The 123,966-nt window shown below is 37.2% G+C and overlaps 1 protein-coding gene and 1 pseudogene across 1 annotated transcript; one reads left to right on the forward strand and one right to left on the reverse strand.

The window, feature by feature from the left end:
• Positions 1-8,577: 8,577 nt before the first annotated feature.
• Positions 8,578-113,930, reverse strand: FRK (fyn related Src family tyrosine kinase). The gene is made up of 8 exons (XM_003255598.3): positions 113,060-113,930; positions 61,534-61,655; positions 30,109-30,272; positions 29,105-29,273; positions 24,200-24,358; positions 11,292-11,473; positions 10,075-10,240; positions 8,578-9,677 (listed from the first exon to the last, which is right to left on the reverse strand). The coding sequence occupies exons 1-8, from the start codon at positions 113,401-113,403 to the stop codon at positions 9,466-9,468; spliced, it is 1,518 nt and encodes a 505-aa protein (XP_003255646.1). The 5' UTR covers positions 113,404-113,930; the 3' UTR covers positions 8,578-9,465.
• Positions 91,388-92,537, forward strand: LOC100593823 (annotated as a pseudogene).
• Positions 113,931-123,966: the final 10,036 nt, after the last annotated feature.

Consider the following 123,966-nt stretch of genomic DNA (forward strand, 5'->3'; position numbering starts at 1 on the left):
TTTGCAGATTCCTGGTCACTCTGACTTTAACTTTGTTTTTGATGACAAAATATTCAGGTTCCACAACTATTCATAGTCTACCCTGTGCCTCTTTTGACCTTAGGTAACTTAAATCTATTCCCTTATTTCCTTCTTTACCCTCTTTTAAAAAAAAAGAAAAAGGAAAACTTAATGGAACATTGAATTTTCTTTATTGCAAATTCTTAGGGTTTCTGTCAAAAGAGATTTGAAATACAACATGAAATGATGTACTCACATCCCTCACCACCATCTCCAAATAACTGAATTACATAAATAAAACATTATATGAAAAGTGCTTTGCTACAATTTATGGGAGGTAAATTTAAGAAGAGCTGGCTCATTGTAGGAAAATTCAACTTATCTTTTCCTGATCCTTTTATTTAATACAGGGAGAGAAATTTATGGCAGTTAAAAAAAATCTATTACTGTTTCTCATAACTGAATCCAGTATTTTTCTCCGTGATCCATCAGGTAAAAACAAGAATAATAGATTGCTTTGACAGAACCTTGAACATAAATGTCCCCAAGAATCAAACACAGTAAGTTAAACGGGTTTCAGTTGGTATTAAAACAGGAAAGGATAAACTTCTTTTCATATTTCAAAATCAGATCTTACTTAAAACTTTATTATTATTAGCTACTAAAAAGAAACAAACTATATAGTAGCTGAATTTGCACATTGAAATGGGAATATTTCTATTCATTTCTATATGTGTGCAAGAAATATTAAACATGAAGAAATAAATTCAAAGAAAAGGAACTATTTTCTTTCCATTTATGCTAACTGGTTATTTATAATTTACTCCTTGATTGCATTAGACTAGATGACTTTAAGTAAACAAGTTGTTCTATACACAGTCAACTAATTTGAAAGATTAGTGTTGATCTTATCTTAGAAATAGTTTCTGTTTATAAAGGAATCAAGGGGTTCTATAATCTTTAGCTTCACATGACCCATTTAATTCCAAGGTCTTCAGGAAAGTTTGGGTATATATGCACACATCTGCCTGGAATACACACACACACACACACACACCACATAAACACACAAAAAATAAATATATACACACTCACATACCCACATGTATATATTTAGAGAGAGAGAAAGGAAGGACATTAGGTGATGATGATAGATGGGTGGATAGATACAGAGATAGATAATTCTAACCGTTAATTCATCTCAGGGAATGTTCTCCTTAATGAACACCTCTCCAGCATCTCATATTCTCTACTTTTATTCAGATAAGCCAACTTCTCAACTTGTCTCTGAGGAAGGTGACCACATTCCCAGATTCAGAGTCAGAACTTATTTTAATCCAATCAGCACATAACATTCACATTAAGCCTATTTTTGGTCCATGGCTGGGCATAGGACCCAAGTTTGCTGGAACACAAAAATGAAAATAATTTTTAATCCAAGCTTGGGATGGAGATTTCCCATTTTCTCTTGCCAGATGAGGAGAAGAGAACGCGGAACCCCAGTTTTGCCATTGATAGCCATCTGTGACCCTGGGAAGGAGGGCAATGCTGATGGCAGAGGGAGGCTTGCAAAGGACATGGGTCTTCATTCACATTGAACTGCTAATGATTTTGTGCCTGGAGCCCTCCCTACTTCCTGTCTCCCAGTTAAAAGTGTTTACAAATTTACTTCTTATTTAATCTACTTTGAATTTGGGTTTCTGTAACTGTTTAGATAGGCGCTTGTCCTTTAAAGAAAGGCATGAGAATATACTCAAAATATCCTGCTTTCTCATGGCTTGTTTCATTCCTATTGCTTTACACTGGAAGATCTTTGAATATATATTTGATTTTGAAACCACCTTGGAAAAGTCTACCTAGTTATCTAATGAGACAGATAATTTGATACATTCATTGTTTAAAAAAAAATAACTTTGTTACAAAGGTTAATTCAAACTCAAGATGAGTAAAAACCCTCTTATCCTACCAGACCAAAAAAAAAAAAAACTTTCATAACCAAGTTTAGACATTATTCCTAGCCTCTAGTTCTGAAATAGAGTTTGACCTATTTTGTAGTCCATTTAAAACTCTGGTCTGATTGCTGGCAAGATGGCCGAATAGGAACAGCTCTGGTCTGCAGCTCCCAGCGAGATCGACACAGAAGGCAGGTGATTTCTGCATTTCCAACTGAGGTACCCAGTTCATCTCAGTGAGACTGGTTGGACAGTGGGAGCAGCCCATGGAGGGCCAGCCGAAGCAGGGTGGGGTGTCACCTCACCCAGGAAGCACAAGGGGTCAGGGAACTACCTCCTCTACCCAAGGGAAGCCATACCTGAGGAACGGTGCACTCTGGCCCAGATACTGCATTTTTCCCATGGTCTTCAAATCCCGGAGACCAGGAGATTCCCGCTGGTGCCTACGCCACTGGGGCCCTGGGTGTCAAGCACAAAACTGGGCAGCTGTTTGGGCAGACACTGAACTAGCTGCAGGAGTTTTATTTTCTATACCCCAATGGTGCCTGGAATGCCAGCAAGGCAGAACCGTTCACTCCCCTAGAAGGGGGGCTGAAGCCAGGGAGCCAAGTGGTCTGGCTTGGCGGGTCCCACCCCCACGGAGCCCAGCAAGCTAAGATTCACTGGCTTGAAATCCTCACTGCAAGCACAACTGTCTGAGGTTGACCTGGGACACTCGAGCTTGGAGGGAGGAGGGCTGTCTGCCATTGCTGAAGCTTGAGTAGGCATTTTACCCTCACAGTCTAAACAAAGCTGCCTGGGAGTTCGAACTGGGTAGAGCCCACCACCTCAGCTTAGCAAGGCCACTGTGGCCAGACTGCCTCTCTAGATTCCTCCTCTCTGCACAGAGCATCTCTGAAAAAAAGGCAGTCAGGGGCTAATAGATAAAACCCCATCTCCCAGGGACAGAGCATCTGGGGGAAGGTGCGGCTATGGGAGCAGCTTCAGCAGACTTAAACATCCCTGCCGGATAGCTCTGAAGAGAACAGTGGATTTCCCAGCACAGTGCTCGAGCTCTGGTAAGGGTCAGACTGCTTCGTCAAGTGGGTCCCTGACCCCCGTGTATCCTGATTGGGAGATATCTCCCAGTAGGGGCCAACAGACACCTCATACAGGAGAGCTCTGGCTGGCATCCAGTGGGTGCCCCTCTGGGACGAAGCTTCCAGAGGAAAGAACAGGCAGCAATCTTTGCTGTTCTGCAGCCTCCGTTGGTGATACCAAGGCAAACAGTGTCTGGAGTGGACCTCCAGCAAACTCCAGCAGACCTGCAGCAGAGGGGACTAACTCTTAAAAGGAAAACTAACAAACAGAAAGGAATAGTATGTCCACTCAGAGACCCCATCCAAACGTCAGCAGGATCAAAGACCAAAAGTAGATAAATCCAGGAAGATGAGGAGAAACCAGTGCAAAAGGCTGAAAATTCAAAAAAACAGAATGGCTCTTCTCTTCCAAAGGATCACAACTCCTGGCCAGCAAGGGAATAAAACAGGACGGAGAATGAATTTGACAGATGGACAGAAATAGGCCTCAGAAGGTGGGTAATAACAAACACCTCCAAGCTAAAGGAGCATGTTCTAACCCAATGCAAGGAAGCTAACAACATTGTAAAAAGATTAGAGGAATTGCTAACTAGAATAACAAGTACAGAGAAGCACATAAATGACCTGATGGAGCTGAAAAACACAGCATGAGAACTTCATGAAGCATACACAATAATCAATAGCCGAATCGATAAAGCACAAGAAAGGATATCAGAGATTGAAGATCAACTTAATGAAATAAAGGAGAAGACAAGATTAGAGAAAAAAGAATGAAAAGGAATGAACAAAGCCTCCAAGAAATATGGGATTATGTGAAAACACCAAGTCTACGTTTGATTGGTGTACCTGAAAGTGACGGGGAGAATGGAACCAAGTTGGAAAACACTCCTCAGGATATTATCCAGGAGAACATCCCCAACCTAGCAAGACAGGCCAACATTCAAATTAAGGAAATACAGAGAACACCACAAAGATACTCCTCGAGCAGAGCAACCCCAAGACACATAATCGTCATATTCACCAAGTTTGAAATGAAGGAAAAAATGTTAAGGGCAGCCAGAGAGAAAGGTCGAGTTACCCACAAAGGGAAGCCCATCAGACTAACAAAGGATCTCTCTGCAGACACCTTACAAGCCAGAATAGAGTGGGGGCTAATAGTCAACGTTCTTAAAGAGAAGAATTTTCAAACCAGAATTTCATATCCAACCAAACTCAGTTTCATAAGCGAAGGAGAAATAAATTCCTTTGCAGACAGACAAGTAAATGCTGAGAGATTTTGTCACCACCAGGCCAGCCCTAAAAGAGCTCCTGAAGGAAGCACTAAACATAGAAAGGAACAATCAATACCAGCCACTGCAAAAATATACCAAATTGTAAAGATCATCGAGGCTAGAAAGAAACTGCATCAACTTTCGGGCAAAATAACCAGCTAGCATCATATGACAAGATCAAATTCACACATAACAATACTAACCTTAAATGTAAACAGGCTGAATGCCCCAAGTAAAAGACAGAATGGCAAATTGGATAAAGACTCAAGACCCATCAGTGTGCTGCATTCAGGAGACCCATCTCACATGCAAAGAGACACATAGGCCCAAGATAAAGGGATGGAGGAATATTTACGAAGCAAATGGAAAGCAGAAAAAAAAAGCAGGGGTTGCAATCCTAGTCTCTGATAAAACAGACTTTAAATCAACAAAGATCAAAAGAGACGAAGGGCATTACATAATGGTAAACGGATCAATGCAACAAGAATAGCTAACTATCCTAAATATATATACACCAAATACAGGAGCACCCAGATTCATAAAGCAAGTTCTTAGAGAACTACAAAGAGACTTAGACTCCCACACAATAATGGGAAATTTTAACAGCCCGCTGTCAATATTAGACAGATAAACGAGACAGCAAATTAACAAAGATATTCAGGACTTCAACTCAGCTCTGGACCAAGTGGACCTAACAGACATCTACAGAATTCTCCACCCCAAATCAACAGAATATTCATTCTTCTCAGCACCTCATCACACTTATTCTAAAAGCGATCACATAATTGGAAGTAAAACACTCCTCAGCAAACGCAAAAGAATGGAAGTCATAACAAACAGTCTCTAAGACCACAGTGCAATCAAATTAGAACTCAGGATTAAAACTGACACAAAACCTAACAACTACTTGGAAACTGAACAATCTGCTCCTGAATGACTACTGGGTAAATAACAAAATTAAAGCAGAAATAAAGATGTTCATTGAAACCAATGAGAACAAAGACACAATGTACCAGAATCTCTGGGACACATTTAAAGCAGTGTGTAGAGGGAAATTTATAGCACTAACTGCCCACAAGAGGAATCAGGAAAGATCTAAAATCGACACCCTAATACCACAATTAAAAGTACTAGAGAAGCAAGAGCAAACAAATTCAAAAGCTAGCAGAAGACAAGAAATAACTAATATCAGAGCAGAACTGAAGGTGATAGAGACATGAAAAACCCTTCAAAAAATCAATGAATCCAGGATCTGATTTTTTGAAAAGATCAACAAAATAGATAGAATGCTAGCCAGACTAATAAAGAAGAAAAGAGAGCAGAATCAAATAGACACAATAAAAAATGATCAAGGGGAGATGACCACTGATCCCACAGAAATACAAAATACCATCAGACATTACTATAAATACTTCTAAGCAAATAAACTAGAAAATCTAGAAGAAATGGATAAATTCCTGCAAACATACACCCTCCCAAGTCTAAACCAGGAAGAAGATGAATCCCTAAATTGACCAATAACAAGTTCTGAAATTGAGGCAGTAATTAATAGCCTACCAACCAAAAAAAGTCCAGGACCAGACAGATTCACAGCTGAATTCTACCAGAGGTACAAAGAGGTACAAAGCTAGTACTATCCTTTCTGAAACTGTTCCAAACAATAGGAAAAGAGGGACTCCTCCCTAACTCATTTTATGAGACCAGCATCATTCTGAGACCAAAACCTGGCAGAGACACAAAAAAAAAAAAAAAAAAAAAAAAAAAAGGAGAGAGAGAAAATTTCAGACCAATATCCCTGATGAACATCCATGCAAAAATCCTCAATAAAATACTGGCAAACCGAATGCAGCAGCACATCAAAAAGCTTATCCACCATGATCAAGTTGGCTTCATCCCTGGGACGCAAGGCTGGTTCAACATATGCAAACCAATAAACACAATCCATCACATAAACAGAACCAATGACAAAAACCACAAGATGATCTCAATAGATGCAGAAAAGGCCTTTGATAAAATTCAACACCCCTTCATACTAAAAACTCTCAATAAACTAGGTATTGATGGAACGTATCTCAAAATAATATGACAGATTTAAGACAAAACCACAGCCAATATCATACTGAATGGGTAAAAGCTGGAAGTATTCCCTTTGAAAGCTGGCACAAGACAAGGATGCCCCCCTCACCACTCCTGTTCAAAATAGTATTGAAAGTTCTGACCAGGGCAATCAGGCAAGAGAAAGAAATAAAGGGTATTCAAATAGGAAAACAGGAAGTAAAATTGTCTCTGTTTGCAGATGATATGATTGATATATAGGGAACCCCACCATCTCAGCCCAAAATCTCCTTAAGCTGATAAGCAACTTCAGCAAAGTCTCAGGATACAAAATCAATGTGCAAAAATCACAAGCATTCCTATACACCAATAACAAACAGCCAAATCATGAGTGAACTCTCATTCACAATTGCTACAAAGAGAATGAAGGATCTAGGATTAAAACTTACAAGGGATGCAAAGGACCTCTTCAAAGAGAACTACAAACCACTGCTGAAAGAAATAAGAGAGGACACAAATAAGTGGAAAAACATTCCATGCTCATGGACAGGAAGAATCAATATCGTGAAAATGGCCATACTGCCCAAGGCAATTTATATATTCAGTGCTATCCCCATCAAACTACCATTGACTTTCTTCACAGAATTGGAAAAAACTACTTGAAACTTCATATGGAACCAAAAAAGAGCCCACATAGCCAAGACAATTCTAAGCAAAAAGAACAAAGTTGTAGGCATCACGCTACCCGACTTCAAACTATGCTACAAGGCTACAGTAAACAAAACAGCATGGTCGTGGTACCAAAACAGATATCCAGACCAACGGAACAGAACAGAAGCCTCAGAAATAACACCACACATCTACAACCATCTGATCTTTGACAAACCTTACAAAAACAACCAATGGGGAAAGGATCCCTATTTAATAAATGGTGTTGGGAAAACTGGCTAGCCATATGCAGAAAACTGAAACTGGACTCCTTCCTTATACCTTATACAAAAATTAACTCAAGATGGATTAAAGACTTAAACTTAAGACCTAAAACCATAAAAACCCTAGAAGAAAACCTAGGCAACACCATTCAGGACATAGGCATGGGAAAAGACATCATGACTAAAACACAAAAACCAATGGCAACAAAAGCCAAAATTGATAAATGGGATCTAATTAAACTAAAGAGCTTCTAGACAGCAAAAGAAACTATCATCAGAGTGAACAGGCAACCTACAGAATGGGAGAAAATTTTTGCAAGCTATCCATCTGACAAAGGGCTAATACCAAGAATCTACAAGGAACATAAGCAAATTTAAAAGAAAAAAAACAAACAACCCCATCAAAAAGTGGGTGAAGGATTTGAACAAACACATTTCAAAAGAAGACATTTATGCAGCCAACAGACATATGAAAAAAAGCTCATCATCTGATCATTAGAGAAATCCAAATCAAAACCACAATGAGATACCATCTCACACCAGTTAGAATGGCGATCATTAAAAAGTCAGGAAAAAACAGGATGCTGTTTTGGATGCTGAAGAGGCTGTGGAGAAATAGGAACACTTTTACACTTTTACTCTGTTGGTGGGAGTATAAATTAGTTCAACCATTGTGGAGGACAGTGTAGCAATTCCTCAAGGATCTAGAACTAGAAATACCATTTGACTCAGCGATCCCATTACTGGGTATATACCTAAAGGATTATAAATCATTCTGCTATAAAGTCACATGCACATGTATGTTTATTGTGGCACTATTCACAATAGCAAAGACTTGGAACCAACCCAAATGCCCGTCAACGATAGACTGAATAAAGAAAATGTGGCACATATACACTATGGAATACTATGCAGCCATAAAAAAGGATGAGTTCATGTCCTTTGCAGGGACATGGATAAAGCTGTAAACCATCATTCTCAACAAACTAACACAAGAACAAAAAACCAAACACAGCATGTTCTCACTCATAAGTGGGAGCTGAACAATGAGAACACATGGACACAAGGAGGGGAACATCACACACTGGGGTGTGTCAGGGGATGGAGGGCTAGGGGAGGAACAGCACTAGGAGAAATACCTAATGTAGATGATGGGTTGATGGGTGCAGCAAACCACCATGGCACTTGTACACCTATATAACAAAACTGCACATTCTGCACATGCACCCCAGAACTTAAACTATAATAAAAAGTAAAAAGTAAAAAAAAAAAAAATAAAACTCTGATCTGTAGGCCAAAGGGTACTTCTTTTTCTTTATTAATTACTCAGAAGTCTAGGCCACAGCAATCCTACTGTTCTCCTCTCATTTTTCTAAACTATTTTGATATCTATTTCTCAGACTTTATGGGCTATTAGGCATTTCTCACATTTCCATAGATAATAACTCATCCATTTTGCAACCTGATTCTCAATATTAAGAGATTAAAACTAATGTATATGACTCTCAGTTGACACATACTGAGGTATAGAAAAATTCCATCATTTCCTTCTGCAAAATGAAAAAGATTTTAATTCGTTTTCTCAACAGCTGCATCATTTTTTTATGCATAGAAAAAAATGTGCAATTACTCCGAGTACAATCAAGTCATTTAACATGGCTTTACCATCATTGTAGTTACAGGATATTTTAAAAGAGAAAAAAAAATCTCAAAGCACAGGTCCTGCTGTGCAGCAAAGCAATCAAATTCCTTCATAATAACAGCCTGATGGGATTCAGCAATCTGAGGAATAATGAATAACCACTCTAATCAGTAAACAGGAAAATGCTACAACAGTCACTGAGTCAAAATTGACTATCATCTGTTGATTGTCTTGATCGGCATTTCAAAAAATAAATGGAAATGTAAGTATCTCTTAAAAGGAAAAATAACTTCGTTTAGTGTGCTTAATTTTACCAGGCAGTGAGGAAATTATATATCACCTTGACTGTCCTGCAGTGTTGCCCAGTCAATAAAATGTACAAATAATCTTTTTCATAATACATGGCCAACTTTATCCTATCACTTGAATATGTCAGGTTAAACTGATTGTGCAGTTGGTTGATAACATTGTACTTTGGAATGGATTATTTGAATTTGTTTTGCTACTTCATTATTTGATATTCTTCTCCAGTGTTCATCTTATGAAGTTATTTGCATCTGAATATGAAGAGTCTGTTTCAAAATAGTCTTCAAGTTTCCAATGCAGTGTCTCAAATGTAGGTCGTTCCTTAGGCTCTGCATTCCAGCACTCCAACATGATGTTGTAAAACTGCTGTGGACAGTTGGATGGTTGCGGAAGTCTATAGTTTTGAGCCAACATCTGGATTACCTGGGCACCTGTCATACCTAGAAAATACAGAACGGAACCAACAACAACAAAAAAAGACAAGTTAAAGGTCAGAGTCTTAAACTTACAGCCATTTATACTCTAGGTTACTAAGTAAGTCAATTTCCTTGGCAAAGCTTTAAGGTCTGCCATCCCCTTCTCAGGTTACACAGATTAAACTAAATCCTGCAGCAAGTGATGTCTATAAGACTGCAATTCACTAGCAAAGGAGAGGGAAGCAATAAACCACCTCATTAATGCAAATTATCATCATCAAATTTTATCTATCAAGCTCCCGCAGGTACATGGTATGGTCAGCCTCATAACTCTGCCCTCTAAGTCTGGGCGAAGCAGTTAAAATCACACCTAAGTAAGTGACCTGCAGCAGAAAGATCCACTTCAGAATTAATTACTCACCACTGTAAGGCATTTTGCCATAAGTAATGATTTCATAAAGAAGGATTCCAAATGACCACACATCGGACTTAATGCTGAATTTATTAGTACGAATGGCTTCAGGCGCAGTCCACTTCACCGGCAGCTTTATTTCGTGTTTAGATTCATAGATGTCTTCATTATCTACCTGTTAATGCATTAAGGAATCAGGCCAAGTTAAAGCAATTTTTGTTTTGCTACCCTCATTCATCTCTAATCTGCGTCACTTCAAAATTTAGAGAGAAAAGATACAAAATGAGCTTAGTTCAATTGACAATTACAGTAGCAAATTCTGAATCTTGCATACAAGACTGAAAAATATGTGGGAAGTCATTAATAAAATATTATTTAAGAGCCTACTATGTGCCAAGAATAGCACTGAAAGAAACATTCTACTGCATTTGGAGAATTAATACATGATGATTCTGCCTTCACATCTGGTCTTGAGCAAAAAAAAAAAAAGGAAGCAAAGTCTGGTGTTTGATTTACTGATGATATTGAAAAGCCACTGAATTTGATAATTACTATGTAACCACTTGCTAATAATGAAAAGTAGGATCCAAGTGTTTTAAATTAATATATAAACTCACTGGGATACTAATCAATTTACAAAAAGAAAAAAATGATGAATTCATGAAGATTAAAAGGGAATCATTTATTTGTTGTTTTATGCCCTATATCCATATTTTTAGGGTACGATGTGGAAATTTAAAATTAATTTAAGAGAAAAACACCTAACATTATATCTCCTATATAGTATCTTTCAGACTGAGGTAAAAATGGGGAAATCAAAAAGCCAATGATTGCTGAGGAATTCTGGCAGCATGCAAATTAATCTGGCATACAGTGAGTAATGGTGGTTAGGTTAACACTGCACAAAGTGTACTGCTTTTGTAAAGGAAATAGAGGCAAACAGAGGTGACTGATACTAACTGAAAAATTGATCATTAATTCAACTATAAACTTAAGTACATACTTTCCAATCTGGTTGGTCATTGTTTTCTCTATTTTGTTTCTCCTTGATTAAGAAATAGGAATGTGCAGGTAGTTTGTCTGTAAAGTTTTGGACTACTGAAGTAGTTTATGGACTACAGAACTTGGAGAAACATTGTTTTAAAGAATAACAGTATATCTATTGGTCTACTAACTGTTATACTTTTGACCTATTAAAAAACTAATTAAAACAAAACTAAATCCACCTTAAAAACTCTGGCAAGTCCAAAATCTGCTACTTTGTAGATATTATGTTCACCAACGAGGACATTTCTGGCAGCCAGATCTCTGTGAATGTAGTTCCGAGACTCCAGATAGGCCATTCCAGAGGCAACCTGTGCCGCTATGTCTACCTGTTGAGTCAGATGGATTTTTGATCCGGCGTCATCTAAGCAATAAGAGAAAAGTAAGAAAGTTACCTTAGAGAACATTTGAACTATTAAAGTGAATTCTGAGAATTTTGAATGAATGAGCTATCAGTGAGATTAAGTACAATGGCACTGATCTGTTGAGCAAAATGTATATATTTATCATTAACACAATTTGCTGTGAAAGGTTAATAAGGCAAGGCCCTCTCTTCCTTGAATGAGTATTACAAGTAACAAGTCATCACATGATCCAAACGTGGCTACAATTATCTGACAGTCTGGCTATTTTGCCTTTTTTCTTTTTTAAAAATTTTATTTATCTTTTATTTTAAGTTCAGGGGTACATTTCCAGGTTTGTTATGTAGGTAAACTTGTGTCATGGGGGAGTTATTGCACAGATTATTTCATCACCTAGGTATTAAGCCTAGTATCCATTAGTTATTTTTCCTGATCCTTTCCTTCCTCCCTACCTTCACCCTCTCATAGGACCCAGTATGTGTTGTTCCCCTCTATGTGGGTGAACATAGCTCCCACTTATAAGTGAGAACATGTGGTATTTGCTTTTCTGTTCCTGCATTAGTTTGCTAAGGATAATGGCCTCCAGCTCCACCCATTTTGCTGCAAAGGACATGATTTCATTTTTTATGGCTGCATGGTATTCCATGGTGTATACATACCACATTTTCTTTATCCATTCTACCATTGATGGGCATTTAGGTTAATTCCATGTCTTTGCTATTGTGAATGGTACTGCAAGAAACATACATGTGCATGTGTCTTTATAATAAAATAATTTATATTCCTTTGGTTATATATCCAGTAATGGGATTGCTGGTCAAATGGTAGGTCTGCTTTGAGATATTTGAGGAATGGCTGCACTGTCTTCCACAATGGTTGAACTAATGTACACTCCTACCAACAGTGTACAAGCGTTCCTTTCTTTCCACAACCTTGCCAGCATCTGTTATTTTTTGACTTTTTAATAATGGCCATTCTGGCTGGTGAGAGATGGTATCTCGTTGTCGTTTTGATTTGCATTTGTCTAATGATAAGTGCTGTTGAGCTTTTTTTTCACATAATTTCAATACCACATGTCACTGACTAATTTCTTCATGGAAATTATTACTCAACTGCTACTGAATTTCTTTCAAGCACTGCATAATTTGTTTTAGTCACTGAGCCTATAAAACAATACTAACTTTTATGGCTGAGCCAATGAAAAATTCTCATTCTTCCATCATGTTGTTTTTAAAAACTAGCTCACTAACACAAATGAAAGGTCTATCCATAGTTATAAAGTATGTATATTACATTTGTACCACCAAGCTTGATACATTATTTTATTTCTCTGCCTTAGTCTGTTATTCTTAGAATAGGTTGCTCATCTCTCCAGACATGCACATACCTTCGATAGGAAAAGTTTCTCCTACTGCTAATTCTTTATAACTAAGTATAAAAAATTTATATAGTACAATCAGTTTGACTGTTATCAGTAGAGGGGGGTCAGCATTATTTTGTGGTGACTGACTCATTTGTATTTGTATTTGACTTATCTATTTTGTATTTGTACACAAAATAATACTGACTCCTTCTACTTTGAAATGGAGTGAGTCATCCCTGGATAGGATTTAGCTGCCATACTGTTGACAGATGTTTTTAGATGTCTGGAGAATTAAAAGAATCTCACATCAACTCAAACTAATATTACTCTTATATATCCCTGTCTCAATAAGCTGAATACTACATAAAGTCCATTAGACTCATGGTCAAAAGCTTAGACACAAGCCCTGACTTCAGAGGCAGCTATAGACATGACAGGGGTCAGGAAACCTGGTTTGAAGCTAGAGGGCCAGACTTTAAATCAAGGATATGCCTGATATTTCTTTGTGACCTTGGGCAAGCAGCTTAAGATTCCTATGCCTCAGTTTCCTCATCCATACAACGATAATATTAACTACTTTATGGTATTTGTTGTTAAAATGAGAATTAAAATGAATTAATTCATGTAAAGCACTTAAAGCAGTGCCTGGCACCTAGAAAGAACTCAACAGACCCTATCTATTATTATCATTGCTCCTATCTAATCAAGATAAACATGGAACTTGCTAAGTTAGAGATACATATGAATCACCTATGTGGAAATGACTGAAGGAAGAAAAGCTATGGGTCTGGAACTCAGGAGAGAATATGCAGCAAGAGATATAGATTTAACAATCATAAGTTATAAGTGGGAGTTAAAACAGTAAAAGTGGGTGAGATTGCTAGGAAATGATAAACACCAATATTGAGGGTGGGCAGAGGAAGATAAACCTACAAGAAAACTGTGAAGAATCAGCCAGAATAATATGAGAAGAAAACCACTGCAGAAACTTGTAACAAGTCAAAGGTTTTGAGAAAGAGAAAATGCCATCATAGTCAAATTCTACAAGTAAGTCCATGAAGAAAAGGACTAAGACATTTGTCGAATATAATAAGGGAGTCCCTGGTGATCTTGGGGATAGAAAGAGCAAGTTTGACTGGAGATCAGATCAGGTATAAGGATTTGAGGGCTAAATACGAGTGGAGGACATGGAGACAGAAGGAGGAGGTGGCAAATTCCAAAATCCTAATCAAGAAGGAAGACAAGAAGGTTCTGGTAGAGGTAAACATAAAGTAATGGGAAAGCAATTATCATAAAATTTGGGATAGTGAGAGGTTGTAATTGATAAAGTATTCAGGGTGTTTCTAGGGTGCTGGCCACATTCTAAATGCTTGATCTGGGCAGTGACTGAATGGTTGCTTATTTGTTTGCTTTATAATTACATGTTAAACGATATTGTATGATTATGTGTTTTCTACATATATGATGTTTTTAATAAAAAATGAAATAAACAGAGTCAAAAGAATTTTTTAAGGGAAAGACTTAAGCAGTGTGTGTGTGTGTGTGTGTGTGTGTACATATATATTTACTTTTTTAAGGCAAGTAGCATATCTCAATAAGATGTGAGGTGAAATTAACTCCTTACCAATCCTTTGGTCCTTTCTTTTTTCCCTGAGCACACACAGAAGATTACATTTCCCATCTTCCCTTAGAGTTAAGTTGAGCCCTGTCACTAGTTCTGGGCAATGGAATGTGTGCAGAAATGATGAACATCACTTACAAGCCTGGCTCTTAAAATCTCCCACATCTTTATGGCTAGAGGGATGCATTTCAAAATGGCAGAGCCACATGAGTCTAAATCCCTGTATTACCCTTTAGAGAAAGCCACCTAGCAGAGCAGTCTGGCCCATATCAAAAAAAAAGTCTATTGTTTTGTATTAAGTCATAAAGAGTTTTGAATTCTATATTATAGCAGCTGACATTATTCAGTCTAAAACAAGATGTGAGCATGAAAACAAATAATAATATGCAGCATAATGGCAAAACATTGCTGCTATGACAGCCAAAAAAGCTAGGGCTTTTGATGTCAAATTCACTCAATAAGAAAAGAAATGTATGGAAATTAAGACAAGCTGGTTACTAACCGTGAGCTATATGGTATCTTCTAAAATGGCTCCCAGTTACCAGCACCTTCTCATATTCAAGTCCTTGTGAAAGCCTCTTCTACTAATTGTGGCCTGGACCTAGTGACTCATGTTTAACAACAGAATATGGCAGAAGTAGGTGGGATATCACTTCCAAGATTAAATTATAAGAGGCTGTGACTTTGCCTTACAGATAATCTCCACCCTGTTGTTCTCTCACTTGCTCACTCTAATAAAGCAAGCTGCTATGTTGCAAGCTGCCCAGTGGAAAAGTCCCTGTAGCAAGGAGCAAAGGGCATCTTGCAGCCAACAACCATAAAGGAACTGATTTCCTCAGTCCAAGAACCCAGGAGGAAGCCACACCTGCCAAGAGTCAAACCAGTGAGTTTAAAAGTGGATCTACCTCCATCAGAGCCTTCAGATGACTGGGTACTTGCCAACACCCTGACTGCAGCCTTATAAGAGGCCCTGAACCAGGAGACCCAGCTAAGCTACACCTCCCTAACACATTTTATGAGGCCAGCATCGTCCTGATACCAAAGCCTGGCAGAGACATAACCAAAAAAGAGAATTTCAGACCAATATCCTTGATGAACATTGATGCAAAATTCCTCGATAAAATACTGGCAAACCGAATCCAGCAGCACATCAAAAAGCTTATCCACCATGATCAAGTGGGCTTCATCCCTAGGATGCAAGGTTGGTTCAACATATGCAAGTCAATAAATGTAATCCAGCATATAAACAGAACCAAAGACAAAAACCACATGATTATCTCAATAGATGCAGAAAAGGCCTTTGACAAAATTCAACAACCTTCATGCTAAAAACTCTCAATAAATTAGGTATTGATGGGACGTATCTCAAAATCATAAGAGCTATCTATGACAAACCCACAGCCAATATCATACTGAATGGGCAAAAACTGGAAGCATTCCCTTTGAAAACTGGCACAAGACAGGGATGCCCTCTCTCACCACTCCTATTCAACATAGTGCTGGAAGTTCTGGCCAGGGCAATCAGGCAGGAGAAGGAAATAAAGGGTATTCAATTAGGAAAAGAGGAAGTCAAATTGTCCCTGTTTGCAGATGACATGATTGTATATCTAGAAAACCCCATTGTCTCAGCCCAAAATCTCCTTAAGCTGATTAGCAACTTCAGCAAAGTCTCAGGATACAAAATCAATGTACAAAAATCACAAGCATTCTTGTACACCAATAACAGACAAACAGAGAGCCAAATCATGAGTGAACTCCCATTCACAATTGCTTCAAAGAGAATAAAATACCTAGGAATCCAACTTACATGGGATGTGAAGGACCTCTTCAAGGAGAACTACAAACCACTGCTCAATGAAATAAAAGAGGATACAAACAAATGGAAGAACATTCCATGCTCATGGGTTGGAAGAATCAATATCGTGAAAATGGCCATACTGCCCAAGGTAATTTATAGATTCAATGCCATCCCCATCAAGCTACCAATGACTTTCTTCACAGAATTGGAAAAAACTACTTTAAAGTTCATATGGAACCAAAAAAGAGCCCGCATCGCCAAGTCAATCCTAAGCCAAAAGAACAAAGCTGGAGGCATCATGCTACCTGACTTCAAACTATACTACAAGGCTACAGTAACCAAAACAGCATGGTACTGGTACCACAACAGAGACATAGATCAATGGACCAGAACAGAGCCCTCAGAAATAGTGCCACATATCTACAACTATCTGATCTTTGACAAACCTGACAAAAACAAGCAATGGGGAAATGATTCCCTATTTAATAAATGGTACTGGGAAAACTGGCTAACCATATGTAGAAAGCTGAAACTGGATCCCTTCCTTACACCTTATACAAAAATTAATTCAAGATGGATTAAAGACTTACATGTTAGACCTAAAACCATAAAAACCCTAGAAGAAAACCTAGGCAATACCATTCAGGACATAGGCGTGGGCAAGGACTTCATGTCTAAAACACCAAAAGCAATGGCAACAAAAGCCAAAACTGACAAATTGGATCTAATTAAACTAAAGAGCTTCTGCACAGCAAAAGAAACTACCATCAGAGTGAACAGGCAACCTACAGAATGGGAGAAAATTTTTGCAACCTACTCATCTGACAAAGGGCTAAAATCCAGAATCTACAATGAACTCACACAAATTTACAAGAAAAAAACAAACAACCCCATCAAAAAGTGGGCAAAGGACATGAACAGACACTTCTCAAAAGAAGACATTTATGCAGCCAAAAAACACATGAAAAAAGGCTCATCATCACTGTCCATCAGAGAAGTGCAAATCAAAACCACAATGAGATACCATCTCACACCAGTTAGAATGGCCATCATTAAAAAGTCAGGAAACAACAGGTGCTGGAGAGGATGTGGAGAAATAGGAACACTTTTACACTGTTGGTGGGACTGTAAACTAGTTCAACCATTGTGGAAGTCAGTGTGGTGATTCCTCAGGGATCTAGAACTAGAAATACCATTTGACCCAGCCATCCCATTACTGGGTATATACTCAAAGGACTATAAATCATGCTGCTACAAAGACACATGCACATGTATGTTTATGGCGGCACTATTCACAATACCAAAGAGTTGGAACCAACCCAAATATCCAACAACGATAGACTGGATTAAGAAAATGTGGCACATATACACCATGGAATACTATGCAGCCATAAAAAATGATGAGTTCATGTCCTTTGTGGGGACATGGATGAAACTGGAAAACATCATTCTCAGTAAACTATCGCAAGGACAAAAAACCAAACACCGCATGTTCTCACTCATAGGTGGGAATTGAACAATGAGAACACATGGACACAGGAAGGGGAACATCACACTCCGGGGACTGTTGTGGGGTGGGGGGAGGGGTAGGGACAGCATTAGGAGATATACCTAATGCTAAATGGCGAGTTAATGGGTGCAGCAAGCCAACATGGCACATGGATACATATGTAACAAACCTGCACATTGTGCACATGTACCCTAAAACCTAATAATAAAATAAAATAAAATAAATAAAAATTAAGAAAAAGAAACTGTGAGATAATAAACATTTGCTGCTTTAAGCCACTAAGTTTTGCAGTAATCTTTTGTGCAGCAATAGACAACTAATACAGATTGATGTTAGGAAGATAACATCAGCACTATGAATATAGTTAAAAACATGAACTACAAAGCCAAACTTCTGCCTTGGATGAGTTACCTAATCTCTACATACCTGTTTCTTCAACTGTGAAGTGGGACTAATAATACTTACCTCATAATGTGGTTAGAAAAATGAAGGAAGTTTCCTTGTAAGTTGTATTCCTAGGTATTTTATTCACTTTGTAGCAATTGTGAAAGGGAGTTTGCTCATGATTTGGCTCTCTGTTTGTCTATTATTGGTGTATAGGAATGCTTGTGATTTTTGCACATTGATTTTGTATCCTGAAACTTTGCTGAAGTTGTTTATCAACTTAAGGAGTTTTTGGGCTGAGACAATGGGGTTTTCTAAATATACAATCATGTCATCTACAAATAGAGATAATATGACTTCCTCTCTTCCTATTTGAATACCCTTTATTTCTTTCTCTTGCCTGATTGTCCTGGCCAGAACTTCCAATACTATGTTGAATAGGAGTGGTGAGAGAGGGCATCCTTGTCTTGTGCCAGTTTTCAAAGGGAATGCTTCCAGCTTTTGCCCAGTCAGTATGATATTGGCTGTGGGTTTGTCATAAATAGCTCTTTTTATTTTGACATGTGTTCTGTCCATACCTAGTTTATTGAGTGTTAAGGACCTCTTTAAAGAGAACTACAAACCACTGCTCAAGGAAATAAGAGGGGACGCAAACAAATGGAAAAATATTCCATGCTCACAGATAGAAAGAATCAATATGTGGAAATGGCCATACTGCCCAAAGTAATTTAAAGATTCAATGCTATTCTCATCAAGCTACCATTGACTTTCTTCATGATTTAGAAAAAACTTACTTAAATATTATATGGAACCAAAAAAGAGCCCGTATAGCCAAGACAATCCTAAGCAAAAAGAACAAAGCTGGAGGTATCATGCTACCTGACTTCAAACTATACTACAACGCTACAGTAAACAAAACAGCATGGTAGTGGTACCAAAACAGATATCTAGACCAATGGAACAGAACGGAGGCCTCAGAAATAATACCACACATCTACAACCGTCTGATCTTTGACAAACCTTACAAAAACAACCAATGGGGAAAGGATTCCCTATTTAATAAATGGTGTTGGGAAAACTGGCTAGCCATATGCAGGAAACTGAAATGGGACCCCTTCCTTATGTCTTATACAAAAATTAAGATGGATTAAAGATTAAAACATAAGACCTAAAACCATAAAAACCCTAGAAGAAAACCTAGGCAATACCATTCAGGACATAGGCATGGGCAAAGACTTCATGACTAAAACACCAAAAGCAGTAGCAACAAAAGCCCAAATTGAGAAATGGGATCTGATTAAACAAAAGAGCTTCTGCACAGCAAAAGAAACTGTCATCAGAGTGAACAGCGAACCTTCAGAATGGGAGAAAATTTTTGCAATCTATCCATCTGACAAAAGGCTAATACCAAGAATCTACAGGGAATTTAAACAAATTTACAAGAAAAAAAAACATCAAAAAGTGGGCAAAGGACATGAACAGACACTTTTCAAAAGAAAACATTTATGCAGCCAACAAATATATGAAAAAAAGCTCATCATCACTAGAGAAATCCAAATCAAAACCACAATGAGACAGCATGTCACATCAGTTAGAATGGGATCATTAAAAAGTCAGGAAACAACAGATGCCGGAGAGGATGTGGAGAAAGAGGAATGCTTTTACACTGTTGGTGGGAGTGTAAATTAGTTCGACCATTGTGGAGGACAGTGTGGTGATTCCTCAAGGATCTAGAACTAGAAAATACCATTTGACCCAGCAATCCCATTGCTGGGTATATACTCAAAGGATTATAAATCATTCTACTATAAAGGCACATGCACACGCGTGTTTATTGCGGCACTATTCACAATAGCAAAGACTTCGAACCAACCCAAATGCCCATCAATGTTAGACTGGATAAAGAAAATGTGGCACATATACACCATGGAATACTATGCAGCCATAAAAAAGAATGAGTTCATCTCCTTTGCAGGAACATGGATGAAACTGGAAACCATCATTCTCAGCAAACTAACACAAGAACAGAAAACCAAACACTGCATGTTCTCACTCATAAGTGAGAGTTGAACAGTAAGAACACATGGGCACAGGGAGGGGAACATCACACACCAGGGCCTGTCGGTGGGTGGTGAGCAAAGGGAGAGATAGCATTAGGAGAAATACCTAATGTAGATGATGGGTTGATGGGAGCAGCAAACCACCATGGCACATGTATACCTATGTAACAGAACGGCATGTTCTACACCTGTATCCCAGAATTTAAGTATAATTTTAAAAAATTAAAAAAATTGAAAACAAAGAAAATGAATGAAGTTAATATTTATAAAAGACCTAGAAATTGCCTGTCACAAGATACTACAGTGTTTTTTAAAGAAAAAAGTATATATATGATCCTCTCCTATCACTATCTCATATAGTTCATTTCCAGTCAATCACCTAATTTAATACTCTGAACAACAATATGAAGTAAGTATTGAAATTATTCTCCCCCGTTTCATAGGAATTCCTGTTACTCAAAGGAATAGGTAACAAGTTGTCTGACCTATAATAGATGTTCTGTAAGTATTTACTGGGGATAAAACAAGCCAAACTAAACTTTTTAAAAATGGAGATATTTATCCTCTTTAAATTGTAATAAGATGTATCTGTCATTAATTACCCTCAATACTAAAGTTTTTTTACAGATCTCTCTCATTTTGGAGAAATGTATTACAAAAATTATCCAGCCAAGCTAAGAAACTACAAAAATGGTTATACAGAAAATATATGTATGTTATTTCAACTACCACATATGACATCTAATCCTATTACAGTGGATAGAAAATGGTTTGCACTGACAGGCATAATACTGGAGGAAACTGAGTAACACACATTTCCTACTTTGAAGGGTGCAGTAGCTTCAGTACTGCCTAAGTAAACATCAACACATACTTTTAATACAACCAACAGAGGTCAAAACTGATGTAAAAGTTCACAAACCTATGACGATTTACATTTGCAGCAAGAAAATATTTTCAATTATATTCCATTACTAGAGAATCTTTCAGCTTAATAATATTCATCATGATGGGCTGCTTAAGAGTGGCACATCCATTTTAAGGCCACCTTATTGAATGTGAACCCTGTTGATCAGGGAAGGGGCTGTCTGCAGTGAGCATTTGTTTATTACTCCTCCTGGCTGCTAAGCATCATCCTCACAAATGAAGGCACTGGTAAACTTGACCCTAATGGCCTAACCCTGAAGCTGATAGGGTTCATACTTAGCCCTGAGTAAACCACATTACCAAGCCACAAAAATCCTTAGTGTCAAAGGTGTTGCCATGTACCAAGGAGATCTTTTCAAGCTGATACCAAGAGTCTCAAAACAAGCTTGACTCCAAGTCCCAATCTTGTTCGGTTCAGGATTGTCCCAACTTAATCTATTTATTCAATACCTAATTAGCACATACTTTCTTATGTGCCAGACACTGTTCTAACTCTGAAACAAAGAAAACACTATCTGCCTGTGTGGAGTTATATTCAGAGGATACTAAAAATAAGCCAAATAAATAAGATACACAGTACAAGATGCTTAACAGCCAAGAAGATAAAATAAAAAGAAAGGGAAGAGGAATACTTTAAGAGTCAGTAGAAAGAGATTAAATTTTAAAATTCAGAGAGTGACCAGTGAAGCACTCACCAAGATGGAAACATCTAAGTAGAGATTTTGAGGAAATGAGAAGTGAGCATGTGGATAAACATCAGAACAAAAAAAAAAAATTCAAGCAGAGGAAATAATGAGTGAGGCAAAAGCATGCCCGGATGGTAGGAAAAAGAGCAAAGAGGGCTAGCGTGGCTGACGAAGACTTAGCAAGGAGAAGCTGTAGAAGATGAGATCAGAGAGGGAATAGACAGCCAGGCCATGCAGGACTTTATGAGTTACACATGCTCTCATTTACATTTTAACTGTATCTCTTAGCTGTTATGTTAAGAAGAAACTGAAGGAGACAAGAACCAGAAGATGAAGACCAGCTGGGAGCTACTGCAGAATTCAGGTGGCAGCCTGGATCAGGGTAGGAGCATTGAGGAGAGGTAAAATCCTCTATATATTTTGAAGGCCAGCCAATGAGATTTTGCTAGCAGGTTAGAGATGGAACATGAAAAGTAGAGATGATGCCAAGGTATTAGGCCTGAGTTGATATGGTCAAAGAAGGAAAGACTGCAAGAGTAGCAGATTACTGGGGAGAATACAGGGAGATCAGTTTGGGGCATGTCATCTTGAGATGTCTAATAGACATTTCTACTATAGTAGAAATTAGGGCTGTTCACAAACAATGATTTTTTTCCTCCTTTCAAGCACTTTAGAGAATTGTACTTCCCTACTCTCTTTGACTTGATTTGTCCAAATGGAAAGGGAACAGAATTACCTCTGTCACTTCTGGTCAGAAGCTTTAAGAATCAGGGTGAGATTAGTCTCATCCCCTTTCACTGCCAGGGTGATCAAAAGAACTGAGCCACCAGCCAATCTATTTTGCAATGTAGCATGGATAAGAAATAAACGTGTGTTAAGCCCTCGGGAATTTGGAGACTGTTAGTTATTGCAGCATATTTACATTATGCAGACTGATACAAGATTCAAGTGGAGAAGTTAAGAAGGCAGTTGGGTATGATTCTCAAGTAAAGGAATAAAATTTGGAGAATTGTCAGGACATAAAAAATTAAACAATGAGATTAGATGAAATTAAGGGAACTAGTGATGTTGTGAAGAGTCTTGGAGAACTGCAAGATATTGAGAGGTCTGGGAATGAAGGAAATCCCATAGGTTGAAAAGAACCACCAAGAAAGGAAGGAGGAAATGCCACTGAGTGAAGTGTCCAGAAAGCCAAATGAAGGAAATGTTTCCAGGAGGAGAAAGCATCTATTGAATTAAATGCTGTCGATAGATCTGAAGATGGGGAATAGGCCACTAGATGTAATTATGTGAATATTATTAGAGACCTTTATAAAGCATTTTTTGTTAGCTATGATCCAAGACCACTTTTGCACTTTGTCCTGGGAATAAGGCAAAAGGGGTTATTTAATAGCTGAGTTTAATCTTTCTATGGTGGGTAACATATTCTGATGCTATTAAATTCAATATTTTTCTGCAAGGTAGCTGAGTATATTTCTGTTAACAGCATTCAACAGGCCTTATTATGTTCTTTGTTCTTCTTATCTTGTTTTGTAGTTTAATGTTACCACCTTCACAAGTCATCCTGAAATCAGAGGATATTCTTATCTTTCTGAAATCTTTGTTTCATCATTCTCACCTCCCTTTACCTCTAAACATTCTATCATTCCCACCCTGACATTTCAAGAAATTATGGAAGTCTCCTTTTCAAGCTCGAATTATTGTCAGTACTTGATCTCACCTTCTTTGAACATCTCATTTTAATGCTCATTATACTGTATTGTTGTTTACTAAATTATCCATTTGTAATAAACATCAAAATTTCACAATGCCCTTCAGTCTTCTCTGACTACAGGAAGCAAACAGAGAAATAAAGCAATAGTATATTTCTGCCTTTTTGCCTGACAATTCTTATGTTGTCTAGCAGTGGAAGTATTTTAAACAGCAACAAGTACAATACTGCCAAATACCGGCAAATAAAATAAACATAGGATACTTCCCTCCCTTTTTCCCCAAATGTATTCCATATCCCCGAATTCTGTGCCATAGAAAATATTGGTCCATAACTGATAATGTTCAATTAGTGTAGGAAATAAAGCATCATGCAAAGCATCATGCTAAACATCCATTCTTTAATTTCCCACGTTACATTCAATTACCCTAATATATCTGTTGTGAATACTTTTCTCTTCCACTGCATAAATATTTTCCACCTTTTGAGTATACAATATAAAACCTATTAAATAGTAGTTGAGCCATTCAATGTTAAGACATTAATTCTCACAGACATACACATAGTAAATATCCTTTCGGTTACAGAAGGCTTGCTAAATTGACATTTATAGGACTAGCTAAACTAAATTCCTCTTTTTTTTTCCTTGTATTAAGTCTTTAGCTTACTTTGGAGATATTCTTGCAGACTTCCATGTCTCATCAACTCTGTAATAATATAAATTGGATCTTCTAAAGTGCAAACAGCATAAAGCTGGATAAGCTTTGGATGTCTTAGGTTCTTCATTATCTGTGCCTCCCTCAGGAAGTCATCTGGATCCATCGAACCTGAAACAAGAAGAGGGAGAAATCACTTTATGTTATTGAGGCATTCCTATCCTCACAGCAGCCTGGTGGGAATCATCAAGATTGCCTCCTGCTTCTCAGTAGAGTAAGAGCATCAGTATCACAAATCTTCAGAGTTATCAAGAAGAGAATGAGTTCAGCCAGAGCAACCTAATAACTGGATGTGTTGGTGCATCAGGAGTATACGGTTTATATGTTATGACCTGTAGGTGAAGAGAGGTTGATTCAGGTCTACATGAAAAATGAAGGACAAAGGAGAGACTGACAATCTAACTGATAAAACAAGGCATCTTAACACAAAAGGAAAACATTCTATGAACATGAGCACTGAAGGTCACTGAATATTTAATTACTGCAACCAGAGACTGATAGCTGCCCTGTCCTTGGTGCCCACTGTGGGAACAGCTGGACAAAAGTCCTAAAACAGTGACATTCTGCCATAGTTTTGTCTTTAATTCTGTAGGAACATAGTGTGTAGACCAAGTGGAAAACGTCCAAGACCATCCTCAAAAGTTAATGGGGTTTTTTTTCACATGTTTTGTATGTTCAACTTGAAACTGATATTTAATATTTTCTCCTGTACTATCTGCTTCCACAGTCAGAGCCTTAATAGCATGGCCAAATGGAGGAGAGACAATATTAAGGCCTATTTAGAAGACTTGTCTGCAATTAAATTGTATTTTAATGGATCCACCCTGACTCACCATGCAAGGTGTCAAGTAGTTGACATCAAATAAAATTTAAGAGGAGGAAGATTATCCGGAGTTTACATTTCATCAGTAATTTTAAAATATTTTCTTTTAGAATATGATGTTTCAGAGGCATTACTGTAATTAAAGGAATACTGTCATTTCACATCTTAGTATTCACTATGAATAATGCAAATATGGTTTCCATTGATGCTCAAAGAGACTACTACATTCATCATCCTCTCGATGTTGAAGACTTTACAACTGATATTTAAACCCAGACATGGATAAGCTTTGACATTCTAAGGCAACACTGTGACTTGTTTATTAATGTGAAGTTGAGTTAGTTACATGTGACCTGCACATCATTTCACATAAAACATTTGCGCAGTCTCCCCTTTGAGATCCCAGAAGTTCAGAACTAGACTGATCAGAGTCTGCATTCTGGACAAATCTCAACTCTCTGCCACTAGTGCCCTGTGTGATCTTGAGCAAGTTATCAAACCTCTCTAAACTTCAGTTTCTTCATCTGTAAAACATGGCTAATAATTTTACTGACATTGTAAGATCATTACCAAGATAATAGCAATGCCTGCACGTATGTATTCAGTGACTGTTGATCATTATTTATATTATCATTGATAGGCATAGTCTTGGAAAAACCAAACAGAGAAGCTGTAGGTATATTTCATAGGCTAAGGAAGAAAAGGGACAAGGACTTAAAGAGAGAGAATAGGCGAAAATGGCTGATTCTCTTTTCCGTTACATGTTTCTGAGCTCCATCAATTCCATCTCTACCATTAGTTTACTCCACACAAACAGGATTAAAATTTGGAATCATAGTCACAAAATGGAGCTGAGAATAAGAGACACCTAAACTATAATAAGGGACTTTGTTCTTAATTGTTACAACTAGTTTGGCCTATGGTTAAATATAATATAGTGGGGACTCCCCCCACTACCACCCCCTAAAAAAGAAGCTTCCAGTGGTAGCAGTAATTATGATAACCATACAGAAAATTAGGCTGGGCATGGTGGCTCATGCCTGTGATCCCAGAACTTTGGGAGGCCAAGGCAGGCGGATCACTTGAGGTCAGGAGTTAAGAGACCAGCCTGGCCAACATGGTGAAACCATGTCTCTACTAAAAATATAAAAATTAGCTGGGCGTAGTGTCAGGTGCCTGTAATCCCAGCTACTCAGGAGGCTGAGGCAGGAGAATCACTTGAACCCAGGAGGTGGAGGTTACAGTGAGCTGAGATGACACCATTGCACTCCAGCCTGGGAAACAGACTGAGACTCTGTCAGAAAGAAAGAGAGAAAGAGAGAAAGAGAGAGAGAGAGAGAGAGGAAGGAAGGAAGGGAGGAAGGAAGGAAGGAAGGAAGGTAGGAAGGAGAAAAGAAAAAGAAAATTATATATACAATATATATTTATGTTAATGAAATTTCTGTGTTGTGTGGCCATCAGATTCAAGCAATGAAGGACACTCAAACTCATTCCCAAATCAGACTATGCACAAGAACTGAAATCACAGTAGGTCAGAAGCCTCTGCAGGTGAAGACTGTTTCAGAGCACTCCTTCATGGCCATGCTGGTTATAGCTCACCAGCTGCAGAGTAAAGGACACCCAATCTCACCTCAGCTAGTAATGTAACATTAAATATTAATTTTTGCCTGTCAAAGCTACTGTGGGAGTTCATTTCAGGCTCGTCTTTATTTCGTAGTAGCCTGCTCAGCAATAAATAGCTGCTAAGATTGATTAATGGCCCCAGTGAAGTGAAGACATTTAACCAATCACTAAAGCTGTTTGTGGCTATTACACTGTAAGTCAATAATAATTATTCCTGTTGGAGAGAAAGCTATCGTGTTTCTTTTTTTAACATGAGAAATCTGACTTTTTTGTTGTCTTTTGACTTCCCAAAGGGCTTCCTTAGAGAACAATGTTAGGAAGGCTAGCTAGCTGCCTTTTCTTAGAAAAGAATTATTAGATTGGACAATAAAATTTAGCCACCATTTATTAACAAGATTAGGGTCTAAAAGCATATACACAGTGATTGTGAAAATCTCAGGTGCTAGAATAGAATGTCCTAACCTGGAGCACTTATATAGCATCTGGCCACTTTAAAATGCCTGTCTCTTGTTTCATCTGGCAGATGAAAATGCTGAAACTGAATTCCTGCACTAGTAAATTTGCACTTCAGTGGACACATCTGTCAGCAGCCCCATGGAGGCTAACATTTATTAAGAACTTGCTGCATATACTTTACGTACATTGACTCCATTGACTCCATTTGTCCTCATAAAACCCTAGAAATTAGGAACTATTATGATTCCCACTTCCAGATGAGAAGATTCCAAAAGGTTAAAAAATTGTCCAAAGTCACAGAGGGCAGGACCAGGTTTAAACACAGATTTATCTTATATCAAATTTGACACTATTCTCTTGTTACACCAGAGGATCCCAACGTTTTCAGTTCATGGAACCTTTAGTGTCTCCATAACTTTTTTCATGATGACTCTAAGTGAAAATAAAAAAAACTAACAGTTATTTTGATTACTGGGTTAGATCCAAACAAGTTAAGAAGTATTTATCTTAACAATTTAATAGCCATTTGAAAAAATAACATATGTAAATTGAAAGGAAAAGATAATTCTTCACTTAATTCTTAACTACAAGTGCTTACTAAAGTGATATATGCATCCCTGGGACACTGCACAACTTCTCCAATCTTAGAATCAGATTAAGCACTGCTACCCCCATTTTCTGGTCCATATTGATTTTTGTGTGGATTTTGCATTTGACCATAGCAACTATCAAAAACCCAGCTTCACAAAGATATGATGTCAACAAAAGGAATGTTGTTCTAAAGTTGAAACCATGAACTACTTCAAGGTAGCAGTTTGTACAATATTCAGAATGTTGACTTCAAAACTTTTAAGTATTCCACAGCACTCTTGTGAATTCACCGTGGTGCCCCCATGAGCCTTGCCACACAGTTTGGGAACCACAGTGTTACCCTATGCTGCTAGCCAACAAATCCCAAGTGCTCAGGTTCTGCCACCAGGAGGTTTACCAAACCTCTAAGAATTCTGGGCTAGGTAAATAATGCAGGTCTCCCAGAAAACTACAATCTAGCCTATGTTGCTTATTCTTACCTCTGTAATAAAGGTATATATGAGGCTACTATAGCAATGTTGCACTTTTATAGACTGTCACTTCCATGGGGCATGATGCAATAGTAATTAATGTGGGTTCAAATCCCAGCTATGCCATTTGCTGACTTTTTCATTATTATAATAATAGTTTTTATCCATCACTTACTGTGAACCAGGCACTATACAAAGCATTTCCACTAATGACCTAATTTATCTTCTTGGTTGGCCTTATTATTCTCTCTATTTTACAAATGACAAAACTGAAGCACAGAGTTCAAAAATTTGCTCAAGATCATATGACTAGAAAGTATTTGGAAAGGTACTTAGTCCCTCTTTAAAATGGAGGGAATAAAGCCTGGCTGAATAAATACTGATTTCAGTATGATTTTACTTGCCATCACAGGAAAAAGGAAGATGGAAGGGAAAAAAATTCCTACATTTTCAAATACAAGTTTCTTTAGATGGACCAGTTTGCCTTTTAACCATAAAAATTAATACTTTTAAAAATAGTTGTTCCCTGAATAGTATCAAGATTCCTTCTGATTTTTTAAATATTTTCAGCTAAGTCAGTATCTGCTAAATAAGGTTAGGAACAAAATGGGAAGAAGGACATTGGAAGACTGAATCCTAACTCCAGATAAGAGATGAGTTGTCAGACTCTTCAGAATCAGCGATATTTTAAGACTCAGCTGAACCAGGAAGTGTGTTCTTGTTTTTATATTTTAATGCCTTATCCATAGGTTGGCGTCACCTGGGCTAGAGAGAATTACCACAACACCTGCTTGCTGCCAGTATTAGCCACCCTATGACCTCTTAGATATTTACAGTGTTAAATTGAGCTCATAAAAATTCACATATGCCATTTAACCTTTATTGTTTTCGCACCTGGTTTTAATGTTTTCACTGCTACTGGAGTGGTATTGTTCCACAGACCTTCCCATACTTCGCCAAACTGACCAGATCCCAATCGCTTTAGAAGCTGTATGGAGTTGCGGTCTATCTCCCATTGGTCCACGGTTTTATACGACAAATCAAATGGAGCTGGGACCTGGATCTGTCTCATAGAATAATAAAAGAAATTGTTAAAAAAAAAAGTAGATTTAATATTATTTTGTTGAAAATAATAGTCTAGGTACTTTTAAATAAAACTTTTTAAAACAAAATATTGTAAACCATATTATAATTACTTCAAAAACAAAAAGTATGGTGGGAGAATCTGCATTTGTTAACTCTTCAAATTGATCTTCCAAATCTTGGGAAGTCAGGCACCTCGTTGTCCACCTGTCTGATCCCATACCTGACGCCATCCTCACTCAGGTCTGGAATGACTTCTGTCTACCTCTTCACCTAGCTAAATCCTCTCATTTTCAAGGCCCAGCTGAAGTTCCGTCTCACCCACAAATCCTTCCCAAACTCTTTGGCTATAGTTTTTTTATATGTATCATCTATTTTTGCATAATTAAATGTTTTATATTTTTCAAACTCATTTTTTCATTTCTTTATCTGTTCATTCATTTATTTACTCATTCATTTAGTAAGTAAAATTGTTTTAAGAATTGACTAGGTGCTTTTCTATAAACAAAACAAGCAAGACCCCTGCCCTCCTAGAACTCATATTCTAGTTTACCACCTGCCCTATGGTCTCTGTTGCAGCTTCTAAACTCTGCTGTTATGGTACCAAAGAATCCAAAGAAAACTCGCATATGAATGAGCATCTGTGCAAATAAAACTTATTTACAAAACAAGCATACGTCAGTGTGAGTTCATGGGTCATGGTTTGCCTATACCCACCTCAGGTAATAAAATGACAATTTTTTTTCCTGAACTGATATCTGAAGGAAAAAAGTTAACTTCAATGGAAAAAAAACATGGCTTGAAAGCATTTTCACCTTTAAGCATGGTTTCCCCAGCTTGACACACAGGCCGTCACTTGTCTTGGTGTAGTGGCTCACAAATTCGTTCAGTGTTGAAAAGGTTCTTCTCCGCGTGAGAAAAAAGCCCCCTTCATCCAGTCTTTTAATTCTGTAGTGTTTTACAACTGCTCCATCTAAAACTGGAACCCAAAATAATTCCTGTTAATAAACTTCTTGCCAAAACCAAGCAGATTTATTTACTTTGTGGTGACATTTTCAATGCATAAAATGAAATCTATATAAAATTATATGTATTTCTCAACTTTGTCTCAGAAAAGATTTAAGAAAGTTTACAAAGGATATAGAACAAAAAAGACAGTGTGAGAACTGGGAAATAATACTGAAAGAAATATAAAAATAAAGGGGTGAGGCTAGCACTAAAAGAATCCATGCTTCCAAGCCTAGTATACTTGATTAAAACAAGCCATAAAATTGACTCTATCACTCTAGCAATGCAAAGAAGGAAACCTTACCATTTTGAGGAATCACAGTATCCATAAGAGAAAATCATGAAAGGTTTTTAGAAACAGTTTGACTCTTCCTGGTGCAGAGACCAGGGAGAAATTTCTCCCATGAAATCCTATAATGTGGCGTTGGAAATAAACGGTGTGCTCAATACCGTCTTACAATAATGCATAGAATTCCACAGGACTGTTCATTATATTGTACCTCAATGCAGGCTGGTAACAGAATGTCCTAACACAGTTCAATAAAAGCAATTCCACAGAGCCTAAAATGATGCAGTCCACATATGCAACGTTCCAGCAGTATTGCTTCATGCAAGGGTAAGTCCTGTAGGACCTACAGGAATAACTAGACTGTGTTATTTTTACCTAGTCTGGCTTGCAGTGGCTATTTTGTTACTGTTGCCGCCCACCTACCATTGACCCTTCTTCTGGTAACAGCACCCCCAATTTTCCTCAGAGAATTGTTGCTTCTCTAAAAGCATGTGGTCCAGAGGGACCTGGCAGCCACCTGGAGCCGAAGAAGACATAATTAGTGCAATAAGAGCCAAGGAACCCCAATTCCGGGACTTGATAGTTCCAGAAAGACAGGAAGAGTTTTGTTGCTGTGGCTGTTGTTTTGGTTTTGGTTTACTTATGGGAGTTTGGAGCTATTGGCAGAATCCTTGCCTCCAGACAGGAAGCAAGCTTGCCTGAGAAGAGAAGCAGCCCAGTGGGAGGCAGTCTTGATTTGGAAAGTGAAGCTTAATCCCAGGAGCCAGCCAAGCCTGGCTTTTCAGCTACAAGAGTCAATTAATTACCTTTTTGGTTAAACTATTTTGAATAGGGATTTCTGCACTTACATTCAAAATATTGACTAATGCACTTTATACCTATGCTTTCACTTAGCAAAGTTATTGATAAGTATTGGGCAGCATTTACCACCAGAATGCTATTCTGCATTCCTTGCTAAATATATAACTTTATGCTTCAGTGATTAGTCAGGCTGGTGCAATGCTCTTATGAAAGGAAAGAAGACATCCCACTTCCCATATGGAGGTTTACTGAGGGCATGCCAATAGCTAGGACAAATTTTTTTTTTTCAAAAACAGGAATTGGCACACACCAGAAAAGCTAAAATGAAAAAAGACAGTATTAACAAGGAAGTGGAGTGACTTCCTACACACAGTTGATGGAAGAGTAATTTTTACCACCACTCTGGAAAACTGTTTTTCCTTATCTACTAGAGTTGAACATAGTCATACATGTCATACAGTAATTCCACTCCTAAGCATAAAATCAATAAAAGTGCAAAATATATTCACCAAAACATGTGTTTAAGAATGTTTTTACTTGCCTGATTTGTAAGGGTCTAAACCTGGAAACAATCCAAATGTTCATCAACCAATAAACAGAACTATCCAAATGTCTATCAACTAAAAAACAATCGAATTAGCTAAAAAACTGTCACCTAGTGGAATGCAGATTTGTAAATAAACAAAAACTGCAGCTACACATAACAATGTGAATGAATCTCGCAAACTCAAATATATAATCTCATTATTAAAAAGCAAAGCTGAGCTGGGCGTGTTGGCTCACGCCTTTAGTCACAGCATTTTAGGAGGTGAGATGGAAGAATTGCTTGAGGCCAGGTCTGCAAGCCAGTCTAGGCAATGGTGGTAGACCCTGTCTCAACAAAAAATAATACTAATAATAATAATTGTTTTTAAATTAGCCAGGATTGGTGGCACACACCTGTAGTCGCAGCTACTTGGGAGGCTGAGGCAGGAGGATCACTTCAGCCCAGAAGGTCAAGGCTGCAGAGAGTTATGATCGATTGTGCCACCATACTCCAGTCCAGTCTGGGCAACAGAACAAGACTGTCTCTAAAATAAATAAATAAATAAATAACAAAAACAAGCAAAACTATTGATATGAGGGGGTCAGTGACTGGGATGTTAACCTAATTCTCTTTCTTAACTTGGTGCTGGTTACCTGGGTGAATTCACTTTGTACTCACCAAACTAAACTCTTATGAATTGTGTACTTTTATTATGTGTATCACACTTCAATTTAAAAGAATACTTTTAAAATGTCAGTGTTTTGCTTCTGTTTATGAACAAATGGGACATTGAATCTCCAAACTGCTATATTATGGTTCATGCTGTATTATTTCAGTATAGAAGGTTATCAAAGTAAATGTTACCTAATTTTCACCTTGGATATAAAAATTCTCAGTAACATACAAGTAGAATATTAACTTTAAGCAAATAAGTTTTCTAGTAAGCACTGTGAGAAACCTGGCTACAAAATGCCCTCCTAAATAACTGAGCTGACGTGCAGTATAGGAGTATTTGCTATAAGCCAGAAAAGTGCAGGGAAATATCAAACAAAAATCAAGACTTTAGGTGTACAACACTGAATTTGAAGGTAACCTTTCTAACACAGCATCAACCACAATAATGCAAACAATACAGCAGAGAAGCACAACTAATAATTAAAGCATACACCTTTCATGTTCTTCCCAGTGGTCTTTAATTTGTAATCTGTGAGAATAACACTCCCCTGTCCCTAGATGAAAGCTCCAGCAAAGTTTTCTTGCCCACTTTTGGGTATTAGACAGTCTGACTTCCAATCAAAATAACAAACACAGTCTCAATTCAAGCCTAGATGCCCAGTCCCAAATGATAACCAAAACACTCTACTCTACATGATCAGATGTCAAATCTTCTCTCCTTCCCCAGCTCTGGCCCGCTTCAGGCAAAAGGCAGCAATGGAAACACGGTATGGGCGGCTTCCTCTCTGTTTCTCTACTATAGCTGCTCCCCCACTTTTCCTTCCCAGCTGGGTTCTGAGCATCTTGACTAAGAGCAGAGAGAAGAGGGAGTAAAGGTTGAGAAGGCCACACTCAGTCGACTTCCCACTCCGAGCCTGCTGGCAGAAACTCAAGCCAACTCCTCTCTGGGACACTCACGCAGGCCCTTTGGGGCTTCCCCATCTCTAAAGGAACCCTCACTGCAGTTGCTAAGATGCAGACATTTCTACGATGCCTGCACCCAATCTCCTCTCAGCTTCTGTTTCCTGGGCAGTTCTCCCACCACATTCTCCCTTATAGGTCTCCTCTTATCCTCCAGCAGAAGCTTTCTTGGGCAAAACCCAAAACTCCTCCAGACTGTCCATCTACAGTGCCATGGCACTTTTGCTTATTAGGAGACCCACTTATGGTCCTGAGATAATATTTACACATCCCTTGCCCTGACAATTACTAGGAGGAGACAGAGGCTGGTGCCCTAAGTCACCTCTATTCTACTTCCACAGGATGCTTTCGCCTTCTCAACCTGAGTCAGGCACCTGTGTTCTATCCTCCCAACTGCAGAGGGTGGAAAGTTAGCTCTCAGAGTGGCCTTTCTGAAGTGCCCTCTCACTAGGTTTGGGGTCCCAATCATTAGCCCAGGAATAAAGGGGGTCCCATAGTGTGCCAACAGCTTTCTTCAAAGGCAAAATGCCATCAGCAAATTATTCCTCCATTCCACTCCTTGTATCCTTTCTAAATTATTAACAGGCTGAGAGATCCAAGAGCAGCCATACCCATCTTTGACCGATTCCTTTGTCAACTGTGAGTATGGAGATCTGACTTTGAAATTTTACTTCTACTGTGTCTTAATGACCTCAATCAAAAACTCCATTTTAACATTGTTATATTCACACGTATTGACCCAAACACCATGCTAAGCACTGTTTTACATTATTTTATTGTAATCTTATAACAGTTATATAAGGTAGTTATTAGGTCCATTTTGTTATTCATAAAAGTGAGTAGATGGCACTGCCAGGATTCAACTTGGGGCCTTGTGACTCTAAGATGCTCTATAACCAGCAGATTTCACATAGCAGATCTAAATGTCTAATAAGACACACCTCCAGTTCATGACAATAATATTATGTCATCTGTGTTCAGGAAAATGTTTTACTTTCAGCAGTAATATCATTCATTCATTTTAATGTTTTCCTTTACATTAAAATACAAAAGGCAAGCATCCATTTAATTCCTTCAAGAGCAATATCATTTTCTTAAACTTTTTTGTGTTTCTGGAACACATCCTTGCACTCTGATTTGTCAAGCTACCATTCCTACTGGCTATGACTCTTAGGCCAGTGTTAATTGCCCTATATAATAATCATCAAATAGAGGACTTCTATCAGGATATAGAGCTTAGCTCATAATATATTCCTGAAGCCGGAAACCATCATTCTCAGCAAATTAACACAAGAACAGAAAACCAAACACCGCATGTTCTCACTCATAAATGGGAGTTGAACAATGAGAACACATGGACACAGGGAGGGGAACATCACACACTGGAGCCTGTTGGGGGATGGGGGATTAAGGGTGGGATAGCATTAGAAGAAATACCAAATGTAGATGATGGATTGATGGGTGCAGCAAACCACCATGGCACGTGTATACTTATGTAACAAATCTGCACATTCTGCACACGTATCCCAGAACTTAAAGTATAATTTTTAAAAATTAAAAAAAAAAAAGCCAACAAAGGGGCGGGCATGGTGGCTCACGCCTGTAATTCCAGCACTTTGGGAGGCCAAGGCGGGCAGATCACTTGAGGACAGGAGTTCAAGACCAGCCTGGCCAACATGGCGAAACCCTGTCTCTACTAAAAACACAAAAAATTAGCTGGGTATGGTGGCATGTGTCTGTAATTCCAGCTACTCGGGAGGCTGAAGCAGGAGGACTGCTTGAACCCGGGAGGCAGAGGTCGCAGTGAGCCAAGATTGTGCCACTGCAATTCAGCCTGGGCAACAGAGCGAGACACAGTCTCAGAAAAAAAATAAAAATAAAAAGCCAATAAAAAGTCAAACAATATCATGTTAGTCCCAATTCATTTCTCCACAAAGTTATAAAAATATAAGAAGTAGAAGGATATCTAAATATAAAATATACTTGCTATTTATATAAATTCTTGGCCTACATGTTCAAGCCTTGACATCTATCAAAAAGAGAAGTCCATAAATTAAAGCTGAGATGTCTAGCAAGCCAATAGGTCTGCAATTGGAAATGATGGGAAGCAATAAAAAGAATTCCCCTTTTATAAACAAGATGAACTATCTACTAGCTCCAAATTGAAATGGACTATGTGGAAATTAAACACAAACTTACAAATTCCTTCATAGTGCACCACAAAAGATCTAATAGTCTCCAAGCTAGAGACTAAAGTAAATAGATAGCAGAGGGGTTAAAGTGTGCTTTGTGATTTTCTTAATAAGGGATGCAAATCACAGTGATAAATATGGCTTTGGAGATTGCTGCTAATTATATAAAGAAAGCCTAAATAAATATTTGCCAGATCTTTATGATGCAGATTTAAATTCTAAACTGTAAAACCCAATGCTTGGCAATAGCACCTAGAGTTTTCAAGCACAAAGAGAGGTATTTTGTTTAACAGAAAAAGCAACAGACTGAGAAATGGCAGACCCAGGTTACAATTTAATTAGTACATAACCAAAAACATGTCAGTCTCATGGGCCTTGATTTCTTTATTATTAAAATAAAAGAGTAGGCTTTTTAAAAAATCTCCAAATTTCCAAATGTTTCCATCTTAGCATTCAAAGATTTCTGATGACCACTGCTTTCTCTCCCTAAATTCTGATCTCTTTGTGTAGTCCTTTCATAAAACTTTAGTAATTCTTACCTTGGAGCTTTTGAACCCCATTTGAATGCTTTTCCTGTGAATCTTCTAGAATCTGGCCCCTTCCTTTCCTCCCAATTTAAATCCTCAGAGCCAGCCTTCTCTATCCCCTCGAGCTCCTCCTTTCTATCACATAAACCTGCTTAATTGTGATAGTATTTATCACAGTAGAATTATCTCTGTGAGGGCAGGGGCTCTGCTGTCTTCATCCAATAAATAGAGCTTGGCTCACTAATATAAACATCTACTAAATGAATGAATGATATCACTAACTCTTGTATTTTAAGTGAAATATAAATTTCTGAGATGTCTGCTGCAATATTAAATAGGTAATTATAGCAATACTTTCGGGACTTACAAGACTTCCCTGCAATCTTATTTTAAAATGGCAAAAAAAAAAAACCTCAGGATATAAACACTACTAGAGAATAGTCATTCAAGTCAATATCTGATTTCTTGATTTTTAAAATATAATGCAGAAATTTTTTTTTCATCTCTTACTGGCATCATGAGCATTTATACATGGTTCCTTCAAGTTCTCAATCTGAACAAAACTGGAATATATGTATTATTTAAAAATAAGACCACAAAAGCTACATCAGGGAAATTCAATACATTGTAGTCAGGATGAAGGCACTTTCAATATTGCATATATTCATAAATAATCGAATACAGAATGCAAACTGTTTTTTAAAAGTATTTTCATTTCTTAGTGGTGAGTTCATATGCTTGCAAATTGTCATTCTTAATGAAGGTTGAATTCAGGTGTCTCAGAACTAGAGAGAAATGAATTTTCTATTCCTTTTCTGGCTTGTGATCTTTATTATTGAACTGAGCCTATTCCAATTCCTACAGACTATAAGTGAATGCTTGTGCCATTCTTTTTGTGAAATACTATGAGTTTGTACTAGTTAAGTATTTTAGTAGTTCAGCTGCAAAAAATATATAAGATTAACTAAAATAAACTGGAATCATCCATCAATAAAGTTGCTGGCATTATGATTGAACTCAGCTAAAACATCAAAGATCCTGAGTTTACATGCTGTTTGACCTAGGGAGAAATATTTCACCTGTCAACTGATTAATCTAGCAGAACATGTCGAAGAATTAGGATATATTGTGGAGACGTAGGTAAGTATGTATGAGGAGTACAATAAATGTTGGTTGCATGTTGAAAGAACTCAGCTATTCTGCACATTAACTTCTATATGGACTATACCACAGGTCACCTGATTATTTGGCAACCCTCACATCCAGAGTAACTGATTTGGGAGAGGATCTATGAGATCTAGCTGGGGTCTGATGATTTCCGTCCTATTTGCCAAACCCAAGTGCATTTATGTAATATATAGTTGGTGACAGATATAGAAGCCCAGCTTTCTTCTAACATGGTAAGGCCTTATTTTGCAGTCCTTTCATAAAACTTAAGTAATTCTCACCTTGGAGCTTTTAAGGTAGAAAAGGGTTTCTCTGCCACTATATAAAAGAATACTGTGAGATTTTATCATAAAGCACTTTCAAAGAACTCTGCCCCAATTCTATCCCACACGGGTAACATATTATTCAGAACATATTAAACAATTATGAAATTCAGGATATTCCAAAATTAGATTTTTAAAAGACAGAAATTCTGGAAACTAACTTTGGAATATAACATAAACATAAACATAAAGTCAGAGGCTGTGTCTGCAAGACACAAAGTCAAGTCACAAACATAAAGTCAAGTCGGCTGGGTGAAAAACATTGGTATAACAATTAATTTGGTGTTTTACAGAAAAACAAATGGCTGATTGTGCAGATTTTTGTTTTTCGGCTGGTCTTCTGGCATCATCTGGGCATAGCCTTATTTCTACTGACTGATAATAATCTCTTTCCATACTCAGTAAAACAATATGACTTCGTTGATTGAGCAAAGGAATGAAAATCAAGAACTCACTCCCCTAATCTTATTCTGCCAGTGATTTGTTCTCTGACCTTAGGCAAGGAATTTCATTTCAGTTTCCTTATCTAGAAAATGAGAATAATGATCTTATCTATATACTCCCACAGGGATACTTTGAGTGTCATTGTTCACAGAGGATGATAGATATTTCTAATGTACAATGTATGAATACTGTATCACAGTATCAGTATTGTCAAATAGCATTGTCAGCAAAAGAAAGGCAGTTCCAAAGAAACATTTTCTACTCCTTACAGAGTAACAGCAACTTAACACAGTGGCTGCCAAGCATATTAAGCTAAGAAATTGCTATTAATTCTGTGTGCAAAAATTCCTGCACTTGTAAACTCCTGTTTATTTGGTTTGTTTTTAGAAGATTTGTTTATACTTTTCAAAACCATTACAAAGACAACCATGATGATTCTCCCTATACCACTGCCTCAGAAATCATGCTAAGATAGCTCTACACCAATAAGTGAATAACATTAATTGATTTGTTATGTTGTATCTCCCATTAAAACACAGTTCAAGACACATGCTAATTTTACACTGAATTCTCTTCTACAGCAAATAGAGTAGGATTCCAGCATGAATTATTTTGAGAGAAGAAAGTACATCTGTCTAAATTTTAAAGTGGCATCATGTAGAAGAGTTGTTCTCTCCTTTCCTGGGGAAAAACATCCACTAAGACTAAAGAGAACAAACAGAGCTGATTCATTTTATGCATACAACTCAACCTGTGGGTCTCAAAGGGCACTTGGCTCCCAACCATGAAAATTCTGTGTGCTGCGGACATTGGTCAGTAAGTTTTACTGTTAAACTGTAGATTGAATTAGATCATGATCCATTAAGGAAGTGTCTATATTAGTTGACTCAAGAAAGCTTACCAAAAAAGCTTTTTGAGGATACATCTAATAGCTGCCAGGTCCTAGGGCCTGTCAGGGTTGTTACTGGTCAAGAAGCCCAGCTGAGGTTACTTTATAGTTAGAGACAATAATCAACAACTTTTGTAGGCAAAAATTAACTATCTCTTCCACATGGCATAGCATAGAAATTGTGAGCCTGAACTATATATTGGATCAAATGCTGATCACATTTTTGAGAAAAATTAGTCTTATTCTAAAGACCCCAATAGTCCAATCCCTTATGAAAATAAACCAACTCCTTATCAAAACTGGGTATTAGGTGTTCAGTACAGAATGTCAATTTTATTGTTTATATATCCGGTATGTAAAGCAAATGAGTATCTCTTTAATTAACAATATATAATTGTAACATTCAATATTTTGCCAGCTAATTTAATTGAAAATTACAATTTCCCATGAAAAGTACAACTTCCCATGAAAACAGCATTTACAGCATCTGATATTGCAGAGAAATGCTCGAAGAAATAACTTGATTCTTTATTCCTCTCGGGACTCTAACTCCTCCCTTGGTATTATATCTGCAATAAATCACCAGGAATTAACATACTTGGATTATATTATCTCAGTTTCCTACAGAAAATCTTTCACTGGGTAAAGATATAATGAGACATGAGACCCAGCGTATCTACTTTTCCAAACTTACTCTAAGGAAATAATCTAAATATTTACATGCATTTATTTAGTTATATCCCTACCTTGTTCTAAAAATGTCTGAAGGTTTGCATAAATTATAAAATGCCTCAGAGTATAATAAAATTTAAAATAAGTAGATGAAGGAAATAAGACAAAAGGTAAAGAAAAGGACGATGACTCCAGGAACTTGCCTATTATGCTTTACATAGATATCTTCAGATGCCAATCCACGTTCAAGCAATGTGGGCCAGATTTGGCACTGTGCCTTCCTCATGCTCACAGTAAAGAAGTAAACACATTCAGTTACCTAATTCCATGAAGAAAATATTAATAAACTATTAATCAAAACACAAACACACACAACTACACACAAACTACAGTCATGTGCCAAACACACACAACTACAGTCATGTGCCAAATAAAGATGTTTCAGTCAACAACAGCCTGCATAAATGACGGTGGTTCCGTAAGATTATAGTGGAGCTGAAAAATGCTATTGCTTAGTGACCTCGTTGTGCTACCACTTGTAGCACAATGCATTATTACATGTTTGTTGTTTACAGTACATAATATATGATAATGATAATTAACAACTATGTTACTGGTTTGTAAATTTACTATGCTATATTTTTTGTTATTATTTGAGAGTGTACTCTACCAGCCTGGGCAACACAGTGAGACCTTATCTTTACAAAAAATGAATAAAATTAGCTGAGTGTGGTGGCACATGCCTGTAGTCCCAGCTACTCGGGAGGATGAAGTGGAAGGATCATCTGAGCCCAGGGAGGTCAAGACTGCAGTGAGCCATGATCACACCACTGTACTCTAGCCTGGACAACAGAGTGAGACTCTGTCTCAGAAAAAAAAAAAAAAATACACGCAAAACAAACAAACAGTGAGTATACTCTTTCTACTTATAAAAAAAAATTTAACTGTAAAACAGCCTCAGGCAGGTTCTTCAGGAGCATTCCAGAAGAAAGCACTGTTATCATAGGAGATGACAGCTCCATGGGTGTTATTGCCCCTAAAGACCTCCCAGTAGAACAAGGTGTGGATGTGGGAGATAGTGATATTGATGATCCTGACCCTGTCTAGTCCAAGGGTCATGTGTGTGTTTATGCCTTTGTTTTTGACAAAAAAGTTTAAAAAGTAAAAAATAGAAGAACTTTAAAATAGAAAAAAGCTTATAAAGACACAACAAAAGAGAATATTTTTGTACAGCTGTAAAATGTGTTTATGTTTTACTCTGCTACTACAAGAGTCAAAATATTTTTTAAAATTAAAAAATGTATAACGTAAAAAGTTATAGTAAGCTAAAGTTCATTTACCATTGAAAAAAGAAAAATATTTTTTATAAATCTAATGTAGTCTAACTGTACAATATTTATCATAAAGTACAATAACATCACAGGCCTTCACATTGACATCACAGGCCTTCACTGACCCACCCAGAGTCCTGCAACTTGAGTCCTGCAAGTTACATTCATGGTAAGTTGCTTATACAGGTGTAACATTTCTAATATTTTAAAACATGTTGTTACTGTGTCTCTTATATGTTTAGGTATAAATACTATTGTGTTACAGTTGCCTACAGTATTCAGTTTAGGGACATGCTGTACAGGTTTGTAGCCTAGGAGCAACAGGCTATACCACAGAGCTCAAGTGTGTAGTAGGCTATAGCATCTAGGTTTGTGTGAGTACACTTGGTCATGTCCACACAATGGACGCACCTAATGACACATTTCTCAGAACATATCCTGGTTGTTAAGTCATGCATGACTATATTTCTGATATTAAAATGAGAGAGAAATTTCTCACATTATGTCCTCATAAGGAAAACACAGAAAATACAATGAGCAATATCATCATTAACATTCTTAATAGTAAATACACCAATAAATTGCAAAGAACTGACTCTTATAATGTCCATTAATATGGACCAGTTACCAACAGGGAATTCAATAAAGGCATTTGTAGGGGAAACTACAACAACACAGTTCACCACCCAGAAAAGGAAAAGCAATTTGCACAAGAATGTTCACTGCAGCATTTTTCTAGGATTAAATGACTGTTAAATTGTAGTAAATCTGAAAATTCAGAGTTGTTTTTAAAAATTATATAATTGTAAAAATTATCTAGCAGCAAGAAAAACATGTAAAATGTATTAAGTGAAATGGTGGGATACAAAATTAAGAGAATATCATACGGAAACGTGAGGATACATCCGGCAGCTCACATGTCCTAGAGCCCTTTATTGCTAAAGGAATCCAGCTGAGGTTCCTTGTGTAAACCATAATTGCATATGGGCAAAGATGATTAAATTTGCCAACATGAAAATAATTGTGTTAGATTGGCAGATTTGTGGATGTTTTACTCCCTCTGCTTTCCAAACCAACTGTAATAAAGTTATACTGCCTTTAAAATAAAAACATACACATAATGCTTCCAGCTTTTTTAGAAAAGCAGTATGAGAATTAACAACTTAAAGACAATGTCTGCACATTTTGCTGAAGACATTGTCTGGTATGATACTTGATATTCTTTCCACAAAGACCTCATGAACTCATTTCTCTTTGAACTTAATGCTTAAAATTATAATGTGTCTCCTCTTATATATAAACCAGTGAGAAGCACGATGTGTTTCCCTTTTTGCCTTATCTGCCAGAGAACCCCTGGCTAAACTGATTTCTAAACTGTGATAATTATCTTCTATTAGAGACTCAGCACGATCTATTTCTCTGTTCTTTTTCATTGATTTTGTCTTTTTTATGTTTAGCTATATTTTATATTATGTTTCAGCATTATATGCTAACTTAAAACCTTTTGGAGATATATGGAAATACATGCACAAATGAAAAGATAATCAAATGACACGGCGCACTTACTAAACATAAGAAAGAATTTCTAATGAACTGAACTGGCCAATAATAAAATAGGCTGATTCTCCGGGATTTTTGTTTATGGGAGGTTTGAGGCTTCGAATTATGAGAGATTCCTCAGCAAAGACAATACAGTAGTAGACTAGACATTCTTCACAACTTCTCTTATTCTATTAATGAAAAGAAATGGAGAAAAGAGAATATGATATGTGAACTATCAGAAATTTTAAAGATGGTTTAATTTTTTTTTCTTTTACTGATGAGAAAAACAAAGTCTAGAGGTCTGAAGTACACTGTTAGTTGTTTTCAGAGCTGGAATCTAAGTCTAGCCATATGAGTGATAGTAGAAACAATAGAAACCTTTAACTACTAATTTCCTATTTCTTGATCAAAGAAAAAAAGGTAAGAACTTATTATTTTCTCATAGTATGTTACATGTTCCAAAGCTTTCTGAGGGAAACCTTTCCCTTCTCTCTCAAAACTCTCCAAAAACTCTCAAAAAGCATTCCCCATAATGAGGGAAAATCTCGGGACACAATTCCTCTTCTCTTTTTCCCCACCCAATTTCAGTAATTAGTAGACATGTTGAACAGGGTAAACATGAAAGTCATATAGGAAGGTAACAAACGGTAATTAAAATACCTTGAAATCAATTTTTATCTCCTTTGGAAATACAAAGGAGTATTTTTTGTATTAGCTAATTTATTTTCATAGCAGATTATTGTATTTCATTTTTCACCTTGTTTCTACATATGCAAGAAAACTATTGGTAATTTGATAATTATTAATCCTCATTTCTACAAGCAGATAGCTCTCTTTCTTGGAAATTTCATCATATTTAATGAGGACCCATGCTGTTTATTTCAGACAAGGATTAGACAAAGGTTACTGTGATGGTTACTTTTATGTGTCAAATTGACTGAGCTAAGAAATGCCTTGATAGCTGGTAAAGTGTTATTTCTGGGAGTATCTGTGAAGATGTCTCCAAAAGAGATTAGCATTTGAATTAGTAAAGAAGATCTTCCCTCATCAATGTGGGCCAGCATCCTACAATCCATTGAGGCCCTGAATAGAACAAAAAAGGTAGGATGGGCAACTTCACTCTCTCTCCTGGACGTCCATCTTTTCCTGCACTTGTACATCAGAGCTCCTGGTTCTCAAGCCTTTGAGTTCTAAGACTCACACCACTGGCTCTCCCAGTTCTCAGGCCTTCAGAGGCCTCTGACTGAATAATTACACCACTGCCAGGCTTCCCGGGTCTCCACCTTGTAGATGGCAAATCATGGGAACTCTCAGCCTCCACAATTTTGTGGAAATAAATTTCCACATATACATACTTTACTAGTTCTGTTTCTCTAGAGAACCCTGACTAATACAATTAAAGAGGGTAGACTCTGTTTACTTTTATTTGTCATTGTTTGGTGCAAATGTAGGTCAGGTCACATACAAGTAAACACTTCACATAAAGACAAACCACCCCTTAGTTGCAGCCTGCACTTTGAAGCCTGGCTAATCATCTTCCTAATGACCCTTACTCATTCAGGGGTGAACCGGGTGAACAACTGTGAATTACTCAGTCCTATCCATCACTATTCCTAGAAAAACAGCTCAAAGTACACATTCCAATGAAAGGTGGGCCAACAGCTCCATCTTTCAGTGCAAAACATAGCATTCTTTATGAGTAATAATAAAACCTATTGAGGCTTGGTGGGGTGGTTCATGCCTGTAATCCCAGCACTTTGGGAGGCTGAAGCGGGTGGATCACTTGAGGTCAGGAGTTTGAGACCAGCCTAGCCAATATGGTGAAACCCCATCTCTACTAAAAATACAAAATTTAGCCAGGCATGGTGACATGCACCTCTAATCCCAGCTACTAGGGAGGCTGAGGCACAAGAATTGCTTGAACATCGGAGGGGAAGGTTGCAATGAGCCAGGATTGCACCACTGCACTCCAGCCTGGGCGATAGAGTGAGACTTTATCTCAAAAAAAAAAAAAAAAAATTCTATTGAATTTGTATTGAGCACCCGACCTAAGCCAGCACTGTGCTAAGTGCTTTTTTATGTAATATTTTGTCTAATCCTCATAACAATCTGATGGGGTTTACAGTGGAGAAAACTAGTTTATGAAGAGATCAAGTAATTTGTCCCAGGATACAGAGCAAATAACTATGAGTGCTATTGTTCAAAACCAGGAAATGAGATTCTGAAGCCCACATTCTTAATCCCTACATATCTCCCTCTATTGTCAACCAGCAAGTACTTTTAGGCAGCTATCATAAGGCACTGCTCACAGCTCCAAAAGCAAGTAAACTTGGAGCTACTATTTAACAAGATGATGATAATGCTTTGGATAAGGTCTATTCTACAACTGACACCTCTTAAAGGGAAATACTAGGTTGCGCATTACCTTCTTATAGTATTTTTCTCCATCTAATACCATGACTCCATTTTCCTTAGTCTTACAGATACAAAACAAAATTTCAATTCACATTATCTCATTCCCCAAGTGTCCTCCCCATCTTGACTCCTCTCTCTCAATGAATGGCACTGCTATTCGGAAACCCAGACATGAAAGCTGGATTCCTCTCTTCCTGCCTTCTTACCTCTGGCTGGGCATTATACTCTATCAATCTGTCCTCTGCACTACCACCACCTTGCTGTTTCTCTGCCTAGAGTGTTTCAGTAATTCATGGTCTGTTTTCCATGTCTCCAGCCTCACTGTCCATCTTCCAGTCACCAATATCATCTTTCTAAAATGCAAATCTGACCTTGTTACTGTCCCCTTTAAAGCTCTGCAAGTGTTTCCCTACTGCCTAAAGTTCACACCCCGTAACAGAATTCTCCACTGCATCTTATCCTCAAGGTTTAAATGCTTATTTGTTGCTCCCTGAATGTACTATGGTGTTTTCTATCTCTGTGCATTTTCACAAACTGTTAAAGTAGAATATAATTCTATTTACATATTACAGGGTAATTCATTTTTCAAGGCCCAGCTCAGGCATCTCCTCCTTTATTAAACCGCCCGGTGTAAGCAAGCAGAGTAGCTCACTTTGTCCTTAGCATCCATTGTGTATCTACCTCTGTTATTGAATTCATTCCACACCATTGCTTATATATTTACCCTGTACTTCTCCTACTGGACTTTGAGCCCTTTGATTGTAGATGCCATGTCTTCTTTATTATCCTAGTACTTAGCACGAAATTTTCAAATCAGCATTATCATTCTCATCATCATCATGACTAATATTTATTGAGCTCTTATTGTACGTCAAACATGGTGCCAAGACCTTCACACACATTATCTCAGTGAATTCTCACATCAGTCCTGATATGGGAAAGTGGAGCTGAGATGGCTTAAACAGTTTGTTCAAGACCACTCAACTATTAAGTGATGGAGCTGAGACTGAAATCCAAATAGTTTGATGTCTGTACTCTGCAACCTATTGGCTCAATAAGAGTTCTCAGCACATGTTTGATGGATAGGTAGATAAACAAATGGATGCACTAATAATGAATCTACAGAAGTAAGTCCCAAGAAGAACATGGCCTGTTCCATGAGTTTTGATGTTTATTCCTCTTGTTTTTTGTTTTTGTTTTTGTTTTTGTTTTTCCTGAAATCTCAGTTGAAATATCCTATACCTGTTTCCCTCTCCCATTCACACAAAGTCTAAGGGGAGATTAAAAAAAAAAAAAAAAAACTCCAATAGCTTCTGAATTAGACTTTGAATCACATGATCAGTATCCACTTCTGTTGTGAACTTACTAAAGCCCAATGAATGAAGTTGATCTACTTTTTGAAACAAATTTGTTTTGATGTGTCGATTCAGTGATAATTTAGAGATCTTCATTTGGAGATCTTAATTTAGAGACCTCACAGAGCATTTTTCTATCACAATTCAAGAAAGCTTCAATAAGCACATCCTTGTGGGTGGAATACCATCTGACGATTACCGTGACATCATCCTGAGCCTTGTACTTGAAAGGCAGCATGGTGGGGAAGAGCCTGAGTGTGGTCTCACAGAGAGCTGGATTGGAAATGAGATCTGCTACTTACATGCAAATCCATTAATTCATCTTCTCTAAGCCTCAGTTTCCTCACTGTAAAGCCAAAAAGAACACTCCCTGCAGGATCATGGTGAAGATTATAATAAATACACCTAAATCAGGGTGAGCGTTCGATGCATAGTAACTACAATTACTTGTTTCCAAAACCCCACACAAATGGCATTACTAAGCCCAGCTCTTTCATGAGCTCTCTTTGGGTGGTTACTTTTCCTTTCAGGGACTAGGATATAAGACAAGGATAGAGACAGCGGTGAGGGCAAAACACTGCAACTACAATTTTTAGTAATGTGTTTAAATATTTAAATGCTACATTTATTTTTTAAAAGAATGATGAATGAGATCTCAATCTTATATTTCTTTACTAGAGTTTGCAAAGAATTTTCACATACTGTTTTTTATTGTACAATGGGGTGGATGTCCACATAAGTTCTGAGTCAGATCACCTGGCTATAAACCTCAGATTCTTTACTTTCTAGCTGTGTGACCTTGGACAGCTACTCCATGACGCAGTTTCTTCCACTGTAAATTGGTGGTAATAATAGTACCTACTTCATATAAATATGCTAAAACATGTAGAAATGTTCAGGACAGTGTCTAGCACAAGGGAAGCACTCTGTAGATATTATTCTCATCAACCAATAATGTAGACAGGACTGATGCTACAACTATTTTATAGATGATGAAACTGAGGCTCACGCAGTGGATGCCCAGAGCTTCTGATTTCCAATCTGGGGTGATTTTGAGATAAAGAAAAAAGATAAAGAGGAAAGTATCAATATTTTCTCCCAACAAGCAGCAAAATCATTATGATTAGAATGCTAAGTGCTTATATTATACATATATTTTATAGTAGACAACTTTTCAATACAGTGATGTTGCATTTTGGTGGGGGGGAACAGTTATTTGAGGCTATTTTTATACCATTAATATGTGTACAAATTTATGTCTGGGACTATTTATGTGAAACATGGGGTTAATTATTCATTCTCTCCTAGCTTTTGCCATGACTCTCAATTAGATGCAACATTCTTCTCCAACCCACTTACTCAGGATGTGGCCAAATGACTTGCTTTGGTGAATTGAGTAAGGGCAACCATGACAAACGGCTGTCTTCACAGAAGCTTTAAATAATTTGGTTTGCTTCTTCTTAGTCTTCTGCTCTCTGCCATGAGAAACCCATGACTCACATAGCAGCAGCTCCTTTAGCCTGAGTTCCAGAATGAAAGATACACGGAGATTACCCTAGGCCTGTCTACCTTAGACAGAGCCCAGTCGAGCCATGACCAAACCGGCAGCCATCATATAGCTTGATTAAACCACTGAGATTTATGGGCAAAAGTGATTAATACAGGACATTTCAAAGAAAGCACTGTGACTTCTGAATAATGTTCAAAAAATATCAACAGATCCTGTTTTAGAGCTATCTGCTCACATCTAGTCATGTTAGCATGGATGAGTAACACTCTAGCCTTTAATTCCTTCAGTTATGAAAACAGTGTTTTAATGAGGTGATCTCTCCAGTTCAAGTTCTCTACTTCTAAGATTCTAGCAAGAAGGTTTACAGAAATAAAGTTATCATAACATTCAAACGTGGTGGAGAAAAATTACGATCTCCACTTTCTGAAAGAGAAACTGAACCACAAACATTTAGATGAAATCTGAAAATTCTAGAGACTCATCATTGTGACAAGGCACATCCAGGGAAATGTGGTGGATTATACATGGAGTAATGTGTGTTGACACTGGGATTCTGCTCTGTGGGCATCCCTTCTACCCCTGATAGCAGCTCCATTAGTTTGCCTAATTCTCACTTTTTTGCAAACTAAATTATCCAAACAAACAAAACAAAATGTTGAAGCTACATCACAAATTTCAGAGAGAAAAGAACAAACACAATATCTTCTTCCTTCCTTCCCACAGGCAATTATCATATCATCTCAATCTCTTCATAGGCCATGGATGCCAAGCTACAATCATGGGACAAGCTCTATGAAGGCTCTTTATTGCTCAGGCTTGAGTGCTAAGGACAATAGCAAATACTGATGTTGCTCGCTATGTGCCAGGCTATGTTCTAAGCAGTTTTCATGCATTAACTCATTTAATCCAAACACCACCACTAAGAGGTAGGTACTATTTTTTATCTCCATTTTACTGAAAAGGAAACTGAGGCATGGAGAGGCTAAGTGACTGGCCTAAAGCCACAGTTCTAGTAATAGAAAGAACCCAAACCCAAGCACCTTGGCTGCAGTTTATTATCATAAACTGCAACACTCTTAACGGGAGAATCCATTTGGAGCTCTGATGACCTTATCCTTCCAACCAAGATAATCTTAGCATGAAATTCTGCTTTCAGATTTCTTTCAAATTGAAGACATAAGAAAGCAATCCTCATTTCTACTCTAACTCATTATTATTATATACATAAAATTAAGTGTTTTCCTTGATTTTGACCATTTGCTTAACTTATAAAAACCAGAGTAACACAACAAATTAATATCTTTCCTATATGAGTGTCTCTTTTCATTTAGTTGGCATTTCCCCTTCACTGCCAATTAGAACATATGCTTCACAACACAGGAACTGTATCGCTTGCCATTTAGTCCAGCCCTCTGAATACTTACTGGCACTTAGTAGGCATTAAATAAATATTTGATGAATGAATTGGTGGGTTTGTGAATGAATCACAAGTTCTTTAAGGCGTGGATCATCTCTTTGTTCGGGACTATACACACAACAGATATATAGAAAGTGCTGTTCACTACAATTACATAAAAATGAAAGTATAATTTTTGCTTATTTTTCCTTCTTTTATGCTTGTGCTTCCTACTTACTTTACTTTTCACAAAATCTTTTTTACAAACATCTGCAGGTGGTAAAGAGATAGCTCTGCAGAGAAAGGGGATTGAAAGAAAGTCCCTGCTCTGCTGAAACAAATAGGAAAATAAAATTCCGGCAATGCATAGGCTTTTAAGACAACAAAATAGTTTCTCAGATTGCAGTTCTTGTGCCAAATTTTCTAATAATATAATGCAAGGCATGTTTCTAAAATGCATTAGAAATGACTTCATGATTGACAGGATGCTGATAAATAGTTATGAAGCAGCTAATGTGCATGTATCATTTTAGATACATGGTTTAAAATTAGAAATAATAATTTATTAAATTGGATTGTGTTTATTTCATTCATTTTTATATCATGAACACATTTTGTATAACTATCACCATATAAAAACTAGATGCCTAAACCATTAAGAAAAATTAAGCTTTGGTCAATTTTTAGACGTTCATGAAGCAAAACTGCTACTGTATGGAAGTGGTTTCATTTATAGCATAAATTACTAAAAATGCTTTTAAACTGTACATTTATTTTCAACTAAAATCAGATATTCTTCTTTTTATGAATTAATGGGTCATAAAAACTAAAAACAAACAAAGTTAACAAAAACCTTCTATGTTTTGTGTACATGATGGCATGTTATTTCTGACATGCCACAAGAGGGAGCACATGTTTGAGTGAAAGCCCTCCAGTGGCCCACAGATGTAAATTAAGAGTATGGAAGGAAGAGTTGAGCAGCACTCAACATCACAGTGTCCCTGTTTGTATATGCAATACACTACTTGGACTTCATTTCACATTATTTTTTCAATAACACATTTTTGCCACTTGGAATAACAAAAATAAATTTCTTACATACCTTATTTGATTTAAGAATCAGGCAGCCTTAAGATTCAAACATCTATTTAGTTGTTATTTACCTGAAATACAAACTGGACTTAATTTCTCAAGCCCAGTGGAAAGAAAGAGGAACTGGATGCCCTCTTTCTGACTGACTTTCATCACCAGGGCCAAAGGGCTTTAATTTCCCGTTCAATCCAAAACCCGGCACCAGGTCTTCTCAAATGTTCTTCAGACAGAAGGAGGCAAAGAATCTCTTCATCTCCCTCTGCCTTCCACTGCTCAATTTTTAAAATTCTTCCCCTTTTTTCAGTTTGAGATCATTATGTCTACATGATATCTAGGCCTGAGAAGCAGAGAGACCAGTCAATCTCAGTTCTGGCACTTTCTAGCTATCCAAAAATATTATCCATATTGGATTTATCATAGCCACATTGATAATATATACAATCCAGTACCTTTGTTAGTTATTCAAGCATAATGGTGGTAATAGACTAACAATTTACAGATCTCCATTTTATTTCCTAAGTAGTTCAAAAGTGCATCACAGAAAACAGTTCCCAATTCTTTTATTTATTTATTTTATTTTAGATTCAGGGGTACATACGCAGGTTTGTTATATTGATATATTGCATAGTGGTGAAATTTGGGCTCCTAGCAAACCCATCACCCAGATAGTAAGCTTTGTACCTAATAGATACATTTTTAAACTCTCACTCCCTTCTCATCCTACCCCTTTGTTGAGTCCCCAGTGTCTATTATGTCCATTTTTATGTTCACATACCCATAAAAAAGAACTCAGGAAAGCTTTCTTATGCTACGTATTTAACTATTGCTTGCATTTAATTATTCTAATAAATTTCAAAGAAATTTCTCCTCTTCCTGCATCATCTGTCCTCAAAAACTTTCATCTATTATTCTTTTTCCCCAAAGGGCATCTCAAGTATGCTCTTTATATCACTAAGTGATATCTCTCATCAATTGCCTTTTCATGCTGCTTTTTATGCTTAATTTCATAGAATTTGTGCTTTCTTGTATTCTGAGATTTCAAATCAAATCATTTCAAAATTTATCTACTGTTCCTTTCAGTGAATTATGTCTCAAATGTAGGAGTTTTCTATCTTCAAGTTATTGTCATCTCTTACAGTATTCTTTTTCCCAAAACATGTTTTATAGAAAACTTAATGGTTCTCTGACCAAGTAGTTTGAGATATTCGGGGTTGAAAAAGTTCTATTTCTTTGCCATAAGACTTATCAGAGACTTTAATATGCTTTGTCAAGTCAAGGCAGAGACAATGTAACATGGGGTACTTTCAAGTGCACTTAACTGCTGAACCCTCTTTCCAGTGAAACACTATTGGCTTATCAAAGAATTGGGGTCCTAGAAGATAAGTTGGGAAATTTTGTTATTGGGTATCCAGAATCTCACAACGCCTTTTTTTTTTTTTTGTCATTATACTCATCTTTGAATGAAAAGAAACCTGGTACTTAGAAAAACATGTGCCTGTCCTCCTCGCTATGCATTTGGATGAGTCTACACTTTCTTCCGTTAACTCATACACAGCAGGGCTGCAAATGCATTAAGTCTCTAAACATATTAGAAATGTCTAACAAATATTCAATCCCTATGATTTTGCCAGAAAAGGAGTGGATCTTCCCCTACTTTACTGGCATGGCCACTGACAATAAGAAACAGAATTTAATACTTTGCAATTGTTATGACCTGCAATTGCAATTGTGTCCCTTTCTCAAAATTTATATATTGAAGCTTTAAATCTCAATGTGATGGGGCTTGGAGGTGAAGCCTTTGGGAGGCGATTAAATTTAAATTAGATCATGAGGAGTGGAGCCTCCATAATGGGATTAATGCCCTTATAAGAAGAAAAAGAGACCAAAGCCCTCTCTCTGTCTGTGCCATGTGAGGATACAATAAGAAGGTGGCCATGTGCAAACCAGGAAGAAAGCCCACACCAGACAACAAATCTGTAAATAGAAATGAAGGGAGCTATGTGGTGCCTAGGGAAGGGCCAGATCATTGAGTTCGTTCCACTTAGGAGGGGAGAAGCTGCCTGGTTTTCCACTAACTGCACATCTTGCCTCTCTAAAACAGGGGCACACACTGAGCATGAGTGAAAGCATCCTCCTATCTTCAACTTGGCTAGCACTGATCTGTTGCATAGGTCAAAGTCTATTCCAGCCACTTAACAACATCTCAACCTACATTCACACTGAAGGTGTGAGAATATCTACCCAGATTCTAAGAAATCATTGGTTGATAGACTTAGTTTATAGAGCTACTATGATTCTGCATCTCTTATGTATGTTTTGAATAGTTGAATAGGAAGTAGGAGGATGCTAACTCCAGCCACTATCTTAATCTGAAAGTACAAAATGTAAATAAAGCATCAATTTACTTCAGCTGTTAATAAAATGAAAAAATCAAGGGGGTAGAATATATCATGAATTACAAAAATACAGCAATTTCTCACATGACTTATCAACTTCCTACTTATTTATTTAATATCTGAAGTTGATTATTATAAAGAAGCATCCAAAGGGTAATAATAGGCATTATTTCTTTGTTATGTTTTCCTCCAAATTGCTCAAAATATCAATACAAAAAATCTTTTTAACAAACCAAGGTAAGCAAAAGAAGAAAAGAAAATTAAGACAAGTCAATATGAGGGGTTCACAGACAAGCAAAAGAGGGAAAAAAAAAGAAAACAAGGCTTGTAAAGAATATTTCTAGAAATATTACTTATGAATTTTCAGTAAGATATAAGATTTCTTCATGAACCAGTGCCCTAGAGGAAAAGGTTCTTTGCCTGTGCATCTGCGTGTATATGTGTGGGTACAGATGCAAACACAGATATGTGTGCACATAATAAAATGTTAATTTAACTTTATAGAGTATTTAAAACATTTGAAATATAACTTATCACTGGTAATGTTTAGAAAAGGCAGTACATACCATAACTCACAGAAAAAGTCACTTGCAATTATAGGCAATGATATTTGCAATTAAGCTGAACACAACTAAATTATGACTTTAATTAAAAAGCATTTTCTAAGATGGCACCAACATGTTTAAAATTTAATACATTTTATATGAGATACTGGAGTTATTAACATAACATTCTCTTTTTGCAGCATGTGCACTTTTTAAAAAGCAAAACATCTTTAACCAATATCAAAATGCTCCCTGAATCCATAGAAGTTTCATTACATAATAAATTCAAGCAGCAATATTTTTTGTTTTTCCAGTCATTTAATATGTGTCTCTTCTTGGGACATACAATTGTCTTTACATCTGTAGTTAATGGTAATAGAATTACTGACAAACACTAGTGGCCACAATGTTCGCATTAATTTTAAATGAAGAATGAATGAATGGCTCAAGGGACTGATGATGAAACTTAGAACATTGGAGGGACAGCATTAGGAGATATACCTAACGCTAAATGACGAGTTAATGGGTGCAGCAAACCAACATGGCACATGGATACATATGTAACAAACCTGCACATTGTGCACATGTACTCTAAAACCTAAAGTATAATAATAATAATTTAAAAAAACTTAGAACATTTTGTGATTGGACTGAGTCACATTAGAATGATTCTGAAGATCTCAGAAGTTTCAACAGAATCGTGGTAGCTAAAGGGTCTGTATAAAGTGAGTTTGGGACTGAACTCTGTGCCTGACAGAGACATAGAGGGTCACACTAACAAGTGATATGTCTTTCTGATTGTGTTTCCTCTACAAAAGTCTTATTACCTGGAAAAAACTGACCTGTCAAGGTGTGAAATCGTCTTTCTAAAATAAGTCTGAAACACAGCAGATAGGAGGATTATTTGTGATCTTACATGGCCCAGACTTCTAAGGTTTAAGGCAATGACAATGGCCTTGATTATCTCCGTGCCTTGTAGACTACAATGTAAAAAGGTGTTTGTGTGGCTACTAATTTTACAAAACTCTACTGTAAACTATGAAGATAGAGAAGAAGCATGAAATAGAAGCAATAAAAACATGTTCTTCTACTCAAGGAGTTAAAAATCTAGTTTGAGATGCATATTTTTACCTACAGTGAAAAAGCCACTCAAATTTAAATGAGTCTTTTAATTTGTAAGTTCAACATGAAGGATACACACAAGGTCAACAAGAAAGGAGACACAACTTTCCTAAGGAAGCTGTTACTGTTCTCATTACTTTTTGAATGGCCTTTAGAATTAATTACAAGGCATGCAGAAATATTTACAAAGTTACAAGTCCAGAGTATCATTCAAGTTAATCATCCATATTATTCAGAAAGTTGCTTTGGATAATTCTGCCTACTTCCAAGTATCAAAGCTGCCCTTAATGAACACATAATTACCCCAGCTGAGGGACATAAAATAATTATCACATAAAGTAGTATTCTTTCTAAAAAGGCAATTCTACCATTTGTGCAATACTTTGTAGAATGGTAGTCAATTACTTTGAAGAGCAAAACATTTATTTGGTTCTAAAAATTCTAACATGCTTATTTTTCAATTAAATTTTGCCACTAGAGAGGCCTATTATATTCTCAAGAAGTGACTTCACAGTGATCACAAACTACTATTATAAAAGTCCTGCATACTCCATGGGAACTCCAAGTTCACTGTGAGGAAATTTTATCATAGAAAGTACTCTGCTCAAAATCAGTACAAACAAGTCTCCCTGACCAAAAAAAAAAGGAGAATGGCCACTTGTATGTTCACTCATATGTGTCTCAAGCACCTCTGAGATTATTTCCCTTGGTTCCCTCCTATCTCTCTGTAAATCATCTCCTCCTTAATACCTCATTTAGCCAAAGCCACCACTATCCCCCAATCCCTCATGTCAGAGATCTGACATGCATCCTAGAATCTCATTCTCCCTTATTTTGCCCCATTTCTCATTAGTCACCAGTTCCTGTCGGTTTTATCTTCTAGATATTTCTCACCTCTATTCTTTTCTCTTCGTTCCTCATAACTCTGTCCTGGTTCAAGCTCTCATTTATGGAGAAAGGAGACTGTAGAAAAGAATACTGGGAACTCTTTCTGGATTGCAAAGCAAAGGGTTCACTAGGCCTGTCCCACTGTCACCCCGTAGGGACTGCACCTGAACTCAGCTTCCCACAGGCCAAGTGATTTCCTCTTCTGAGCAAAAGGAGCTGCCATTTCCCACAGCACTTGAAGCTCACAGGTGCTGGGCTTTCCAAAGAACCTTCCAAATAACTGATAACTAAACTCAGACTGCTTAGCACCAAAGCAGTCTTTATCCCCAGTCCTTGGGCGACTCCCATACTTGCTCATAAAAAACAGCGAGAAACAGAGGGGCCCTATGCTTCTGGGGATGCCCTCTGCTAGAGCAGAGACAGTGCAGCCAGCTGAACTTGGGATCCGTTGCTTCTCTCTGCAGAATGCTGACGGACTCTGCTCATCTTGCACCTATAATTTCAAACAGCAACTAGTGATTCCACCGTGTGTGTTCCTCTCATTTCCCCCCAGACTGTTGCCTACAAATCTCTCATCCATTCTCAATATCAAAGGTAACATCTAACAGACAGATTACACCAATTACTTTCTGCCTAAAACTTTGCTCTGTAGAACAAGGTCCAAATTCCTCAGTGTTATATACAAGGTTGTGAATAGTCTAGCTCCAACTTTCCTTTCCACACTTATTTTCTACCATCCCTCCTCACCTTCATCCACTCCCCACATGCACCCACACACCTGCACTATCCTCCACCCTTCCAACCACTCCACAAAACACCAGAAAAACTCACAACTCTGTGCATTTGTCTTTGCCAGAAATAATCATTTACACACCGCCGCCTTCGGCCGCCTTAAAACACAAATTGATACCTTCCCTGACTCTCCTCAGAGACTTGGCTCCTGCCCTCTCTTGTCTCACAACAAAATAACTGTATTGTAATTCTTCTCTAGACTGAGTTCAGGGACTCTGCCTTGCTGGTCTTGGCTGCCTTTCACTTACTAGAGGGTCTGGCACACAGTGGGCATACTGAATGCCGTTGAAGAAATAAACAAAGGTATAAGTAAATGTCAATTCCTAGATGCATCACCCTGAATATTATTGATGAGCTCTTTTGCCTTATGGCCTCAATGTAGTCGTTTTTCAATTATCTTCAATATATTATTGCTTGGTGCTGAACGGGTTTCAATGACGAAAAATCTGAAAGCTCTACTACTCTGTAGGCTTTTACCTGCAGAGTTGCCTCAAGTAAAATCACAGTATTCAATGCAGAATCTCCTCTGAAAAACTCAGCTGCAGCTCAGTTTTAGACCCTAAAGTGCATTTTCTTTAAAGTGTACTTTAAACAATAAATAATACTAATGCTTACACAACACCAACCAGCAAATTAATATTAATGGTAATAACAATAATAGTTTCCTTTAAAGTAATTGATTGAAGTCAAGAAATAGCCAAACCAGTTGACATGCAGTTAGAATTTGGTATTTTTCATCAGAAAAACAATTCACTACCAATGACAAATAAGAGTAAGGTCACTAAAACTATCTGTCATGCATCTAATGAAGACAGATTCTCTGGCTACCACATATAATATGTAATATCCAAAAGCGCTGCTGTAATTCACAGCTAATTAGTGTCTTGCCGTTATGAGAGGTGTCATGGCCCTAACTCTCTTTTCAGATCTACTCAGACCTCACAAGAGCAGACAGCCATGCAGAGATTACAACAACCCAATTAGCACCCACCCAACCTTGGGCTGCTACTTCTCAGCCCACTCAGCATCAATAAATCATGCACCCTCATGAAGCTCTTCTCTGACAGCTCCAAGCCATTGTTGCTTAAGGAATAAAGATAATACTTCTAAGGAAACTCATGTGGGAAAGAAAGAGATAGAAAAGGGATATTTTTTTGCCTTCCTTTAGCAGCACAGCAGTCAGCAAAATTGAAGACCATCAATCCAGACTGATTAAGAAGACAACTGCACTAAGAAATAAATCCATGAGTGGTATATCTGAAGATCCTTAGCAATAATCAACAGTCAGCAATTGGGTTGTTTGTTTTAATGTGGATATATTGAAAGCCCTTTTTCTTTCCATTTTTCTCCTGTATAGCCTTCCCTCTGGCTAATAAGAAAAATTTTCTTTCAGTAGAACATAATGGTATGCATTTACTTTGTCCCCCAGTGAATACATAGCAATCAGATAATTTGTTTAAAAGACTAAATTGTTTGACTTCATTGAAAAGAAATCTATAATGATATGCTGGTCTCTAAGCAAGGCCTGCAGAGCTTCCTAAATCCATAAGCAAGCTCTAGAGTATTCACAGCACATAACAGCCAATATCCTTGTAATTTTGTTCTAAGCCTGTAAAGCTGTTTTGTTCCGTAATATTCTACTTAGGGAGTATTCTGAACAGTCACTGTAGCCTGGCCATTATTCAAAGATATAATTCAGGTAATTCTACTTTAAGTTTGTTTTCTGCATGAAAATATAATTCTTTCTTTTTTTTTTTTTTTTTGACAGTATCTCACTCTGTCACCCAGGATGAAGTACAACAGCGTGACCTCTGCTCACTGCAATCTCTGCCTCCCAGGTTCAAGCAATTCTCGTGCCTCAGCCTCCCTAGTAGCTGGGATTACAAGTGTGCACCACCATGCCCCATTAATTTTTATATTTTTAGTAGAGACAGAGTTTCGCCATGTTGGCCAGGCTAATCTCGAACTTCTGGCCCCAAGTGATCCACCCACCTCGGCCTCCCAGAGTGCTGGGATTACTTACAGGCATGAGCCGCCACACCCAGCCTCATTCTTCTATATTTTTAATGCTAATCTAAAAACATTTGATCTAGCTTTTGACTAAATAACTACCACCTAATTTGATACGTATTGCCAAAGACAAATAAACAAACAGGGATGTATTTAAACAAGGAATTATCTTATAACTCTTCTTACTAAGCATAAAGATTTCAAAAAGATTTTTCTTCCTCTGAATATATTACCATGAAAGTATTCAAATATTCAACTATTTATCCGTAAGGATGTCCACTGTATCATATTTTATAGCAGCAAAATAATTAAAATGTACAAAATATACAATAAGTCAAATAAATGATGATATAACCATGCAACTTCTAAAAGTAATAGGAGAACATTAAAGGGCGTGCAAAAATGTTCACAAGATACTGCAGGACAGAAATAAGAAATACGGAGCGTGGGCCAGGCGTGGTGGTTCATGCCTGTAATCCCAGCACTTTGTGAGGCCAGGGAGGGTGGATCACGAGGTCAGGAAATTGAGACCATCCAGGCTAACACGGTGAAACCCCATCCCTACGAAAAATACAAAAATTAGCCAGATGTGGTGGCACGTGCCTGTATTCCCAGCTACTGGGGAGGCTGAGGCAAGAGAATTGCTTGAACCCAGGAAGCAGAGGTTGCAGTGAGCCGACATGGCACCACTGCACTCCAGCCTGTTCGACAGAGTGAGACTCTGTCTGAAAAAAAAAAAAAGAAAAGAAAAATGGAGCTTGGATCCATGTTATACACATATATGCACACATGCATGCACACACATATGTATATACATATGTCTGTACACATATTTGTGTATATTTATCTAGATAGAGATAGATTTATAGATATATACACTATTAACAAAAGTTAACCTGAAAGAGCCAGTCCTTCAAGATGGATCCCAAGTGGCTAACTGGTCCTAAATTTAAAATAGAACCAAGGGTCCATTTGCTGATAGAGGTCACGCACATACTCTGAGTTTCCTGAAAATCCACACCTCTTTAACTTCGGGACTTTCAGAACTTACTTGCTTTGGCCAATCAGGACTCAGCTGTATCAACCAATCAGGACTCAACTTTAACAATCAATCAAGGTTCAGCTGTATTGACCACTCAGAACTAAGCAAGTTTGAATCCCTCATTTGCATAAATGAAACTGACTGGGAACATGGGTAGTAATTTTTCTATGAAATCATAACCCTCCCTTTGTTCTCTGGAATGTATCTTTGTTTTACACAGAAGGCTGCATCTCCTGGGTCTGCAAACTTCACTGGAATAAAGTCTCTTTCTTTCGAATTCCTTTTTGGAGAATTTTGTTTACAAAACACACACACACACACAAGTATTTCATTATTTACAAGCTAATGTTTGATGCAGAATCTCTTCTGAAAATTCATTTTCAGAACACAATTTTTCAAAACAAAAATTGTGTTGTTTTCTGTGTATGGGGGTATAAGTATATATGTATATGTATATGTGCATAAAAAATATACTTATAGATCAAGAATTTTTAAAAATCCTGACGGGAAAAGTATTTAGATATTTAAAATGCATCTTTAGAAAGTCTTATTCTAGATTATTCTTCTTTAAGCTGTTTGCTTGTAGAAAAGTTTTTCATGTTTCTTTCATAATGAGAAAAAACCATTGCTATATGAAATATTCACTTATATCACTTGGATATACAGATGTGGACTGGTGTGAAGTCCCAGCCTGGTGGAGCATCTGTTCTGAGTGGCTAATGCCCATCCCATATCAGTCATTAGATATTTTGATTATCACCTTGGGTATAAACAACATTTAAGGTAAGTGACAGGCCAGACATGGTGACTCATGCCTGTAATCCCAGCACTTTGGGAGGCCAAGGGGGGGTGGATCACGAGGTCAGGAGATCGAGACCATCCTGGCCAACATGGTGAAACCCCGTCCCAACCAAAAATATAAAAACTAGCCAGGCGTAGTGGCGTGTGTCTGTAGTCCCAGCTACTTGGGAGCCTGATGCAGGAGAATCGCTTAAACCGGGGAGGCGGAAGTTGCAGTGAGCCACTGCACTCCAGCCTGGCGACAGAGCGACACTCCGTCTCAAAGCAAACAAACAAAAAAAACGGTAATTGACACATCACACACAATCACATTTCAAGAGTAACTGTCAGAACTAGCATTCTCTAACCTCTTATCCATGGATTAGCATTCTCTAACCTCTTATCCATGGAGTACCACATGACTCAGTGTCAGCATAGTCAGGACCTGAAGTATGGATCCTCGGCAACACCTGCCTCAAAACCACTGCCCTTGATTCTCTCCAGCTCCAACCCATCTGCCCTGATATTTGGGACTACCAAGTGTGGAGAAGGATAATGTGTACCAAATACACACAGCCTGGCCAGAGTTCAGGTCAGATCAAAGTTCCCAATATACGTGGAATTATGGCCTGCTTTCATGCGGCATCATGACGGCTGCCCTTATTTCCAGCTCAGTGAGTCAGGCAGACACAATGAGGCAAATGGGCATCATGTTTAATCAGCATTTATTGCAGGGCAACAGGAATATAGGGAAGCAAAGCCTCTCCCTCCACAAGGTTCACATTTAATTTGAGAAACAGAATAATACATATTTACGGGGGATGATAACACAAATGACAGGCCTTGACAATACAGAGAACAGAACGGGGCAAGAAGAGAGAAAGCCTCATATTTAGAGATGACTTAGTGTAGGGTCTTAAAGAAAAGATATTCTGCAACCTGGTAATATACCTAAAAATACAGCTTTTTCAAAGCAAAGACATATATTTAGGTACCTGTAACCACTAAGTACATTTTCAGGTCCCCTGTGCTTCTTTTTTCCTGGGACAGTGTAAACACGTACTTGATCCTTAAGTGAAAAACTACATTTGACCAAATTTTACATATTATGGGGTTAATCACATATATTTGCATTAATCATTTCAATTCATTTTGTGTTTAACCAGTAAAGAGAATTGAAATGCCAGAAGAAGAAAAAAATTATATTGTAGCAAGATAATTTTGACAACAGTATAGTTTTTGTTTCTTCCATATCATTTCCCTAAAAGAATCCTAGATAATGCAAAAGTTAGAAAATGTCAGCAGATCCAAGTTCTCCATTTCATATCTAGAGCATATATATTTGAAACTGATTATAGAGACTTCTAGCCATAGACAGTATCTTTTTGGCTAATTTTTATATTACTCTTGAGTAGTTTAGTATTAATTTTGGTGCCACTGTAAAGACAGGAAATAAGGCAAATTTTAAATAATCATGTCCATGTTCACACAGAAAGCTCATGACTGCAGACCCTCAAGCTCATATTGAATGACACAAAACAATACCCATACCTGAAAGAGAGAATTCTCCTTTTTGGCTTTCACTTTCTCTGATTAGAAAGGCACCCGTCTTGTTTTCTGAATATAACAGTTGTTTCTCTGCATCTGATCTTCCAATTGCTCCAAAGAACCACCTAAAAAGAGAGATATGTAAATGTGAATTAACCAATTAACATTCATTTTTTAAGGAGGAAAAAGCCTGGCAAGATAGTATTCTAATATCAAAAATGTTTGGTATTCTTTAGTGAAACTATTACAAGTATAAATGGTAGCTTCTGACACTTGAGATGATTTTTCAGAATGCCTGTAACCCACACCAACATTTATTTTTTTTTAATCTACAAAGCAGGAATTTGATTATGCCCATTACCACATCCCTTCTCACAGCTGTGTTCTGTCTGAGAGGTCCTGAGCCTTCCCTCTATCAAAGCCAAAGCCCCAGTGTCTGCCTGCCATGTATGTCTGCCACGTCCCAGGCTCTAAAATGACTCATCGTCTCCATCCAACCGTCCACTGCTTCCCCTAACACCTCCTAGCTGTTAGGAGGCAAATATTCCAATCAAAGGATCCATGTACTTTATGTTAAAGTATGAAGGATTAAAAATATAGTTCTCTGGATATTAGTTCCTTTCTTTTCCCACCTCCACCACTGTCCAACCCTGCCATAAGATGAGATGATTTTGCATATCTAGGAGGAATTTATTAATATAAGGGAACATTTAAGCAGTGGAGAGATTATTTGAAAAAGATACATCTGCCCAGGAAATATCCTTTTAGTAATACCTCCACTCCTTATCTTTTCCCCTCTTATCTTTACCATTCCAGAAATATAAGAGTCAGATACTGAACACACAAGTTCATGAATGCAATCATCATCAACAAGGAATTATGGATCATTAATATCAAAGCCACTGTCAAATGTATATCACATTAGTAGAAACCAATGTTTTCTAATAATAGGAAGCTGAGAATTACCTGCTTTTCACAAATGACCCCTCACTGTAGGGCCATAAAGATGATCATCATCATTAAAGATTTTAGGTAAAACATTGATCTTTTCAGGTAACTTCTTTAAAAATGTAAACACTCCAAGAGAAGAAATGCAGGCTTGAGGGAAGAAATACAGGCTGGGAGAAAAAAAGTAATGTATGCTATCAAAATTTAACTTGAATTTGATTGACAGGTAATGGGTATTAGAGAATGTGAGTGCCCTAACAATGACACAATTGAAAGGCAGTTGGGGGAAGGAATTGAAAAGAGAGACATTAACATATAAATATTACCTTCTAACAAATGCAGGGTGTTCGTTTATCATTTCCCCAATTATCAAATTGTAAATTACAGCACATTAACTGTATCTGTAAGGATATGCCAGGTCATCTTGGAGTAATGAACAACTCCAAAAATCTCAGTGGTTTAAGACAACTGGTTTCACTCAGCTCCAGGTCTATTAAGGTACTCAAGGTCATCTGGAGCTCTGCTCAATGTCAATCTCACTCAGGGAGTTTCTATCTCCATGCTTCCATGATTACTGAGCCAGGATTGGAAAATGTGGTGAATCACAGGCTGGTTCCTAGAGCTTCTATTTAAAGGTTCTACTCAGGAATGAACCCACTGGCAGCAAGTCTCATAGTCAAGTCTAAATGTAAAGAGAGTAGAAAGAGCCAATCCCATCATTTCCCAGAAGGTAGAAAATTGGAAACATTTGGAAGACTACACTAATGACTGCTGCATTGAGTTAGTATCAGGAGCAAATTGATGTCCATGGACTATTGTTTATGTAACTGAAACCATGGAAGTCATGGAAACATTCCAAAGTGGCCATGTAATGAATTCACAGAAAAACAGAAATGCATGTTTTTGATTATTGCAGAAACAAGTCAATAGAATACTTGAACATAGTAAAAAACTGAGATCTAAATATACAAATTAGTGATGAAAGGATGGATGATTCAATAAATAACACTGTAATCACTAATAATCCATACAGGAAAAAAACTGATGCTACCTACAGCATACACAATAATTTCACATAGTTTAAAGGCCTACTGTAAAAGGCAAACTTCAAAACTTCCTGAGGACATTGGACTAGGGAAGTTTTCTTTAGCAAGACAAAAACAAAAACACATACAAATCTTAGGGAAAAGACTGATAATATTTATTACATCACAGTTAAAATCTTCTACACCAACAAGGTCACTATGAAATAAAATTTGAATATAAGCCAAAAACCTGGAGAAAATATTTGCAAAGTATATAACCCAAAATAGGATTAGTATTCACATTACGTTGAGACCTATAATCGATAAGAGAAGGACAACACAGTAGAAAAATCGGCATAGGATATAATGATGCCTGGATATAATTGGGCAGTTCACACAAAAAGAAACCCCAAATAATTAATAAAAATGACAGGAACATGGCCTCTATATGTGCTGGTATTAGGAATATTATATATAAAACCACAATGAAATACTATTTTATACTTTCACATTACAATTTAAAATGCTCACATTATTAGGTATTGAGGAAAATGTGAATTGAGCTTTTATACAGTACTAGTGGTAGTATGATTTGGTACAACTAATTTAAGAGCAATTTGGCAGTATCTGGTAAAGCTGAATATTTGTGTACTACTCAGTTTCACTTCTAGACTACATGCTGTATGAGCTCAAGAAGATACACTACAAGAACATCCACTAAAGAATCCTAGCATTGAAAATTTGGAAACTACCTAAATGTCCATCACAGGAGAAAAGATAAACAAACAGTTATAGATATAAAATGGAATACTATATAGAAATTAAAATAATAACTGGGCATGGTGGTATGCACCTATAGACACAGCGACTCAGGAGACTGAGGCAGGAGGATCACTTGAGCACAGAAGTTCAAGGCTCTAGTGCACTATGATCGCACCTGTGAATAGCCACTGCACTTCAGCCTGGGTGACATAGAGAGATTCCATCTCTCATAAAATAAATTAAATTTTTAAAAATAAATTGTTCAAGGATGAGAGTAAGTTAAAGAATGAAAGGAATGATACATACCATTATAATAGCATTTGTATAAAGTTTAAGAAAACACGTTAGAAAACTGTACATAATTTTTATGAATACATGCATGTTTAGTGATAAAGTACTTTAGTAATAAAGTACTCAATAAAGACTTTAGTAATAAAGTACTCAAGCATTCTTTAAACTCTATTTCCAGAGTTGGCAATACTTTTTCACAGAAATATTTCAAGCGAAGAGGCCATATGGATGAAATATCTTAATCAACTCAATGCATTTTCCTGATTCAAAGTGCATTGATTATGCATCAACGCTAAAATGTTTAAACAACATATGCATCTAAATATCTTTTTCATTAGTTCATTGCCCTCCATCTTTGCTAGCTCACAGACTGAAAGGCATGAACACTCTTCAGTGAGTTATTGGGACAAACCCTTCAATGGACACTACTCACTTATGCTTGCTCTCCAGTCTTTTCAAATAATGTTTTATGAGCACTCTCACATGCTCTTAGTTTACAGATGAAGAAACTCAGGCCCAGGGAAGTTTATTAACTTGAGACCGCATGGAGAGGTGATGGTTGAGTCTGAAATTGAGCCAAACTTCTTTTTCGCACGCCACAGTACCTTGAAGTGTAATGTGAAGAGGATGGGTTGGGAACACTCAGATAAAATATGAACCATTATTTTTGCACCAGGCAAAGGGAATTTAGGATAAAGAACACCATGTATTTTGGTCCTCATTTCTTATTTTAAACTAGTAAGATTTGAGCATTTTAACAGTGTCTTAGATAAGAAATACTACATCAAAGCAGTTCTTGTCCCATATAATTGGTTTCTACCTTCAGGTTGTAAAGCTGAATTAGTATATAAAGTATCACACTCCAAAGATCACTCAAAATGGCATTGTCCTATTAATACACTATAATGTTTCTAATCTTCAACCATCCAGGCAATTTAATGGTTTTGATAACTTTCTAGAGGTGATAGTAATGCATATATGTTCAGAAACAATACAGCATTTGAAAGTTGGGGTACATAAATTTTAATGCGTGTATTTAGAAAATATATAATTTACTTCTAAGTATGTTTTTATTTGAAAAAAATGAAGGGATGATGGTGCAAAAATAAAAATAAAATGTTTAAACAAAATATAAATATGTAAGCTTTTACAAGAATTACAAAGTATCTAGCAGATTAATTTCTCCAGAATTATTATTATGTCTCCTATATATCATTCTCAAAACTAAATACTCCATTACGTAAGTTTTATGTACATATGTTACATTTGTATTTTGGCTAATCAAGTCTATAAATGATATGTTTCCTCTGTCCAATGTATATATAAGCAGGCAGTTTTTATAAATCGAATGGTTAAAGATAAAGCAATTTTACTATATTTGTAGAAAAACCCTATAGCAAATTTTTTTAATCCTTCTTTGTTTCAACAATTTTGGACTTTTGTATAATAAATTGATACAATTACTTTACAAGGCAAATCACACTAGAATTGAATCCATAGTGACAATGAAATAAATATAATATTTGACTGAATGCATCAATTCATTTAATTCCTAGAATTTTACTTAGCTGAGCTCTGATCAGGAAGTGAAGAATACAAGTTTAAAAATGTTTTCTGCATGTAGTGGCATTTATAACATCATCCTTCATACTCAAAGGTGATGCAATTGCTGTGGACTGCAGTCTCTAGGGCAAGTGCTGCTGTGGAGACTGATGGATAAACAATAGCTTGTTCCACCCTTTGCATGTATGAAAACTGTTTCATAATTTGAGGTTTGAACCATTGGCAGGACTGACATTCTGGTCAAGTCTGCCTGTTAGAGCCTCTGCTGGCCCCATTCTGGAAGGGTACACACCCCAGGCCCGGATGTCCACCACAGCCATTTTCAGCTCTCTCTTTAAGCTACAGTTCTTATGTGCAGTAAACAGAGAGTGCTGAGAAGGGATCAAGATATCCCAGGAGCATAAAGCATCACAAGAGAGTCACATGGATCAGTGATCCTCCAAGTGTGGTCCCTAGATCAGGAGCATCGCATCACATGAAAACTTGTGTTAAAAGAAAAACCTTAGACAAATTAAGTGTAACAGAATTTAATTGAGCAAAGAATGATTCACGAATTAGGCAGCCTCCCAAGCCAGAGTATGCTCAGAGAGTCCAGTGCAGCCACTTGGTGGAAGATTTATGGACAGCAAAAGGAAAGTGACTAGCAAAAAGAAACAGAAGTGAGAGACAGAAACAGCCGGATTGGTTACAGCTTGATGTTTGCCTTATTTTGAACAAGGTTTGAAGAGTTGGCCCCCTTTGATTGGCCAAACTCAATGATTGGCACAAGAGTAGGTTACTGTCTGTTCATACATCCAGTAAGGTTATAGTTTACTATGCACAGAGAAACCTTTAAGCTGAACTTAAAATATGCAAGGAGACAGCTTTAGGCTAATACTTGTTAGAAATGGAAATTCTTGGGTTTCACTTCATACCTACCAAATCATAAACTCTAGGGGTGGGCCCAGCAATCTGGGGTTTATTAAGTCCCCCAACTGAATCTAATGCACATTAAAGTTTGACAACTACTGATGTATAAAAATAGTAAACCAATTAGAAATTTGTACAAGGCAGCTGAAAATGTTTGAGTTTGGCACTTACATGCAAAAAAGTATCCAGTAATATAATACCACAAATACTCATACACACACAGTTTACTGATATTTAAAAAAAAATCTTTATTGACATACCATGCCGTGAAAGATGTCTTTATTAACAATAACCAAGAAGAAGATTAAACTCATGATATGAAAAGAAATCCTGGAAGAAACAAATGCTTCAATTCAATAAAAACAAACAAAAAATATAATTTCTGTTTTAGATGAAAAGAGTATGTAATTTAAGTCTAAAATTAATTATGTAAATTATCAAGTGTCTACTGTATGTAAATTCTGTAACATTAACACAGAAAGATCTGTAGGACATTGTTGTATAAAAAAGGGTAAATTACAAATATTTGGAGTGTTATAGGTTTATTTATATTTTAAAAAATCAACAAACTTGTGGGGCATGGTGACTCACTCCTGTAATCCCAGCACTTTGGGAGGCCGAGGTGGGTGGATCACAAGGTCAGGGGATCAAGACTATCCTGGCTAACACGGTGAAACCCCATCTCTACTAAAAATACAAAAATAGCCAGGCATGGTGGGCACCTGTAGTCCCAGCTACTCGGGAGGCTGAGGCAGGAGAATCGCTTGAACCGAGGAGGCAGAGGTTGCAGTGAGCCAAGATGCGCCATTGCCTGGGCAACAGAGCGAGACTCCATCTCGAAAAAAAAATTCACAAACTAAGAATTCCATGTGCTTACTTTCCTGGAGATTAGTGAGAGAGTATGAAAGTAATGACAGAGGAGTTTCACTTTTTACTCTGCATTCTTCTCTATAATTTGGATGTTTATCATAACATGTAGTTGTAGATTACTTTAAAATGTATTTAAATATAAAAAATTAAAAGAGGTCAATCAGGAACATGCTACAAAAATTTACATGTTGTAAAGGTCTGGACTAGAAACTTTGGCACTTAGAATTGATAGATACAGGAAAAATCCCAAAGGAATATGAAACAAGTGATTATGAATGAGCAGTGAAACAGATGGAAGAGACGATGTGACACCAGGATTTCAAATCTGAATGACTAAAGGACAATATGGCCTGCAACATGTCAGAAGGCAGAGTATAATAACAGTTAAGAGTGACAGCATCTCATTAGGAAGTTATTTAACCTCTCTATGCCTCAATCTCCTCATTTGTAAGTGAGAATAATAATAATTTCCTTATAGCCTTGTTTCAAGATTAAGAAGAATGCTGCATGTAAAGTGCTTTATGTCTCGACACATTCATGCTCAATAAATAGTAGAGATTTTAAGATAATTAATTGAAGGCAGATATTATCCATTTTGTTTTAGGCATGTTGGATTTGAGGTCATGCTGGGACACGAGTGAATACGTGAGCATGACCTTATTTCTTTGTTTGTGTTAACAGTTTCATCCCAAGCGACTCTTCTGTCCTGCCTGCTGTTCTTGACTAGGACATGCTGCCACCAGGTGGCAGTAGGCCATTTTACTAATCCAAAAAGGGAAAGGAGAGCTGTCCTGTGATTTACTGGACGCGCTTTATTTTATGAAAAAGGCAGTGAGCTTTAAAAAAAAAAAAAAAAAATTGCAGTATAAATGAATATCAACATTTACATAAGATAAATATCTTAAATATTGATCAAAATTTAGGGAAATCAACATGTAAATAGATGTGTTACTTCAATTAAGGATTTTTCATTTTATCTAATAAAATCTTATTGTGCCTCAGTGACGTGTACAAACTAGGTTCCTAGGTAACTCATAATTCTTATCAGATGAAGATAATTGTCTCTTACACTTTTTAAAGAGAGAACTCATGCCCAGCAACTGCTGGCTAGGAATTACAAAAGTTAACATATGACTTCTTTTTATAATGTCTCCTTAAGACCAAGGCAGTCAGCCTTCAAGTACTATAGACAGCTCCTGAAAAAATAAACTCTTAAGACTAGTTCCAGGAAAAAAAAAAAAAAATCCTTCCAGAAAATGTAGAAAGGAAACTGGGTCAATCAACTTGGCCTAACCAGTCATGGGGAAAGTAAGCTAGGATGATTTTCCTGTGGGAGCTCAGGGTTAGCAGTGTCTTTCATGTTTTCATCACAGTTACACATGTTATAATGGGTAAAACCACCTACTGTCCTCATGAATGTGACTTGGCAGGCATTGGTGTCACCCACATTGGCAAAACACCTTCAATTTGCAGGGCACACTCATGACCACATTTAGTCATTTATGGTATCTAAATGAAAGGCTTGATTCATGCCCCTTGAACTATTATGGCTCTGTATGACTCACCTGCATCTACCTGTGTTTCCACAACACTCTCAAGAAAATCTCTATGAGAGTTCTTCCTGTCAAGGTAATCATTTCCCTTCTTTTCCACAAAGCCTTCTTCGGCTCAATATCCCCCTTGGCTCCCAGGAAGTTAGCCCTGCCACTCTTTCCCACTCACATGGAATGGTAAGAACAAAGAAAAAAAATAATGCTCACACTTATTTTGTTATTCATTCCTTCCTTTCCATTTCCCTCACCATAACCCTTGTCTAATTCAACATCGCCTCTTGGATTATGGAAATATTTTACTGCCTGTTCTCTTTAACATTAACAATTTATATTTACTGATCACATAAAAGGAGGCAGGCACTGTTGCTACAAGCTTTACATGCATTTATCTCAGACTCTCCCTCTTGCTCACACCACCACCACTAGATTTATCATCTCCCCACATACACATAAATAAGGAGTATTTTGCTTATGGAGTAAAACCCCTATTAACCTGGAAATTCAGGTCTTCCACCATCTGGACACAAGCCACTTTTTCAACTTTATCCTCCCTGTATCAGCTCTCTGTTCAAGCTAAATTCACACTCCTATCACTACTTATACTGGCAATACTAAAACTTGCCTGCTCAGAATTCCTACAGTATTCAGTGACTACTCCTCTGTTTTGATATGTAGCACACAAAAGCTAGTGATGCATTTTAAATTCTTTTTTAGATTATTCTTTGCGTACACTTGAAGCTACAGACCTCCCCAGCATAAGGAAAGAGTCTGATAACTTCACATATCTGTGGCATGAAGCACTGGCCACACGCCCTGTGGAGCTGTTAAATAAATACTTGTTGATGAAACATTAATACATTGTACTTCAATGTGGACATTTTATAGTCTTCTGGTTTATACTGAACATTGAACTTTAGATAATGCCTGTGTTTTTGTGTAATCTTTTATTTGAGCTTGCCACATAGCTTGCAGTATAAAGTGTTTACGGGAGAAGGCTTATCTGCTATGGACCAGTTGCAGCACAGTTTCTAATGTTAATTGGCCTTAGATCACAGATTTCAATCTGACCTCTCTCTTTTCCCCCAAAGAGAACACTTTCATATGAATGTAAAGATCAAAAATGAAATTGACTTTTCTGTCCTTTAAAATACAAGCATATCAGGGCTGTACACAGGTAAAAAATTTGCGATAAAGTGACAATGTCAAATTAAGTATCAGTGGTAGGACTTGCAGTCACACAGAAATCCTTTGCTTGGGTCATTTGATAAAGCTTTTTTGTTGCTGTTGTTCACCTTTATAGTCATCATAAATGGGAAATTTTGAAGGAATTTCTTTAGAGGGGAAGTAAGGTGAACTCATTTGTGCTTTCTTCACTGGGGGAGGTGACTATTTATAAAAGAATCTTGTTATAGTCTGAATCCATTTCCCTGAGTCTGATAATCAAAAGTATGCAATTCCTCAAAAGAAGTTTACAAAGAATACAACAAAGTTCATATAAATATTCAATCTCAGGGCACTTTTTTTGTTTCAAAACTATCCTCTATTTGGGGAAGAGGAAAAGACAGCTAATATTGATTTCTCTTTTAAAATAAAGAACAAAATGTGTGCCTATATAATGACATTTCCTATCATCAAGCCTGAAATAAAAATGTAAATTTTAATGCATCTGCTTTGATTTTGTACAACATTTGTGATAATGTTTGTCCCAGAAATTAGAAGAATATGGATGGGTTAGAGTTGAAAGCATTAATTATTAATTTCTATCTTTGTCACATCCAAAGAAATTAAATGCAATTGATCTTATGATGCCTAGGAAAATGCCTTATTTTATAAAATACCACAAATGTTCATTCCTATTCTCTATACGAATAAGCTTTGGGGCAGTACTATACTTCTTACATGGGACACTATATGGTTATACAGGACACTAATTTCGGAAATGACAGTCCCAAAGACCAAAGACCAAACTCAAGTCCCAACTCAAATACCAAATTTGAGTTTAGTCAGCTAGTAGTCATTGTGTGTAAACCATTCAAGAAGGGTCAATAATGTCAAGTGCAGCCTGCTCTGTATTCCCTGGATCCAAGTTTCTCTTGCAAAAAGTAAAAAAGAGGGAGCATCTTTCTTCCCTTTTCCTATACTAGAGGTGATATTCAAAATATTTTATGACTGATATAGCACACACACCCACCATCAGAAAAGACAGCAGCAAAACTAGAGGCTTATGTCTAAGCTTCAGCCCTGGGGCTTATCATTTTAACACTCAGTGATGCACTATGATGTCACTGAGCTTCATTAAATCTCTTATCTCAAATAAAATATTGTAAACATCTTGAAGGTATCTTAACCTCATTACCTACAAGGTAATAATTATATCATTTTCTATGTGCTGAAATACATTAGAAACATTAATTTTATACTAACAATATGGAGAAAAGATAAAGCAAAAGAAGGGTATATAACTTTTCCTTTGAAAACCTTAGAGTATCAAGGGAGAGATAAAAGACCACTTTAAGTAACAAATCAAAAAAGAAAGTGATGAAACAGAAATTTAAAAATCATTTAATCATCAACTCTGTGTAGTAGGAAATTAACCGTAGGCTATAGGGAGGATGGAAGTGTTCTTTTAAAACATATACTTTGAAAGGATTTGAAAGAAATACAGAAATCTAAAAAAATGAAAGACAAGGGTATGTGCACAAGTGAAGAAACCAAAAAGGTATTTGTGAGCAGATTGGCTTAATGAACAGCAGTGGTCAGGGAAAAAAAAAAAAAAAAAAAAAAAAAAAAAAAAAAAAACAGAAATATGGGCCTTTGATGTTTACAGATAATTCCATGTGGAAACTAACTCCATGCAAGAAGTAGATCTTTGGTGAATTTGAAAACTACAAAGGAGGGTTTTAAGATACTCCATTTAATATTTAATACAAAAGGAGTTTTAAGCCCTGAGCTCACCAGCAATATGAGGGAAAAAATGTGACTTGTTCTTTAAAAATTGTTTCACAAACAAATATGAGATGGAGATGTGGAGGGTGAAAGCAAAGAGGAATTCTTCCATGACTAGAAACAAAAAAGAGACTTGGTCCAAACTTTAGAGGTGAAAAGAAATTTTCATAAGGATCTACAGGCAAAGGTGTTTTAATGAGTACATGCATTTTTTTCTGGGGAGATAATCCATTGTTTTATTAAATTCTCAGAAATGCCTGTGAAAGAAACTAACCAACTCCGTCAATAAGGCCAAGTGTTTCTTCTGTACTTACACGAGCTGGTGCCAAGGCCATAACCACAACCTACCACCTTGAAAATCACTTATCATTCATTTTTTATTCAACATTTACTTATTGATATGGTTTGGCTCTGTGTCCCCACCCAAATCTCTCTCTAATTATAATCCCCATGTGTTGGGGAAGGGACCTGCTGGGAGATGACTGGATCGTGAGGGTGGTTCCTCCCATGCCGTTCTCATGGTAGTGAGTTCTCACAAGAGCTGATGGTTTAAAAGTGGCAGTTTCCCTGAACTCTCTCTCCTGCCACCATGTAAGATGTGCCTTGCTTCCCCTTCCACCATGATTGTAAGTTTCCTGAGTCTTCCCCAGCCATCCACAACTGTGAGACAGTTAAACCTCTTTTCTTCATAAATTATCCAGTCTCAGGTAATATCTTTATAGCTGTGTGAGAACGGACTAATACAGAAAATTGATACCAGTATAGTGGGGCACTGCTATAAAGAAAAACTGAAAATGTGGAAGCAACTTTGGAACTAGGTAACAGGCAGATGTTGGACAATTTGGAGGGCTCAGAAGAAGACAGGAATATGTAGGAAAGTTTGGAACTTCCTAGACACTTGTTGAACAGTTTTGATCAAAATGCTGATAGTAATATGGACAATGAATTCCAGGCTAAGTTGGTCTCAGATGGAAATGAGGAAGTTATTGGGAACTGGAGTAAAGGTCACTCATGCTATGCTTTGGCAAAGAGATTGGTGGCATTTTGTCCCTGCCCTAGTGATTGGTGGAATTGTGAACTTGACAGAGATGATTTAGGGTATCTAGCAGAAGAGATTTCTAAGCAGTAAAGCATCCAAGATTTGACCTGGCTGATTCTGAAAGCAGTCAGTCATATGCATTCACCAAGAGATTATCTGAAACTGGAACTTTTATTTATCAGGGAAGCAGAGCATAAAAGTTTGGAAAATTTGCAGCCTGATCATGTGGTAGAAAAGAAAAGCCCATTTTCTGTGGAGGAATTCAACCCAGCTGCAGAAATTTGCTCAAGTAACCAGGGGCCAAATGTTAATAGCCAAGACAATGAAGAAAATGTCTCCAAGGCATGCCAGAGATCCTCATGGCAGCCCCTCTCTTCACAGGCCCAGAGGCCTAAAAGAGAAAAATGGTCTCATGGGCTGGGTACAGGGTCCTGCTGCTCTGTGCAGCTTCTGGACTTGGTGCCCTATGTCTCAGCTGCTCTAGCTCCAGCTGTGTCTAAAGGAGGCCAAAGTACAGCAAAGCACAATCTCTATAGTAGATTGACTATAGTTAACATTAATCTATTGTTCCTTTCAAAATAGCTAGAAGAGAATAATTTGAATGCTCCTAGCATGAAGAAAAGAGAAATATTTAAGGTAATGGATATTCCAATTCCATTTCAGATTATATTAATGTATCAAATTATCACATGTACCCAGAGAATATGTACATCTTTTATGTACCAATAAAAAATAATTTTAAAAACTATACTGTCTAATCTTAATCCATACATGACACAGACACACCCACATATATGTGAATGAGTGGATGGATGTCTGTGTGTGTGTGTGTGTGTGTGTAGCTGCGGATACCAACATGGATGTACAGATATGTACTAGTTTTACTGCTTTGGGGGGATTAAAATGAAGCAGGTGCCCCCAGGGAGTCAAGGTGTGAGACCTGGTCTGCTAAAGGTCAGAACAAGCACACACGTTCTCTTTCTTCCTTCCTTCCTTCCTTCCTTCCTTCCTTTTTTCTTTCTTTCTTTCTCTTTCTTTCTTTCTTTCTTTTTAATAATTTAGCCCTGTATACCCAAATACTCACTAAGCATTACTGTCATGAATAATTACCAATAATAACACCAACGTTAATAACTAAAGATTGTTTAAAGCCCATGTAAATGCCACCCACTGGACTTTGAAATAGTAGAAACTGAACACATCCACAGAGCAGCTTGTTCTCAAAAAGAAAGCTCAAAACAGTGCCAGAAAACACATCTTTTGTTTTCAGTGTCAACAAACTATTTGTCAGGAAACAAAAGGAAGGCTCTGCCTGCACTGACGGACTTTTCTGAAATCTGAAAAGTAGTTTACTGTTTGCTCCTGCTTAGAATTATAGGAAGAAGCAGTTGCACAAATACATTATAAGCTTACTCCTCAGAACTGTATAAACCCTTCACCTAACATCATACTCAATGGTAAACTAAGAACAGACAAGAGCTACAAGCAGTTTTATATACACTGATGCAGACAAAGTCTGCAGTTAGATTCAGGCAACTTAATTATCTAATAAAACAAAAAAGACAATAATTTTCAAAGAATGTGACAGAATCTAGAGTAGCTACAACAGTGTCCTATATCCAATCACAAAAATAGCAGCATAGCAAAGAAACTGAAGAGTAACCCATACTCAGGCAAAAAAGCAGCAACAAAAACGAACTCCAAGTATGTCCAGATGTTGAATTTTAAAATGGGCAGAAGACTTAACTGGGATGAATTTAAATGGGAGAATGAAGAAACAAATTACAATATAGTCAACTTCACAAAAGGAAATATGAAGTTGGCCAATAAGCACAGGAAAATGTGCTCAACATCATTAGTCATCAAGGAAATGCAAATTAAAACCAACGTGAGATGGCATTTCATAACAAATAGAACAGCTAACAAAAAGACTAACAATACCAAATATTGGCAAAGATGTGGAGCATCTCTCATATGTAAAGTCAAGATAGTACAAGGCCTTTGGAGAAATATTTGGCAATATCTTATAAAGTTAAACATACATTGACCCTATGATGCATCAATTCCACTCTTGGGTATTTACTTAAGAAAAAAGAAAGCATATGTCCACAAGTAGACTTGCACAAAAATGTTAATATGAGTTTTATTTGTAATAGACAAAAATGGGAAGCAGCCAAAATGTTCATCAACAGGAGAATGAAGAAACAAATTACAATATAGTCAACTCGTACTCAGAATCAAAAATCAGCAAACTAATGATACACACAATATGATTGAGCCTCAAAACCATTATGTCAAGCCAAAGAAGCAAGACACAGAAAAGTAGATATATGATTGCATTTATATGAAGTGCTAGCATAGGAAAACTAAGCTGTGGTGATGGAATCACAGGGGCAGGGAAAGGGAGAGTATCTGGAAAGGGATATGGAATTTCCTGAGGTAATAGAAATGTTCTACATTGGGAGCTGCGGTGGCTCAGACCTGTTGTCCTAGTGCATAAGGAGGCGAGGCTTAGGCGTTCGAAGCCAGCCTGGGCAACATAGAAACCTCTCATCTATATAACCAAGAAATGTTCTACATCGTTATTGTTGTGTTATTTGATATACATTTATCAAATTCCATTGAAATGTAAGCTTAAAATCTGTTATTTTACTGTGTGTAGACTGTACTTAAGAATAATTTTCCAGCGGGGCGCGGTGGCTCACGCTTGTAATCCCAGCACTTTGGGAGGCCAAGGCGGGCGGATCACGAGGTCAGGAGATCGAGACCACGGTGAAACCCCGTCTCTACTAAAAATACAAAAAATTAGCCGGGCGTGGTGGCGGACACCTGTAGTCCCAGCTGCTCGGAGAGGCTGAGGCAGGAGAATGGCATGAACCCAGGAGGCGGAGCTTGCAGTGAGCCGAGATTGCACCACTGCACTCCAGCCTGAGCGACAGAGTGAGACTCTGTCTCAAAAAAAAAAAAAAAAAAAGAAAGAATAATTTTTCAAAGCTACATTTAATTTTATAGCCCTAACATTTTCTTAGTTACACTTGAAAGTAACTAGGTTGGCTTTTGAAACAAAAATATTCCACTGAAAAGTTTGATCACAGAAATCTTTTCAAAAAGTTTGTGTCTGCTGCTATAGAATCCTGAGAACCACACACCACACACACACACACACACACATTAGACTGACCCATGTGAATATAATAACTTTCCTGGCTCCTGCTTCCTTACCATCAAGGAGGGTATGGAAATGACGTGAGTTGCTTGGGGAGAATATCTGCTTTCCTGATAAGATACTTACCTTTTTAAAAAAATGAGCTCTGGAAAGAAGGCTTTAAAGCAAAGAATAGAAAGAATTGCAGGCCCCATGAAAGGAAGAAATTAGAATTAGTGAGGCCCCAGAAGATCTGTCAAAAGAGATAACACAGACTGCCATTGCTTCTTTGTTTAGAAAGGTGTAGACATAGCCACACATTGCAGAGGACCAGCTGGATGAAGCTCTAATTCTGGAATCAAGAAAGTAAATATCTAATTGGCAATATTTGTTAGGAAAAGTTATGCTCCCAATTAGCTGAGGTTTTTGGAAAAGATATATTCAGATTGAAAAGTAAACAAAAATGTATCATTTGCTTTCACTTTATTCAAAAAATGACTAAAACTTTATCTTAAAATCAATACATGGAATCTACTCTGTATTTGACTATGAAATATTCTATTGAATTTCAGCAGTAAAAGGAAATTCCTGCCACTGATGGTGAAATCATCATGAACTTATACCTAGACCATAAATATGTTTTCAAATTAAACAACTCTTTTCTAGATATGATAAAGCTTGAAACCACACTCTTGTCATTTTGACCTTTTACAAAACTAGACTTATTAGAAGACCTAAAAGCACCCAACATATGTGGTTATATCTTTATTTGTTATAGCCTATTTCTTACCAATGTCCTTCCTATTACTAATATTTGTGTGTTATAATCCTCTGTTAATAATATGAGTTATCTGTCATTGGTTCCATAATACAGAATGATAAATACTGTTAGGAAAACAAGCTATTATTATCTGTTTATGTTGAATCCAAAGTTTGCCATTTACTCACTGTAAAGGAGTATATTCCATATGTTGCATGGCCTCTGGCCTCAGTTTCCGTTTCCTCATCTGTTAAAAAGGGGGTAATAATAGTACATTCTTCACAGGGTTATTGCAAAGAGTAAAGTAGAATTGAATGGAAAAAAATTCAGCACCTTAATATCTCCTTGACATTTCAATTGGATTCTACCAATAACTCTATAAAAGTAATCTACCAATAACTCTAGAGTAATCTACCAATAACTCAATAAAGCACAGAGAACAGGGGACTTATCTTTCCATGCTCCTTCCTCCTTCATGACGGTACCCACAGAAGAGGAACTTTGTGTTTCTATAATGCTAAAAGCCATAAAAATATTTTTTAAAAGGAAAGACTCTAGCTGTATAGACTATGGCTAAGTCTGTCATCCATTTATTCATTTACATAGTTTTGAACTTTAGAATCAAGACTTCTGATTTCAGTTGAGAAGTGTGCAGCAAATAATTCTCTAATCGAATTGTACTAATGTAAACAGCAAGGCAAAACCCTTCAGGATCTCCGGCTAGGCAAAGAGTTCCTAGACGTGACACCAAAAGTATGATTCATAATAGAAAAACATAAGTTAAACCAGGAAGGAAGGAAAGAACGAAGGAAGGAAGGAAGGAAGGAAGGAAGGAAGGAAGGAAGGAAGGAAGGAAGGAAGGGAGGGAGGGAGGGGAGGGTGGGAGGGAGGAAGGAAGAAAGGAAGGAAGGAAGGAAGGAAGGAAGGAAGGAAGGAAGGAAGGGAGGAGGGAGGGGGAGGGTGGGAGGGAGGAAGGAAGGAAGGAAAGGAGGAAGGAAGGAAGGAGGGAAAGGAGGAAGGAAGGAAGGAAGGAAAGGAGGAAGGAAGGAAGGAAGGAAAGACACGTGTAACACACCCACCCACCCACCCACCATTAGGTTTTGGGTTTTTTTAACTGATGATAAAATGTCAGGGATGTGGATAAGATGTCTTTCAAGGAGCCAAATTCTTTGGGATCCAAGTTAGAGAAAGCTGGTTGCTTTGTCCACAAGGAAAGGCTTTGAGAAGCCAAAAGGTGACTTATTAATTCTACAAAGAATTTACCAGAAGGAAGGAAATGTAGCATCAGTGAATGATGCCAGTAACCAGCACCTGAAGAAATTATCAGCTGAATACCAAAACGGGGCAAACTGAAGAGTGGAGAAATATGTGTCAAAATTGGGCATGGAATAAGGTATAAAGTAGGGAAGAGATGATAAGGAATTTATAATAAATCTCTGAAGTATTGGCTATTGCTTTATGTATAACTTGTCATGTTCTCCCAGGAATAGGATCAGGTCTTAAAGAGTTGCCTGTGGGCCATCCTAAACTGTTCAATGCATTAGGAAAGGTGTGTTAGATGTGTTGGAAAACTGTTAGATGAGTTGAAAGTAATTGTTACTAATTACTTCACAAAGTGATTTTGAGGGCTAATGAGAGAGCATATTTAAATCATCCAACAATGTTCAAACTGCTATTCTTTAACATGAAATAACTTCTTCCCATCATACTACTAGAACAAAACAAAAAGACAGTCACAAATAAACAGCCTTAACAGAAAAGAGACAAGACAGCATAATTTTTTAAACTGTCAAATAGGTTGACAGATGAAAATACTTATAATAGTGAATATAAGTGGCCTAAATGCTCCCATCAAGTCATAGAATTTAAGATTGGTTTAAAAAATCGAATCTGAGTGTATATTTCTTATCAAGTCACCAAAGGTGAAAAGATACAGAAATTATCAAAGTACAGTGTCAGATAAATTTTTATCGATTTAACTTTTTAAAAACTAGGCACAACAATGTAAATTTAGAAAAATTGGAGTTTGGAGTTTTTCTAAAAGCATCAGATTATAAAAGGTCATTATAATTGATAATTCATAATTCACAAATATGTTAATATGTGCAAAATAGGATAAATAAAAATAGCATAAAGTAAGAACTATTTGAAAGTAAAAGGGAAAGCAGAACATTTGTAATCCAGTCCTATAGGTCTACAACAGATTCAATAAACAAAAATTATAAAAGGGCTTAAAGAAGAAAAAATAATATGACTAGAAAAATTATGATAAAAGACATTAAAAGAAAAATGCAAAATGAAACATGAGCTTTGAGTTAAAAAAAAAAAGCTGATTTATAGGAGTGGACAGGACAGTTAGAGATGCTAGCCAAAGGGAAGTGAGGAACTGTTCAGAGACAAAGTCAGGGTTCAGTGGAGAAGCTATCCAGTATCTACAGGAAAAGAAAACTGAGTCATTAAAATGCTCATAATAAGTGCCTATATGGTAGGTAGAATCTGACTCCTTTTACTGCACAGTCAACACTCAATAAAATACACCACTTCTGATACCAGATGTGTAGGAGGTTTTCCCCATACACCAAGCAATTCACCAGCAGACACCAACTGGGTTTTCTACAATTTAACACAGTTTTGATGTTAACTGGTTATATTGTCACAAAACCCTTGTCACTACTCAGTACCATCATTATTTTTTCTGACAGGAAATCATGATTTATTTTTTTAAATTTCCTATACTAACAAATTTAAATTTTCTACATATGTTCCTTGACTAATTGCATTTTTATCTAATAAAATTTCAGTCTTTTGATTATTTAAAAACTGGATTTTTTTTTCTTATCATAAGGTGTGGACTCCATCAAAAGAAAACATTCATTCAATGTGGTAGTTAGTTAGCACTGCTGTAACAAAAACCACAAATGGGTTAGCTTAGCAGGAACGTATCTTCTTCCTACAGCTCTCAAGGTTACAAGTCTGAGGCCAACATGTCAGCATGTTAGCTCCTTCTGCGGTCAGTGAGGGAAAATATGTTCCACGGCTCTCTCCTAGCTTCTGGTGTTTTGTTGGCAGTCTTTGGCATCCCTTAATTTGTAGATGCATCACTCCAGTCTCTGCCTCACATTCACATGGCATTCTTCCTTTGTGTATGTCTGAGTCTCCAAATTTCCCCTTTATATAAGTACATATTAGGGCTCCATCCTATGCCCGTATGGTCTCCTCCTAACTAACTAGATCTGCAATGTCTCTATTCCAAATCAGGTCACATTCTGAGGGTAAAGGCGGTTGGGGACTTCCACATAAAGACTTTGGGGGGACATACTTCAACTCATAGCATTCAGTAATTCACTTATCAATATATTTAGGCAGAGAACATTTATGTCATAAATCCTACAATGCTTAGCCTTATGCTGTCATTGGAAGGAAAGAGGAAACTTCCAGTTCCTGCCCTCACTGAGCAGACAGTTGAGATGTGGGACCTGCCACTCTGTTTTGCTCACTCTGCTCCAGCCACACCAAGCTCCTCCACGTTTCTGGGCACAGTTAGCAAGCTCCTTCCTCAGGGACTTTGCACCTTCTCTTTCCTCTGCCTGGAACGCTCTTCACTAGATCCTTCAATTCACCACCTCTGTGAGATCTTCCCTAACTATCCCATTTAAAATAGTGACACCACTCATCTCACACTGCTTATTTCTCCTTCTAATTTTCTCAAAAATGCTTCTCATCTTCTAACATAGTCTATAACTTACTTCTTTGTTTTGTTTATTGTCTGCCTCCCCACTAGAATTAAACAACTTGAGAATAGGGATTTTTGTCTGTTTTGTACACTGCTGTAACCCCAGGGCCTAAAATCATGCTCAGCTAATGATGATGCAATGGATTAAGTGCTATGAGAGATACTACAGCCTTAACGTTTAAGTTCAATATTCTCTTATTTATTTTATACACATTTATTGAGCACCTATTTAGGTACTGCTTGTGTAGTAGTGAGTCATACCAAATTCACTTTCTTTTTTTTTTTTTTTTTGAGACGGAGTCTCGCTCAGTCGCCCAGGCTGGAGTGCCGTGGCGCAATCTCGGCTCACTGCAAGCTCCGCCTCCTGGGTTCATACCATTCTCCTGCCTCAGCCTCCTAAGTAGCTGGGACTACAGGCGCCCACCACCACGCCAGGCTAATTTTTTGTATTTTTAGTAGAGACGGGGTTTCACCGTGTTCGCCAGGATGGTCTTGATCTCCTGACCTCGTGATCTGCCCACCTCTGCCTCCCAAAGTGCTGGGATTACAGGCGTGAGCCACCGCGCCCAGCCCATTTTCATTTTTTTATTCTCTCTTTGCTCTTCAGAATAAAAGCTTCCTAAATCATCAATTTAATTCAGTATTGTTTTATTGCATAAAGTAAGGGCCAGGCACTGTGCAAATTATTTACATTAATTATTCATCTATTCTACAAAACAACCCTATAAGGGAAGCACTCTTACAATCACTTCCTACACAAGGAAACTGAGATGTTTTAAGCCTTTTCTGAGGTCAAAGTAGCAAGCCAGAGGGCTAGAATGCAAATCCAGATTTATCAGTCACCCCTTTTCCATCTGAAGGTTCTTTCATTCATCATCATCTATCTAAAAATCAAAATACTCTGATATTGTGCCCTTAATTCCTTTTTTAATCTGATTTTTAAGGAAAATTTTTTTCCAATTATTTTGTATTTTTGTTTGTTTTAGTTTAACTTTATTAATTCCAGATCCTATTTATTTTCTAGCCATCTCAGAAAGTACTGTATAAATTCTTACTCTTTGAAATTGAATTTCGTCATGGCCTACAATGATCAGTTTTTATTTATGAACCACAGACCCCTTGGAAGAAGGTATAATCCATATTTGTGTGGTATAGAGTTGGTATCTGAAACAGGTGTTTTCCTGGCCTCATAGTAGAACAGAGTTTGAGATTATAATGAGCCAGCCACTCCACAGTTCAGACCCTCTCAATTTCTTTTTGATCCTTAGTCAGGGACAGGGGTAAGGGAGAGAGGATGATCCCTCAGGTGTCCCATAAAATGCTATTTCCCTTGGTCCAGTGTGCCTGACCACTCATGGTTTTGCCAACTTACTTTGGGGAATTCGAGAACTCAGCCCAAATCATTTCCCAAGTGGTGCTGTTTATGGATTCTGTTCACTCACAATATCTGTACCATTAATTTGTATTCAAGTAACTTGTGGCTTGAATGTCTTTGTACCTTAGCAGACAATCTTCTCATATTATGTTGCATAGTCCCTGCCTTGGAAACTGTGATATTGTGACGTAATAAGAAATACATCTTTGGTCTCTGGCCCAGTTCCTGGCAGAGAGCTCCTAAAACTCATCATTTTCTGAGTGATAGGAGCGCTAGGTGTATATTTTGTTTTAATATTTGGTCTTTGACCCCAACTCCTGACACAAAGCTCCTAATCCTTTGGAATTTCCTGGGTGATAGGAGCATCTTTTGTTCTAATGGGGTAACGCATGGTGGGCTTCTGAATCGGGGCTGGTCACCAGAAAGAAAAAGCCATGAGGAAGGAAGAGCTGGAGATCTAATAATTGATCATACCCACGTGATAAACCCTCCATAAAAAAAGCCCTGAACATGTGGATGTGTCTGGAGGGTAGTGCATTTGGGGAGGGTGTGGAAACCCTTCATTGCTTTCCCCATACCTCACCCTGTGAATCTCTTTCATCAGGCTGTTCATCTGTATCCTTTACAATATCCTTTGGAATACATTGGTAAACGTGTTTCCCTGAGTTCTGTGAGCCACTCGAGCAAACTAATCAAACCCCAAGAGTGGGTCATGGGAAGCACCCAATTTATAGCTAGTTGGTCAGAAGCATAGGTCACAACCTGGGTATTGTAGCTGGTATCTGCAGTAGGGGACACTCTTGTGGGACTAAGCCCTTAAGCTGTGCAGTCAGTAGGATCCTTTACAAACATATTTGGCAATAAGCAGTAAGAGCCTTAAATCATTCATTGTTCGGCTCAGTAATTCAGATTCTTGGACTCTATCCTTAAAATAATCGTGCAAAACATGGAAAAATCTTTATATGGAAAGAAATTTGTTGCTATGCTATTCAAAACATTAGAAAAATAAAAAGTGTAAGAAAGTCTAAATGCTAACTGTTAAGATGAGGGTTAAATTATGATTAATTCACTGACAGAAATATGAAAATTAGAAAAATTAAGCTGAAGACTGGGTAGCACCTTAAAATGCATAGAAGAAAAAAAGTGGAATATGTACACTGATTACTTTCGTGCAGAAAACATATGCACGTGAAAACTAAGATATTTTACTTTTGTATAATAAATTTGTTATACATATATCACCTGAAAAATATATTTTAGTAACATTCAAAAATGTCATTATAACACAACATATTACTTTGTGCCAAAAATACTTCAGTGAATTTCAGAGAGGAGGAAAATCACACTTAGCTCTAATGGTTGAGAAGAGATGTAATGCAGGAAGTTGGATTTAAAGTGGATATTGAACAATTTGGATGGCAGAGAAATGAGTACACATTCACAACAATACTTTTAATTTATGTTCCAAACTCCACATCACCCCAATTTGGAGTAAGAAATCAACTCAATGGATCTGTGTACGTCTAAGCCAATCAGAATTAGAGTCCATGGACTCCCACAAAGCCATGTGACCTCCAAGTCTGATGTCAAAATTACATCAAGATCAGCTAGAAATAGATTCGGTTAGGTTTCTTTCAATTTGTTTCTTAAAAGATGAAAGTGTTATAAAAATACACCATGACTTGGTTATCTTTAACCAATTTATCTATGAAATACGAAACAACAGATTAGGAATAAAATTTATTTTGAGAAACAATATGATCATTCACATGAAAACCGTCCCAAACTCTCAGATATTTTTAAATTCCTAAAAGATTTTCCCAGACTTAGCAATTATTTCTCATTACTTCATTCTAACAGACCGTCACCATAATTCTGACATTATAACTAAATTCATATCCAAAATATACACAAGAGGAAGCTGTAGAAAAATTTCCAACATAAGGTTCCTTCCTAATAAAATGAATCCCTCATTGTATTTTAAGGCCTACAGGGTCAGGAACTGTGTATCATTTCTCAGATTCATCCACATATGGAGCACATGGAGGACAATAAATTTTTTCTAAGAAAATCAACACAGGTAAAAATCATAAAGTGAAAGACTAATAGACAATATTATAGAAATATTTTTAAAATTTTGTGTAGCAAAAAAAACATAATAAAAGTCAAAAGGCAAGCTAAAACTGAAAAACATCCGCAACACATGAGAAAAAAGAGATGCTTTTCTTACAATGTTCTCTTACATGTAAATGAGAAAAGATTGACATTTAAGAGAAAAACGGGCAAACATGCAGCCTATCCCCAACACCACGATATCCTGAGGAAGGAGTGATCATTACAGAGTAAGTATAGAAAAAAAAATCAGGATTCACATGGCAGGTTTAATAGGTTTGCTTAATAATACAGAATTTGAAGAGAAATCTTTAATAAACATGTGGTGTATTGATGAATGTGCATAATCCACTCAGCATTGTTCTTACGATCCATGTTTAAACACTTTACATTGTTAATTAATGTTGGTTAATATTGGAATTTCTGTTAATTACAACTAAAATGTCAAGTAGCATTACTGCAAACACATATTCATTTATATTTCATGGTCATGTTTAATTTCTTGAGGGAGGGAGAAACATCTTTGAGATGCAGAGAGTAATTTTATGTAATAGAACCACAGAATTGATTCACATTGTTTTTCCATTGTTTACAGCTTTTTGGGGGTGTGTATATATTTCATTCAATTCATTGAAAAAATTCTTCTTTGCAGACATAAATAATGGAATTCATGCCTGTGACAAGCAAAAAATAAAAATAAAAATTTTAAATTATGGAAATAAGAGAAAAGCAAATGCAATCAAGGGTTGTGAAATGCCTAGGACTGAAATCTAGAAATCTGTTCATTAATAATATAGCCTTTTGTTGTCATTTTTAGAAATACTAGAGACTATTTTCACCTCTCAGATTGTCCCTTCTTGCACTCAGCATCCTTGAGCAAGAAAGACTGTTCTCCAGACTGTATGATGGAACACAGGCAGCCAGTTATTAATAAGATCAATTTGAACTGCCAGGCAGAGATGAAACATCAGCACAAGCTAATTAAAAGGTTACATTTCAATTAAAATATCTAAGTAAGAATAATAGTCATTCCCACAATATCAATAGACTTTGAAACTGGCTATGTTCACCAATATCCTCAGGATAAATGTACATATCCATGGACCAAAAAAGACACTTTCCCTTTAATATAAAAATAAATTACTTAGGGATAATTTGGCCTAAGCCCATAGATCAGTGGTTCAGGATAGAGCAAGGTATTACATCTATGAGACCAGTTCTTCAGCTTTTAAATTCTAATTGAGCCAGTTATTTTTCTCTTTATTTTGTACAAATTTATTGAACAATAAAGTTTAAAATCTAGGCTCTAAACAAATTTTATAAAATCATTTTTCAACTAGATGTCTAGTTTTCTGCCCCATAAAAGTCCTGTGGCAGAAGTGGAAGAAGCCAAGGAAAAAGAAATGAGGAATTAAGTCAGAGAAGTGATGGTGTAAATGAGAGATAATTAGGGCCTTGAAAGTCCCTGCAAGGAGACTCAGAAGTCAACTTTAAGTCAGATAGAAAACCGCTGGAGGATTTTGAATAGAGACGTAATTTTAATTTTTTGGCATTTTAATGGGGTCACTCTGCCTGCTGGGTTGAGCATAGATGGTATTTAAGGTAAGGGTTACATCACAGAGGCCAGTTAGGAAACTATCACTCTAAGCCAGATTGAAAGTTCAAGGTGGGTTGGACCAGATGGGGACAGGAGCTGGTGAGAGATGGTTCATTTGTGGATACTGCTGAAGGAAGAGGCAAAGCAATGTGTCTGGAAATGAGGTATGAAAAGAAAATGGAAATCAGAATGATTCCAAGGTATTTGGCTTGGGCAAATGGAGGATATTTGCTGTTGACAGAGCTGGGGGAAACTTTGTGGGGCCTGATCATGGGATGAATGCAGGAGCTCGGTTTGAGAGCTATTGGAAATGTCTGGAATTTGAAAACTTCCATTTGCATATGGCAATGTCAAGTAGATCATTGAGTATACATGTCTCAAATTGAATGAGATGACCAAGAAATTGAGGACAGAGAGAGGGGAGAACCAGAGTTAGAGCTCTGGGGCACTCTGACATTTTGTAGTAAAAGAGAAAGAATCAGCAAAAAATGTCTCAGCCAGTGGTATAGAAGGAAACCTGGAGATCGGCTGTACTGGAGATCAATTAAAGAAAGTTTATTAAAGACGATGAGTTATCAAGTGTTAAATAATGTTGGCAGTGGTTACCAGAGACTGGGAAGAGTAGCGGGGAAGGGGATGAACAGAGGTTGTTTACTGGGTAAAAACATACAGTTAGACAGAAGGAATAAGTTATAATATTTAATAGTACAGCGTGATGTCTATACTTAACAGTAATTGCATATTTCAAAATACCTAGAAGAGAGAATTTGGAATGCTCCCAACACAGAGAATTGATCAGTATTTGAGGTGACGGATATCCCAATTACCCTGACTTGATCATTATATATTGTATGCATGAATCAAAATATCACATGTACACCATAAATATGTATAATTATTATGTATCAAAAATAATGTAGATAACTAAAATGAGGACTAAGAGCTGACCAACAAGTATTACAATGTGGAATTTCTTTGGTGACTTTTGATAAGAGCACCTTCCCAGAGTAGTAAGAAGAATAGTCTAACTGCAGTGTGTTCAAGAGAGAATGAGTCAGCAAAATTCAGATTGTGGGAAATTCCACAGGCAAAGGAAGTAAATTGCAAGGAAATTAACGCAGAGAGAAGATCCATATTAAACAAGATTAAAAGAGACAAATCAATTATAAAAAATGGACTTTATGTGGTCTCACAAGCAACCACAAGACATACCCACAAAAATTTGGATTCAAATAAACCATAAAAAACAAACTATAAAACTGTGAGAAGTTTTACCCTGGATACTTGGTAATATTAGGGCTATTTTATTTTTTAGGGGAGATTATTTTATAATTATGTTTGTTTATTAAGAGTATTTCATGTATTTTAGATATACTTACAAAATTATTTACAGATAGAATTATATGATGCCTAGGATTTGCTTCAAAATAACACCATAGTGGATGGAAATTGGGTGGGAAGAAGAAATATTAATATAAGGATGAGATAAGATTGCCATATGTTGAGAATTGTTGAAGTTGAGTAATGGTACCTAGTGGTACTATTCTCTATCCTTTTTATATGTTTGAACTTTTTTATAATAAAAATTTTAAAATTGTGGTGTGGGAGATCAGAGAGAGAAGAAAAAAATAGGCCCCTGAGTATAGGCAACTTTTTCAGAGTTTTGCTATATAGTAGAGATTCGTGTGCAGTAATCAGAGAGGAAGCAGAGTCAAGCGTTGTTTTTAAGAGTTAAGAATACTGATTTTGTTTGCTGCTGCTTGGCCTTCCAAGAAGAACTTAGTTCTGACAAATAATTTAATTCGTTACTAATCAGAATTTAAGTTATAGTGGTGACCTCAAGAGAAGTCAAAAATTGTCCTAAGAAATCAATACACAAATATCCAATTTCAGTTGACCTCACAGGATGCTTAAGGATCATCCACATCATAACATTTCTAACAGTCTTATTCTTTTCCAATATAACTACAACCATTACTCACATCCACATATCCACCAAAAACACACATTCGGAAACTCTCTACATAATAACATTGAACGAAAATTCTGTTTCAAAGTTATAATCTGCTAATATAACTCACTAGCAAAGTATTAGCACATGACAGCTAGTAACTTTGGATTAAATATAACCACTGCCCAAATCAAAAAATGAAGAAGCAAGGAAAATTGTCAAACACTTCATGTAGCTATTCCTTAAAATCAAACTATCAACTCATTGGCTTATTAGTAGAATTAATTCTTAAACGTTTTCCTTAATCACTACTGTACTCACTTTTTTTTTCAATATTGCTGACTAACAAGTACTCAGTTGTTGCAACAACTACCCGTAAATAAATAGAGAGCAGGTGAATGTCTGTTTCTATGGTTTCTATTTACAGTAGAGAGAGATTGTTTGACACTTGCTACTTTCCTTTTATAATCGAAATTTAAGTATTGCCTTCTCCCTATTCTTATCCTTCTTCTCCTCCATCCTGTAATGCTATCTATTTTCTTTCTCTTCATCTGGCTCTCTTTCTCAATCACCGTTACCTCTAAGTTCCATTAAAAGTGATTTAATTTCAGTTTTCCATTCTAGGAAAAATGTCTGGACAGAAAAGGATCAAGCAGTGGGAGAGCTGCCTGCACTTTTTTTAATAATAAGTTTGAGAAAATATACTTTGTTTCTTAAACTAGATCAGCAACTTAAGAAGAAATGACAGAGTTTCCTTCTTTGCTTAGACAAAGCCTCTTTCTATGACAAATCTTCGAGTAACAGGGATAGTTCCCTCCACCTCCATCTTTCAGCAGTGTCTGATATCTGTTTGATAAGATAAGCTTCAGGAATGCAGTGAGCCAATTACCTGGGTTGCCCTCAGCAAATATACTTACTTACTGCTGGATCAAACTAAAACATTCATTATTTATACCCCTATTTCTGTACCATGGTACAAAATTACAGCAAACAAAAGTTGGTAAAATATAATGTTACATTGATAACAAAAAACATCAGTTTGAAAATAATTTGGGATCATTTTTCTCATAATACTCTCTGTATAAAGTTGAATCACCCAAGTGTGCTCAATGACCTGTCAGTGTACAATGATGCAATAGAAATGGTAAAACAAAATCCTTTATATCATCCCAAAACTGTTGAGCAAAGATTCCTGAGAGATAGTCTTCCCTTGCTTTTGAGAAAATTAGCTTCTGGGAAGTGACTTTCAAAGTCAAACAAGGCGGTAATATTCTTTTGAAAAGGAAAAAAATAATACTTTATTCATTAAATAAGTAAAATAACGTTACAACATAGATATCAATGTACTTAACTGTAAATTAAATGTACAGATATGTTGAGCGAATTAAATGAGCACTGTCCTATGTCAACATTGGAGCTGTGCAGAAACATATGAACCTTCCCTAATCCAAGTTCAATTATGTATTCAACTCCTCAAAAAGCAATTTCATATCCTACATGTGAGCATGCCAAGAGAAAAAAAGTTATTTTTAGTATTATTAACATAGTATTTCTTTGAATATTAAGTCAGCAAATAACACATATTTCAGGTTTGTCCTAATGGAGAATGTCAGGCACACCCAAATGTATCAGTGCTTTCTTTGTAGACTTTCTGAATCAATCAGCCAAGAAAAGCTATTAACTTACTCTAATACTCTACAGAAGCCTTTGGTTTTACCAAAATGCCTGTACAGCCAATTTCCCATTAGCAAATATAAAAGACTTTTTATATTACTATTAAGTTGCTTTAACAAATTCGATTTTAGGTCCCTGAAGTGTCTTACCTGGTTCCACTGCCTGTACAACAGGTGTTCGTATTTTTGTGCATTGCTTTCTTTTTACATTAAGAAAGATAAACAACACCAAAGTGTAATAGATAATTTGGTTGATATAAAGAAAGTAGAATGAGGGAAGAAATGGGCTTAATTACTTTCAATGACAATGATTAGAATTTCATTTTCTACACTACAGACCCAATGGTAAAGGAGCAAAAGGTCCAGGGATTTTAAAAATATAATTAAAATAATATAAGCACAGAATCATGAACTTTCTGGCATGCCCATATTTGTCTGACTTATTTCCATACTGAGCACAATATCCACATCCAGTCTTCCCTCAGCTACCGCATACTATTATCTGTCTACTCGTAAATCCCTTCTTATTCTCTATAGTTTCTCACACATTCTCACTTGTTTTCCTTAAACATTAGCTTATTTCTTTTATTTTTGCCTTTGGGTTCATTTGTTTAATAAACATCTTCTTTTCTGATGTGTATTAAAAATTCACCTGCCTTTTTTACCCACATTTTAAACTAATGTGTCTCCTCTTTTTCTTTGTCTTGATTGTTTTCTCTACACCTCATATTTCTCCTCTACTGCACCTGGGTCTCATTCAGGTAGAGTGAAGAAAGGCCCAACTGAAGGCACTTTTCCTGCCTCGCTTTGCAGATTTGGAGGAAAACAGAATGAATCCTACACATGTGTACAAACCCGCAAATGAGGGGAAAGCACAGGGAGCTTGTGTCAAATTCTCCAGCAAAGATGTGCACAGTTAGAATTGAAAAGCAATGGGATAAACAAGGTAAGAGGCAGGGGAGACAGTACCAACCAGCATGAGAGCCAGAGAAGCAAAATGGGAGCCAGGCAAGGAAGTAGCTAGAGGAGGTTTCTGGCCAACATTCACTAATTACAATTTATCGAACAGCCTATCATGTTTGGTTTACAATGAGTCTTCCAACCAAGCTCAGAAAGGCAATTTAAAAATGTATTTTTTAATTAGTATATAGATTAAGATATAAAAAATTTTTTCTTTATAATTTAAGGTTCTAAAATGTAAAACATGTCAAGACTGATCATTATTATTCATGTACTAGAGTAGGTTAAAATAGCAGATGCCTATAAAACCCCACATATGTTCTATAGAATAACAATTTAAAAGAATTCAAAAAAAGAGAGTGTGAGAAGCAAGGAAATAAGCCATACTTAAAAACAAATATGGTTATTATGAATAAGCATTAGCTGGACTCTGAGCTTCCTAGTGGCTAAGAATAAAGAAAACCATGATGTGTAATAAATTTTTAGTATCTGCTTTGAGGAAGCAATTCAATTTTTCAAGAGAAATGAACCTTAAGCTTTTGCCCATACTAATCTTACAACACAGGTTCTTACATTTTTTTAACATGATATCTTTTAGAATATCATAAAACCTATAATCCCCAAACTAGAAAATCACAGAAGGCTGACACTGACCTTCAGCGCCTCAGCTCCAGCGCCATGGCGACCTCCAGGAAGTTCTTCGTTGGGGGGAACTGGAAGATGAACGGACGGAAGAAGAGTCTGGGGAAGCTCATCCGCACTCTGAACGCGGCCAAGGTGCCGGCCGACACTGAGGTGGTTTGCACTCTCCCCCCTGCCTATATCAACTTTGCCCCAGAAACTAGAGCCCAAGATTGCTGTGGCTGCGCAGAACTGCTACAAAGTAACTAACGGGGCCTTTACTGGGGAGATCAGCCCTGGCATGATCAAAGACTGCGAAGCCAGTCAAGGGTCCTGGGGCACTCAGAGAGTAGGCATGTCTTTGGGGAGTCAGATAAGCTGATGGGGCAGAAAGTGGCCCATGCTCTGGCAGAGGGATTCAGAGTAATCGCTTGCACTGGGGAGAAGCTAGCTGAAAGGGAAGTGGCATCACTGGGAAGTTTGTTTTCGAGAAGAAAGAGGTCATCGCGGCCGGGCGCGGTGGCTCACGCTTGTAATCCCAGCAGTTTGGGAGGTGGAGGCGGGCGGATCACGAGGTCAGGAGATCGAGACCACGGTGAAACCCCGTCTCTACTAAAAATACAAAAAAATTAGCCAGGCGTGGTGGCGGGCGCCTGTAGTCCCAGCTACTCGGAGAGGCTGAGGCAGGAGAATGGCGTGAACCCAGGAGGCAGAGCTTGCAGTGAGCCGAGATTGCGCTACTGCACTCCAGCCTGGGCGACAGAGTGAGACTCCGTCTCAAAAAAAAAAAAAAAAAAAGAAGTCATAGCAGATAACATGAAGGACTGAAGCAAGGTCATGCTGGCCTGTGAGCCTGTGTGGGCCATTGGTACCAGCAAGACTGCAACACCCCAGAAGGCCCGGGAAGTACACAAGAAGCTCTGAGAATGGCTTAAATCCAACGTCTCTGATGTGGTGGCTCAGAGCATCCGTATCATTTATGGAGGCTCTGTGACGGGGGCAACATGCAAAGAGCTGGCCAGCCAGCCTGAAGTGGATGGCTTCCTCGTGGGTGATGCTTCCCTCAAGCCCGAATTCGTGGACATCATCAATGCCAAACAATGAGCCCCATCCATCTTCCCTACCGTTCCTGCCAAGCCAGGGACTAAGCAGCCCAGAAGCCCAGTAACTGCCCCTCCCCTGCGCATGTTTCTGATGATGTCATCTGCCCCCTCTTGTGGCCTCATCCAAACTGTACCTTCCTTTACTGTTTATATCTTCACCCTGTAATGGTTGGGACCAGGCCACTCCCTTCTCCTCTTAGTATAATCGTTGGAACTAGACATCACCAAGGTGTCTTCTCCTTGGCTGAGAGGTGGAAGGGGTGGAATTTGCTGCTGGGTCCCCTAGGCCCTAGTGAGGGCAGGAGAGAAACCATCCTTTTCCTTCTTACACCCTAAGGCCAAGATCCTCCTCTCAGAAGCCATGAGTGCTGCCCTCTCCCACGGTGCCCGTGCCTGTGTGTGCTGTGTATGTGAACCACCCACATGTGGGGGAATAAACACCTGGCACTAAAAAAAAAAAAAAAGGAAAAAGAAAATCAAAGAAATTTTATAGACATTTTCAGAGATTCATGAACTGTTTCAAGCCTATCCTTGGAACCTCTAGGAGTCCATGATCTACGTATTAAGGATTCTTGTCATTAGAATGGACATGGGGGAAGTCTTAAAAGTCATGGTGAATAATGACAGCAGAAACTGCAAAATCTGTTTTAATGTCTTTCTTATTTAAGAGCATAATATTAAGGGATAATTTAGTGAAAATAATTGTGTAAAGAAGGTAAAGTCATATGTAAATGACTTTATGTAAAAAAGGTAAACTACATATGTGCAATCACAATGTCTATATTTGACCTTACGGCCAGTATACTAGCTACCTTTATTTTGCATGGCATAAATGACTTCTAATAATTTCTTCTAATAATATCCTATGGAAGTATAGAATCTATAATACTGAAATAAGTAAATCTAATAGCAATCCATTTATAATTCTCTTACTATATTTTATAGTTTACTAACATACATTTGCAAACAATATATTATTTGGTTGTCCTTATTTGTGGGCTTTATAAAAATAGAACTATGTTACACGTAGTCTCTTGAAACTTTTTTCATGCAATATTATGCTACCAAATTGCACCCATTATTATACATCACTCAGTTCATTATTTTAATCTTCTATATTTTATTCAATAAATAAGCCATAAATTATTCCTCACCCATTAATAGACATTTGAATTGATTCCAGCATTTGCTATTAGAAATTTAGGTGGTATCAACATCTTCTGGGAAAAAAGATTTACTCTGACAATGGAAACAGGGGAAGAACTCATAGGCTCATTACTAGTAATAGTCTAAGTCTTGGGCTAGCTGGTTATATGGATGTTCATTAATTATTATGGCTTTAGAAACTACCTGAAAGTTACATATATTATTTTGTATTTATAAAATATATTTTAAGATAAAATTGATAAACTAGAAATATTTTATAATACTAAAAATTTTGGATAATGGAGATTCATGCTTTAAAAGATGGTAGAAATTTCTTTAAGCACCAAAATTTTCAAAAGTGAAAAATTATCTATTGGGATTCTTTGGTCTCCACTAATTACTATGTAACAATTTTGTTTTCTACCATTTTCCCAGGACCTACTAAATCAATAGCATGTCTTTCCATTTTCCTCAACTACCACTTCCCTGAGTTAGACTTTGATAAGAGATAGCACAGAGTTCAAAGTGATTCAGCATCAAAACCAGTACCTGTCTGTTTTGCTATAAACTATTGCATAACACAAATGCAAGGTATTGAGTTGCTTTTTTATTGTTTTTATCTAAAATGTCACTGTATTCTCTGGATTATAATAGCCTAAGGCTAAACAGAGGAATACTGTATAACCACTGTATACCAGAAAAGAAAACCTGGGCTTCTTAATTCATTCCCTATCTGTCTTCTAGGAAAGTGCAAAGAGGATCATGTGTTGTTCTTGTGTATAAAAGATTCCTTGAAGCATCTTGGATTAAGTCGTGTGCAAGATGGCTGAATAGGAACAGCTCCGGTCTGCAGCTCCCAGCAAGATCAACACAGAAGGTGAGTGATTTCTGCATTTCCAACTGAGGTACCCAGATCATCTCACTGGGACTGTTTAGACAGTCGGTGCAGCCCACAGAGGGCAAGCAGAAGCATGAGGCGTCACCTCACCCGGGAAGCTCAAGGGGTCAGGGAACTCCTTACCCTAGCCAAGGGAAGCTGTAAGGGACTATGCCGTGAGGAACGGTGCACTCCAGCCCAGATACGACTCTTTTCCCACAGTCTTTGCAACCCACAAATGAGGAGATTCCCTTGGGTGCCAATGCCACCAGGGCCCTGGGTTTCAAGCACAAAACTGGGCAGCCGTTTGGGCAGACACCAAGCTAGCTGTAGGAGTCTTTTTCATACCCCAGTGGTGCCTGGATCACCAGCGAGACAGAACCGTTCACTCCCCTGGAAAGGGGGCTGAACGCCAGGGATCCCAGTGGTCTACCTCAGTAAATCGCACCCCCACGGAGCCCAGCAAGCTAAGATCCACTGACTTGAAATTCTTACTGCCAGCACAGCAGTCTGAAGTCTACCTGAGACACTAGAGCTTAGTCAGGGAAGGGGCATCCACCATTACTGAGGCTTGAGTAGGCGGTTTTTCCCTCACAGTGTAAACAAAGCCACCAGGAAGTTCGAACTGGGCAGAGCCCACCACAGCTCTGCAAAGCTGCTGTAGCCAGACAACCTCTGTAGCTTCCTCCTCTCTGGGCAGGGCATCTCTGAAACAAAGGCAGCAGCCCCAATCAGGGGCTTATAGATAAAATTCCCATCTCCCTGGGACAGAACACCTGGGGGAAGGGCTAGCTATGGGCACAGCTTGGGCAGACTTATACATTCCTGCCTGCCAGCAAAGGGAAGCCCAATAGACTAGCAGCAGATCTCTCTGCAAAAACCCCACAGGCCAGAATAGAGTGGGGGCCAATATTCAACATTCCTAAAGAAAATAATTTTCAACCCAAAATTTTATATCCAGACAAACTAAGCTTCATACGCAAAGGAGAAATAAAATCCTTTACAGACAAGCAAATGCTGAGAGATTTTGTCACCACCAGGCCTGCCTTACAAGAGCTCCTGAAGGAAGTACTAAATATGAACAGGAAAAACAGGTTTCAGACACTGCAAAAACATACCAAATTGTAAAGACCATCGACACTGTGAAGAAATTACATCAACTAACGGGCAAAATAACCAGCTAGCATCATAATGACAGGATTAAATTCACACACAGCAATATTAACCTTAAAAGTAAATGGGCTAAATGCTGCAACTAAAAGACACAGACTGGCAAATTGGATAAAGAGTAAAGACTCATAGATGTGCTGTATTCAGGAGATCCATCTCATGTGCAAAGACACATATAGGCTCAAAACAAAGGAATGGAGGAATATTTACCAAGCAAATGGAAAGCAAAAAAAAAGCAGGGTTGCAATTCTAGTCTCTGATAAGACAGACTTTAAACCAATAAAAATCAAATAAGACAAAGAAGGGCATTACATAATGGTAAAGGAATCAATGCAACAAGAAAAGCTAACAATCCTAAATATGTATGCACCCAATATAAGAGCACCCAGATTCATAAAGCAAGTTCTTAGAGACCTACAAACAGACTTAGACTTTCACACAATAATAGTGGGAGACTTTAACACCCACTGTTAATATTAGACAGATCAAAATGAGACAGAAAATTAACAAGGTTATTCAGGACTTGAACTCATCTCTTGACCAAGCGGACCTAATAAACATCTACACAACTCTCCACCCTGAATCAATAGAATATACATTCTTCTCAGCACCACATTGCACTTATTCTAAAAGTGATCACATAATTGGAAGTAAAACATTCCTTAACAAATGCAAAAGAATGGAAATCATAACAGTCTATCAGACCACAGTGCAATCCAATTAGAACTCAGGATTAAGAAACTTACTCAAAACCTCACAACTACATGGAAACTGAACAACCTGCTCCTGAATGACTACTGAGGAAATAATGAAATTAAGGCAGAAATTAATAAGTTCTTTGAAACCAATGAGAACAAAGACATAACGTACCAGAATCTCTGGGACACAGCTAAACCAGTGTTTAGAGGGAAATTTATAGCACTAAATGCCCACAGAAGGAAGCGGGAAAGATCTAAAATCGACACCCTAACATCACAATTAAAAGTACTAGAGAAGCAAGAGCAAACAAATTCAAAAGCTAGCAGAAGACAAGAAATAACTGAGATCAGAGTAGAACTGAAGGAGATAGAGACATGAAAAACCCTTCAAAAAATCAATGAATTCAGGAAGTGGTTTATTGAAAAGATTAACAAAATAGATAGACCGCTAGACAGACTAACAAAGAAGAAAAGAGAGAAGAATCAAATAGACACAAAAAGTGATAAAGGGGATATCACCACTGATCCCACAGAAATACAAAATGCCCTCAGACAATACTGTAGACAACTTTACACAAATAAACTAGAAAATCCAGAAGAAATGGATAAATTCCTGGAAACATACACCCTCCCAAGTCTAAACCAGAAAGAAGTTGAATCCCTAAATAGACCAATAACAAGTTCCGAAATTGAGGCAGTAATTAACAGCCTTCCAACCAAAAAACACCCAGGAGACGGATTCACAGCTGAATTCTACCAGAGGTAAAAAGAGAAGCTGGTACCATTCCTTCTGAAACTATTCCAAACAATGGAAAAAGAGGTACTGCTCCCTAACTCATTTTATGAGGCCAGCATCATCCTGAGACCAAAACCTGGCAAAGACACAATAAAAAAAGAAAATTTCAGGCCAATATCCCTGATTAACATCGATGCGAAAATCCTCAATAAAATACTGGCAAACTGAATCCAGCAACATATAAAAAGTTATCCAACATAATCAAGTCGGTTTCATCCTTGGGATGCAAGGCTGACTCAACATATGCAAAACAATAAACATAATCCATCACATAAATAGAACCAACGACAAAAACTACATGATTATCTCAATATACGCAGAAAAGGCCTTCAATAAAATTCAACACCCCTTCATGCTAAAAAATCTCAATAAACTAGGTATTGATGGGATGTATCTCAAAATAATAAGAGCGATTTATGACAAACCCACAGCCAATATCATACTGAATGGGCAAAAGCTGGAAGCATTCCCTTTGAAAATTGGCACAAGACAAGGATGCCCTCTCTCACCAATCCTATTCAACATGGTATTGAAAGTTCTGGCCAGGGAAATCAGGCAAGAGAAAGAAATAAAGAGTATTCAAATAGGAAGAGAGGAAGTCAAATTGTCTCTGTTTGCAGATGACATGATTGAGTATTTAGAAAACTCCATTGTCTCAGCCCAAAATTTCCTTAAGCTGATAAGCAACTTCAGCAAAGTGTCAATACAAAATCAATGTGCAAAATTCACAAGCATTCCTATACACAAATAACAGACAGAGAGCCAAATCATGAGTGAACTCTCATTCACAATTGCTACAAAGAGAATAAAATACCTAGGAATAAAACTTACAAGGGATGTGAAGGACCTCTTCAAGGAGAACTACAAACCACTGCTCAAGGAAATAAGAGAGGACACAAACAAATGGAAAAACATTCCATGCTCATGGATAGAAAGAATCAATATTGTGAAAATGGCCATACTGCCCAAAGTAATTTATAGATTCAATGCTATCCACATCAAGCTACCATTGACTTTCTTCTCAGAATTAGAAAAAAACTACTTTAAATTTCATATGGAACAAAAAAAGAGCCTGCATAGCAAAGACAATCCTAAGCAAAAAGAATAAAGCTGGAGGCATCATGCCACCTGACTTCAAACTATACTACAAGGCAACAGTAACCAAAACAGCATGGTACTGGTACCAAAACAGATATATAGACCAATGGAACAGAACAGAGGCCTCAGAAATAATGCCACACATCTACAACCATCTGATCTTTGACAAACTTGACAAAAACAAGAAATGGGGAAAGGATTCCCTGTTGAATAAATGGTGTTGGGAAAACTGGCTAGCCATATGCAGAAAACTGAAATGGACCCCTTCTTACACCTTATACAAAAATTAACTCAAGGTGCATTAAAGACTTAAACGTAAGACCTAAAACCATAAAAACCCTAGAAGAAAACCTACGTAATACCATTCAGGACATAGGCATGGGCAAAGACTCCAAGACTAAAAGAAAACCTAGGCAATACCATTCAGGGCATAGGCATGGGCAAAGACTTCATAACTAAAACACCAAAAGCAATGGCAACAAAAGTCAAAATTGACAAATGGGATCTAATTAAACTAAAGAGCTTCTGCACAGCAAAAGAAACTATATTCAGAGTTAACAGGCAACCTAGAGAATGGGAGAAAATGTTTGCAATCTACCCATCTGACAAAGGGCTAATATCCAGAATCTACAAGGAACTTAAACAAATTTACAAGAAAAAAAAACCCCATCAAAAAGTGGGTGAAGGATATGAACAGACACTTCTCAAAAGAAGACATTTATGCGACCAACAAACATATGAAGAAAAGCTCATCATCACTGGTCATTAGAGAAATGCAAATCAAAACCACGATGAGATACCATCTCACACCAGTTAGAATGGCGATCATTAAAAAGTCAGGAAACAACAGATGCTGGAGAGGATATGGAGAAATAGGAATGCTTTTACACTGTTGGTGGGAGTCTACATTAGTTCAACCATTGTGGAAGACAATGTGGTGATTCCTCAAGGATCTAGATCCAGAAATACCATCTGACCCAGCAATCCCATTACTGGGTATATCCCCAAAGGATTATAAATCATTCTACTATAAAGACACATGCACACATTTGTTTATTGCAGCAGTGTTCACAATAGCAAAGACTTGGAACCAGCCCAAATGCCCATCAGTGATAGACTGGATAAAGAAAATGTGGCACATATACACCATGGAATACTATGCAGCCATAAAAAAGGATGAGTTCATGTCCTTTGCAGGGACATGGATGAAGCTGGAAACCATCTTTCTCAGCAAACTAACACAAGAGCAGAAAACCAAACACTGCATGTTCTCACTCATAAGTGGGAATTGAACAATGAGAACACATGAACACAGGGAGGGGAACATCACACACCAGGGCCTGTATGGGGGTAGGGGACTAGGGGAGGGATAGCATTAAGAGAAATACCTAAGATAAGTGATGGGTTGATGGGTGCAGCAAACAACCATGGCACGTGTATACCTGTGAAACAAACCTGCACGTTCTGCACATGTATCCCAGAACTTAAATTATAATAATAAGAAGAATAATAAACATTTCTTGAATAGATAGATCTGAGTACATTCTTTTTCTTTTATAAAATAGTACTACTAGTATACCAGAGGGAGGGAAAGATATTAAAAATGTAGACTCAAGGTTTATAATTAAATATTCAAGTACCCCTGACTCAGTATTTCCAAGTTGTGGTCCTGATGCCCCCATAATCTACTGCCTGTATCTGTATTGTGAAGTTTCCTTCACAAACTTCTTCATGAGTTACATATATATATGTGTGTGTGTGTGTGTGTGTGTGTATATATATATAAACATATATATATAAACGTATATATATAAACATATATATATAAATGTATATATAAACATATATATATATATATATATATATATATATATATATATACACACATATATTTGCTGCCTCTACTTTAAGACCTAGGACTGAACTCATTCTTCCCACAACATGACCTCAAAATGTGAGAGGTCACCCATGACAAAAACTGATGAATTTTTCTAATAAATTTGGGGAGGCCAAATCCATGGAGCTAAAGATGAACCTTCAAACTAGCCTTACTCTGCTCCAGCCTCCAAATATCTAACCCACCAGGGGATACTGAATACCTACCAAATCTGATGCCATAGAAAGGGTCAAGCCTTTGATAAATCACAACCAGACATCTGTAGGTTTTTTAGGAACCTGCAGACTCTACCCAGAGATGGAAGCAGCTGTGTTCCACTTCCTCTTTTTTTTTTTTTTTTTTTAACTGAGATGGGGTCTCGTTCTGTTGCTCAGGCTGGAGTGCCGTGGCTCCATCTCCACCTTCCAGATTCAAGTGATTCTCCTGCCTCAGTCTCCCAAGTAGCTGGGATTACAAGCATGTGCCACCATGCCTGGCTAATTTTGTAGCTAATTTTTAGTAGAGATGTGGTTTCACCATGTTGGCCAGGCTGGTCTCGAACTCCTGACCTCAAGTGATTCACCCACCTCAGCCTCCCAAAGTGCCGGGATCCACTGCCTCTTTTGCTTTTGTTTTCTCTCAGCTTTGATTATCAGAATGGACCTAAGTTCCACATGTGAAGCCCTCCCATACAATTCTTTTCCTATGGTTCAACCCAGTCTAAACGTGTCACCGAAGAGCTCCAGACAGAGCAGGCAGTTGCCCTTTATAACTCTCTTTTCTACAGGCTATCACCCATCATTACTTTATGAAACTGCTTTTAGTGTCACTAAATAATTATCCAGCAAACCTAATGGTCTTTCCCTCTTCCTCAGTACCTAGACCTTTCTTTAGCATTTAACTCAAAATTTCTTTATTGACATTCTATCTCCTTGCTTTCAAAAAGATGCTTTGATTTGCTTTCACTTTGATGAATTTTTCATCATTTGTTTTCTTCAGTGGCCCTTTTTCTTCCCTCTATTAGTTAGGCTTTGTTCCATCACAACTATTTAATTAGCTCATGAGTCTAAAGGTTACCACTTTGGGATAGTATCTACTGATCTTAGCTGGGTTTGCTCAGTTAGCTGGTGAGTCAGCTGGACCAGTAGGACATCTCTTCACATAGTCTCACATCCTCCTGGAGGTTAGCTTAGGATTTTTATGGCAGTTGCAGGACTCCAAGAGAACTAAGAAAGAAAACTCCAATGTGCAAGTGCTTTTTAAGTCTCCACTTTTGTCATATTTGCAACTGTCCCATTGGCCAAAGCAAGTGATTTGGCAAAGCCAAGAAGGAGTGTGGGAGAAGACTACCCCAAGAATGCAGATGCAAGGAAGCACAAAAAGATGGGACAGTTACTACAACTTACACACCATTTATTCACCTAAACTACAGCTATTTAAATCTAAAGACTTCATCTTTGCCTCATTGCTCCTGTTAGACTCTCACTGTTTGGTTCTTAGAATCCTTGTGAAGTTTAAAATATTCTGCAGTTCTTATATTACTGTGACATCTATAATACCTTGGTGTGAATGCTTCAAAATCCATTTTTACAGAATAGAGTTGGCTCTTTGCCTTGACTTTTGTGTTTCTAAATTTCCTTTGGACATTTTCACTGAGATGTTCTACTAGGGCTTCAAATTCAACATGAACTAAAATTGAATGCATTATCTTCCTCTCTGTTTCAACCATTCCTTCCTTGTCTGCTTCAATAAAAATTACCATATGACACATGTATGTATCTTAATGTTTCACCTGGTCCCAAGTTACATTTTTTGTTGTTTTGAGACAGGGTCTTGCTCTTTCGCCTAGGCTGTAGTGCAGTGGTGAGATGCCAGCTCACGGTAACCTTGACCTCCCAGCTAAAGCAATCCTCCCACCTCAGCCTCCTGAGTAGCTGGGATTACAGGCGAGTGCCACCAGGCCCAGGTAATTTTTGTATTTTTTGTAGAGATGGGGTCTCGCCATGTTGCCCAGGCTGGTCTCCAACTCCTGGGCTCAAGTGATCTTCCCACCTCAACCTCCAAAAGTACTGGGATCACAAGCATGAGCCACTGTGCTAAGCCCCCAGATTACATATTTTTTGTGTCAGTCTCTTTCTCCTCTCCTCTTCTACATCTAATTTGCAGTTTTACTTCTACCATTTACCAAATAAGAATATATGAATTTACTTAAATTTTAGCTTTAATTTCCTTACCCTAAAAATAGTGATAAGAAAATTTGCCTTGCAGAGCTATTAGAAGGATTAAATTAGTTTTGTATGCTTAACACATTGAATGTATTCAAAAATGTTATTTTCCTTCCCCTTAAGTTTTCTTGATTCTTATTCTTGGGATTGTTCACATCCCTGCACTTCTTTTTTTTTTTTTTAATAGTACCACAAATTAAAATTAAGTCCTTATAACCTCAAGCCATGGACCTTTGAAATATAATTTCACTATACTTCTCTATAACTAGCTGATCTCTTCTCTAATCCATTCCTACCTCCTCATAGTCTTTTCAAAGCCCTGCTTTCTATCTATTTCTATTTCCCATTAGATAAAACCCACTCTTTAAACTATCATACATGCTCTTTTCCAAAACTTGTTCCTGGCTATTTTTCCAGATTTGTTTCCCATTGCTCTTCTCCATGAACACTTCAGCTAAACTCTACAACTTGCCATTCCCTGAATACACTTTTATCTTCCCTCCTGTATATTATTCAAGGAATTGTACTGAATTGTTCATCTCTCTAGGCTTTTAGAAATTCAGCTCGGTAAGCATTGAGTAAAACTAAATAAGACAGTCTTTCTGATCCAGGAAATTCACAATCTTAGGAGAAAATAGATAGTCTCACTTTCTGAGATTATAAATTCTCTGGGGCAGAAACAGTCTTGCACAGTTTTCCAGGCAATCAAAGACTTTACAGCCTCATAAGACAAAAGTTTTATAGCTAGCTGTTATATGATAAAAGTACAGGCTCTGAGAGCAAGCTGGAGACAGATAAATCTCACTTCCATCATTTACTAGTTGTGTGGATGTAAGCAGTTTACTGAAACTCTTTCAGCTTCAGTCTCCTCATCTGCAAATGGGGGTAATAAAAGCATCTGTCTCATAGGATAATAATATAAGATAAGTGAGTGAAGTTATTTGTATGGTAAGTAACATAATGGTATGCCCTCGGTAAATGTCAGTTATCACTGACCATTGCTCTACTAACAATAAATACAAAATCGTGGGAAAACAAAATAAATTAAGAATTCTTTCTATGAAGGTTAGAAAACTTTTAGGAAAAGGGTCATATGAGCTGAACCCTGAAAGGAAGGTATGATTTCCCCTAAATCAGGACTGATCTCTTCTATCTCTGCACTCATTCTTCTAACTATTTGTGTCTTCGTTCATGAGTTGAACATTGTTTTTTACATGCACACTACATGGCAGACAGTTTGTGATTCTCTTATGGCATTTATCAGCATCTGTCTATGCTAACTGAGGAAATGAAAATTAACTCTTGACATCCTGGACCTGGACTGGCACTTATGGCTAGACCTTGCTGTCTTCTGTTGAACATAAACAATCTCACAAAACATCAACTTCAGACAAGGCCACACTGTAACTATGATGGATCAAGACAAAAACAAGATCAGATCACTCCATAATCAAGTCTCAACACCCACAAAAACATGAATATTGTCCATCCTTAAAAACGACCAAACATCTACTTATCTTGGCTAACCTGCGTGACTGATGTTTCTTAACCAATTCTAGCTTTATTCCCAAACTAGTCTTCCATCTTTCTCAATAAGATTTATTAAATACCTAATTATACAGTTATTCCCATTTCTTAACAGTATCCAAAACAGAGCAATGCCTGCTTCCTTAAAATCTCCCCAAAGTCACATCCCTAGATCTAATAGTGGGCCCTACCTAACACCCTCTTACTGAAGTGCTCTACTCTTCACCATGTGTGTTCTCTTTCCCTGCAATGAATAATAAAACACTACAGATGTGTTCCTGATGTACTTTTGACAAAGGGCATTGTCACAACATTCTTGGTTTACTGATCTTACCTCCTGAAACTGTAAAATTCTCTAGAGAAGAGCATTGTCTTATTAATTTTCATATCTCCCACTATACAAAAACAGTGTCTTTAATAGAGTAAATACATACAAAAAGTTTGTTGAATGGATAACTGAATCTCATAGAAACTATTTTCTTCAATGACCAGAAATGGTGAAAAGACATTGGAGAAAGTGTCCTGAATCCTGCTTCTCAGAAGTGCAACTGGGAGCATCCAGAAATTATTCTCTAGCAGTGACTTTGCAGGCAGCACAATGCTGGAAGTTGCAGGGTGGTGTCTTGGTATGTCAGAATTACTTATTATTCAGAAATGGTAAAAAGATATATATGAGATCAAAATAGTGTTACAGTTATCTTATAGCTATCAACAATACTGGCCTTTCAGAGGAACCTTAAAGTGGGATCCTCTGAATCATCCAAATCTTGCTGCCAATGTGGTATGCAATATTTGTGTTAACAGGAATATTTACTGTTAAATAGTATTCTAAATGTCTTTCAAGTAAGATACCTAGTATAAAGTTCAAAAGTTCCTATTAATTTACTGAATTGCATTTTTATTTTACCCATAAAAAGGCACAGAAATAATGAAAAAAGTATTTGATTGAGAATTTAGTCTGAATTTAAAGACACTATAAAATGTACCATCTGAATATTAAAAAGGCATTAATAAAAACATTAAAGAATCTGACATTCAATTGACTCAATTGGTAAATAGAAAAATATTCAACTAAAAAACTTTGTAGAAAAAAATGGCATCATGACAGAAAGATATTACACAAGGGACAGTCTATGACAGTATCTGAATTTAGCCAAATAAGCAATAAAGTAGGTGATCCAGAATATATGATCTACATTTGCATCTATGCATTTTAGCAAATTTCTTCTGTTACATTAATCTTCAAGGGAACAGCCATATAAACTAATACTAAAGTTGCAGGCTTTAGGAAAATAGCTGTAAGGAACCCTGCAATATCGTTAAAACTGCTATTAATCTATATAACTACCTTCCCTAGGGAAGCTGGCTCAATCCTTTCAATGCTAAGAAGAGCTAAGAACCCATATTTAAAATGGGAGTCAGAGAATGCTGTAGAGAAATTAGTAGTTAATTAGTGAGAAAACTAGTAAAAAGAAGATAAAATTATTTTTTGGTAATGTTAGAATGTACAATAAAAATCTATTAATACTCAGTAAAGAGTCAGACTTTCAGCTTATGTAAGCTGAAAAATATTTCATACACATAATAATTAGAAATTATGTATATTGAGCATAAAAACTGAAATTACAAGTCTGGCCCCACAACATTAATTTTGTAAATTGGATTTAGATTTGCTGTCCATTTAAAAGCTCTGGCCAGTAAATCCTCTACTTTAAATATAACCATAGTATGGTTTAATATGTGTATATGTGATTTTTAGACACCATTTCAATGAGATTTACAGTCTGTTCCTGACTTGATATTCAGTCTACATTACAAAGAATATTTGAATTGGTCTACAACTCTCAAGTATTTTCTCCCCAGGGGTGGATTAGAGCAACTAATTTCTGAGAACCTGGGAATTATGCTTTTATGACTGTGAGTCTAACCAAAAATTAAGGCGTGAGCAATTTCATTGAGAAATGAATAAAAAATAGCTTATGCCTTTAATGTAGAATTTTCTGGTAGGTAAAAATGCAATTCAGAGAGGAACAGTTAAAGAAGAGGTGGCTCTGTGGGCTGCTCTTTAAAAGACCTGAGATTTGTAGATAAGCAATCATTCGTTTAGTTATTCATCTACCCAATCAGTGCTTGTTATTCATAGGTATCACACTAAGCTCTGGGAGGAGCAATGGCTCACCTTTCCACTACCCACATCCATAGTTTATAGCACTGCAGAAAATAAATTAGCAGTAAAGATAAAGGGTGCTAACAACTCTAGGCAGGAACACCTAATGTAGTCTAGTATGTCAGGAAAGGCTTGGGGAAGGAGGAACAAATAGGGTGAGACTTGAAGGATAAGTTAAGCTGGTCAGGAAAAAAAGAGGAAGCAGAGGGTTATAGGCAGAGAGAATAGCCCATCTGAAGACCAAGGCTGCAGGTGAGGGAGAGTGCAGAACGGTCGAAGACTGAAAGACACTCAATGTGCAGGACACCTGTTACAGGGAAAGAATATTGTGAGCTCAGGCTAGAGTGGGGGTGTAAAGTATGATCCATTTAAACAGAAGTAAAAAAGGAGCTGCCAACTAAATGAAACATAATATTTATTAAACCTTACTATGTGTCAGGTTCTCTACAGTGCACCCTTTCTGCACAGTCTCATTTATGTCACATAATGATCCTATAAGATAGGTATCACTGTGATTCCTATTTAACAGATGAGAAACTGAGGCAGAGGGGTCAAGTAATTTGCTCAGGCTCACACAGCTAAGACATTACAGAGTCAAATTCAAATCTAGATCATCTGAGCCTATATTTTATGTTCTTAGGCATACCATAGGCTAGGTCAAAAAGGATAACCAGCATTATATTTCAGTAAAACTCTATACCACTAATGTTTGGATCTAGTGGAAACATTCACCAGAAAAACCCAAAGGCTGCTCTTATTTATATTGTCCATATAGATTCTCACTATTGTATTGGTAGTTAGAAAATCTGAAGGAAATTTTCTGAGCTGCAACAAGAATTAATTGAGGCAAAGTTTTGTTTATTTTTCCTCTTTTGGTAACCTCAAGAGCAATGAACGTGCACAGCACATAGTAGCTGCTAACAGAATTTAGTCCTGCTTTACTGTATAGAAGGTTGTGTCTACTTTGACAATCTCAGTTTGGTGAGATTCTTGACTTCTATTCATCAAAAAGCAACACTAGGATGTATCTGCAGAGACAAACCATGGATTTAAATTAATTCATTTGAACAAAAGTAAACCAATTTGAATCCAATAGAACATTTTCTTTTCAAAGAATAAATTTGATCAAGTTAAAATTTGGGTTCTAATCTTTTAAGACTGGAGCTCAGTAGTTAATGATTTATTTCACTCACATAAGATTTTTTCCATTGTTAGTAATTTGTAGAAAACCTGAAAAGCAAAAATAATCAATACTTTTACTGAAGAGTGATTCTGAATGACATACTGCAATTGGAAATTTTAAAGTATTATCAATGTTGCTACTTTTCCTAGAAAAGACTCCTAACTCATTTTAATGATGCCACACTATGTCACTTTATTGGTTCTCAAAGATACTTTGAGATGCATGTAATCAAGCTTTACTGCAATTAATTACTTTACACAGCTATTAATTAAACTTCAACTGGGATTTTAACATAGTTGAATTGGTTGCTCTTTCCTTCACATCTATGATTTTGCTATTATTTTTATAAAATATATTCTAATTTAGTAGTTAATTATTTTTCTTAAAAATAGTGGCAATTTATGTAAAAATTTATTATATAACAAATTGAGTTAGAGTTATATTAACATAAACAGTACAATTATATTAACATGAAAAGTCATATAATATTATACCTGAGATGAAATTTTTTGATAAATTATTTTAAAAACATATTTGTCACATTCTTATTTTACATCATCATAAATAACATATGATGAAAAATAACTCAAAGGATGGTGACAGTAATGCTAATTAATCTGATGGCATTTAAATATGCTTTTGGTTGACTTAAATGATTTGTGCTAAAATTTTTATCTTGATTAATCCAAAACACTTGATAGACAACCATATGTATATTTATAACGTATTTTACTTTTTATATATATATAAATCTCTTTTTATTTAGTTTCTAAAATTATAGTAAGTATACTTTGTCTTAGAGGAGAGAACCCAGAAATGCCAGGCATTATTTTCAGGCATTTATTACTAGGTATTATTTTCATTCTGACACATGGGCATTTAGTCTTCCTTGAAAACTTGCACAAAGGGAACAAAATAAATGATCTAGATAAAGAACAATTGTGGAACTGACTGCACACAGGTGATTTTTAATGATTCAAACTTCTCAAAGTAGATAACATCTATTATGTCAGAGTGGATTATGAATATTCTGATGACTTTTAAAATGTATTAAGGGTAATGTTAATTTTTAAACCGCATTGTTTCTATACCTATAATTAAGATTCAAAAGCTGGTCTCATATCCCAGCTAAGAAGGAAATCTGCTGACATTTAAGTTGAAAATGATTAGGCACACTATGTACAATTTGTAGTCAATAATTATTAAATTCTACAGTATTCAAATGACAAAATAGCAAAGCCTCACTCTATTTTAAAATGGTGATATAAGAATCTTTCCAAGAATACACCACTTTATTTCGCCATGCTGCTTTCTTCAAGCCCAGCAATGGCAATCATCATAGGTTAGATAAAATCTTCACAGAACTCTAGTCTGACACACTAAAGAGGAGCACAAGTAGGAAAATATGGCCTAAATACATGGAGAAAAATCTCATTACTTTTATACTTCAGAATATTCTAACATTTTTATCCCATAATCATAAACTACCAACAAAACTACAAGTTACAAATATTTATTCTTGCTTTCTTTTTCAAGGAAGCCACTGAAATGATGAATAGATGAGGAATTGGAAATTATCTACCTTTCGCAGTAATAAGAGGAGAAGAAAAACTTTCTACAAAATCCAGTACTTTGCTTCTTCCCCTGCTAAAGTGCTAACAAGAGATACAAAGACATCATTGTAGGTCAGTATGGGTGGCTCCTCTAGCCCTCCTACCCACAAAGGTGTGCCTTGCTCAAATTTAAGAGACAGAAATAAATTTCATGGCCTTTATTGTTTCACACATAAGTGTGGAAATATTTCTTAACATAAAGCCAAATTATATATATGTAAAACAAAGCAAATACTAATTCATCTGACTTTGCTGAGTCATTCACTTAGCACCATACCAGGCCTATAGAATGGACTTAAGAAAAAATTATTATTGATTGACAAGTAAGAATATACACAAGAATATGGCCTAGAAAAATGTGGAGCTTAATAAACAATAAACTTTAGAGATGATTCTAGTCATCTAATTTTCTTAATAGAACCTTCACATTTATGTCTTGGAGAAGCACATAGAGTCAGAAGTTCAGCAGCACATTTCATTGTTGTTATCATAACTTAAACTTAACATGCAAAGGGAAGTCAAATCAGTTATCTCAACAGCTGCCCTTGGCTTGCGTGGTCAAGTTGGTGAAGCAGAAATCATCAGTGGCTGGCTTATGTGATTATGTCCAACCCATTCCCCTCCTACCAATCCCCTTTCTGGGAGATTAAACTGATCTCATCTCTGATCCTAGTCCAATTTAACACAAAAGTATGTTGCACAACACCTAGGGTACACTTTAATAATTAAGCAAACAATTGTTCATTTTTTTTTTTTTTTTTGGTTGGTGGGGATTTGAGATAGGGTCTGGCTCTGTCACCCAGCCTGGAGTACAGTGGCACAACCATAGCTCACTGCAGCCTCAACCTCCCAGGTTCAAGCAGTCTTCCTGCCCCAGCCTCACTCTCTCGAGTAGCTGGGACTACAGGTTTGTGCCACCATGCCTAGCTAATTTTTTAATTTTTTGTACAGACTGGGTCTCACTATGTTGCTCAGCCTGGTCTTGAACTCCTGGACACAGGTGATCCTCCCTAGGCAAAAAAACTTTTTAAACTCTTTGCAGATAAATGATGCTGCATGTAATATTATTGCTGATCATTTTGCTTTTTATCAATATTTTGCAATACTTGAATTTTTTACAATTAAAGCAATGAAATTTAAAGCCATTACTTTTGGTTCTAATATTTATATGTTATTTCTACATCATTATTTTTTATGTGAACTTTATACCTTTAAAAACACCATAAATAAAATATTAAAGAAAGTTCTGATTAATAAGACCCTAAGGGTAAGGTTTTCGAGGGATTTCACATTGAAGATGTTGAAGAAAAAGACTCATCTCTAAAATGAGCTAGGAATAAATTCAAGTCGAAGATAAGATAAATCTAATGATTCTTCATAAAGACAAAATAAATCTTCAAGAATTGGTTTATTATATCACTTAGTGTAAGATATTCAGTAAAGGTGAAAAGCATTTCTAAGTGGAATAAGAATTAGTAAATTGGGCTTTTTAAACAATAGTTTGTTTTTCAACATCTCTACTTCCAAGTATAAAAGAAAACAAACAAACTGCAAACTAAAGCCCTAAACTAATTTTCCCTGGCACCAATAACACCAGAAGTATTTGCAGTTTTTTCTTACAGATGCAAGTCAAGAGTAAAGACATAAAAACACAAATACTAACATATGTTGCATTAAACTGGTCTAATTAGGAATTAGATGACAGCTTTCATTGGTTTCCCATTGCCTACTCATCCCATACATGAGGATATAAATAATAATCTTTCCTGAAGTCTATTTACTGAGCTCACGATTTTAAAAAATTACATTAATTTTCACAGCATTCATGAGAAAAAAAATAGACTTTTGAAAAAACTCACTGAAGAAAAAATATTAAAATAAGTTGTTTTTGTATAATTCTTCAAGTGTTAAAGTGCTGTGTGAGCCACTTGGACACACTCACGCAGAAGGCTGTTCAGTAAAAATCGCTTCTATTTGAGATGGAGGGGAATTCTAGAAACTACAGCTACTTGCACTAAGAGTATTGAAGCAATTTTGTCTTACGGTGACAAGAAACTTCAGAAGTAAGCTGGGTTCACAGGTGAAGACCATGGTGTGCACTTAAAAGAAACCAAGTAGCCTGTTCCAGCCAGGAGGCAGTGTCAGCATCTTCTGGGCATCATGTTTTTTATTCCAGTGGATGTGAAGATCCCAAGGAAAGCTAACTACAGAGATCTAGAATGGTACTGACAGGTAGGAATGCTGCTGAGAACCAATTCCAAGAAGAAAGGTCAAGGTAATGTGCAGAGGGAAAAAATATTATTGGCTACAAATGGCCCTGAGAATCAAAAATAGCCATAATAATTTAGTTGCCTTATTTTGTGTTTGTAGGCAAAAAAAAAAAAAAATCTAAATTAATAAGAACACTGCTCTCAAGGCTTTTACCCAGAATATGATACCTTCGGATTGCTTGACTTGTTTTAGTCAATTTGCTTTCTTCAGCATTTCTAATACAGTCAAGCATGAATGTAACCGAACCACTACATATGAACATAAGAGCTCCTGTTCCCAGATAGTCAGGAAATCCATTGGTCATGGCAACCCCAGAGAGTTGCAGATGAGGAAATTGAGGTCCTAAGTAGTTATATGAGTTGAATATATTTAAAACTAACAGATTATGAATTCAAGGCATGAAACATTAATATATTATTATTATAATATACATGTTATGCCAAATATAAAATATGCATAATGCCATACAGGACATAGAAATCATATAGTAGTGAAAACAGATAAATGCACATAAGTGTATCCAATATATAAAGATATTTCCTGTAGATTATCACAGAAAGCAAATGTTCACACAGGTGACTTTCCCACTTGATAACTGATAATTCCATTCATCAAAAATATATTTCAATTCATTTCTATTTAAGCATAAATTAAGACCCTTCTAAACATTTATAGGTTCTTGGTGTTGAAAAGAATCTCAAAAATCAAAAATCGTCAAACCTCCCTTCATATGTCATGTATGAGTTTGGAAAGCAGAAACAATGCTCTATGGCTATTTATTATTATTTTATTCCCTGGACCAGTAAGGGATGCTCACATAAAAATAAGAAACACTTACATGAGAACATAAGAGAATCTCCAACGGTTTCCCTATTAAGAAACCATTCTATAAAATGAGTCTATTTTCTGAGAGACATTCCCAGTCTAAGGTTTCACTGGATTCAGGCAGCAATGAGATCAGGGCCAATGGCAGTCTCCATTTGCTTCCCAACACACCAGACCCCAAGTATCCATTGTCAAGACTATGCTTTATCCACTCTGTATTCAGTCACCACTAGAATAATCTCCTTTACCCTCCCCAACTCACCAGGCCCACTACTGTCTATGCCTGGCACTTGGAGGGGTGGTAGGTGGATGGATGGATGGGTGGATGGATGGATGGATGGATGGGTGAATAAGTACATAAAAACTTTCCTCTTTTGTTCCACTATAATTCATATTTCATTCAAATACCAGGATAAAGTCTTTATCTCCTCTTCAAGGAGATGTTGTCATTTTTCCTATCAAAACTTACTAAATGTCTGTAGCTGGCCAGTTTCTAATCATAATAAAAACCAAAAGATATCATAATTTGGGTAGCATATCTCAGGATCTGGGAATTAAAAAAAAAAAAGCCTTTATCATGATTTCACTGAGAACATTGGTATCTTCTAAGTGTTGTCTTCTATGTTAGCCCTGTATATTCCCATCAGAATGAAAGGGATTAGGATTAGAGCTAAGGATACAGTTGATATATTACCCTGGAATGTTTCAAAAGTTTTTTTAAAAAAAAAGGATCTAAAGTTTAGATTTGAGGGTATCATTAAGGGAAGTCCTATAATTTACCTTCAAACAAAATGCAATTTTGTTGTTAAAGTGAGGCATGAGTTATTTTACAGCCAAAGAGAAAGTAGAGTATTAAACACATCATTTGTTTATGTTGAAAATACACCCTGGGCCTGTGGGTGTACATACTGTAATTGAAGTCATCTCAACAACAATTACTGGCCAGTTTCACTCTCATTTAGCGGGGGAGGTGTGTTTCAATTAGTGGTTTCTTGCCAGTACTTCCTCATACTTTTTAGGCAACTCTTTGGACATTAGGGGGTTGTAGAGAAGTAGGAAGGAAAACTCATTAGCCAGCCCTCAGAGAGTTCAGAAATTAAGTATAAGTTTGTACTACTCACGGCTCTGCCTGTAGGCTTCTGTCCTCAGCCACGTAGTTAGACGGAATATAGCCCTGTAGTTGCTGACTGGAGCCATCTCGTCTTTTCTCCAAGTGTCTGGCAAACCACCAGCCCTCATGCGAAGTGTCCAGAACTTGAAGTTTGTCACCTGCCCGGAAGCTCAAGTCCTCAGCAGTCCGAGCCTGGTAATCAAACAAAGCCACAAAGTAGTGGCCATGCCTCTGTGACTGGGGAGAGCAATGGGCCCCTGGATTTTCAATCACGGTTGACTTGTCTGCCTCCGTGGACAAACAGGGGAGATAGTGTTCTAGGTAATCCCAGAGCCTCTGACAGATGTTGCTCATTGTGCCTTGGTGGGGAGAAGAGGAGCAGGGCTTCTCCCTCTCCCCTTAGTCTCTGCGATCCACCTTCTCTTTCTTCACCCGGCAACTCTGAAGTCAGCACCAACTCAACATACTTCGGAGAATATGCAAAGTCCCGTTTCAGATCAGTCCAGCAGTTGGGTTGCAGCAAGTCCTACCTGGAGAGACTCACCGGCTTGCTTTCTGTGGCTGAAGGTGCTACCCCGAAGCAAAACTGAGCAGGAGCTGGGCAGCTGCTCACTAGGAAGGTGTCTTTTCTTCTTATCTGCTTAAGAATCCCACAACAAAAATAAAATAAAATTAAAAGGGCTTTATTTAGACAAATATCTGAGAACAGAATGGTGCCATCTTGCCTTTTGTCCCAATAAAAAGTTAGCAAGAGGAAGCTACTAACCCCTGGTAAAACCCCCACGCCTTGCTTTCACCAGGAGCTCTCCCCCTGCTTCAAGTCTGTTCCTGTCTTTCGACCAGTCCGGATCTGGACGGCTCTCTCCTTTTTGCTAATGAATAACCAACCAGCAGAGGCTGTTGCCTTTAACATTCTGAGCTATGAACAGACTGTAATAATTTCCCCTTACTTCCTGGTTTCTTTCTGTCTACGATCTAAATGGGATTCTGACCTCTTTACCCCTCCCATCTCCCACACCCAAGATAGACCAGATCCTTTACCAAACTGTTAAAGCAGCCGCTAAAATCTATATTCCTTTTGTCTCATCCTGGAGAAACAGGCTACCCCAGGTAGCTTTTTGTCTTGCTATGTTCCCAACACTGAAATTCACGGCAGAGATTTTTTTTCCCCCACAAACAGGAGTAGAATTGTTTTGCCACCACTAGGGGAAATTTAAAAAGGCAAATTAAAGTATTTAGGTATTTCTTGTCAGAAACAGAGCAATTGGAAAAGAACCATGAAGTCATTCCCTTTTCTCATTACCAAGAATAGATTTTAATAGCTTCAAAGAATAGTCACAGTCTGGAAAAGTAAGAAAGCAGCTGACTAAAACGCTGAGAACCCAAAATGTTGCTTTTTCCCACAGACATTTAATTTCCTATACTTCAAGTACTATTTTGGAAACATACACACACACACACACACACACACACACACGTTACACACCAACTAGGTGACCAGTAGAGAAAAAAACAGTAGAATAGAAAAGAGCTCTTTGCACACTGCTGTGGGGGCTCTTTCTGCTAAACTTTGACCTCCAGATCTATGCTAGTTCTTACTAACTTACTTGGCAAGAACTCAGGAACTAATGAGACTGACATCAGGACAGCCATCTCTAGACAGGCAGTGGTTCTTGCTTGACCTTCCCTAGTTCAGAGCAGCTGTCTCACAAATATGTGCCCTGGATCACAAAAACAGCTGGGCAATGAGTCTGGCAGATCAACATACTGTCATTTATACTAGTAGACAGCATTGCAAAATTGTTTATGATGTGTCACTGATATCTCTATAAGACTTTTTTCTTTCTTTCTTAAAAACAATCTTTCTAAATGTTGTGAGACCCTTGAATCTGGCTAACCTATTCCTAGTACAAGCTCATAACTTCTTTGTCAAATTGCAAGGCATTTCGTAATCAGAATAATCAAACTCAAGAAAAAGGAAGAAAGAAAGAAAGAAAAAAGAAAGAAAGAGAAAAGAAAGAAAGAGAAAGAAAGAAAGAGAAAGAAAAGGAAGGAAGGAAGGAAGGAAGGAAGGAAGGAAGAGAAAGAAAAGAAAAGAAAGAAAATCAGAGAACCATGGCATCAGCCCAACCTGCTATTACTTTGGGCAAAAATCAGTCCACAGCAGTGGACAGATCAATTGGTTAAAATAAAATCTTGTGTTATGCTCCCAAGTTTCTCCAATTGTCTTTGGAGTCAGAGTACCAATAACAAGTTGACAGAAGTAGAAAAGCCAAAAGCTGAGCCAAATTTTTGTTGTTGCTGTTGTTGTTTTGTTTTTTAATGATATGAGACCTAAAATAGAATGTATATGTAATTTCATATTATATACATATATAATATATAATATCAAATATAATATCAAATGACCATAAAGGATATTTTTTTCCAAATACAATAATGGATGTAAAAGCACAGGATTCTATTAATGCCCGTAACAAAGGCACCAGTGCTGAAGTCTTCCCTGAGACATCTACATGATCTAAAAATTAAAAAAAAAAAAAAAAAAAAAGAAAGATTTGGAAGCAACCTGAGAGATGTATTTAAACCCTATTTGTAAGTGGGGTTTTAGATTTTTGAATTGTTGGGGTTCTAAATTCAGATATGCCTTTACTATAGTTATGACAAGGCATTCTGGAAAAAGACAAAGCAGCAGACCTGCACACCACAGTCATTGAGCAAGTGAATGAAATTCAAAAAGCAGCCAACCATCCAAAGATGTCAGGTGAGCAATGGCCTCAGAACGCCGAGCCGAGGGGTGGAAAGAGAGAAGGTCTCTTTGTGTCGATAGTACCAGAATTCTCCAGTCACCCAATCTCAAAGTCTTGCAGTCATCTTTTATTTGCTCCCTGGTTTCTTTGAGCTAATCAATCACTGAATTCTGCTCAGTCTTCCTTTTCATTTATTCCACAAACTTTTTTTTAAGCTCCTTCTGAGTGACAGCTGGGCACCAGACAGAAAACAGAATACTCTTTCCTAGATTATTCCAGAGGCCTCCTAACTGATCTCCCTTCCTCCAGCTTATTCCCATCTCTGGCTCATCTTGCACACCAAGATGAGTGGTGTTCATAATAGTTTCTAGAGGAGTTTTTATAATAGTAACAATGACTGAGGTGATAAGCCATTCCTAGTCATTACTAGTAAGAGTAGCTATCTGTTTGGAAAGCTTTCTATGTGCCAGGCACTGTACTAAGAATGTTAGAAATAAGATCCAGGAATTCTACTCCAGGGTATGTATCCAAAAGATTTGAAATCAGGAAGTCTGAGAGATATTGAACTCCTATGTTTATTGCAGCACTATTCACAATAGTCAAGTTATGGAATCAATCTAAGTGTTCATCAATTGATGAATGGACAAGAAAATACGGTATATATTCACATTAGAATCCTATTCAGCCTCAAAGAAGAAGGAAATCCTGTCATTTGTGACAACATGAATGAACCTGAAGGACTTTATGCTAATGAAATAAACCAGACATGGAGGCAAATACTGCATGTTCTGACTTATATGTCGAAGCTAAAAAAAAAAATCCAACACATAGAAGCAGAGAGCAGAATGGTGGTTACCGGAAGCTGGGGAATCAGGGGAATGGGGAGATGTTGGTTGAGGGGTACAATGTTTCAGTTAGACAGGAGGAATAAATGATAAGTATTCCATTCAAGACCATGGATATGTTAATTAGCTTGAGTCAATCATTCTACACTGTATACATGTATCACAGCATTACTTTGTACCCCCTAAAATATACAATAATAATTTGTCAATATCAGGTAAAAATAAGAGAATGTTACAAATAATAGATCATTTAATTCTCACCAAATAAAAAACAATGCCTACAAAGAAGGTAGTATTTAAAAAAAAAAAAAAAAGTATTTTAGAGAAGAAACTGAGGCTGAGAGGCTAGGTAATTTGTCCAAGGTCACACGGCCACAAAGTGGCTAACCATGAGTAACACTCTGTTCTCAATCTGACTCCAGAGCCTGAGAGTATAAATCCTCAGTTTCGCTGACTCTAAAAATATCTGATATTATTCTTCTATGTAAAATTCTGGAAGAACCTCCAACATATTTGGAATAAATCTTAGTTCTTCAGCACGATACACAAGGCCCTGCTAACTTCTCCAATCACAGTTCATCACTCCCGCACGCAGGTCCTGTGACATAGTTCGCCAAATGACCAGCAGTTCCTGAGGCCCTCTTCCCTGCTGCACCTCTGCATCCTCCTCTACCTGCTCCCCTGATGACTTCCTTGTCATTTTTCTAGGTTGGGTTCATGCATCGCCTTCTCTGCCATAATAGATGAAAGGCGTCTATGCACCCCTAAATTCTGGCAGAAACTTCTACTTGGTTTATGGTTGAGCCCCTCTTTGGTTTTCCAAGGAGAACAGAATTCCCTTCTCTGAACCTTTAGTGTCTTGTACAATGTCCATTATGTAAATAATAAGTATTTAATGAATTAAATATTAACACAGAAATAAAAAGAAACAGTGTGAGAGAGACAACGGGGAGGAAATAGAGGGAGGCAGGAAGAAGCCATTGGGGAGAGATAAACATTTATGTGAATATTCATGATTGAGAGTGAAAGTTCCATAGTGTGAAAAGAGCCAGGAGCACAGAGGAGAGAATACATTCTGTCTATTGCTTCTCAGTCCCTTCCTTTCCTCTCTTATTGTTCCCTGAATGTTAGATTCCTTTGCCAGCCTCCTAAACCAGTTTTCCTGCCTGGAGTCAATTTTCTTCTCATCCTTATAGCAAATTGCCACCACATTAATCTTAATCACTCTCCTACACAATAACCTTCAACAGATCCTCATTGCCTGGAAGATATGACTTGGAATTCAAGGCTAAGGAATTTGTACTTTATCCAAACTTTATCAGATGTACCCTTTCAACACCCCCTCCATTATGGCTTTATGATAGCCAGGCTGGTTTATTAGATCTCCCATATGCCTCCTCTGTTCCCACATCTGATCCTGTATCCTTTGCCATTCTTTTACTCAATATTCCTTCCACTGCTAACTTCCCCTCCCGGTAAGTCTACTTACTCCTGCCTGCATTTCAAGGTCTGAATAAAAATCCCTCACCTCCTTAGACCTTCTTTAACCATTCCAGCCAAAAAAATCACTTCTGTCTTCCTTGAATTTTCTAGCTCCCACAATCCCCACTCCTAATATACACAATATTAAATGAATTGAACCATGCTACTATACCTGGTATGCCGAATACTGCTACAGAAAATCCAACAGCTATTCAGTTTTACACTAGGACAAATCAATGATCCCCAACCCCTGCTAGGCCTCAGCACTAGGGCTTGGAGAGAGCTATCATAAGGGAAAATTGGACTCTGTCTCCCCAACTCACACAGTGACATATTCCCCCACACATAGAAAAGAGGATTATATCCTAGGGAGCCATAAAAAATAAAAACAAAACTCTCCACCACATAGTCTTCCTCCAAACTCTTACTGTGAACCCATATAATCTGCAAACGTTCACTTCTGCATACCTGTTGACCTTTGCTCAATCCCCTTCTTTTGCCTGATGTGATAACCCCAACTTCTCTCCCTTTTCCTACATTAACCATCTTCCAACTTATTTGCCAGATAAATATGGGTTCTTGTCTATCTTTTAAGAATTGAATAAAATGTCTCTGTCTTTATTAATTCTTTCCCAACCACTTCATTAGACAGAATTGACCACTCTCTCATTTGTGCCCTCCCAGCATAACCTATACCGATTTTTGTCATTTATTCCATGTGTGTCTTACCAATTGATTCTAATCTCTTTATGTACTTAATGTAGTGTTCTTTTGTTCCTATATTGACACAATGCCTAACACTTAATGGACACTCAATAAATATATGTTGAGTGAAATCTAATGAATATCATTCACCTAGAACACAGTTTATTATATCTTATGTAGTCTAATATCTGCTTATATGTAATTGTGTTTCCCCAAGCATATTGCCCTGTCTTTGAAGACATTTATGTCTTATATTTCTCTGTATCACAAGGAAAATCTAGAATCTGTCCTATGCATAGGAAGTCTCCCTACTTTCACTCTTGTTTGATGCAATTGTGATGTTTAATACTGAGTGTCAACTTGATTGGATTGAAGGATGCAAAGTATTGATCCTGGGTATGTCTATGAGGGTGTTGCCAAAGATTAACATTTGAATCAGTGGGCTGGGGAAGGCAGACCCACCCTTAATCTGTTGGGCATCATCTAATCAGCTGCCAGCAAATAAAAAGCAGGCAGAAAAATGTGAAAAAGCGAGACTGGCTTCACCTCCCAACCTACATCTTTCTCCTGTGCTGGATGCCTCCTGCCTCAAACATTGGACTCCAGCTTCTTCAGTTTTGAGACTCGGACTGGCTCTCCTTGTTCCTCAAGCTTGCAGGCAGCCTATTGTGGGAACTTCTGATCATGTAAGTTAATAATAAACTACCCTTTATATATGTGTGTGTGTGTGTGTGTGTGTGTGTGTCCTATTAGTTCTGTCCCTCTAGAGAACCATGAATAATACAGCAACCTATTCTCTAAATGGCAGCCAAAATAATCTTTGTAAAATATCAATCAGATCTGTGTTTTTCAATAGCTTCCCATTGCACTTATGAATTCCAAATTTCTTATCTTCAGGAACAAGGCTCTACTGGGGCTGTCTCCAGCCTGTCCCTTCCCTCCATCTGGCACCACTCTTCTGGCTCTCTGTGGTCCAGCCACAGTGGCCACCTTTCTGTTCACCAAGGCAACAGCCAAGCCCTTTTTTCTGACCATGGATTCTTTCTCACTATTCTTCTAATCAACAACATTCTTGTCCAGATTCTTCATTTGGATGGATCTTTCTGTTTTCAACCCAAATAATGTATCATTAAAAAGGTTACCCCAACCACTCTGTCTAAAGTAGCAAAACTGCCCAACCTAGCTTCTCTCTTGGCATGTCTCATGGGTTGAATTGTGTCCTCCAAAAGGATATGTTGAAATCCTAACCCTCAGCACTTCAGAACGTGACCTTATTTGGAAATACGGTCTTTACAGAGGTAATCAAGTTAAAATGAATTCATCAGGGTGAGCTCTAATCCATTATGACAGGGGTCCTCATAAAAAGGGAAAATTTGGACACAGACAGGCACAGAAACAACAGCATGCAAAGATACACAGAGAGAAGCCAGCCATGTGAACACAGTAATGCATCTGCAGGCCAAGGAATACCAGCAAACACTAGCAGCTAGAAGATGCTAGCTATAGAGCATGGCACTGCTGACAGCTTGATTTCAGACTTCTAGCCTCCAGAACTATGGAACAATAGAGTACTGTTGTTTTAGGCCACTCAGTCTTTGGTACTTTATTACAGCAGCCCAAAGGAATTATTACAGCATGTCACTATTTTTATTTTTATTTATTTATTTATTTATTTGCAGCACTCATCACACTCTGTACTTACGTCTTCTATTTATTTGCTTACTGAGTACAGTCTCCTCTACTAGAAAATGTTCCAGTGAGATGGGGGCTTCATCTACCCTCTTCACTGCTATGTCCCTAGAGCTTAACCTGATATAGGCAATCAACTAATAATCATTATACAATGGTAAAAATACCAAAAAACATATTTTTATTGATAAAGTAATATCACTACAAATGCAGTAGATACAAAGACACTGCCATTTCAGTGGAAAATTCCTATTTCTAGAAGGAAAGTTGGGGCCACTTATACTAATTGTAAGAGTCTTGTTGTTGTTGTTTTCTATAATAGAACAAAGTGAAATATCTCTAAAGGTTATTTTATACCAAAGGCTGAATGATAATGTCTGGCTACTACTGCTGAGAGTCTGATGATGGGATTTACGTTATTCTGAGGTTTAATGGAAACTTTTTCAGGCTTCAGCTATCTTCCATGATGCCATTAAATAAGCAGACCCCAAACAATTTCATCTTAACCCTTGGACTTGAGTCGTGGCATCAGCTTAATCTTTTATTCTCTTCCAGACAAAATTTAGATACTTCCTTTGGCTATAATACAGCTTGGTACCTTGGGATCCTCCATCTCTTTCATCTTAACCTTCACCAGTTCCTCTTTTAGTCATCTCTTGGAGGACCAAACACTAGCCTGACACAAGGGGAAATGACAAGAATCTGTTAAAATGAAAGGAAATGAAATATGGAGCTCTTAAGTTATAATCAGAGGAAAACGATGATGATCATGATGATGATGAAAAGATGGCCTTTAATATTTGCAGCAGATGGTAACAACTTAATTCTGAATTTATTCTAGTTTTCTTGGCCAAAGAGTATAATCCTCACACTGGAAAAAGAAGACCAGACATATGTGAGTGAGTCTTGGAATTTAAAGAAAAGCAATGACTATTAGAAACCAATATGGGCTTAAAAAGAAAAAAAAGATGCCGAATTAACCTCAATTTCCTTTTTCATATAGAATTACTATTGTAAATAAAAAATTATTTAATTACTTCAGAACTTAGAAGACATCAAAACCAAATGCTGTATTTTACAACTGGTTCTATCTAACCAGCTGAAACCATTGAAGAACATGAATTTTGAGGTGTGTTGGCATGCCATGTCCTTAATATCCATAACTGTAGCAGTTTTCCAGACCAATGATGACAGACTACATTAAACATCCAGCCAACATGGGATGCTGGACTCATTCTCTCCTACACGGAAGGTGTGTTTTCAATACTTAATGAGCATAATCATGAAACCCTATTTCTATATTTGAAAACCCATGAATTTTACCCTCAATAAACTACAGCTACTCAGTGAATTTCTTTACTGATCTGAGTTCCCTTACTTGCAAGTATATCAATTCAGGTTTAAAAAAAAAAAAAACTTTTTAAAACTTTTTGTTTCATTCTTTGGCACTGTCAAAGACACAAAATAGGCATAGTATATCTAGATTTCAGTAAGATACTGAAAAAAAGATCTAGCAATATCTGCAAATGGGATTAGAGAACTTGCTTTCCAAAAAGACTGAATATTCTTGTACATACAATCTCCCAGAAGCAGCTGATAAGCCTTTCCTAAAATATAGTTATCCATGGTTTACCCAGCTGATTTGTTCTTGCCTATTAAGCAGATAATTCATCAATCAAGATTCACATCTACCTAGCAGCAATGTTATTTTAGCAATGCCACAGAGCCTCTCTAATCTGTTAGACACTATCAAAGTTCCCCAAAATAACAGAAAATAGAAGCACCTGAAGTCTCTGGGGATTTTTTTCTCAAGAACTTCTCTTTTGATATTTCACCAAGTTTGGGATACAAAATTTGTGGCTGGGTTGACTGAACATGAGGATATGTAGTATGACGGCATAGTTCTTACTGTTCATCTTCAAGTTTCTTGGCTAATTCCAAACTCTTGTGCAAAGTAAGATGAGCAGAGTCATGCCTCTCTTGCAGTTAACTCCTATTAAAAGATTTATATTATTCAATATTACTGTGAAAAAAATATTTTTTAAAACTTACATTTGGCCAGGCATGGTGGCTCACACCTGTAATCCCAATACTTGGGGAGGCTGAGGTGGGAGGATCACTTGAGGCCAAGATTTCTAACCAGTTTAAAAACTAAAAATCAATCTCACTTGGTTTTCCTAGAAGGTCTTATCCAGGTATAAAAGTGGATTAATTCTGCTTAGTTTCATAGATCAAACAAAAAAGGATGAATATGAATGTCATTCTGCACTAGAGCAGGGGAAAACAAAAATGATTCATACTGGTGAGACCTGCAGATGGTCAGGGGAAATTCCTTGGGGATTTGGGCGTCCTCCTGTCTCTCTCACCTTTGACACAAAGCATCACAAACCACCCAGGGATCCTGTAAAAACTTGGATTCTAATTCAGTAGATCTGGAGTGAAGTCTGACAGTCTGCCTTTTTAACAAGCTCCCAGGTGATGTCCATACTGCTGATCTTAGGACCACAGTTTGTGTGGCAGGAATTTAGTGACTCAATTTATAGCTTGGTTCTCTGAGTGAGAGACATCAGCAAATCCTCACTATCACCCACCTTTGAAAGCATGATCATCTAATCCCTTGGATTTTTCAGCCTGAAAAAATATTTTAAAGACCAATTTATCTAATTATCTCATTTTAGAATGAAGGAAACAGCCCATTATTTAAAAAAAAAAAACCTGCTAAAGTGACTTGCTTTAGGTCACAGCTATTAGTGAAGATAAAATCAGAAATAACCAACCCTGTACAAGAGAATCTTCTCTTTACCACACAGCTGCTTCTTCTCAAAAACTCCAGTCAAAAGCAGATTCTGGACAATTCTTGGCTAGCATAGGTGGCAGGGTTGGGGGGCTGCATGGGTAAAGAACTCAGGGAGTGGAAGAAGAAAAGTATGTGGCCAAAGAACATTTTTACATAGAATGTGTCCCATACAAGTTTCCAGGACTGGGACCCCAGGCTCCTGATTCTCAGTCTAGGTTTATCTTGTGCTAACAACAATTTATTTTGCATCCTTTGAATTATGATGTCCACAAATCATATAACCTGAACCATGGGCTTTCCTTTCTCAGAATGCTGCATTTATGATGGAGCTTTTGCAAAATCTGAATAGTATTAACAAAATCCTAATGCAAGAAGAAGAAAAAAAATCATACATCCAATCAGTATTTTCCAGTTAAAAGAGATATGTAATAGGTTAATTTCTATCACCCATGTTGTAAAACTTTTAGTCATTAGCAACAACAGCAACAACAAATGTACCGTTTCTTACTTATATATACATGGTTTTTTTATAGAAACAAAGAAAAAAATTCTTATGCCAAAGTTTCCAGATTTAGATTTTTCCTATGTCCATACCAAGTAATTGGATAGAGCTTCAAGAATTTCTTGTCCAGCCAGGCCTTTTTTTGTC

The sequence above is a fragment of the Nomascus leucogenys genome, chromosome 3 (genome assembly GCF_006542625.1).
Source record: "Nomascus leucogenys isolate Asia chromosome 3, Asia_NLE_v1, whole genome shotgun sequence".
Lineage (NCBI taxonomy): Eukaryota > Metazoa > Chordata > Mammalia > Primates > Hylobatidae > Nomascus > Nomascus leucogenys.

Coding starts and splice junctions, on each gene's coding strand:
- FRK (XM_003255598.3), bottom strand. CDS start 113,403: ATGAGCAACATCTGTCAGAGGCTCTGGGATTACCTAGAACACTATCTC. Junction 11,474..24,199: donor TCTGCAAGAATATCTCCAAA/GTAAGCTAAAGA, acceptor CTTATTGCTTAG/ATGACGCCGGATCAAAAATC. Junction 10,241..11,291: donor GACTTGCCAGAGTTTTTAAG/GTGGATTTAGTT, acceptor ATGCATTAACAG/GTAGATAATGAAGACATCTA.